The following is a 144,179-nucleotide window of genomic DNA, read 5'->3' as shown; positions in this document are numbered from 1 at the left end:
CCATTTGATTTTGTAATGTAAAAACTATTATTGCCCTTAGGAAAAGGATTACTGAACTTTCTGTACCTAGTGTTTATGCCTTTAATAAGCACAGTGTTTCCAAGAGAATTGAATGCCTTTTTGTACTGTGATGTTTTTCTACCACTACATCTGAGTTTTGTACCTTAATGTCTGGGAAACTTGTTTTTATAAATTCACAGAAACCTGACAAACAGTAGGAATTTGTTCTCTGTCCTGTAGAGATGGGCAAATCCCTAAAGAGCTTGTTGATCTCATGCTAGCAACTTTGCTGTGAGCCAGGCGCCTTTCTTTTCTAAGGGAAAGATTTATACAGGGGAAAAAGGTTCATGGGAAATAGCAGACTCAGGTAACTGCAGTGTTAACAGGCAGCACCACATATCGTGGGTTCATCCACTTACCTATGGAAACTCTTACAGGCTCTAACATTTGATTGTGCTTTACAGGTTGCATATAGTATTGCATTTTGATTCCAACTATGGCATCATAAAGGGCAATGACATACAAAGACCTGGTACTCTCCTAAATATTAAAAGCCAAAGCACGAAGAGGAAGAGTTTAAGTGTGGGGCAATGAAGCTGGAGAGAAAAGCAAGAGTCAGATGGCAAAGTGTTTTGTGTGCCAACTTCAAGACTTTAAACTTCATTCTAAGAAACTTCAGGAAGGTAAGGCAAAATCACGGGAGGTTTGCATGTCAGGATGTGAGGTTTTCAGTCATATATTTTAGATATGTCTTTCTTGGGGCTCTACAGAGGTTTGATTTGAATGGCGAAGGCTGGAAGCTGGGAGACCAGGTGGGTAGTTGTGGAGAAATTCAAGTAAACAAAGAGGAAGTCTTGAAGTGAGTAAAGATAGAGAGGATAGAGAAATTGGGACAGAGTTGAGTGAGTGAATGAATGAGTGAGGAAAGAGTGGTAATAAAATAAAGGCAGTTGGAAGATATGACTAATTCACTCTTTCGGTTAGACAATTTCTTAACCAATCAATAGATCAAACTGTGTTGAAAGAAAGATTTTTGTAGTTGGTGTCAGCAATATGGAGTAGGAGATACCAGCCTTCATCCCCCCTCCCTCCCTGCCCCCTAAAGAACAATATTAGACAGCTATCCACAAAAGAAAATAGCCTTGGGAGGGCTCAAGAGTCCAACCAAGGACTTAGAGCAACACGATGGAGCCAAAACAAAAAAGGAAAAGAAAAAGAAAAAAGGATAATAACCGCACAGAAAGGATCACTGAGAGATGAGCTTAGCTGAGATATCCGGAGGTGGCTAGGGACCAAGAAGATGGGGTAATCAATATCAGTTGCACAGCACGTACCATAATGGCCCCGGTGGCCTGCTCTGCAGAGGACTCTGGGCAGCGCCGCAACTGAGCCCACACGGCAGCCAGACTCCCCACAGCTTTCACAGAGGAGAACCTGGTGGTATTTGTTGGCACAGACCCCAGTGGCCTGCTCTTCAAAGGACACTGGCAGTTTTTGGCGCTGAGGTAACCAGCAACCGCCACAGTTGAAAATTCCCCAGAGGAGGAGTTGCTGTGGTATGTTCTCTAAAACAAGCCACTCTTTTGCCACTCTGGGACCTGGGCTGCGCCTCAAAACCCTGTGCACATGTTGGATCCCGGAGCCACAGCTGCTGCACAGGCACCCCCGTTTCATGACTCCAGCTCTGTGGCTGCTGTGTGTGCACAGGCACTCCAAACAGTGGCTCAATGTCAGGCATCAGAGTTACCCCTGCTGGAGGCCAGCCAGTGCTCCAGAGCCTGGAGTTGCTGTCACTTCATGTGCACTTGCACTCCAAACCCCAGCTCTGTGGCTGCTCTGTGGATACCCATGCATCAGATGCCAGTGCCACCACCACAGCTATGGTGTCAGTGAGCCAGACCCAGCCCCTACAGGGATTCCCTGAGGCCCTGACATTCACTGTAGGAGAAAAAGAGATCGGTTTGTCTCCAGCAGCTTTCATAACCAAAGACCCCAACCGCCCTAGCTCCTTCTGTGGACACCCACAGTTTTAACATTGAGGACCCTTGCAATCATTGCCAACACTGACATTAGCTGACAGATCTGCACAGAGACTACACCACTGGGCCTTTCCCAGAGTGGGAACTGCTACAAACAACCCAGCCAGCATCCTCACACTTACCTGCAGGTGAAGGTCTTTACTTACCAAAACCAATTCATAAAGTTGGAAAGTGGCAACTACTCAAACAAATGTACAGACATCAGCAAGAAACATGAAAAATCAAGGAAACAAGACATGACCAAATGAACACAATAACTTTTCAGTAACTGACCTCAAAGGAATGAAACCTACAGTTTCCTGGATAAGGAATTCAAAATCATTGTTTGAAGGAAGCTCAACGAGCTGCAAAAGAACACAGATATTTGACACCAAAAGCAAAGGCAACAGAAGCAAAAATAAACAAGTGGAACTATATCAAAGTGAAAAGCTTCTTCACAGAAGAAGAAATAGTCCACAGAAATGAAGAGGGAACCTATGGAATGGGAGAAAATATTTGCAAACTATTAGATAAGGGGTTGGTATCCAACATATATAAGGAACTCCCACAATTCAATAGCTAAAAATCAAATAGTCTGATTTCAAAATGACCCGAGTAGACAATTTTCCAAAAAAGGAAATTGATGCTATTCAACATCAATAATCGTTAGTAAATGTGAATTAAAACCACAATGAGGTATCACCACATACCTGTTAGAATGGCTATTATTAAAAAAACAAGAGATAAGTGTTGGCAAGGGTATGGAAACAAGGGAACCCTAGTGCACTGGTGGGAATATAAATTGGTACATCCACTGTGGAAAATAGTACAGAGGTTCCTCAAAAAATTAAAAATAGAGCCACCATATGTTCTAGCAATCCCACTTTTGGGTATATACCCAGTGGAATGATATCTATCTTAAAGAGATATTTGTACTCCCAGGTTCATCACAGCATTATTCACAATAGCCAAGACATGGAAATAACTTCAGTGTCCATTGATGGATGAATGGACAAAGAAAATATAGTATAAAATGGACTATTTTCTAGCTATAAAAAAGGAAAAAATCCTGCCATTTGGAAATCCATGATATCATGGATGAACCCGAAGGGCATTATACTAAATGAAATTAGCCAGACATTGAAGGACAAATACCGCATGGTATCACTTACACGTGGAATGCAAAAAGAAAAAAAAAAATCAAACTCATAGAGTAGAATGGTGGTTGCCCATGGCTGAGGGGTGTGTGTGTGGGGGGGGTGGGGGTGGGGGGGAATGGGGATTTGTTTGTAAAGGGTACAGTCTTTCAGTTATGAGTAGGTTTTGAAGATCTAATGTACAGCATGGTGACTGTAGTTAACGATACTGTATTATATACTTGAAATTTGCCAGGAAAGTAGGTTTTCAGCATTTTCGGTGCACACACACACAAACACACACAAAGGTAACTACATGAGATGATGGATGTGTTAATTAGCTTGATCATGATAATCACTTCACAATTTATATATTTACCAAATCATCATGTTGTATGCTTTAAATAAACACAATTGTATTTGTCAATTATACCAATAAAGCTGGAAAAAAGAGAAATATTTTCAGGTAATATTTACTGGGGTGTTCAGTTTAGTTGACTGTAGCCCCTGGACACAGCTTCTTCTTCAGTCACCTTCAAGACACTGCTTTATCATCATTCAGAATTTCTTTGTAGCTGATTCCCCCTCTGAAATAACAAATTTTATTGAAACCAATCAAAGGAAAATGAAAAGAGATAAAATATTGCGTATTTATTTTACTTCTCTGTCTACTGTGATTTCTTTTCACCCCAATAAGTTTTTAATGCTTGTAACAGACTTCATTTCTTCTTACTTTCACATTAGGGAATAAGGGAGATCTAAATTGAAAGATACAATAATAATAGTACATTTTTTAGATTATAAAATTTAGAGGATAGTAAATCAGATTTGGTATGCTTGGTGTGGAATTAACATATTATTTGGATGTTTTCCACCTTGTGCCTTCCATAGGAAAATTTACAGTTTCAAATTTATACTCTCTTGAGCCACAATATTACAGATGAAGGAGTCATATCATCTGTGAAGACCAGATTGCTGGAGAAAATAGGGGAGATGCTGGTCAAAGGGTACAAAGGTTGAGTTATAAGGAATGAATAAGTTCTTGATATCTAGCAGTCAGCATGGTGGCTATAGTGAATAATACTGTATTGTATACTCAAAATTTGCCGAGAGAGTTGATCGTGATTGTTCTCCCCCCCACACACAAAGATGTAACTATGTGAGTTGATAACTAGATATGTTAATTAGCTTGCTTGTAGTAATTATTTCACAATTATTTGCATATCAAAACGTCACATTGTATACCTGAAATGTATACAATTTTTATTTGCCTAGTAAACCTCAATAAAGCTGAAAAAAATAAAGAAATATAAACATCATCAAAAGCTAAACTATTTACCATAAATGAGGTGCATAAATGCCTGTCAATAACCCACAAAATAACAGTAAATTTTAAAGAAAGAAAGAACATACATTGCGATGCATATAGTAGGCATTAAGCCAAATTGTATCATCACCCACGTAAGAAACATATGCTGTGAGCAAATTATTGAGTTGGGATCAAAAAAGTTGAGAAGTGAGTCCAAAAACATATAAGAAAAGGTTCTTTCCTTCCAATGTAGTTGATGAGACATATATATCAATATACATTATCTGACAGACTAGAGTGGGATAGTAATACAAGCCAACATTGCGAGACACCAAGCAATTTATGGTTGAAAACCAAAGGGATGATGGTACCAGTAAATGTCCAAGAGGGAAAGAAAATTATGTGGGTCCAAGCGGTTTAGGATGGGTTCCATAGAGTTGGTATAGATGGAGAGGAAGGGAATACAAAGATAGAGACATGACAGTTTGTTTTTGTGGAAAGGAGAAATAGAGAATTGCAGTCCAAAAAGTAGGTTGGTGTCTGAGGGTAAAGACAATCTATCTTAGATATTAAGAGCCGCTTCTGAGTCTTGGGTTTGAATCCTAGAACAGTTCTCACCAATTTTCTTTGGGCAAGAAAGCATCTTGCTAATCGTCAATTTCCTCCTTTATAAGATGTGGCTAATAATGGTTATTCCTTAGAGGTGTGTGTGTGTGTGTGTGTGTGCACATGTACTAACTGACATAATGCATAGATTGCTTGATAAAGTGCTATTTAGTGAATGGCAAATGAAGGAATGTGAACCATGTGTGTCCATAGGTAACCAGGGATGGGTTTTGATGTGTTCAGTGACATCATGAAAGCTGCCATAAAAAAGCATGTTAGGATAATAATGTAAAAAAAATGACTGCGGTAAAAAAGGACTGGGGAGGGGATGGAGTTACAGGCAAGGACAGTGCTTAGGAAGCTATTACATTAAATCTATCATGAGCAATTAAATATCCAAATTATAATGGCAATAACAGGGATTGAAAACAACAGCAAGAGAGGGTTAGATTTAAAAGCTTTTGCGCAGAAGAAAAATAGGACTTCATGTCTGATTGAAAATGGATTAAGGGACTAAAGGTAAGGGGAAATTTACATAGAGACTTCTGAAAGTTTATGATTCTCTGACTCAGGAAATGGTGATCTTTTTAATAGAAAAGTGTGAGGGGGCAGCCAGTTTTCAGAGGGGAAAGGTGGGGCTTGGTTTTTGATACATTTTTTCCCAGTTAGGATGTAAAATAAAATTGCTGAGGTACAGTTAAAGAGGCTCAGAGGGCAGGGCTACAGCTGGGAGAATCTAGAGGAGCAAGAAAGGAACCTGCAAAGAAGGCAGGTGAAAAACCAGCAGGGGTAGAAGGAGAATCCAAGGGATGTGGTAAAAACACACCATAGAGGAGGGAGATGCAGCCTGGTGTGCCGGGTCTGACCTGCAGGTGACACCACAAAGGTGCCTACCAGATGGACTGAGACTGCAGTTATCGATACAGATGCCATCCCTAACTTTTCAATAGGCTATTTCAGAACAGTATGGGTTGGGAGTCCAAGGTGAGGTGAGATCAACGCAGAAAGGGTAGAAGGTGACAGGTGAGAAGTTTGGCCATCAAAAGAAGCAAACTGTAGGCAGCAGGAAAGCAGATAGGCTTTCAAGATGCTTTTGGAAGGTAGAAGAGACAGAACAATTCGATGGGGGAACTTAAACATGAGGAAGAGGGGATCATCTCAGAGAGATGATAGAATGGGAAAAAGGCAAGGAACTGGGATATCCCTACTTATTAGATAAGAAGAAAGGAAAAACTGGTGGGTATAGAAATAGGTATTTTGAACTGGGACTTGCATTGGCCTTGGAAAAAAATGAAATTTGAAAATGAAACTGGGAATTGTCTCCAAATTGAAACTGAAAAAACAGGAGGCCACACAAGGAAAATGAGGGAAGTTCTAAGAAAGAATCATGGTATTTTGGCCATCTTTAGAGTAGTAAAAGAACAACAAACATCACGTCCAATACTGTAGGGTGAGCAAAGGCCTGGCCAACTATATTAACCCGCCGTAAGTCATGATGATGTCGGCACCTCATCAAAGAATTTTCAGATAAATTAACAAGTACAATAGCAAATTCAAGGTAAAATGGTACTAGGGAACAAGGTTGCTTTCAGTGATGGACTGTCCTACATTGTGAAGGCAGGGAAACTTGGCATTTCCTGATCGGGTGGAGCTGTGAGAGATTAGGAAGAAACAAAGAGAGAAACAAAGCCTAGTAGAGTACAACAGCTCAGAGTGTTTCAATGTCAGTCAACAATCAGTGGCATTGCCCAGAAAGAACATTGAAACAGTGGAAGTGATCCAGAGAGAAAGAAATTGTTATTTTCAAACCAACCAATTAGAAAGTGACATGACAGCCTATAAATAGGCAATATGTCAGCATTGTATCATCAAACATCCTAGGTTGACAACTCAACCAAGCGAACAAAATCTTAGGGTGGGACTGGCCATCGTGAAGAGAATCTGCTGGTCAAGCCAAAATAAATATGATTACATGTGACATTTCAGAATGGCAAGGCTTCAAAAGAATAGCAGATGAAATAACCCTTACTAATAATGAATGAGAAGAGAAAAATACCCTGGGATGATGAAGAAAGACAAATAAAAGAGAAGGCAGAATTTAGATCAATAGTGGCTTAAGAGCAAGGACTGCATTTCAAGAAAGCTGTCATTTACTCGTTCTTTGTGCCTGAAGGTCCAAGTCTGTAACTGGCAATAGGAGATGTTTCTTCCGCCTTAAATGGCAGTGGGTCCTATGCAATCGTTTCCCATTTACAAAGGAATACAGCTGAAATGATGATGATTAAGGTCACGGCTAGCTTTGAAGGTCTGTGATACTTAATGTTGAGGCACACATTTTCGTGTAAGAACCTGGACACGGTTGGATATCAGAGGAACATTGCTTTAGGAATCAGAAGAATCAGAAAGCTTGGATTCCAGTCTCAGATCTGTGTGATTGTGTATCTTATGACACATCATTTGATTTCTCAGTATCTCAAGTGCCTTGTGTAAAATAACAAAGAGAGGCTAAGTGCTCACTGAGGTCTTTATTACATTTTAAAAATCTGTGTTTCTACAAGAGTAGGGAACCACACTATTGACTGCCTAAATAATAAGGTTGTTCTTTGCCAAATAACATTAGGCTTAGAAACAACTATTTGTGGGTGACAGAGCCTTTCTAGAAAATTAAGACTTCCTATGGAGAAGGGATCTGATGCTAATGCAAAAGCACAGAGATAGCACTAAAGCCACTGGACTGAATAAGGTGACTTCTGGAGTGAGTGTAGATAGAAGGGTCTTCTGAAGATTGAGCCCAGCTTTACAACTTCCAAGATGGGGGAGATCTAGCAAAGGAGATGGGGACCAGCCTGTGAGGGTATAGGAGAACTAAGAACAAATAAAGTCTAGGTGGCCAAGGAGAGAAAGCATGTTATGGAGGAGGCAATGTCATCAAGTGCTATTGATCAGAGGAAGATGGCGGGTGAGAACTGTCCATTGGACTTGGTGATGTGGGGTCATTAGTGACACTGATAAGAGCAGTTTCATGGAATGGTGGGGGATGAAGGCCTGACTGAAGTAAGTCGAAAGAAGAACAAGAGAGAAGAAAATAGAGCTAACAAGCATAGAACCCTTTCAGTGTGTTTTGCAGGAGAGGGAAGCAACCATTGAAAAAAAGATACAAAGTCAGGAAGTTTTGTTTTGTTGTTCAATGAGAGTTATTCAGTGAGAAAGATGCAGTAGAGTAGTAAATTAATGATACAGGAGCCAATAGATAACAACAGAAAAGATAAGCAAAGTCATTTCAGATTGTAGTAAGTGGATATAAATAGGATATGTTAGCCAGGGAAGCATTGGGATCTCACTTTAAATAAAGTGGTTAAAGAAAGCCTTTCTAAGATGTTTGAGATGAGATCTGAAGATTTTTCTAGTTGCTGTTGAGGGGGAGGCGGGGAGAGAGAGAGAGAGAGATTGAGAGAGGGAGAGAGATTGAAAGAGAGGGAGAGATTGAAGGAGAGATCGATTGCAGAGGGAATATAAAGTACAGATGACCCACTTCAGCTTGGAATATGTGCAGTGTAGGGAAGGGGGTCAGTATGTCTGAAGAAAAGGGAAAAACAGAAGTGATGCTGAAGAGTGGGCAGGTCCCAGATCTTGTCATTGTTTGTAGATCATGATGGGTTTAGATTTTATTGTAAGCACAAAGAGAGGTCCCTGGAGGATTTTGAACACGAGCATATTTTAATATGATCATTAATAACATTGTTAATAACAATTTTATCATCTTGCATTTGTAAAATACTTTATAAGTGCTGAATCTCTTAAGTGGAAGCTCATGGAGCTCACGTCATTTTCTTGAAGGCTTAGCACAGACTTGGGTGCTGAGCTCAGTGGGATGCAGAGCAAAGACTCAAACCCAGTTCTACCACTTGCAAAGCCAGTGATTTTTTTCCATCACTCTGCAGTCCACCATTTTCAGCTTTTGCCCATACTCCCCACACTCAAATCTGTGGCCCTGTCAATACCGATTCTCGACTGAAACTTCCTGTTTTTCCCTTGTTCTTTTCTTTGATTTTTGAACACATCAGGATTAACCCCAGGCATAGAAGATATACTTGAAAAAGCTTGTTTTTAATGACAACATTATTTTTATAGGTAAACTAAAATATTTGATATTTCAAGCAAAGTAGATTAAGACTTATGTCAGATATATAGGACAGGATTAATAGGGGCCAATAGTTTTGATTAAAATCAGTACACTGTGATTGAAACATCCGAATTATATTTTTAAAGTCTGTAGCATAGTTCTTCACTTGAATGTATTAAATTCTTAGGTTAGTTTGCCAGGCATTTTGATCATTATTTTTTGGCATAATTCAATGAGCAAAAGGACCCTCTTCAATCTTTGAAACAGAGAAAGGATTTCCAAACTGAAGTCTATATTTTAATCGATGTTTAGTTAAGGAAGACTTGCTTATCAATCTTTTAGATTTCTGCTTGGAACTAGTTGCATGTGATTTCTTTCGAAGTATTAAAAGCATTTACCATAACATAGAATGTGAAGATAAATATTAGCCAGGTCTTCACATAGTCATAGGGCTGATCTAAGTGAAATCACCATCTACGTGGCTCAGGCACAACAAAGGATTTACCTGTAAGGCTACAGTCAGAGTTAAGTGGCTAAAAATGTCCCATTGGTTCAAGTGGTTCCAACCTATTAAGATGTCCCCAAATAGAAGAGCTGAGAAGTCAGGTTGTCACCATCCCCACCACGGAAACGGGCCAAGGTAAATCAAACTTCCCTAATATTTTACTCACTTCCAATCAGCTACAGTCACATAGAAACAATATTATTATTATGGCTTTACTCACGGCAGAAAAGTTTAAGTTGTTGAAGATTTAGTGCAAGATATGACCATCTGTACCAAAACATTCAGTTTACATGCAGACTGTTGAACGTTTGTTTTAGTGGGGCCATAAAATAAATGCAGCACAAGATTCCTCTGTAGTGTAATTTTTATCACCTTATGGAGGAATAAAACAGTTTCTTTTGAGTTTAAAGGGCTGACATCAAGAGGCAAGAGGGAAAAAATGCCTCACCCTAAAACTAATTGTTTTGCTTATTAACATAGAAGAATAATGCACAGCTACAACCTTTACTGTACATAGATTACAAAATTAAGGAACTACTTTTACAGTAAGTCAAATTGTTAGATCATATTTTTATACCACTAAATCCTAGTAATATAAAAAATAATCTGTCAGGAAATCTACAAATGATTCAACCGCAAGTTGAGACTTGGAAACAAAAAGAATTGCATAGTACCCACCTGTATCAGCTTAGCTCTAATTATATAGATGGAATTATGTGTTATTTTTTTTGTTCAGTAACCATTTACTCAGTTCAATTCAATAGGTAATAATGGAGAACCTACCACATGCAAAGCCCTGTGTTAGGCACCACTAGAGAGGTACAGATAAGTAAGACATGGTCCCTGTTCTCAAGGAGTTTACAGTCCAGTGGAGGAGGTGGATGAGAACACAACTAAACCTAACATAGGTCTGGTTGTGACAAATGCTGCCAACGAGAGTATAAAAGAAAGTGCCATTCGTTTTGCCCAGAGGATTCGGGAGGGGTTCACAGAGATGAATGGTGCGTAGAACTTCTTCAGACAGAGAGGGAACAAAGGGCTTTCCAAGTAGAGGAGCACTATGACGGAAAGTATTTAAGTTTGACTCGAGCATGGAGTCCTGATAGAGAGGGCATGGATAGAGATGGATCTCTGTGGGAGAGGAAAGATACTGGAACTGAGGTAGAGGCCAGAGCCAAGTGAAGCCTTGATGGAGACAGGAACCAGAGTATACACAGTGGGAATGGAAATGAACCAGGGGCCTTGTGGGTCTTGTGATTTTTGTCTCAGTCGTGTTCTTTTGTCATGCCTAAATTACCTGCCAGGGATTTTCTGTTCTTTCTTTAAGACTCAGCCCTAAAAACCATATCCTGGTGGAGCCTTCCTCCACCTCCTGGAGGGCATATGTGTCTCCATTCTTGGTACCTCCATAGCATGTGGATCAGACCACGCTTGGAGTTCTTGTAAGCTACATCCATATGAGGAGCAGATTGGAAGGTGGGCTTCATTTTGGATTCACTGTTTGCAAGGGTAGTTTTAGGTGGAGGTGGGCAGTAGGCAGCTAGAATCCCCATCTGTGGCTCAGGAAGAACATAGGGTTTAAGGTAAAGATATGGGAAGAATTTGCATAGAAATGGTCTTAGAATTGGATTAAATTTAGGGGAAAAATAATGACTCAGTTTAGAACACGTTAAGTTTCAGAAGTCTGTAAGACATTCCTGTTTTATTTTTTAAACCCCGTACTAGCTGTGGACTTAAGTCTTTAACTTACACTCCAGATATGTCTGACTAAAAATAAAGTGTGTTGTTTGGTGAGGGGCTCAAAGTTTTTATTGGAAAAATTTTAAACATGTTTTAATATAAAACAACGTGAACCTTTTCTAAAAAATTCTAAGAGTCAGTATTTTAGTAAGATAATTGAATGCCTAATTGGGGCATATACTACTTAGGAAGCTATGGATTATAGTTATTATTAGAAAGACGTTGCTTATGTGAAAATTGACAATTAGCTTTCAAGAGTAAGTCAATTCATGAGTGAATAGATCCTGCTATGAGATAGACCCAAGTGTGTGTTGAAAGGAACTGTTGGTCCTCCACCCAATGCCAAATCACTGAGGAATCACTCAGAAAAAGGGCAAATCTGTAAGGGCAGATGTTCTGGAAGACATAGTTGGTGTGTCTCTGGAAAAAAAGAACGATTGTGAAGTGTCACAAGTTACTCTAAGTGACAATTTCAAGAAAAAAAAAATTCTTTTGCTGCCAACTATATTGGGGAAGCTCTTCAGAAAGGGTTTTTTCTAAAGAGAAAAAAAAGTTACATCTTTGCTTTTGTCTCTTGCTGTTCCAAGTGTTGATAAGTCTGCAGTTACGATGGTTTTTTCTGTGTTGGATTCTTTTTTTTTTTTTTTTTTTTTTTGGGGGGAACAGAGAGAGACAGAGCATGAACGGGGGAGGGGCAGAGAGAGAGGGAGACACAGAATCGGAAACAGGCTCCAGGCTCCGAGCCATCAGCCCAGAGCCTGACGCGGGGCTCGAACTCATGGACGGCGAGATCGTGACCTGGCTGAAGTCGGACGTTTAACCGACTGCGCCACCCAGGCGCCCCTCCGTGTTGGATTCTAAATAAGAGGAGAAAGGAGGAGAGCTTGGGAGGAAAGGGGATGCATGGAGCAGGACCTGCAAGAGAGGAAGGGGGATGAAAGAGAGTGAAGAAAGCAATTTGGAAATGAAAACCTCTTGACAAAGTTCAAGAAGGTGGGGCTAGGGTCAGGAACAGAGGGAGGAGGAATGTTCATAGAGGAAGGTGCTAGAGTGATGAGCATAGAGTCAGAAGGCTATTGAGGAAAGAAAACTGAGCATGAATCGATGATGCTATGGGAATGAAAGCAGGGAGAAACCAGGCAGCAACGTCAAGAGGAGACATTACTGTTCGTGCCAATCCGTATTTATGAAAAGCATTAATCTCTAGGGATGATGATGAAGATGGCAAAAAAAGGACACAGCGAATTTGATTATGAGACTGTCAGAGATCTCTAAGCAGTTTCGAAAATAATGGGACAGGATGAAGATTGGAAGTGGTCAAAGGAAGAGAAGAAATTGGGGTGAGCGAGAGAAGAGAGGGACCAACTGAAAAGAGAGGGATGGGATGGGAGCAAGTGGTGGGTGTGCTTAGTTTTCTTTTGTTTTAGCAGGGAGGAGATCAGAAACCACTTGATGGAAGGCCATCAAGAGCCTCAGAGGTACCAAGAAGGACCTGAAAACAGAAGACCAGGAAAACCATCTTCAATAAGAGCAAAGAATTGAAAATAGGGAATCTAGTAAAAACGAGCAAGCGATGGCTTTCAAACTTTTTCCACCATGCACACATGATTCAGAATGTTCGTATGTTCTGTGCTATCATGGGAGTACATACTTTCTGGCAAGTCAGCTGTGATTTCACGTCATTCTCATCCACTCAAGAAAGCCTGTCAAAGTGCAAATGAGAGCGACACTGGATCCCCTCTCATGTGGCCGAGTCTCTAGCATGCATGAGCCAGAAAACAAGAGAAAGGGAAGGTCTAGAGTATGGATTAAGGGGATAATGTGCTATCAGGGAAATGGACAGGGGGCTTTTGTGTCTCAGCCATTTGAGGTTGAGAGAAATGGAAGGGGGGAGAGGGGGGCTTAAGAGAACCTCTCTGATGAAGTTATTCAAAGAACCGAGCCTTGAGCAGTAAAAAACAAAATGTGTTAATGGAGAAACTTGGTTTGGGGGTGAGAGTGAACACTGGGGAGCTCTGAGAAGATGGAGAGAATATGAGCCAAAACCCAGGCAGTGCAACAGGGAAGAAATGGTGGGGAGACACAGAATCTGGGAAGGAGTCCTCAGAGCAGAGATGGGAAAGCTGTCGGCTCTGTCGGTGTTTCACTGTTGGGCAGAGAGCAGGCATCGCCCCAAGATCCAGGGGCTGGCCTGGGTGACCCAGGGTCCGCCCAGGTTGTGTGGTGGTCCTTAAAAGCAGTCTTTTTGTTCTTTGGTGATAACAGACTGGTGGGTCAGATATACCAGTTTTTTCCCCTCTGTCCCCTTCTGTCAAATTATGAAAGCTTCATGGGCAATGTGTGTTTTTAAGTTTTAAGCACCACTCGATCAGAGGGGATTTTCCACAAGGACTTACAAAAATGCAGATTACACTGTAAAAATGCTTTTCAGCCAATAAAAGTCCTGTTTTACTGAGCAAATTTCTTTATGATGTTTAACTTTGGTTCAGGTTCTGATTCCGAGAAATGAAATTTGGTGGAGTGAAAAGGAAAAACAACGTGGAAAGAAGAAAACCCCAAGATAGCCATTTAAAACCCCACAATCAGACCTTGTTTATGTGATATGGACTCAGAGCTTTCTCTTCAAAAATGCATGCGATTAAGAAAATACTTTGAGAACCTAATAATAGGTCCTTGAAACCTGAGATCCACCTCTCATCTTTCTAACTCTTGGGAACGCAGTTAATAAGAATGTATGTTTTTAATACACCGATTCTTAGCAACAAAGTAGTTCTTTAATTAGTACAAAACTCGAATAATGCATTGCCTATTATCGTGCACTGCACATAACATTTGGTAACTTGTACTGGCAGATTCGTTTACATATGTCACCACTGTACCTGTAATTTAGCTTAATGCCAGGTCAGTGTGCCAAGTGTGTGTGTCTGTTTTTAAAGCTTTCCCCAACAGTCGTTTCATGGGCCTTCGCAGTAGTAACTGAAACAGTGTCTGTATTAGGAAATCGTAATCAGTCAAAATGACTGTCTCTTGCAGGTATCTACTATAGTCTTCACTCGCACGAGGGCAATGAGTGGTTCACTTTTTAGAGAGTTACTTAGTATTATCTTAAAAAATGGGAAATACCGGCTGAAGGTGTAGTCAGTACGATCAGTCTGTAATTTTGCCGAGGGAGATGCTTGGTGTCTTTTAAGTGAACTAAGTCAAAATCAAAGCGTGGGACTTGACATATACTTGAGACCTGGTCGGATGGTTAAGGCACAGGACAGACCAGATGTAGTGATCTGACGAATCCTTTTTGGTGTAAGTTGTTCTAATTTCTCACATCACCACATACAGTTTTCTGGTGTCGGGAATCACTTCTTGACAGAGAAATCAAGCTTCTCCCACGTGACCAGTTTGCCCCAAAGGAGGATGCCTGAAAGAGAATGCCTGCCAGTCCCTTTCTGTCCCGATCTCTGTCACAGTGGTCTCTACAGGTGTTGCGGCTGGAAGCGTCCGAAGAAAAAGGACTCCAAAAAACATGAGGAAACCTCAACTGGCAACTATTTAAAAGTACCCTCCTCTCTCTTGAACCGTCAGTAGGAAGTGTGTGGTTTATTCCCTCACTCCACACCGGATTTAAATGGGCAGATAGCAGCAGGATTTTAAAAGTTTTTCATCATGACTTAAGTCTCTAAGATTTAGAGTATTTTGTTTGTCTGACTGTCTCACCAGTACAAACCTTCGCCATCAATATTAGAATGGAGAATTCCTTCCTTTGGAATTCACAAGCATAACATACATAATCCTTTATCTCTGGCAAAGCTATTAGCTTCTTGGCCTTTGGCTGGTAGATGTATACAGTATCTATAGTTATTGCATGCGAGTGTTCTCAACTGACTTGCAAACCCTTTGATCAAACCAGCTAAACTTGATTTTCCAGATTATTCAAGAGACAAGGCACACATCTATCAGCCTTACAAGTCCTGGCAAGCAATCAAGACCCCATGCTCCCCCACTCCCTTCAACAGAATCAAAGGTAAACAGGGAGCCAGCTCTCATTTAAATATGTAGCATCGAGATCTTGCCTCCACTTTCACAGTTGTAGCAGCAGAAGAAAAACAACAGTCGAAGTAAGAAAAAGGTTTCCTTGGCAAGGATGCCAAACTAAATAATGACACCCAAAGCAAAAACATGCTTCACTGAAACTAAACTTCAGTCAATTCAGCCTGCTTAAAACAAAGCTTTTTTTGTGATTTCAAAAGTGAACATTGTACTTTGCTCTGGCAGCCATTTCTGTGTTTTTGAATGATCCGATTATGCATAAATCCCCGGCCTACAGGTCTTTCAGCACCTCTATCCCACGAGTGATTTGAAAACATGACTGAAAATTTCTATATACAGTGCCTGCCCTTTTCTTCCTAACCTTTTGAAATATACACTTTGACTCCACTGTTTTGACATACATTGTCATTGTGTGTTTTCTCTCTCTCTCCCTTTCTCTCTCTCTTTTATTGCTTTGGAAATATTTATAGGACATCAGGGTCTCTGCTTCCTGTTCCCTCGAAGCTCATGTTCTTAATTACCCTGCCATCCACGTCTTGCTACGGTGCTACTGACTTCACTGGGACAGTTTTGAAGTAGCCATATGCGTCCGCCTTTGTGATTTGTCCAGTTTGTAGTAAAGAGACAGCAAACAAAAATCAGTTTTTTCGTTGTTGTTGTTCTTAAATAATTAAAGCTGTGATGTTAAGGCCTTTATTTGAACAATGGCATGTGTGCTTGGCTGGTGAGTAGCCGACGGACTAACAGCATAAAATGGTACCCGTTTGAGAACACATGGCCACTTCGTGGCTTGGAAGGGGTTAAAGAAGCAGAGGAACACTTACCAGGCTCCACGTTTCTTTGGAAAGGCTCCGAACTAGCAATGCTGGCACGATCTGCTCTGTGTACACCGTGAATAAAGTCCCAGAGTAATGGTCACTTGACTTCTTTCCCCGTAAAACTGGAGACATCTCCCCATCGTTTTGGCTAAATTCCTAAATGCACCATCGCATTGTGTCTCGGGAGTTCCCGCTGATGTCAACAGGATACATTCCTTACCTCACTCTAGGACACCATCTGGCAGCTCTCTATTAATGCTTGTTTGGCAGAACGAGTTGATTGAGGGTTGCCTTCCCCACGGGGACCTTGAAGGTGTGAATGACAAGCATGGTGAAGCCAGAAATGATGCTTTGAACCGGGGCAGATGCTCCTGGGGGTGGGGAGGGTGCGGGGGGGAGGGCTGCTGCAGAAACTGCAAGGCTAATTCTCCATAAGTTGCCCCAATGCCCCAGTATAGTCATAAACTGATCTCTCAAAGCCAACTCTGGGATAGGGTAAGTCCACGAACCATCATGCGACTTCCCTGAAAAGTTCTTGTTGCTAAGACCCGCTTTTAAGAAGAATAGATAACTATATTTAGAGACAGAAAACTCTGTGGATCTCTATCGTGTGTGTATGTGTGTGTAAAACTGCACTCTCCTGGTTTTTCCTCCTACCCTTGTGACAACTTGTTCTCAATCTCTTTTGCTCTTTCTTCTCATTCTAGATGTTCTAGTGAGATAACGTTATCTACTGGTAGAGTTTCAATTGCTTACTATATAATAAGTACTCACAAATGCAATCTCAAGGCAACACTGCTCATTAGGGTTTGGAGTCACATATCCGACTAATTACTAGACAGCTGCTCTTCAATGTCCTGTTGACCCCCTTCTATCCTGTGACCTGTGACCTGCATCTCAGTGAATAACATCACCTTTACCACATTTGTTCAAGCCATAAACCTGAGAGTCCTTCTGATTCTTCCTCTTCCCTTACTTCCCACATCTAATCAAACCAGACCCTGTCGACTCTTCCTTTCCAAAATCTCTTAGATCTACCCATTTCACTCCACCTTCTCTGGCACATGCAGTCCATGACTCTGCACCATTTCCTGCCTGGCTTATTAGCTGGGCTCTTTGCCTTCAGCCCCGGAAACTGACCTCTCTAAACTATAACTCAAATCTGCCAGTCTTAAAACCTGCCTTAAAGCCATCAATGGCTCCCTCTTGTTCTTAGCATAAAAGCTAAACCTTCTAGCATAGTTTACAAAGTCCGTACATCCTTGAACTCTGATTCCCTCATGGCCTTAACTCTTTACCCTTCACCTCTTAATGCCACACTTCAGATGCCACACTTCAGATTTACTTCTCGATCTTCCCTCATTCTGATTGTTGCCTTTTACCTGGTTATCTTAACTCCTCACGTGTGGATGATGCACTGAACTTCAAGTCTTGTTTCTATGAGGCTGTGCTTAGGAATCCTCCTCTAATGTTTCAGCTCCAAGTTATAGCACTTCCTATTGCCCCTCTAGACTCCAGCACATCATACATTTATCTCTGTGCATGATGGTCTCTTTAGGAGTTTCTATTTTTCACCCTTCCCCCACCAGGAGGACAATGACTTGCCAAATGTCCAATATGTACTATGTAGTTAATAAATATTTTGATAAAAAAAGAACAAATGAATTCATCAAAACAGGAGCCATCAATACTAACAGGCTCCAACTCATCGGGTGAGGCAAATATGTCTCTTTCATTCTTGAATCCAGTGCTAGTAGAATCAAATTTAATTAAACAGAAAGAAAGTGAGGGAAATGGTAGGTCTTTCAGGATTCTTAGAGATCATCCTCATTTGATGGGTGAAATAACAAAGTCCCAGAGAGTGTAAGTTATTTCATTATCATACCAGAGGATGACTCCTTTTACTCCTGAGCCAGTATCCTATTTTTTCAGGCATTAACATTTCTGCTGCTTTGAGATATATGAAATGGTAACCCACTTTTTGAGTTTGCTTGTTTTAATGTTTATTTTCTGGCTATTACTATGTTGAACATAGTTCTGATATTTATTGGCCAAGGTAGGTTTCTCTTTATTCAGCTGCCTGTTTGTATCATTTGTTCATTTCATATTAGATCATTTTTTTCCTATACGTTTTTAGGAATTCTTTATACATTCTGCATACTAATTCTTAGCCATTTGACTTGCAAATATCCAGTAAATTTGAAGATATATATAATCTGTGACCGGTAGTTCCATGCTTAGGCAAATACTCTTGAGAGAGTCTCTCACACATGGCCAAAGAAACATTTAAGAAGATTGTTCTTGTGGTGCTAAAGGCACAAAATTGGAAATAGCCTAAATGTATATTCCGTAAATGAATAAATCACCAATTTATGGTATACTCACATATTGGAAATGGAAGCTTAAATTTATGAAGTGGCTGTACACATTGTTAGCATTGATGAAGTCAGAAAATATGTTGCCCCCCAAAAACAAATAACAAATCAATACACAGTATTCCATATACATACAATGTCACAAAACAATTCTTTAAAAAATATACTTTTTAATGTTTATTTATCTTTGACAGAGAGAAAAAGAGAGACAGAGAGCAGGCAGGGTAGAGGCAGAGAGAGGGAGACACAGAATCTGAAGCGGGCTCCAGGCTCTGAGCTGTCAGCACAGAGACTGATGCAGGGCTCGAACTCACGAACTGTGGGAACATGACCTGAGCCGAAGTGGGATGCTTAACCAACTGAGCCACCCAGGTGCCCCACAAAACAATTCTCAATAATGTTTATAAGTACATATATGTAAGGTAAAAGCAAAAGACAGAATGCACATCTTTGAGGCCTGGAAAAACAAGATGAGTTGGAAGAGCTTAGAGAAGAAGCAGAGTTCTAGTGATGGGAGAAGTTTCTAGTAAAAAGGGTGGTGGGACAACGCAGACTATGAAATACCTTGCTAGCTGACACAGAGTTGGGAAGAGTTGTAGATTTATGAACATTATAATTCCTGGAAGGAGAAACCTATCAGTGGGAATAATAATGTTTGATTATACCTTTATGACCCATTTATATGAATAGATTATAGGAGATGAAAAGGAACTCAAAGCTCATCTTGAAGTTCAACTCCTTCACTTTAGCAACAGAGAAAATAGGCTTAGAAAGGTCAAAGTGTAAAGATAAGGGAAGATAGTTTGTGCCAGAATACTGGGCTACAACGAATCCAGTCATTCAATATATATGTTACTGGCTGACTTCTTAATTGGTGGGTCGCCTAATTGTACCATAGCCATAGTAGGTTTGGGAAAGACTGGAGCAGAGAATAGATACATTTTGATTAGTTATGGATTTGTTTTGATGAATGGGCCATAACAAGGTAGAGTTTTGAACATCAAACAGGTATCGCCAAGTGGGCAGTTGCCTGTGATATGGGGTGTCTTAGAATGGGGAGACATAGGACATTATAGGGGTCGTTGGAGTTAAACTACCTCACAGTTTTGCCTGGATAAGTCCTACTTGCTAGCTGACTGATATCATGTTGGAACCATTTGGACCCTTATGGCTCCAATAAAGATTATCTCATTAGGTAGCCCAAGGCCAAGAGATAACTGTAAGGTCCTTCTGTGATGACCTTACAGAAGTTGACCTAAGGGGTCACCACCATTGATGGGTTCTTTTTGACTTTTCTAAGGGTTTTCTTCTGGTATGGCAGGTTGTGAGATCAGAGAAACACCAGTGATGTCCACCTTTGTCTTGGTGACATCTACCTGAGGCTCACTGTCGGTTCCAATCCAGATAAAGGTAAAGGAGGCAGCATAAACCACTTTGTCTAAGTTAGCTCATTCATCAGCTTTTCCATCATAATTGACCTCACATTCCCTCAGAGATACTGGTCTATGGACACCAGAGAAGCTGGATATCTCCTTTGACATAAACATATGGGGTTGGTCAGAGATGAGATTCTTTTGAAGGTATCTTCAGGAGTTTCTTCCACAACATATCAATACTATGATGAATCAGATTAGCTAATTGCATTTTAAAAGGAATAGGGAGTTTGTCCTAAAGCAGAGATGTAAGACTGGCAGGTTTCAGCATGTTGATGATGGGCTAGACCAAATAAAAAACATCATAGCTTTAACCCTCTCCTGGCCAGCTCTTAAACATCTTCTGACATCTTCAGGTTAAGTCCCTCTATTTTATACACTCTCACAACTCTACATTTTCCTTTGTAGCACCGTTCAGTTTTTTAATTAAATACTCATTGGAATAATATGTGTTTAATGTTTGTCTGTCTAGATAGAGTAAACTCCATGAGTGGAGGGATCAACTCTCTCTTAGTGTTTGCAATATTCTGGAGCCCTGGCCTGGTATCAAGTTTATCATAGGCACTCAACACATGATTAAGTGAATGAGTATAAGGGAAAAAAAAATGGAGTGGATCAAGTATGAGTGGATACATGGATAGTATTGGTGGAGCAGTAGGACTATGTAGGCCACCATGGGTTAGTCCCTGTCTTTCAAGCAATCAACCAGGGGTGAGGCAAGAAGCAGCAAATGTTTTAGGGGCAGAATAGAAAAATCCCTGGCTCACTGGGGGGTACCAAGAACCTGTTTCTGAGAATAAAGGAAATTATTCCTGGAGAATAATTATTATCCAGTTGTCCCTGGAGGTATTCCAAAGTCAATTTTGCCTATTTAAAATTTTTTCCTGGGTTAGCCACACCACAATGCTCTGAGTGATTACTGCGATGTCACCCTGCAGCCTCAAAAGACAATGATGTCTAAAGAAGGACCATGAAAGTGTTTCTTCAAATGTAGGTTTAGTCCTTATGGAGTTTGTAAGATTGGACCCTGGTAATCCTCAAATCTTAACACAATGGTTCCTTGTAACCAACATTGTCTTTTATGACTTAATTGAACTACCCATTAGTTAGATGAGTCAGGACATAAAGGCATTACATAAATATGAAATATTATTACTATACCATAACCATTTGATTCCAGATGACTTACCTTAAAGAACAGTGTATTCACTTCCACTTTCCCATGACATTTAAGTTGGTTTATGAGATTCCCAGAATGGGATGTTCAAAAAATTTAGAACATAGAATTTAGTTGTCTATGTGATCTAGCTACCTCCCTGTTTATGTGCTATGTACATTGGTCAAAAATATAGTAGTCTTATATGATGTGAAATATTTTATCTTTGGTTATAGATGTGAGTTTCATAGTGATCACCACTGTTCTTTACTTTAAAAATCAATATTTCAGAGGTGCCTAGTTGGCTCAGTTGGTTAAGCGTCCAACTCTTGATTTTGGCTCAGGGCATGATCTCATCGTTTGTGGGATCAAGCCCTGTGTTGAGCTCTGGGCTGACAGCATGCAGCCTGCTTGGGATTCTCTCTCTCCTTCTCTCTCTGCCCTTCCCCCGCTCTCCGGTTCAGAGTAAACTAAGAACTCCAAGTTAGTGTTGCTTTTTTTGAAAATGTTGTGTGCACTTACAAGTTAAAGGGGTAGTTATAATCAAGCTTGGCTTTGATGTGCTGTTTTTCTTTTTTTCTTTTCTTTTCTTTTCTTTTTTATTTTGTATATGAAAATTTATTATCATGTTTTCGTCATCAAAACTTATGATCTTGGTCTTTCCTTCTTGCCTTTGTCTAAGGCCAAAAGAGAGACATTGCCTACTTTGACAACCTTAAAGTGAACTCCAGGAATATCACCAACAGTATGGCCTTTGCAACCAAATCCAGCAACCAGAACCTCATCATTTTCCTTGATAAAAATTCAAACAACCATAATTGGGCACAAAGCTTGTGATTTTTTTTTATTTTTATTTTTATTTTTTTTTGCCATTCTTGATCAGCTGGACCCTGACATACTTCCTGATGGCAGAATTTGGCTGTTTGGCCTTCAACACTTTTTCCAGATGTGCTGTTTTTCTAATAAGGGGGTATCATTAGTATTTTCAAAAATATAACCTCCCTGACTTCCTTTTGTTTAAATTGAATTTGCTTATAGCAACATGAAAGCTTTTTCTTCTTTTTTGAAATAGACAATGATCTAAATTTCTTTAAAGTGATAGACTTTATTTTTAAAAGCAATTTTAGGTTTTCAGAAAACTTGAGCACAAAGTACAGAGTTTCCATTATTTTCTCTCTCCTCTGTCCCTGAAGTTCCTCCTATTATTAACATTTTGCATTAGAGTGGTACATTTTTTACGAGTGATGAACCAATATTGATGTATCATTATTAATTAAAATTCAAAGTTTATATTAAGTTTCACTCTGCGTTATTCAGTTCTAATGGTTTTGACAAATGCCATGTAACCATTACAGTAATATATAGAATAATTTTCCTACCCTAAAAATCGCCTGTGCTTTACCTATTCACCCTTCCTGCCCTTCCCCAAATGCCTCAATGGTTTCATTTTATTAAAAGTAGAATCATATTCTCTTAATAGCAACATAGAAGAATGCCAGAAACATTGCAAATACCAAATGGACATGTATACTCTATTATTCTCTATTATTTTCTATTATTATTTTCATCTTATTACTCTGAGTTCTCCTTTTGAACAATACATTGATAAATATGAATTTAATTAATTTCTCAAGAAGCTTATCAATGAATTCTTTTCATCTATTTTTATCTCTAAATTCTCTGGAATAAGAAGAGCAATTTTCTTTCTTCCTTCCCTCCTTCTTTCATCAAAGGTGACAGAGAGGTACTGAATTGTCAACCGTGGTTGATGGTAAGTACAACCACCTCTCGCCTCCAAGTCATACACTCCCATCGGTAACACCATCTTCAGCAGCATCATCAACATTACCAATAATCTTTATTAAGTACCTAAATGTGCACACTGCTGTTGGGCTTATCAGAAGGAACTACTTGACAGCCATTCTCTGGATCCTTGAGACTTGAGACTTGCCCAGAACTTGTCCTGCCTCCTAGAAGAGGCGCTGAGATTAGGGAAACCTTTCACTCGGCTTTGCCAAACAATCAGGCTTAGAGCCCTGAAGTGGATACCCTCTCTCTCAACATTGCTGCAATGTGTTGTAGAATTAAAACACATATAAAAGATGGCAGAGGCAGTATCTCTCCATTCTTGAGCAAAGGAACAGGAATTTCCCAGCTCTGTAGCAACTGAACTCCCTAAAGAATAGCTTGCTTAATTCATATGAATATTATATTACCTTCTTTGGCATTCACAGACGCCAACATGTCCTCTAGAGCATGGTACTTAATTGTTTTTCTTATTAGTTCAAAAATAAAACATGTTGGATACATTGCCATGGCCGCTTCTCTAATTAATAAAAAGACTGTGTTGAGTTTAAAAACAACGAACTCTTTTCATGTCCAAGTTACTTTTAGTAGCTATTATAAATTATTACCTCCTTCCACATCAGAGGTGTCTTATGACTAAAGGAGGAGACTGCCCCCATGATGCTCTTTAACAATGACTCTTATGTTTCTTTTGGTAAACTCATAATGTTAATTACACTCTGCAACAGATGGAGTGCCTTCCATCAAGGACCTCAATGCACCTTACAAATGTCATGAGTCATCAAAGCCCTTCTTTAATGGAGGTAAGTATCTGTGGTCACAATTTTATAGTTAAAGAAGCACAGAGAAGGTAAGTGTTTTTGTTTTTTTAAAGTGGAATATGTTTTAGTCAAAAGACTTAGTCATCATTTACGAAGGCAGAGACACTCAATGACTACTGAATGAAACTCAATGAATATAAATGAATGAAATGGTTCGTCAAGAAGATTTGGCTATCCTGGCAATGAACACCTGGACCATAGTAATTATTTTGAAGAGTGATGAATAGATCAGAAAGGATTTACTGCTAATTAATCAGTCTTTACAATGATTGGTGGAGAAAATGGTGATTTAACCACCATAATAATATAGTAAATCTAGAAAATAGAAATGACCAAACATTTTAGTAACATTGATAAAGAAACATTGAAATTTAGAGCTAGAGGATTCTAGAGATTGTTTAGTCAATCACTTTAATATTTCAGATAGGAACAGTGAGATCCAGAAAGGCTAAAAGGGGCTTGCATCAAATTATTCAGCTTTTAAAACCTTAATTTAATTTCTTTATACTCCCTCCTCCTCCAGAAAGGGTTTGACTCAGTCACTCAGCTAGAATCAAGGTTCCTGACCTAAATTTATCCATGTTTCCACTAAATTCCATTTCATTTTATTTTATTTTATTTTGTTTTATTTTATTATTTATTTCCATTAAAAAAAACTTTCACAATTGTCCTTCTGCATTCTAACAATCATAAAATTATAGAATTTGAAAGTTCTAAGGAGGTCACTTTTGTCAATCTTCCTCTTTTAATTGGTGAGGAATCTGATATTCAGAGAGTTTAAGGGAATCACTCAGGTTGTGTGGTGAGTTACTGGCAAACAACTGGAATCTCTATTCCCTCTTCTTTCACTACTTCAGAATCTGGAATTTAATCTATAATCAAGATCCCAGTAACCTCAAACACCAATATAATTTCATCTTAATTTTTTTGAAATCCTCTTTTACTAAAGACAAGTGAAAAGTAAACCAGCTAATATTAGGGATTAAAAAAAAAATGTCCAGAGCATGTCATTAGGTCAATAGTAATTAAGATTCCACCCATTTATTTGATATCTTCTGAACTTGTGAATCCAGACAATGATGACTATACTTATCATAAAGGCACAGGTACTAACGATCCCAAAGTGCTTGCTGAATTTTCAAAGATTGAACCATCTCCATCAAGGAGGTTGTATATTTTTGTTCATGATAAAAATTGACAGCCATAGGTAAAATGATGGTAGTCTTGATCGGAACATCTAAGTAAAACAACACATTGATTCTTAACCATCATTGACAATTAATAATTTCTAGCATTTTTAGGTGTTGAAGTTTGCATCATCCCTGTCTACAGCAGTAATTCTTTAATTAAATGGAAATGTCAAATAAAACAGAAGACTGCTCACATGAGTTTTCAAGATGGACTTTTCTCTTATTTTACATAGGCTTCCTTCTGTAAAAGTTGTCACACAATTGTACACTTTGGATTAACTTGCCTATATATATATTTTTTTAATTCTAAAATGAAAGTATTCATATCGAAGAAATCTTGCAATATAACAATTACTTTCCATTTGTATGATGGTTTTAAGTGGAGTTGATAAAGACCTTCTATTATTGAGATGGGAAAGGTGGGGACAGGGTGGGGGTGGGGTGCTGAGGGGAGTGATCAAAATCTTCCCTTGTGCCACAGTTACCAAATCCTCAAGTGCTCCTGCTGTGTCCTTAGCTTTCTTGGTAGATATAGCAGACCTAGGGAGGTTTGTATTGAGCTCTAATTCTGCAAATACTCACCTCTAGACTTATTACTGATAATTATTCTGCTGCCTTTATAGCTTGTTTTCTTGACACACATGAGCTCACCATAGGAAAATGATTCTCTGCTATTATTTGTATAGGAAATTAACCAAGGAGTTCCCCATTACTCTATCTCTCTGTGTATGCTAGGGTCTTTGAAAGGCTGTAAGTGGAATTTGTACTGTGAATTGAATGTTAATAAGATAAGGATGGGACGCCTGACTGGCTTAGTCCAAGGAGCATGTGGCTCTTGATCTCGGGGCTGTGAGTTCTATCCCCACGTTGGGTGTAGAGATTACTTAAAAATAAAATCTTTAAAAAAATAAGGTGAGGATAAGAAACAAGTTTATCCTTTCCTTTAGAGCCCCCAACTGCCCTGTGAGCGGGAACATCCTCTCGCGACAGGCACAATGTCCCACTTCTACACCCGGTTCTCCGTGAATACGTCATGACAACTTCAAGAGACCCTTTCAAGACAGTTTGAATTTTCTAAGCAAATCACTCAAGAAATTAGCACCTTCTACTTCAGTTAAATGCTCTGTTTTATTAGGAGAGCTCTGAAAGTTTAACATGCTGCTCTTCTTTTTACTGTCTTTTTCAAGAATAGTAAAGGGTTAGCAATGGTATTTAGTACAAGAAGCAAAGCATTTCAAGTTCTTTAAATAAATACATCAATAATCTCTTTTATTCTTGTATTTTATAAGTACAAATGCTTATTTTTATAGATTGTCCTTTTGTTCAGCTCTTCCCTTCCTTTCCTTGTCTAGGCTCTTAACTTCAATGTAGAAGAGACAAGGGATCTATAAAAAAATATTCTAGGTTTATATGTAAATGATGACCAGACAGAGAACACTCAGATGGGAAAGTTGAGACTCTGCAATTTTTTTTTTATTCTTCCCTAGAGCTGATTGATAGGGAAACCTAGGGGCAAAGTTCTAATCCATGGTTATCACATTTTGTGCTATTAACTCTTCCACCATCTGAAATACCAAAGTGTTTAATAGCAGCTGAAATGGAATCCACATCACATCTTTTCAAATTAAATAAATGGCTTGAATTATTAGCTTCATTTGTTAGAGAAAGAAATAAGGATTTCCCTGTATTACCTGAACCCCAAAGCATTGGCCATATAACTAGTAATTGAATGTCTAACTTCAAGTTCTGGCTCTAAAAATTTGAATTCCGGTCAGTTCAACAAACAGGTAAGGAGTTTTCAGCAATGTGCCATGCACAAGGCCATTTAAAAATTGTCATATGGGGGAAAAAGAGAATCAGAATGAAATCAAGGTGAGTTTTCAGGCCATTGATTTTGGCTTTTAAAATTGTGACTGTTGAGAACTATATACTTTTCAATGTAGTCTGTTCTGTAGTCAGGAAAAGAAAAAATGAAGAGAGAAATGTGGTGCCCAGTGAATACTCAGGTATAGGAGTGGAGTGAATAATTGGTAACTAAATTATTTCAAACTGATTGAAATACAAATTTACTTTTATGTAACAGAAATTTAAAAATTTACGTGCCAAAACTCCCGGATATTACTGTAATTTCTAAGAGCCATGTCTATCAATAATAATAACTGAATCTTTATCATATACAAAGCATGGTCCCAGGTGCTGAGAGGATCCAGAAATAAGAATCCAAGAGGCTTATTCCGAGCAGTGTTCACCACTAGGTGCTAACATGGAATGCGTGCTAATATAGAGTCATGACTTTTGTTTTACCAATGACAAAGGTCTTATGTCATTTGTCTGCATTATCTATTCAACAGCCTTAGTTTATATAACCTCCCACTTTCAATAGAATCTACAGAACTTTCCTATTGACTATTTTTTACTGTATCTTCTTAACATCCTTGTAATCAAAGTAATGCAGTTTTTATTATCCTTATTTAATGGACAACAAACTGAAGTTATTTAGAAATGAAGTCAATTGTTCAAGGTCAAGCAAAGTCGCCTGACTGCCCCTTTCATTTTTCACTAAACTTTCCTGCCTGAAGGATACTTGAGCTTTCTCAAGAAAAGTTGGAAGACACTTAATAATTTTTTTCAATAAAACTTTTTCTAATTAAAATATTTTACTATAATACCATACAAAGAAAGGAAGGGAAGAAAAACACCTCTCATCCCACTCACCCAGGTTGTTTTTGTAGATAATTTTCTATGCTCGTATAGCGTTTAAAAAATGAGATTGTATTACAAGAACTGTTTTGTGTCCAATTAATGTTGAATGATTGTCTTACTAACTGTGAGAATGAACTATAAAAGAATTTTTCCCCTCTTTGTAGCTTGTAGTCTCTGCCTTCCATCATTTACTTAGTATATTTCTTATTTACTAAATGAGGTTCAGTTGTTTGGAGGTAAAATCCATACCTGGTTCACCTTTATTTTTAAACTCCTTAGCACTTAGCACTGTATACTGATTAGAGTGTGTATACTCAAACATTTGTTAATGAATGAATGGTTACTTCCACTGGGGAAAATACAACACCAAGGCATCAGTGACAGTAAATTCTCTGCTCACTGAGCTCCCTGATGTCTGTGGCTGGGTCTTTTCTAACGCTAGCAGCGTAGATGGTAACTGAAAGCCTAACTTGAAATTCTGGGTCTCATATTTCTAATGTCTACTTCAGTATCTACCTGGTTCCACACAGGCACTCTGTAAGTGTTTGTGGGATGAAGAGAGCAAGGAAAGGAGGAATGGGAAGGACAGTAGCGTATGCTAATGCTACTCAATTGTTACATCCTGTTTAAGAGCCACGGACTGGGGCGCCTGGGTGGCTCAGTCGGTTAAGCGTCTGACTTCAGCTCAGGTCACGATCTCATGGTCCGTGAGTTCGAGCCCCGCGTCGGGCTCTGTGCTGCCAGATCGGAGCCTGGAGCCTGCTTGGGATTCTGTCTCTCTCTCTCTCTCTCTCTCTCTCTGCTCCCCCCCCCCCTTCATGCTCTCTCTCTGTCTCAAAAATAAACATTAAAAAAAAAAAGAAAAGAGCCACGGACCACTCAAAATGCTTTATCGGGATCATTTCGTTTACTTCTATGAGGTAGATCCAATCAGTTTCCCCATTGACAAAAGACAAAGCACAGAGAGAGAAAGTGATTTGCCCAAGCTCACACAGCTGATAACTGGTAGACAACAGGATTTAAATTCAGTGTTCTTTATCACGGAATTATACTGCCTCTTGATAGAACCACATGGAGTTTCAGTACAGCACAGGAGGGAAGGAGGAAAGAATGGTTACTAGCAGAGCATCAGTGATAGCCGATATATGATAGTGGTAGAAGCACTAGAGAAAGATCCAAAAGTCTTACGTCTCAATAATAATCTTTCCTGATTCATTTAACTTCATCTAATATCTCTGGATTCCCTATTCTAATCTGCTAAACGGGTATAATCATCCTAGAACCGATTTACTCAAAGTTGTTAATTTATGTAAACACAATTTCCACTGAGTGAAGTATGAAATCCTGGTACTATGTTAGCTGAATATTCTGATAGCCCTTATATACATGGCACAGTGCATGTAATTAATCTGTTATGCTCAACACATCTTCACGTAGCAAGTAAAATTGACCTTATTTGACTCAATAGAAGCACTAAAATGAGCAGTAATAGACTCTCCATACATTCTTGGCAAAGGCAGTTTGATAAAATACACACATCTTAAATATTATAGACTTTCTATAAAATTTTTACAATGGAGCATGGATGGAGTCTCAGCTTAGTGCATGATGCATTGGGCCTTACCCAACCACCTTCCAACACAATGGTGGGGAAGAGGGTGGGAGGGGGTAAATGTCTAATCAGAGGAAAGAGCTCCACCTACTGATCAACAATTCCACTTCCTCCCACAGCCTTGGAAATTCATCTAATCTGCACCTTTCGGAGCACAGTTACCGCTACCCCCACCCCACACACAGGCAAACATACAAACCCTGTCATTTATTGAGCATTTATTACTTGACAGACAATTGACAGTTATTTCCATTAGTTCTAAAGGCAACCTTAGCAGGAGTAGTCAACGGCAGACCTGAACCCAGATCACCTGCGCTCAGAGCCTGAGTCTGCCATTTTCTAGGTGTGTGGCCTTGGGCAATTCACTTTAGCTCCCTGGGCCTCCATGTCCCCGTCTGTGAAATAAGGTCTATAATAACATCTATCTCATTGGGTTGTTACGAGGATGAAACGAATCAATGTTTTTGAAGAGTTTACAAAAATGCTTGACATATAGTAGGTACTTGTGAGATAGATTTCAAGAAGGAAAGAATGGTTGAGGAGGCTGAAGTTTATAGAAGTTTGTCACAGAACTCTTCCAGAGGAGCTGAACACAGACTCTCTGACCCTCAATGTGCTCTTAAGCACTATGCTATGTATCTTCTTAATATGAGATATATCATCAAAATATAACCTAAAGGAACTAAGGAGGACATGCATTTGGGATCTTGTTCACTGATGGCGACTTTCTATTTTAATTAAGTTTCACCTTTTCCATATTAGTTCTCCATTCTTATCTTGGATTCCTAATCGGTGCCCAAACCCCCAGATTCATCCAATTGTTACTATAAGAATTTTCATGAAAACTAGCAATAATTCCCTCAGATTATTACGGTCACAGAATGTTTCTCATTCTATTTTTCTGGTAATTTTGAGGGCTTTTCCTAAACATCTCCTTGCTATTGCTTACAAATTTCTTATTTCAAGGTTCTGTCTCAACCTGATTGTTAAAACCACTATCCAACTTCTAATATAAAGGCCTGCAGCAGTAATGATCATGTGTTCACTATATTGAAGCTGCTTGTAGGAATGCTCATGAGGATCATAAAGGAAAGACTTCGTGTTTTTTATAAACTTGAATTAGTGCCGCTAAGGCAGTAACTTCAGACTTGCTGGAAGAATTTGGAATTTGGGTTGAACAGTAGGATTTTGATGACTCCTGAGGTAAATAGGCTAAAGGTGGAGGGAAATATTAGACAAAAGTTCTGAGCATCAGCAACCCCAAAATGAAGATGAATAAGAGACAGATCCATAGGAAGACTGGTAGCCTATGGTTTCTTTTCCTTCCTGCATCAATTAGAAGGTATAGTCATGATAAAATGATATGTGAGATGGGATAAAATATTTATTTGAGAACATTTTCCCAAAAATAATTAATTGGGGTGACTATTGGTAATTTTTCACACCATTTTAAGCATGGTTGGATCTCTTTATATTTTACATGGGATTTACAAAGTTTATTAAGCACCCAGGGGGAAACAAAGATAATTAAAATGTTGGGAAATAGAATAGATGAAGAAAAAACAAAGGACTGCGGGGAATGTAATCTTGGGGAAAAGCAATTAGGGATAACATAAGGGTTTTCACGTCTATGGATTGCTATTTGTTAAAAAACCAAGTTATTTGTTCCCTATTTCAATAGAGATCAGAAATAGAAATGGACTTGTCGCAAGAAAGCTTATGTTTACACACAATAAAGAACTTCTTGATTAAACTCTAGAACTTATGAGGGAGGAAAATTGTGGGTCTTTGCTTTAGGAAATCTTTAAGAATTGAAAAGGTAAGCCTTGGGTAATCTCATGTGGTGTTGGGTTGAAGCAGAAGGCTTAACTGGAATTTCTTTAGGTCTCTTCTAGTACTTGAATGTCATGATTGCATAAATAAGAATGCATCCACAAAGCAGGAAGAGAAGTAGACAGAACAATCAGGCGTGACCCACTTAGCAATACAGTTGTTATTCCTGAACAAAGATTTTGGAAATCTCTGTTTTGAATTAGAGTTACAATAGCCAAAACCTTGTGACCACCTTGGAAGATTCTGGTTGGGCATTCATTTTTTTTTTTTTTTTTTTTTTTTTTTAGCTTTATGGGTAGGGTTACCTTGAGTAACAAAGGACATAACTGGACAAAGGACATTTGTGTGGAAACTTGTGACGTGTGTGTGTGTGTGTGTGTGTGTATCTAAAAACAGTTCATGTTGTAATAAATATAATATCTTAAATAAATTTGTCTGAGACAGACACAATTTAGTCAGGTACTTTTTGGTAGTTTTCTAGTGATAGATCCTGGACTGAAATTAAAGGCTGATGTCTAAATCTGGAGGTGATGGTGAGATGTCCCCCAAGATTTTGGAAATTAGGTTGTCCCTTTTTTTAAGGTTAACTTAAAAAAATTGAAGTTAAAAAATTCTTGCACAATGGCTATGATTAGCCATTTAATATGGTAAATGGAGAATTTAGGAACAATTGACACTTGAATCAAGGTAAACTGAAGAAGAAATATCAGCAAGGAGAACTAGAATGTAGTTCTAACTTTATAAGAAACTTAGACATTTACTTCTTATCCTGTCCTGGAGAAAACCTCTGTGAATATGACAAGACTCATCAACTATGGAAGCTTTGAAAAGGCCAAGTCACAGAAGCCAAAATTATCAGGGGAGACTTGGTAAGACTCTCTTCTATTGGCTGAATGTCTTACACTACTTAAGGTTCTCTTAGTCCTCACGTTCTGATTCCATCCACACTCACCAAGATGATTTGGCTTTCCACACCACTTGACTGTGGGAGATAGTGTATTGATCTGCCAACTCAATCATTCTAACCTTTTTGACAGTTAAATTTTTCATTGTAAATGACTTATAGATCAGTCCCTGTGAGCTGAATTAATGTAAATCTACTCAGGAGAGATGGTTCACCATCGGCATGCTGATATTAGTGGTCCGAATCTGAATCTATAGGTTTCATATCCCGTTCTATTCACCAAGGCAAATGCCAACATTCAGGGGTTTGATTAGCCTCTCTCTCTCTCTCTCTCTTTCTCTCATTACTTGCCTTCCTCAAGCTGAAAAGAAAATATGATTTAAAAATATTTTCACACAAGTGACTCTTCTCCAGCTCATACACATGAGAACTCCCTCACTAGTCCTAGAGAGCGGAAGTGAGAAGACCAAGTTAAGACTCAGGAGAAAGAGGAGAGACTCTCAGGCTGTCCAGCAAGAAGAATAATTCTTTTTTTTTTTTTTTTTTTTTAACGTTTTTTATTTATTTTTGGGACAGAGAGAGACAGAGCATGAATGGGGGAGGGGCAGAGAGAGAGGGAGACACAGAATCGGAAACAGGCTCCAGGCTCCGAGCCATCAGCCCAGAGCCTGACGCGGGGCTCGAACTCACGGACCGCGAGATCGTGACCTGGCTGAAGTCGGACGCTTAACCGACTGCGCCAACCAGGCGCCCCGCAAGAAGAATAATTCTTATGCCACGAGTGAAAAATGACTCACAAGGTCAGCAGCCACACTTATCAGAGACTTTGTGCCTCAATGATTTTGAAATATAACAGCCCTGGTGTTTACTGCGACATATATTAGCAGTTTAGGAATGGCTTTGTCTAGATAACTGGGATCTCTATGGTGCCATACATCATAAAATTCTATAGACATACGTGCATTGGCTTCAGATGGTAATGGGTTTCCTGACTCTTGCACAAGCACTCTAGTGGATCTCGCTACCACACCAACTCCAGTTGTGACCTTATCAGATTTCATAGGCTAACTAGGCTTTGGCTCGGGCACTTTGTGAATGGCAGTGGTCCAAGAAAAACCAGGTGCTACAGGAAGTGGAATTGGTGATTCAGTCAGGTGCATTCTTTCTTATGATTCAGGCTGACCCACTAACTCATCATTGTGAGTGGGCACTCTGCTTTCAGGGGTGCTTATGAATAAGATGTATAGTAAAGGTCTTAATCACTTTTGCTGACTGAAGAGCTTTCACAGAGATTACTCTATGTAATGCCTTCAGAATTTCAAAATGGAGGAATCAATTCTATTGTGGTAATAACTGTTATTGCTAATACCATTTTAGGTATGCTATATGTTCTACTTCCTATCTTTACTCAGTATTGAAATGTAGAATATATTATTACATACTAAAGCATTTTGCTCAGAGGTACTTTTGCACGTGGCAGTGGGTAGAATGTATTTCTTCTTCTTTTGTTTTTAATTTGTCAAATCTGTGGACTTTAAAGCAATACTTAAAAGTAAGGTTACGTGTTCATTTCATTTGTTTACGCTCTTTCTTTAGAACTTAAAAAGGACTCTGAAGTAGAAGCAAACAAATTAGTAAATAAGAAAATGGAAGCAAGAAGAAAATACAGCTGAGAATGTATGGCAGGAGAGGAGTGAGCAAACATATATTAAAATATCTAAAGCACATATTATTGCTAACCTATAAAATACAATTATAACTAACTATTCTCGCCTAACTCAGAATAATGATTTAGGTCTTTCGCTTTGCTGTGAGACAGATCCGAGTTTACATCTGAACTCTGCCATATACTAGCTATATCATTTTGGGCACGTTACTTGATGATATAGACTATAAAATGGAGATAAGAATAGTATCTACTTCAAAGACTTATTAATAAGTATTAAAGAAGATAGTCCATGTAACATATTTAGCATGATGTTTGGTACATAGTAAAGTCTATCCAATGGTAACTTTTTATTATGATAATAATTATTATATTAATTCCCATAAATTGATGATTGGATGGAGAAGTTCCCAGTTGCCTTTTTTTTCTTAACAGCTTTACTGAGATTCAGCTGCTTTTTAAAAACACGTATGCTTTTGAAGATTAGAAGAAGCATGAATCCAGCAAGCCATGAAGCATATGACATCATTCAAATCCATTTTTTCCTAAGCACAGAGCAGGATCTCTCAATGACACCCCCAGTCAGCTCCTTCAGGGCTGTAACGAGGTTCTTGCTGTATTTCAGCCGTGCCTTCTCCTTGTCACTTTCAACTTTTCAAGGCTACATCTGTGATACCTAAAGGTTTTGATGGCCAATAGAGGGATCTGTTAACAAGATATTCATTAATTTTATAAACAGTTGAAGTTTGCAGAGACTGTAGTTTTTTGGTTCGTCTTCATTTTGAAGTGACTTGAAGATCTACTTATCTTGGCTGCCCCTCATTGTGCATGACCTGGAGAAAATGGAATCTTCCCAGGGCTTTGGCAAATACCTTCTATAACCTGCACAGATCCTCACCTAATCCTTCCGTCTCTTCTTCCTTCTTGAGGAGCTGTCCCTGATTCTCTGCCATAGGCACAACCACCTACTTATTGAGAGTGAAGCTTTGATCCTGAAATACAAGCATTATCATAATGAAGCTGAAGCTGCCTTGGGCAAGATCACAGCTCACTATGAATTTGGGGAAATAAAAATCTGCCAAGGAAGGTAAAACCAAGGCGGCAGGGGCTGGTTGTGGAAAATGAGGGGACCTCACTTTCCTTTCTAAAAATGTTTTATGACATTAGGGAAAAAGATCTAATTCTAGGTATTGTTTATTTCTTGAGGGCATCTACTATAAGGAAAATAAATCATCTGCCAAAAGTTTCTTTTCAGACACCCCATATTTTTTTTCAACATTTCTTTTTATTTTTTTCTTTTTCTTTTCCTTTCTTTTTAATTTTTGAGACAGAGAGAGAGAGCACGAGTTGTGGAAGGATAGAGAGAGAGGGAGACACAGAATCAGAAGTAGGCTCCAGGCTCAGAGCTGTCAGCACAGAGCCCAATGAGGGGCTTGAACCCACGAACCGCAAGATCATGACCTGAGCCAAAGTCGGACGCTCAGCTGACTGAGCAACCCAGGTGCTCCAACATTTCTTTTTAAAATATAGTGATAATGTTTACATATAATTCAGGTAAATTCAAGACTAGCAGAATTTTCCATCTGAAAATAGAGCAGCCATATTTGAGGTGATAAGCTTAAGTGTTCTAGAAATGAGCTCATCAAGCCCTCCTGTGCATTTCCCCAGCATCTTCTGTGAACCTTTGCCTTTAAACAGATATTCAATTAAGTAGAGTGGTTGAACTGCTAAAATAAAACCTCTGCACTGGGTGTATTTGTCCTTGTCAGTTCTTACCTGAGCAAATGCAGATCTTACATTTCAAACTTTTGTATAGTCTCTGAACTTGTTCTCTTCTCAAATTACTAAATATGATTATTTTGGTGAGCTCTGGAATCAGAGTGGGTTCAAGTCCCAGTTCAAGCACTTAGTTGTGTGCCTTAAAGCAGGCCATCTTGGGGCACCTGGGTGGCTCAGTTAAGCATTTGACTCTTGGTTTTGGCTCAGGTCATGATTTCACAGTTGATCAGATCAGGTCCTGTATCAGGCTCTGCGATGGCAGTGCAGAGCCTGCTTGGGATTCTGTTTCCCTCTCTCTGCCTCTCTCTGCCTCTTTCTCTCTCTCAAAAATAAATAAGCTTTTTAATTTATTTATTTGTTTTTTTCCCCATTTTATTTTTTTTTATTTTTTTTCAATATATGAAGTTTATTGCCAAACTGGTTTCCAAACAACACCCAGTGCTCATCCCAACAGGTGCCCTCCTCAATACCCATCACCCACCCTCCCCTCCCTCCCACCCCCCATCAACCCTCGGTTTGTTCCCAGTTTTTAAGAGTCTCTTATAAGTAAGCTTTTTTAAAAAGAGCTAGAAAAAAAGCAGTCCATTTCATTTTTTTAGTCTGAAATTTTTTCATCTCTAAGCTAAGTATTAATAATAAGTTTGTGAAGGTTAATACATGTCAATTGCTTAATGTACTACCTAGCACATACAACTTGTGTTATCTATTGCTGTATTACAGTCATCAGTATTTCAATGTTAAATGTTAACTCCAAAAGAGATCAGTTTGAAGGATATGGATATATGATTTATAAAAGGAGAAATTCAAAAGGCATCTAAACTTATGAAGAAACATCCAAGTTCACAAACACCCAGATAAATGCAAGTTAAACATTGATCATTTGTACTCAACAATTGAAAAAGACTATTGAAAATGATAATTTTCTGCTTAAGCAAAAGCACTGTTAAACAGGCAGGTACTCTCGTACCTAAGTGCGAGATTATAAATTGTTACAACCTTTTGGGAATATGTATCAAGGGTTTTAAAATTTCTCATACTATTTGACCCTATAATTGGATGTGTCCCTTAAGGAATTAGTCAATGAGGCTGTCAGAGATTTTTATTAAAGCAATGTATATAATAATGATAATTGTGAGACTAATGTGTGAAAAGAGATGAATGGTAAAATCTACCAATGGGATGTTGTGAAATTTAAATAGAGTTCTTATAGGGCACTTAAGGTTAGGAAAAATACTATAATATTATACAACTGAATAGAGTGTATGATCTCACTTTGTTATTACATGTGTATTGTATGTGAGTGTTAGTGACACCTTTAGACATCTCCACATGAATGGTCAATAGGCATCTCAAACTTGACCTGTCTACATCCTAATTTTTTTATTCTCAGCCTCCTGTCCCTAAATCTCTCCTTAGTCTTCTTCATCTCAACAAAGGGAAATAACATCCTTCTAGTGGTTCAGGTCAAATCTTTCCTGAACTTCTCTCTTTCTCTCATACCCACATCCAATCCAGCAGCTAATCCGTTTACCTCTTCTTTCAAGCTGTCTCAAATCTGACCACTGTCCATCTCCAGCTGCTTCTCTGGCTGAGGCCTCTGTCACCCTCTGGCTAGGTCACTGCAGACGGCCCCCGGACCTGAGTGCTCACACCAGCCCTTCAACCCACTGTGCTCTTTTCTCAGCACACCCAGGGTGAACCTTTAAAACACGTCCAATCATGTCACTCCTCTGTTCAAAGCCTCCAAAATAAAGCCAGCTCTCTTATTGGCCTATAGAGGCCATTCTGACTGGCATTTCTGCTCTCTCTCTGAATTCATTCTCTACCACTCTCCTCAAACCATTGGTTCCAGCCACTCTAGCCCTTTGTGTTCTTTTCCAGTGGGCTTTTCCACCTACTCTTTCCCTCTACCAGAAATGGTTCATGTAGCTGGTGCCATCACTATCTTTAGGGATTTGCCTGCGTGTCACCTCTCCATGTGACCACTCATGTTAAAGGACCCCTTAGATCCCCTGCAAGAACCTTCAAACAAGCTCTCAGGGTCCGTTTGTGGGAGAACGTAGGGTAGTGGAGCTTCCAAGACTCCAGACACATCCAAATGAGACACTGCACGTGGCAGTCTTTCTTTCTTTCTTTCTTTCTTTCTTTCTTTCTTTCTTTCTTTCTTTCTTTCTTTCTTTCATAAAAAGACCCCCAGCCTTAAAGCCCCAGTATTTCCTCTCTCTGCTCCCTTAGATAACCTTTCAAAATAGCACTCACCACCAAATGACTTACTTATACTTTCCTTATGCATGCTTTCTCCCTCATAGAATGTAAGCCCTCTGAGAGCTAATGACATTTTCTTTTTGCTCACTGTTGGATCTCTATTACTTAGAACGCTGCTTGGCTTATTTATTGAAAAACCAAGCAAATGAACAAATAAATAACATATCTTTAAATTAATTTGATGTTTTTTATTTCCTTGTTTATACTTTTCTGTACTTTAATTTTCAAAAATGAGATTTTTTCCTTACTTTTATTATCAGAATAAAAACCTCTATAAATATTGTTCTTTTTAATTTTTAACTTGGCAATTGCTTAGTAATTTAAGGACTAACTGAATACATGAATCTTCCAGGCTTGTCTGTATTTTGTCTATGGAGCTCACTATACAGCCCAAGTCAGCCTGATAAAGGGCGAAGTTATTTGCCTTTCCTTAACTCCTTAACTCTCACTTCCTCTTTTTCATGGCATTATTGAAAAATACCATATTTTCCTCACTTTCTAAACCTGAATCACTATGTATTCAACTGGTGAGTTAATTCCTTGCCTGTCCTTTCAATTTATTACTACCATTATGAATACTTTAATTACTTCACTGTTTGTAACCTTTACATTTCTATCACCCCTCTCCTCTTCTTCCAGTACAGCAAATGCTATGTTGTGGTCGGTGTATCTGTGAACATACAAAGGATGCTAATATTTATATGATGGTCCAAGTTCTGGGAATCTGGTCTGGTCATTTCACATATACTGTATCCTTTTATTCTCAGAATAACCTTTTTTAGCAGCTATTATTGTCCCATGTGACAATGAAGAAAATGAAGCTCGGGAGGCTTTGGAAACTCACCGAAGAGCACATAGCTAGGAAGTAGGAGAAAGCACATCTAGCTGACTCCAAAGCCCACACTCTTTCCACTTTTTATAATACACTGTGGTTGCCTCCCAGCTTGCAGTTTGTTTATTTATTTCTACATTTATACACTGCCTCTATTCGGAAAGGATTTGAAGGAGATGATGCTATTGTTATTATTACTCTGGCTTCTGCCTCCATTCTGTCCAAGCCCAGGAGGTTGGGGAAGATGGCATGGGCTGGAGATGGGTTGGGGGAGAAAGCTCATCCTGTCCCCACAACCCATCATCTTTAGCACCAATTACCAAGGGTGGGGAACTTGTAACAGAATCTGTAATGTGGGGTATGCCTGGTAGAGGCAGTGTTGGGGGTGTTTGCTATAGGGCGATTCTAACCTTAGCTTGGTAACCACTAACTATACTAATAGGTCTTTGATTTAGAGTTTCCATTGGTCCTTTGGTGACTATTTTCATTGCAAAATTACTTTTTCTTTTGATTTTTTTTATTACTAAACATATCCTTATTCAATCTTCTTTGTGGAGAATAACTTCATTAGTTTTTAAGAAGGGAAAAAGATGGTAACTAATGTCTGTGGAGTAACACTTTAAATATATTATCTTGTCTAAGCTTCACAAATCCCCACGAAATAGATCTCATTATCCTTTTTTTTTTTTTTTTTTTAACAGATGAAGAAATTTGGGTGGAGAAAAATTAAGTAATTTACATGGCAGGGCCCTAATGTAATTCTGTTGGACTTTAAAGTCTATTTTCTGTCTACCACTTTGTGTGTTCATTCTAGATTTTACCTATCTCTGCAAATATTGAGGTATGTTGGATTATGGCTCTGGCACCCAGGATCTTTTTAAAAAAGAAGAACATATAGAACAGTTTTAGAGTTTGAGGCTGCTGAGGAAACCGGCATTATTCCAACCAAGTACAGAAATGCAGCCTCCTGGGCTTCCCAGGAGGTCTGAGCATTGGCATACTATTGATGTATCTATCTATGACTTGCTTTCTGATTTGAAATAGGTCTCTACATGTTTGTTTGTAATAAAAAGATGTTGATATTCCTTACCAAAATTAACATTACCAGGCTGCTTTGATGTGTAAACATTTGTGTAAGAAAGTTTAAATGTTGACTTGTCTGGGACAACATGAGGATTAGCAAAATGGCTTCCTCAGCTCCCTTTCTTATTCTGACAGATATAATTCTATTGCTAAACTCACACTGCAGTCATATGTTATTAATGATATATCACTTATCTAGAATGTGATCTTCTAAAAGTTGCTTGCACTTGGGAAGAATCAAGTTCATCTCTGATGGTATTTAAGGGGCTGTAGAAGTAAACTAGTTCCACCAGTGTCGGGAAACTGTGAGTCATTTCATCTCTCATGCTATCTGACTCTGAATGAAGAAGGGCAATGTTCACATAGAAACCGTATAATTTGTCACGTTGAGAACAGACTGATCTTGTTCTAATGCTCTTGCAGAACTGCAGATATCTTTATATAAGGAGAAGTTTTCAGAATTTAATAAAATAAGGTTCAGCCTTAAGGAATGTGACTAATACATCTGAGATGTGTGACTCAAAACACGAGAAGGAAGAGATGCTTGCAGTTTTAACATTTGAACAGTTTTGAGTTACTTAAGTTATTTTTTTTTTAGAAAAAAATAATAGCTCATTGTTTTCATACTTAAAACACACAGAAGTTCCTTTAGTTCATAGACTTAAAGGAGAATCAACCACTGGACAGAAAAAGATAAAAAAAAAAAAAATGGTCCCTAAAGGATAATATCTTAGTATTGTTATCTCATTAAAAAGTGAAAATACTTGATGCAATTATTTGCATATTGACCTTAATGTGTGATATCAATCCCAAGATAATTTCTTAAGATATTTTTCTAATGTCCACATTTCCCTGAGTACTTCGTGCCACTCCCAGGTGTGTGTGTGTGTGTGTGTGTGTGTGTGTGTGTATGATTAGGTCTGCAGACTTGTGGGGACAAGTGTACATGCAAGTGCATGCACAGGTAATAGCCAGCCCATCAGGGATGTCAGACATGCTGTATATTGGAAATGGGCGACGTTCCGTGTTTGATGACCCTTGCCAAACTGCAAAGTGCAAATTGGCAAAGTGAGTTTTAGCACTCACAACCATAGTTTTGGAGATGGAAGAAACACATATTTACTCAAATCCCTAATTCAATAGAGTTGCAGACTGAGGATTTCTTTATAGCACATATCCACCCTTTTATACTTAAACATGCCACAGATTGTTTACCTCACCACATAGTAAGGTTGCACAGTGTTCTCTCTTATGTTCTCAACACTTACTGCATAGCATATAGTTACTACCAAATACCTGTTAGCTACTGAATAGATGAATACATGAATAAGTGAATGAATGGTTAATGATAGAATGAGTCTCAGAAAGGCTGTACAAGCACACAAGCAGGAAAAGAAAGCCAGGTATTTCTTATTCTTCTATTTTATAGTCCCTGTGAATTCTCTTTAGATGACTTAATTCCTTATTCTCTTTTACTCTTTATTCCTGGAAATACCACCTGTTCTTAGCTGAACCAGGCCCTTCTTTCCCCTATTTTCACTTCTTTCCCAAAGTTTTGTTTAGTAACTGGGAAAAAAGCAACTTCTTCCTCAACTCCACTTTGTCTGAACATGCAGCACACGTGAGTCACTCATCACTTCTAAGACACAATTGAGCCTTCCATCGCTCATGTTTGCTATAAATATTTACTGCCCTGATCTCTGATGTACTTAATGTTAACACAATGTCTGGGCAACCTCAGACCTTTGATATATCTATACTAGCCTCAGTATTTGTCTAGTCTAAGATCTCAAACTAATTTAGGTTCTAAATATGGGATCCATTCCAGTTAAGTCAAGGTTTTTGACAAAGTTGAAAACACTGTGTCTTTTTTTCTGGGTTGCTAGGTGTTGTTCTAGAGAATGTCTGTATGTCTATCCATCTATCACTTGTCCCCAAATTCTTCTAATGATCTTATGGAGTAGAAGGTGTTAGCCCCATTTTTTTTTTTCAGATGGGGATGTTGAGACTCCAAGAAGTGGAGTGACTTTTAGAAAGTGCTACATCCAGGATTCGAAGTGAGATCAGTTTGATTCTTCAGATGAAGTTTTTTCCACAACACTGTGCACTTACTTCTTCCCACTCTGTACTTGTAGAGGTCATTTAAAGGCACTGGGACCATTGAGAACTGACCAGTGTGTGTCTATCAGAGCAGACAACTACTCATTACCCCTTGCAGGTCTCTAGATCCTGGGAAGGCAGAGAGAACAGGAGAAAAAAATAGGGTGTAGAAAGCTGTTCTCTTGACACATCTCTCATCCCAGTTTATAGTGTTACTGAATGTGGAGTAAAGAGATATGACCTCTTCATATTTTCAGAACCAAGGCTCATTAATCTCCCTTTCATATCTATGGGGACACTTCATTTTTACTCAGTTGAGCTCAGAATACCAAGTTGGGGTGGGGGCATCAGAGCAATTGGTCAGTTATGTTTTAGAAGGCATTTGCGTATGATTTCACATTACTGCTATAAAAATATTCTCACACTTTTCCATTTTCACAGCTCTCATTCACTTTCTCCATTTGAATACTATCTATATTTTGAATAAGTAGACATGCAGTGTCTATCTTATGAGATTTACTCTAAAAGGTGCCAGGAGGATATGAATATGTATAGTGTCACTTCTGCTCCCTTTCCAATGGAGGAGAAAGGCATGTGACTCTTGCAAGCTAAACTGAGGTCAACGCTATAAATTCCCTCATTCATCCCTTCCATCAACAAACATTTATTAGGCTCTACTATGTGAAAGACATAAAATCGTAGAATAAAAGGCAGACTGGTAACATGAAGGATGTGCAGATAAGGAGGTACAGAAGAGACAGAACTTACAGAGAACAGAGAAGGTTTCATGAATAATGTGGCATTTGTACTATATCTTTAGAAAATTTTATACAGATTTATAAGAGATGGGGTCAGGTTACAGAAGGGAAATGGTAAGTTGGCCAGTTTGAATGAAAAAAAATTGAAGAAAGCAAGTGAGGAAGAGGCCAGAGAGGATTAAACTCTTTCTGGAAGACAGGAACCACGTTTAACAAGATTGCTTTATCTTGTCAGTATGTACTTGGAGTGATGCGCCAACCTCACAAATCACAAGTGTAGATCAATAGGCCAGAAAATATATTTATGGAAGACATGGTGGTGGTAGTAATGGTGATGCTGTTGGAGGTGATGAGGACTATGGTGATCTGGTGTTAGGGCTGATAGAAAAGGAAGAGAGGACACAGTAGGAAAGGCAGAGTATTGGTAAGGGAATGGAGATTCCACGTTTTTCCTGTACCACATTATTGGTGAAAGTCTATCTTAATTCTACGTAAGGAATGCAGCATCAAAGGTGGTATTAGGCACAGGGGAGATCATGAAATTGATAATACAGTAGATTTAATAGTCAGCTAAACTAATTAAAGAAGGCTATGAATCTAATGAATGTGATCAGGCCTCTTTCAAACAAAAGAAGACCCAATTAAAGACAAGTAAAACTGCTAACAAGGGAACAACCTAAGATATATAATTAACCTGTAGAACTTAGTGTCAGAGGATAGAATTAATGGATAGTATTAATTTAAGTAGAACTGTAAGATGTAAAAAGCATTTGGCACTTACATGAATAAACAATGTTATTAGTATCTAATATCCCAAGAGATAAGTATCATTATCATTTGTTAATGTCACTTAAGATACTGAAATACATATTCTATTGCTTCCCTTATGAAGTTCAATAAATATGAGAATCTTACATTATACAGGCTTGAGTTAATTAGGAGTTACATGAATTCCATAGTGCAACATTGTTGAAATAAATAGAATCGACATAACAATTAATCTATGTTTTTGTTGCCAGAATTGTTCTCCCTTTTTTTCAGAATTCCCATTAATATTATTTTCAGCTGGTTTTCAATGTCCCTACAATGGTTTCCATTATTGCCCTAGGGACATTATTCTTTAAAAGAATAGTTGTTGCTGTATAGCGGCTTTTCTTTACTCATTGGCTTCTTTCTTTCTTATCCATCAACTAAATCTCAAGTCCAGATGTACATTCCTCAAAAAAAAAAAAAAAAAAGGCAAAAGTTCTTACTCAAGTCTTATATATACATTTATTTCTTCCTCCTAATTGTTGCAATTCCATATTCTTGAATCCTTTTTTCCTGAGCTGATTTCTTGCGTGTATTCATTAGTTTGACAAACATTTTGGGATGCTGACAGAAGGTTTGGAATGGCAGAGGGAGGGATGGCTTCGGAATCTGATGGGTCAATGTTTAGATTCTGGCTATGGTGCATAACATCCAGGTGGCCTTGAATAAGTTGTTTGACCAACTTGAATCTTGTCCTTCATTTGTGAAAGTGGGTGGAAATGCCTCCCTAGCAGGTTTCTTGTGAAGATTCAAGACAATGTCTGTCTAGTGTCCATATGATGGACACTCAAGAGGTGTAGGCATTTGGGGCTATTTTCCTTACTCTGTGGCAAATGCACTGGCCTACTTTAGTTTTGCACTATTGTGCCTTAGGGAAGAACTCAGAGCAAACTGTCCTTTAGCTTTTTTTCATTTCTGCTGCTGCTTCTTGCTTTCTATATATTTTACTTCTAGAATCTCATTTCATGCCTAACTAGACTCTGAGTCTCATCAGGAGACTCCCAGGGCTCCTGTCTATTTTCCAGAGTTGGTATATTTGTGCTGGCTGACTAGGCTACAGGGAAGGCCATCCTGCATCCTCAGAGAGCTCACTTTGATGCAGACAGTGTTTCCTTGTCCTTTCTTCCAGATTTATGGGCTATTGTAATGATAGGGAAATAAAAACTTTATTTTATGAAATAATTTTGTTCCTGATTTATAGGAAGGAAATGACTTCGTAAGAAGATTTCTTCTACTGTAAAGGTTCAAAAAGACATGAATGGTATTTCTGGAATAAGAGAGAAAATTTTATCTGTTTATTGCTGCCTGCAAAATAGATAAAATATTATGAAGCTGCAACATAACATAAAACGTACCTGCGTGTTTCCTTGTTGCTAGCTTATATTTTTAGTGCTTAGCTGTGTTTTAGCTTTGGGTTGTTTTAGAAGTATGTCAAACAGTGTCCCCAGACTTGAAAATGGGAGAGGAACAGAGAAACATCTCCAGAACGAAGATGAGAAACAGAGATAGGTAGAGAGTGGAATAAAATTCAAGTAGTTAGGGTGCTAGGAATCAGGGAGTCTTGCAAGTTTAACTGAGTCAGGGTTTGCAAAGGAACTGCAGTAAGTTTGGAGCCCAATGCCTTGTATAGGGCATTAAGGCAATAAATATCTGTTGACTGCTGGCAGCTACATGACATCTTCCAGTTCTCCATATAGAAGAGACCAATCTCTCCTGTTCCTTTTAGTCAAACCTTATAAAGGAAAAAACTTATAACTTCTTTAAACTACTGGAGAGAAGACTTCTACTTTTTCTTTCACCTTTTCCTTCTCAAAATCTCGAGAGCAACATCCTGAGGTTAGGGCAAGGAGAGATTGCATGTGTAGCTCAAGGGTGCTAGGCTCCCCCCGTTTTCTGTCTAGTCTCTCTAGAAGGTGGACACCTACCTGTCCTACTTCTGTCCCTCCCATCAAGGCACACCTGTCTCAGGGCTTAACACTACCAAAAGACAGGTCAGAGGGTCTGACCCTGGGTCCTGATGGGGGCACTCATTCTGCAGTCTCAGACATGCCTCTTCACAGTTCTTCCCACAAAGGTTTCCAGGTCTAGATTTCTGGGAAATTTGAGGGAAGTCTCTTTCCAACTAAAAACCCAATCTTATTTTCCAGTCCAGGCTTACAACAAAAAGGTATTTGGATTCCTATCTGACTTTTGAGTATATGTTTCAGTGGATGTCAGTCTCAGAGAGGGTAAGAGGATAAGGTGTGTTTCATGTTCCTCCTTACAAAATGCAAAACTTCAGACCTCATCATCCCATGGTGAATTCACTGGGGAAGCTTGAGAAATAGGCCCAAGGGCTAATTTACATCATTATCACTACTATCATCATCAACAACAAAAACCCTTGGAGAGATCAAGGCTGTGGGCTAAGCAGAGGTGGGAGGTGTGGGTGCTTATTAAAACACTGTTCATTGGTCTTTTTTTTTAATGTAAAGTTTTGATTATATTAGGTTGTTTATTGAACACAATGATATAGTCTAAAGTATGGTGTAGCTGTATGAGGCTTGTTGAGATGCATGGCAACCCAATGGCCTTCTACCCTTCTCCTTTTCTCCAGTGGAAACCACTTCTCAACTCCTATCTATAACTGGTTCTTTTGGTATTTACCTCCAAATGGTTACTTCTGGATTTTGAACTTATCGACATTTCTTATTGACTTAGGCTTTATTTATTGACTTCTCACTTTGGAAAATAAGGATCTGGGTCTGTTTCACACCCCATCTACCTCCACACAAACAACCTTCCTGTGCCCCATTTTCCTAATGTAGTTACATTGTAATGTTGGCTAGTTCAATCTTCAGGATTGCGTTATTGTGATTGTGAAAGAATTACTGGCAGCTTAATTCTATAGCATAATGTCATTGCTGTTCCTTTTCTGCACTACTCTGTTTTTTCATGGAATTAGTAATTGTCATTAATTCAAGCCCAAACTCGTGCGTTAGTGCACTATCAGTTTCACTTTTGGAAGATGTCTCTCCTGGAGATGACCAATCTCACTAGTACAGGCTGGTGCTCTACTGTCTTCTTGGGATCTCTTTTCACTATAACCCTGAGGACTCCCTTCTATCACTTTTGCACCGAATCCGTTCCTTCTTGGACACTAGGCCTTGTTCTTTGCAAGGAGGACATCCTCCGTTCGTTTCCTCCCTAAAACACTCAGTCTAGAGGAATCAGGTGTTATTTTCCCGAGATGAGTCTCTAGTCATGTAACTCTCCTCAAAGTTAATAGAAGTGAGTTACTTCTTATGATTCAAGATTTTCCAAGCAATTTTATATTATCACTAGGTTATACTCTCATAATGAGAACCATCCATGAGAACCTTATTGGAATTTAGAGTTTAGTCTACTATCATGATTAAAAACTCAGATTTAATAACACTGAAAACACACACACACACACACACACACACTCCTTTACTTTTGAAAATCCCATATGATGGACTCACAACACAGTGTTTCATCTTCCTATTGCTGCTGTAACAAGTTATCACAAACTTAAGTGGCTTAAAATAACACAAATTTACTATCTTACAGTTCTGGAAGTCAGATGTTTGAATTGGCTTTCACTGGGCTAAAATCAAGGTATGGACATGACTGTGCTCCTTTCTGAAAGTCCTATGGGAGGATCCATTTTTCGCCTTTCTTAGCTTCCAGAAGCTACTTTCACTCTTCAGCTTATGGCTCCTTCCATTTTCAAAGCCAGCAAAGACCAGTGGAGTCTTTCTCATGATGTCATCTCCCTGGATCTGACTCTTTTGTTTCCCTTTTTCCCATTTTCCCCTAGTGCGATTACACTAGGCCCACCCAGGTAATCCAGGATGATATTCTTTTAAGTTCAGCTGATTAGCAAATTTAACTTCATCTACAAGTTTGATTCCTTCTTATCACGTGATGTAAAATAATCACAGGTTTGGGGGATCAGCACATGGACATCTTTGAGTGGCCATTATTCTGCTGCAAAGTGCAGGAACTCTTTTTTCCTCTAAAATGCATTCATTTTTGAAATAGATATGACAGTCTTTAACTTTGCACCCTGAAACTATTAATTTAACGGCATAGGACAAAAAATGAACAATAATTCATTCAATCCAAACTTGGGCAATTTAAATCGGCAAACAGCTGGGACCCTGCGTTTGTCCTCAGTTTACCAACTTCTTTGTTCTTGGTAAAAACAGATACTTTTCCACCATCATAATCTAGACAGAGAAAATATTATTTTAAACCACTTGGTCCTAAAAAAAAAAACTCAGTATAAGTGGTTTAATTCATTTGATAGAAATATAAACTTTTACATTCTTCACAGTACTTTGGGTGGTTTTACTTACAGATTTATTTCATACAATTGATTGAAAATAAAGTTATTAGTGTCATTATACCAACACTGGAAAGAATTCTAACAGCACTATACACCACACAATTAAAATAACAACATACACACACACACACACCCACACCCACATACCTCCCTATTGTTAATGGTCTAGGAGTCAGAGTCAAAATGGAAAGATTTGTTGTAAAGATATTAACACACTAATAATCAATCATAGATTATTGCTTCAAGAGATACATTGAAAGTTAAAATAGCAGGCATTTTCCAGGAAAATGAATATGTAATACTCTAAAGGGCTGCATCTTTCTTTGGTCCTTCTAATAGGCTCATGGTTTCATTTCCTTTGTTTTGCTCAAGTCAGTAATGCAAATGTTAAGCTCCCTCTCTCTATTAGTGCCCCTTTACAGTAAGTTGATACTTTGGAGCTTTTAAGTGGACCTAAATGGTTTTTAGACATTTTCATTTCTGTTTTCTACCAACCAGGAAGGCCCTAAGGGTGGAGAGTCATGCCTTCTTTGCAATTCTTCACAGTTCCTATAGAGTTTATTACAAACTTAGTCAGATTTTTGTTATTCGCTCGGGAATATAATAGTTGGTGAGTAGTTGCCTGTAGAAATGAACAGGGAAAGAAACGTTGTTTACATGGGGAAATGGTATAACTTCTAAACTACTAAAGTACATTTTTGAAGCCCATTTTTGAGTTGAGACTCACAGTGTAGAAAACTAAAGGTTTTATATCTTTTTTAAAAATTTTTTTTTAACGTTTATTTATTTTTGAGAAAGACAGAGACAGAGCATGAACGGGGGAGGGTCAGAGAGAGGGAGACACAGAATCTGAAACAGGCTCCAGGCTCTGAGCCGTCAGCACAGAGCCCAACGCGGGGCTCGAACTCACGGAACGTGAGATCATGACCTGAGCCGAAGTTGGAGGCTTAACCGACTGAGCCACCCAGGCGCCCCATAAGATATCTTTATCTAGGGTTATTTTACTTTAAATTAGTGATGCTGTCTCTCTGAGCCCAATGGTTCAAGAATCAATTAAAATATGTTAGAGTTAAGCTTGCATCCACTCATTCTGTCCCACTCCCCAAGTTTCTAATTGTTTTGGGTGCCCGATTTAGAGACACTTTAGAAAACGTGATGGTTTTCTAAGCTATAAACTAACAGGCAACTCAGAATATGTGTGTGGGTCATCTTCTATCTCCAAAGTTGGTGAAGTAAATTGCAGCAAATGACTCATTTCTCACAGCTCCAGCATGTTAAATCAATGAGTGTGTTTGCTTGACTCTTGTCTCCTAATGAGCTGAAACAGATAGAACATTTCTCATGCATCCAGATGGGATTATTTTGGAAAGTAAACTAATGCACATGCCCACACAAAATTCCTCTGCTATCTCTGGCCAGATTCTGTTAGCTGCTCCCCAAGATGATTTACCGGCCATATGAGACTGAGCTGCTCCTGAATGTTATTGGCACCATAGGAATTCTTCCAGAAGACAAATTTTTCTATTTTTCTTTGTTTAGTTTAATAATTTTATGTACAATATATTTTTTTAGAGATTTTAGATATTGTGTTTGTATGTGTACCTATGAGTGTGGGGGAGGTTTACGTTTTATTACAGCAGGTGGAACTGTATGTTAGTACAGTTATTTGACTTTGGATTGATTATTTATGTCAATGATTGCTAACATTTAAAATTATTTCACAAAGTTTACTCCCCTTAATATGTAAAATTCTCTTATGAGTCACTAAGAAAAAGTACAAACAACCCGAAAGAGAAAAGGAATTTCCTTTGGTTATGTAAAGTGGAACAACTTCTAGAGGCATTTTTCAATTTGTACCAAAAGTGTGATAAAATATACTTTCTGTGCTGCCAGCAGTTACACTTCTAAGATCATATACTAAGGAATTAGTTTATAATAGCCATAGGTCAAATCTTAACACAAGTTTCACTATAATGCTATTTATTAAAAATAAATAAACACAAAGGCTTGAAATAACCCAACTGCCCCCAAATAAGGAATTGGTCCATGTTAGCTCAGGCCCTCCAAAAACAGAAGCCAAGATAAAATTAGCAATACAAGACGTTTATTAGGGTAAATGGCAGTGAGGGGAAAATGCAGAGGGAGAACCATCACACCGCAATGCAGGTCTCACCCTCGTGAGAGAGAGGGGGAAGGAAGGAAGTTAGAGTGAAAGAGCTTTAGACAGTAGTGCAGTTGAACAGTTTTGGCGAGGTTGAGAGTTCTTAAGCCAAATTGCCTATCAAAGAAGTCCTGTGGCTCTCAGGAATGCTCATGGGAAATGTGACCTTTGCTCAGATTCAGTGGTGATTCAGAGAGCAGCAGCTGAAACCGTCAGTCAATTACACTCTATGCAATAGGAGATTTGAGAAGAGTATTTTTACAGATACCAAGTGTTAAGCAAGTTTTGGCATGACCGCATATGGATTTAATCTTTACAGTGAACTGAAGGAGATGAATGTTGACAAGGGAAAATATTATAATTTATCTTTCTTCACAATTCTATGTTTAAATTTATAATTAAAATATTAATTCACTTAAAATTTTAATTAACTTTATATCCTTTATCATATACATAAAGTAGCTACAGATCATCTTTATACCTTTTAAAATTTGGGAAAAAGAGACAACTGAGATTCGAAACTGCACTAGAAAGACACTGCAAAGACAGGGGCGCCTGGATGGCTCAGTTGGCTAAGGATCTGAGTCTTAATCTCGGCTCAGGTCATGATCTCAAGGTTTGTGAGATGGAGCCCCCTTGGGATTCTCTCTTCCTCTCTGCTCCTCCCTGGCTCGTGTGCTCTCTCGTGTGCCCTCTCGCATGCTCTATCTCTCTCTCTCTCAAAATAAATAAATAAATAAATAAATATTTTTAAAAACTAGAAAGAAACTACAAAGACAATTCAGTCACTTCACATTTACTATAATTTTTGCTTTCCTAACCTTTGATGCTAAGTTTTAATCACAATAACGAGAAAGGAACTTATGAAATTCCATATTGAGCACAGGTCAGTCATACATGAATATTGAATTGAAAAAAGTATTCCAGTTAAAGTATAAGGCTATAACTGAGGTTATTGCTTTAAAGTCTTTTAAAATACAATTCCTCTTATTTTGCTGGAAAAGACATGAAGTATGTGCGGTGGATACAAGGCTAAATAGAGAAACAGACCTTGTCGATTACTTAGACTTTATATTGCACATAGGAAAGGCCAGGGGAATAACAGGGTACAATGACTAATAGCAAATGAGTAATACCAGTTCACACTATGATGAATCTGGGACCTTCTCTTTCTGACCATGGCATGTATGCACAGAAGATCAGCACCCCCCCCCCCCCCCCCCACAAAGGGTGAGGAGAATAGGTGGAGAACAGGAAAACCCTCCTGCTGAGGTAGGACTTTAAATATGTCTGCTCTGTTCTGTGTTCCCACACATCCACCTGTGGAGTACATCATTCAGTGATGATTAATAATTTCTGTGACGATGACCTTTGTATACATGCCAATTTGCAATTAGCTACTTCAGATGGAAAAATGGAATTTTAGAGCTGGAAGCAACCTTAGATTACACTAGTCCCATGATAGTCTATGAACAAGAGTCCCATGGTCAAATAAGCTTACATATTATTACATGGCACAGCCCCTCAACTTATGATAGTAATTAGTATATTAAAAGATATGAGAAATCTTGTTGTAAAACTCCATTTGATTTTTAAAATATAGTATTTCTTTTTAAAAAAATTTTTGTTTAGTGTTTATTCTTGAGAGAGAGACACAGAGCGTGAGTGGGGGAGGAGCAGAGAGAGAGGGAGACACAGAATCCGAAGCGGGCTCTGGGCTCTGAGCTGTCAGCACAGAGCCCGATGTGGGGCTCGAACCCACGAACCGTGAGATAATGACCTGAGCCGAAGTCGGACGCTTAACCGACTGAGCCACCCAGGCGCCCCAAAATATAGTATTTCTAAATAAAAGTGAAAATCTTCCTCCGTGTAAATCTCATGTTTCTTCATGAGACACACTGTGGGAAACCAGAATCTTATCCTATCTTTTCATTTTTATGTGAAAACTTTGAGCTAAAAGGGTTCAATTTACCTGCCCACAGTCACATAACTGGGTTCCGGAAGATGGTGCTAAGACCAAAGCTGGCTGGCTCAACAGTGCTACTGTTAAAGGTCACGTGGCCATTTTGCCATCTTTGGGTAAAGGTAGTTAAACTAAGTAGACCTTTGGGAACTTGGATAAAAACATCTACAATAGCTGATTCAGAAAGTATCCAAATATTGTGAAGTGTACCAAAATGACAAGTAGAAAATAAGATTCGTTCTCGTCTTCCTTCCTCCTCAGCTACTGTTTTCAGGATGTGTTTTAGATTATTGGGCTGAAGAGCAAATTTCCTTGAGGAGCTGCTTCTGAGTAGCAACTTATTAATTGCTTCTGAAACGATTTTGAGTTATGTTTCTTCTATTGGATTCCATTGTGGAATCCTACAGAGTGTGCTGCTTTTTCTTCAATGCTTTTAGAGTTATTATGAAGGCATCTATTTGGCCAAGTGGAAAGCAGACTGAAACGCAACCCTCTAAATGTACGCTTTGGGGTGATTGTAGATTCTTCATCTCCTAAGGGAGACTGAGCATCTGGACCCTCAGGTTGCCCCTTCTCCTGCCTTGAACACTGAACTAATTTCCCAGAAGATTAGAAGTAGATTGATGTAAGGGTGTGCAGGCTGGGGGTCAGACCATAGGCTAACTGGCTCTTCCAGTTGTTGATGTTTTTGTTAAAGTTTCCAGTGATCTTGATGCCTCATGTTGAGTAAGAGATCCAAGAATGTAGCCAGGTCGCTGGACTGAGACCAACTATACAAATTCTGAAGCTCTGCTGGGTTTGCACCAAGAAACACAGGTGGTCTTACCGAGCCACTTCAATCCCAGCCTGGCCCGAGAAGAGCAGCAAATACCTGGGCGTGTTTATTATTCTCTAACAAATATTTTCCCATTTATTTCATTTTTAAAACAACCAAAGACAAAGCTTATTCAGCTGTAAAAATGAATTTATGTCTTGATTCGGTTGACTTTCCTTTTGTATTTTTCTCGGCAAAAGGGAAAGTGCTGGGAAATGGTAATTATTTGTACAAGGCCATCAATTAAGGAGCCCTTAAAAGAAAGTGTAACCTGACATTTTTTGCAGGGGGTGGAATAAGGGTCTCCTGGCTTACTCAATTATTTCTGGACTCTTCCACAAAGACCCTCTGAATGTTTGTTTCCACAGAGATCTCGACAAACACTGGAGACTCATCAACCGGAGTGAATTCCCTCAGTGAAATCGCTATCCTCTGCCAAGAATCAAAGGTCATCCCAGTGGAGTGCCGTCTTCGTGTTCAGCCGCTACGGAGTGTCTGGAACAGAGTGAGAACAAAAATTATCCCAGTTTGGTGCCCCCTGACTCTTTCGGGAAGAATCCCAACAAGACTGCCACCGGGAGTTCAGAGAACACATTTGAAGACTGGGGAAGGGCCAGGCTAAACAAGGGAGAATAGTGATGTAAAGACAATAAGATAAAGGAAATAAATGACTCAAAGACAAGTTTTAAGCCAATATTTACACCCATATTGCCATATTTACAGCTTAAACACTATGCCCCGAACATGCAGGAAGTAAGTTTTTATGAGTCTCTTAATGAATGTTAAGTCAATAATATCCCAAACAATGGGCCCCAGTGAACTTTCTTATGAAGGCCATTCAAGTGAGTTATTCAAATGTAGTCAGCTGAACTCTGTAATGCACATTTGTAGAAAAGAGATTTTCAAATTAGCCATTTCTGATATGACGGAAAGCTTTCTATTTCTTATTTTATTCATTTTAAAATGTATTTATTTTTGAGAGAAAGAGAGAAAGGGCAGAGAGGGAGAGGGAGACAGAGTCTCCCAAGCAGGCTCCGCACTCTCAATGCAGAGACTGACACAGGGCTTGAACCCGTGAACTGGGATCATGACCTGAATTGAAATCACAAGCCGAACACTTAGGCAACTGAGCCACCCACGTGCCCCGATAGAAAGCTTTTTAGACCATGACATACAATTAGGAGAAATTATCAAAAGAAGCCATGGCATAGAATGAGGAGACTTCTATAATACCTGACTAAAAACATCTACACAGCAGATTTTACTGTCGACAGAAGCAGTGGTCAAAGAACAGGTGCCACCATCACCATCACCAACATCGTAAGAGAATAATTACCCATGCAGATAAAACTAATTAAAGGACCAATTAGCAAAATAATATGCACAACTGGAAAGTTTGCGGCAGCCAGGCAACTGAGCAGATAGAATGGATGGGATCAATGGCTTGGTGCCACGTAATCAGGAACTGCTTTTTTTTTTTCTTTCTGGTCTTAGAGACATCTGACCTATATTGGCTCATTAGCAGGTCCAGATGAATGATCAATAAGGCAGAAACACTCTGATCTCATAAAACACAAGCCCAGCAAAACTACCACTCAACTCTTTGATCTTAGTGAGATGCTCAGATAGCACTTTTAAAACTTGTATTTATTTTTTGGGTGCCCCATTGTTCGGTCTCCTCCGGTTGCATTTATAAGTGTAATAGCAAATGACAGTCCTGCCAGTCCTCCTTAAAATATCAAAGACCACGTAAAACAAACCTCATTCAGAGACATTCCCCTCATGTGCATATCGTGCTAGACAACCAGCATCACAGAGGGACCTCATATTTTGACACCATTCAGTCTTGGAAATTCTGACTTTATAAGAAAAAAAAAAACCCTCTGATCGCAAGAAGATAGTACTCTGATGGCTCACATACAAATTAGTAGAAAATTATTGTCTCTGCTGATAGTCAAACAGAGCATCACATCCAATTCTCTACCTGGAAAGACTCAAACTTCATTGTCGCTCAATTTAGACGAAAACCTTATTATCACTTAATGTAAAGAGAAGTTGTTTATATAGCTTCTACCCTTTCTTAAAAGGAAAATGTCATTATTCAGGCAAATGTTACTGTAGAGTTGTAGAGGTAAAACCATTGGTGATAAATATAGATTCAAAGGCTGGCTGGGGAATAGTGTGGGGCCTGTGTAGGCCACAAAGGTATAAATACATCTCTCCGGGCCTCAGTTAGCTCATGGACAAGACTACCATAGTATCTGTCTCTTAGAGTTCTAATAACAATGAAATATTTGTACATACGAAATTAGGGAGCTCTTTGCCTGGTTATTTATTTTGAGAGAGAAAGAGAGAGAGTGTGTGTGCGTGTGTGTGCTTGAGAGGGGGAGGGGCAGAGATGCGGGACTTGAACCCATGAGCCTCAAGATCACTGAGTCAAAGTCAGACTCTTTTTTTTTTTTTACATGTATTTATTTTTGAGACAGAGAGAGAGAGAGCATGAACAGGGGAGGGTCAGAGAGAGAGGGAGACACAGAATCTGAAACAGGCTCCAGGCTCTGAGCTGTCAGCACAGAGCCTGACGCAGGGCTCGAACCCACAGACCGTGAAATCATGACCTGAGCCGAAGTCGGACGCTTAACCGACTGAGCCACCCAGGCGCCCCCAAAGTCAAACTCTTAACTGACTGAGCCACACAGGCACCCAGACAATTGGTTCTTACTACCAGAGATTTCTATTGGTAGAATCCTGTGGTGTGTTTCCAGAAGTGTGCACTCATGAAGGAATGTGAGAAAAAAAGTTAATGATAATCATCTTAATATTATTATGAAAAGAGTTTTGACTTCACTCCTCGCAGGGTTCCCCAGTCCAACCTTTGAATGCCACTAGAATAGGCAAGGCATTTGAACCTGTTGGCCAGAAAGAATCCCTAACAGGAGCAGCAAGAAAGAGAAAGAAGAAACGAGGGAGGGGGGATTGAGTTGAGTCCTCCTCTGTCAGGTATTTTTTACCAAAATCTCCAGGCAAAATGTGTCATGGTGGGCAGGTGCCAAAGAAGAGATGGTTGCTAAGGAAAGACACATTAAAACATATGTTGATGATTCTCAGGAAGATAAAATGAGTTGGCAGATAAGAATAGGTATTTTCCCCCCTTAGGCTCTAGCCCCTTACTTACTTCTTTTTAATTTTATCTATCCTGTTTTTAAATCAATGTTTCTTTAAAACCAATCGCTTTTTACATTATTTATTTACTGCGGTACTTGTAGCTCTAGACAGGGAAGGTGGAGGAGTTTGAATGAGAGGCAAGCTCTGGCCTGGAGAGAAATGAGCTGACCAGGGTGATGGTCAGAGGGCTCACGTGAGCAGTACTGAGAGTGGAAGCTGGATCCTGGGGTTGGTCTCAGAGGGGTAAAGAGGATCAGGGGCCCCCAGGCTAGGACAAGGCTCTGGGAACACACAGCAGGGTATCAGGAAGCAGCCATCTTTCTTCACATGTGTAATAAACCAGGAATGATGCACAGGTTAGAAGTGCTCATCCTGGGAAACCACAAATTTCCATTATCAGGATAAAGGTAAACGCATACCCAACATTTTGTTGTGGCAACCAGGGCATTGTGTTTTAGGTGCTCAGTCCCTCAATTCCTCCTGTTGAAAACTGCAAATGATCTATTCAAGCATGTACATTCTAAATTAAGTAAGTGTGAATCTATGGTGGAGATCTGGTGAAAATTTTCAAACTCCAAAAGATTTTAGGAAAATATGCTCATGGAACATCCATATTTCAAGGATGAGAATTCAGAGGAAGGGTGGCTTTTTTCAATCACCATTTTAACAGGTCACAGAATGAAAATCAATGGAAAAACAATTGGCCTTTTGTGTAATTCACAGCTTCGTATATTAAATTCACCATTGTAGTTTCTTAGTTTTTAAAAAAATTTTGTTTAAATTGAGTTAGTTAACATATAATATAATAATGATTTCAGAAGTAGAATTAAGTGATTCATCACTTACATATAACACCCAGTTCTCATCCCAACAAGTGCCCTCCTTAGTGCCCACTGCCCATTAGCCCATTCCTCCACCCAGCACCCCTCCAGCAACTCTCAGTTTGTTCTCTGTGTTGAAGAGTCTCTCTGGTTTGCCTCCCTCTTTCTTTTTATCTTATTTTTCCTTCCTTTCCCTTATGTTCATCTGTTGAGTTCCTTAAACTCCATATATAAGTGAAATCATATGATATTTGTCTTTCTCTGACTGACTTATTTCATTCAGCGTAATACATTCTAGTCCCATCCACCTTGTTGCAAATGGCAAGATTTTATTCTTTTTGATGACCAAGTAATATTCCATTATATATATACCACATCTTCTCTCTCCATTCGAGAGTCAATAGACGTTTGTGCTCTTTCCATACTTTGGCTATTGCTGATAGTGCTGCTATAAACGTTGGGGTGCATGTGCCCCTTTGAATCAGCATTTTTGTGTCCTTTGGATAAATACCTAGTAGTGCAATTGCTGGGTCATAGGGTAGTTCTATTTTTAATTTTTTGAGGAAACTCTGTACTGTTTTCTGGTTTGCATTCCCACCAGCAGGGCAAAAGTGTTCCCCTTTCTCTGCCTCCTTGCCAATATCTGTTGTTTCCTGGGTTGTTTAGTTTCTTAATTTTTTAAGTACAGTTTGTACTCAATATGGTAAATTTAAATAATGTAAAAAAAGGAAAACTATTATCATCCCTTTATCATTCTAAGAAAAGACTAAATGGCACTCAATAAAGATAAAATATATTCAGATACATTTATATGCCAGTATCCCCAGCTTTTAGAAAGTTTGCACTATGCCACTTCACTTTTATGGGAGACCTTCATTAGTAGCTGTTTTCACTAACACAAAGAAATTGGATGAGGATTTTCACTTTTAAGAAAAAAGGTGAAGAGCAAAAGTAGTGTTCAGTTTGTTTTGCAGCAAGCCCTTACAGAGGCAGCCAGCACACCCCCCCAGCAGTGAGAGTGATCCCGCCAAACTCCTTCCCCAGGAACGAAGCTCAGCCCCTTGGCCTCAAGACACCAGAGCTTTGAACTGTTGTCTATGAACATCTGTGCTTCATCTTAATTTATTTTGTGCATCCATTAACAAAATGTGTCCTAAAGTATCAGAAAAGCTTAAAAAAGTTTCTTGGGGGGGGGGGGCGGGTTCTGGATACACTCAAAGACTTTTCCATGTATTATTGGCAATTGTTTGATTTATGTCATTTCAGCTTATGAAAGTTTTCATAGGAATGCTCTACTTTCGGATGGGAGGGAGAGCTATATTCCATTTTCATTTAAAGCTATAACCATAATTTTGCTTGCTCCCAGATTCACCTTTCTAGTGACTTATAACACATTTTTTCAACACAGAGTAATGAAATATTATTGAAACATTCTGCTTTTTGTGTGGATTTTTTTCTTTTACATACAGATATAATAGATCCCCCACTCCTGTCCTTTAAACAATAGTATTCAGAGGGGCTCCTGGGTGGCTCAGTCAGTGAAACGTCTGACTTTGGCTCAGGTCATGACCTTACAGTTTGTGAGTTTCAGCCCTGCATTGGGTTCTGTGCTGATAGCTCAAAAACCTGGAACCTGTTTTGGATTCTGTGTCTCCTTCTCTCTCTGCCCCTCCCCCACTCACGCTCTGTCTCTCTCTCTCTCCCTCTCAAAAATCAATAAATGTTAAAAAAAATTTAAGCAATAATATTCCAAAAATAGGTTTTGTTGACACTTTTTCCACAAGATGGTTGTAGGTGTTTCCTAAAGAAAGTTTTATTATCAAAGAAGTTTGGAAAATTATGAGTTCAACAAAGAAGTTTCTTGATAATAGTACTTTCATGAGCTTTTGTTATGAGTGTGTTCATCAAGAAATTTCCAGAAGATTATCCAGAAAGAAATGCTTCCAAACTTACTTGGTTTGAAAAAACTTGATTTCATGGGAGATCTAGCATCTCTTAGGACTAGTATTCTGAGCAAAAGGGCTTGAGAAATGTTGCTTTGCACTAATACACAAAATAACGAGATCTGTATTTCATATGTTTGCAGAGCTACTGGGTTCTAACATTCTGAAGGCAACTTGGTTAGGGTTAAGGAAAAGCAAAATGCAACATGGATATGGTAGACCTCTTATTCTAATGTTTTGTTGCTTTTCAAAATGAACATTGACAAAAGAGCTTAAGTTAGAATAACCAAGTTAGGAGAATGTCATAGTAGAAATTACATTCCTCCTCTTCTCCCTCTACCAGGATGAAATAGAGCAGGTAAGAGGGGGATGGATTTTGCCTCTGAAAAAGCAAATGCTCTTGTTATGGTATATATGTGTAATTCTTTTTATATGTACATAGGTAGACAGTAACGGTTTAATTGTCTATAGGTCAACTGTCAGTGGCCACTTTCTCATTTGCTTTTGCTCAGGCTAACACACGTACAGCATTGGCTAGCCACGTTGTCAGTGTCTTGCTTGGGATGTGGAGAAAGGAAGGGTTGTGAAATTAATGGAATGGGGAAGATGGCTGGTCTTCTACCTTTTTTCAGAATTGGGCTTCATTATTTTGTTTGAAGTATTTCAAATGCCCAGAATTCAGACATATCTTCAGTGAAATACAAGCCCAAGGAGAAATATACAGGATTCTTTTAATGTTTTCATTTTCAAATGTTATGCTACCATTCTCTTTTATATATACAGATGTTCCAGAATTGGCTATACTTGGTTTAGTGCATATACTTAAACATTAAATCAACAATGTGTTCAAAATTAAACTGTTCCCATTTTAAAAGGACTTAACTAGAAAGTAACATATATTAAATACAAAAAAAAAAAAAAAAAAAAAAAAACACACCCACTACAGAGAGTTTATAATTTAGTTAAATCATTGTACTTCTCCATAGCATTCCCACCTGCCACATACCCCCGTACTCTCTGGATCCCTTCAGCTACTCTGAAAAAGTCTTAATTTATTAACTTACTTCAATAACCATATGAGCCCATTTGGTCTAAAGTAGAAGACAACACTGATTCCAAAAAAATTAGGGGTGTGGGAGAGGAAGGAAGGCTGACGTCTAAACCTAATTAGCCAGTTCAGAAGGTGGCCAGCACAAATGAGTTCATAATTCCTTTTAATAGTGATAGCATTTGGTTTTCTATATTTATATTCCTATATCCTAGTGTGTACAATGTAAGCTTTGTGATGCTGTGTCTGGTGGTGTTTTGCCTCTCTTTATGACAGGCAGTAATTGTAGCTAGTACGTCATGTACCTGGGGGTGAAAAGTTGCTGGAGTCTCCTTTTGGCCAGGATGCTAGCTGGCACAGCCATGATGTTTTCTCCCGCCCTGTTCCTCCAACCCTTCTCAGTTTAATGACAGTCTTATGTTTTATTTGTTTCCTCTGATCCAACATGTTTATGTGAAGGCAGTTCTAGAATACATAAAAGTCAGTTGCAGGGTGGTAATTATTGACCATGGTTTTACATAGCAGCTCATGTGGTGAGAAGATAAATGTATAATCACCCGGTAATATGAAAAACTCTGACTGAAGGACCAAAGGACTTTGTCATTTCACTCCACCCTCTGTGAGTCAGTGAAATGGATTGAATTATAAACCAGAAACAAGCACTTCAATTTGATGAAACTCATCCTAAAGAGGAAAGTGTCATTACATGTTGGCAGTTTATAAAATGTGATGAGCTGCCCTAATCCATTGGAACCGACATGTCCTTAATAATAGCAACATTCTTTGTAAATTAAATAGCTATTAATTTTTTAAAAAACTTGTCAGGATATGCTTATGCAGTGATGCACATGTGATCACAGGCATTTCCATTGTGTCAGATATACAGAAAAATAGCACCCACTTGGGAATTTGTAAAACAGTGTCAGCCTCTGTGTATCTAAAGGCATGGACAGAACCGGACCTGAAACTCTGGAGTGATTTTCCACGTCTGAAAGGACAGAGTCCTTAGGTGGTGATATATGTCACAAGGCCATTGTGCATCAGACCTCCAAATCAATCATCCAACAAATATACATTCACTGAGTGCCACTGTGGGTCCAGGAACAACGCAAAGGGGAATGCACGGAGGTGGCTGGGATCTGATCTACTCCCATCCCTCTGCAGCTTGTGTAAGCCTCTCCAGTCAGCATCTGGATATTCTGATATTCTGGTGCCTTCTTTTGTCTCATGTGAGGAAGTTCCCTGTCTCCAAGGGGATGACCTTCCCTGGGGCCTGGGCCTTCAAGGCTGTCCCTGCAGAGAACACTATGCTCACAGAAAAAGAAGGAGTGTGTTATGTTGGTGACTTATTAGCCAAAAAGAAACGTGTGTGTAGCATGGTTCTAAGTTAACTTTTTTTTTCCTTGTATCCACCATGGACCTCAAGAGAAATTCCCTAGAATTATGTTAGAACACATTAACAATTCTTTTGCAAGGCTATTCAACTGCTTGATGATTAGAACACATAGAGTTTGTCACATCAAGTCACCGAAGCCAGGCTTAAAATAATTTGAAAATATAGAGTTTTCTGACATGTCTTACAGATAAACCACGGCAAGAGTCATCTTAAAGTAAGGCTTTATCGTTGATACATCTGTTTATAACCTTGGTAATGACGTGTCTGAAGCAGACAGGATATGGCAAACTGGGATGTAATTAGAGGGCTTACTATCAGCAGATTTCACTTAATGGAATGTTATCAATATTTTGCTGAAAATTGCGAATATCAAGCTTGAAAAAACTGATGGTTGCTATTTTGTCCATAATCCTGAAGTGAAAACAGCAAACGAACAGTGAAGATCAGAGCTATTGTATATGTAAGCTGGGCCCTGTGTAAGAGCACCCCCTGCGGAAGGCAGTTGAGTGGGGGTAAAACCCAGCTTGCATCATGCTCACTGGGCCATGTGCCCTGTGGTTAGGCTACGTCTTCCCAGAGCGGTGCCTTTTTCCTACTTGCACAGAGGTGCTGTATGGAGTGACTCTGGCACTGGCATGCTTGTCTTCCCAAGGCAGATTTTTGAAAGTTTTGCTAGTCCGATGAAAAAGGAGGCAGGCTTGACATGGCCAGGATTTGGGAAGAGCCGTCTTACTGCTTAATTGGGGACTGATTCCAACTACGGTTGATATTCTTTCTTTAAGCAAGATGGGCACACCTCAGTGATTCCAAGTTCTTAGGCGAATCTGGGGGTTGAAGAGAATTTTTGCTCCACCCACCTCCTTTTCCTGGAGACTTGTCAAGAATCAAGATTTCCCCAGAGCTAGAATAATTAGCAGTGTCCAGCCCTGCTGAGAAGTTGCAGAATAGATTTCCCCTGAAGGGGATGTCTCTCTCCTGCAACCTGCCACCTGAATCAGAGGTGTAGTTTAAAACTCTGGTCCAAGAGCACTGCAGAAATGGAGAGCCTGGACTTAGAGCTGCTCTCTGCACGGTGCGAACATATCGGCTTGTAACAATTTCCTAGGTTTCCAGTGTTATCACACGCCACTTCCATGAAATTCGGTTGGATCTCATTGACTTTGTGGAATGTTCCCTATCTTAATGCCATCCTCTTTTGTGTGTGTGTGTTACATGTTAGACAGCTCAAGAATCACCACACTGTTCCACTCTACATTTGCTAGCTCAAACACATACACATGCCAACCACTATCAGTACCAGTAAAATTCAATGAGAGAAGCTATCAGGAAATAGATAAAGAGTCATACAATAGAGACTTTTTTTTTTTTTTTTGAGAGAATGAGGCCAGGCAAATGGATTTTAAAATTCTGTTACTATGACTGCACTACATTTATAAGCTGAAGGCATCAAGAGTTGACACTGCTCATAGAATACCAAGGGAAAATTCTGAAAAGGAAGTATCTATTCTCTTATTACCCAAATGTAAATTATATGTGCTCTTGAAGTATGCCCTTTATTTAATTTTAATGCATTTTAAATTTTAATATGGATTGCTCTACATGAATCACGCTCTTTGTTTTCAACACCATTAGCACACAAAAATTGAGGAAGGGCTTCTATTTTCTGGCAATTCAGAGTATTTTATAAAGTGTAGCACATAATATTGCACCTTCTATAGAGGAGGGACTCAATATTTGTTGAAGCAATTTCAATGTGATATGTTAGCTATGATCTATCATGAGTAGGTAATGATTTCCTAAATTTCCAGCTTAAAAGGATTCTTCTATTGCCATTCACATTTAAAAAATTCTCGGTTCTCAATAAAACCAAAGCGTGGTTTTATTAGAATATGTTGGCATCCCTCTCAAAGACTTATGCAATCAAAGAGATTCAAAGTCAATTGTTCTGTGCCAAATTATTTTCTTATTCTATAAAGATGCTCTACAAAGTCTGAATTCTTTTTCATTTGAATAAATCCAGTGATCGAAGAACCTGTATTTGAAGCATGGCTTATTTATGTTAGCGAGGTATATAGAGTAAGAGACAAAGGTATTTTAAAAACAAACAGACAAAAAGAGATTTGGCTCATGTTTTGATGTACTTTGGACTTTGTAAAGGAGAAAAGACAAGAATACAAATAATTGTGTTGCAATTTAGAATACAAAATATGTGAGACAAGAGACTCCCAAAATTAGGGCAGAAGTTCAGAGACAAGTGTGGGGCAGGATGGAAGACATCGTGGAGAAGGTGAGGAATACGGCACGGATGAAGGCACAGTGGTAGAAAGGCTTATAGCCATTGGAAGAACACAGAGCAGTCTCATTTGGTAAGAGTAGAAGACACACAAAAAAGAGAAGTTGTAAGTTCAGGCTGCAAGATAGGTTGGAGCCAGGTTGAAAAAGGCCTTCAACACTGGGTATAGGAAGGAACATCCTGTTAAATGTTGAATAACCAGATACGGGGGTGGGGGGGTGTGCGGGGGTAAGAGTTGCTAGATTTGTAGTGTTTGCTGATTTTTTATCCTCACATGAGGCCACCGTATGTGGAATTGAGAAGAGGTGCCAACAATCAGCTCTCATGAGTTGGGACAAGCTGGCTCCAACGCATTCCTGGCTGTTAGTTGAAGCTATGAGAAGGGAGGGAATTGGAAAGGAGGAATATAGAAAAAACAAAAGAAACAATCAAAGAAGGAAAGACAACCTACAGATTCCCTGCCTAAGGATAGTGCGGATGATGTGGAGAGGTGCTAGAAGTTAAGAAAATAGGACATCAACATGAGTGAGTGTCATAGAAGCCAAAGGAAGAGAAAGAATATCATGATGGAAGAATTACTGCTGAGTTTGGCAATTCCAAGAAATTTAAGGGTTTTAAGAGAACATCCTTAGGTAATTGGTAGTCATAGAAGACAGAAAAATAAGGGATTAAGAATTGAGTCTGTGGTGTATGGATTTATATTTATTTGCAATCACCATTGGGTCATATTCAAATAATTCCACTGTCTCAAGGAAAAACTGTAGAGGGAATGAAAACACAAATTAATCCAAAAAAATGAAATAAAAAATTCCACACTCAAGATTTTGGCAAACTCTCCATGACTCAGCTGATTTGAGATGCTTCAATGACTTTCTCATTCTTCTCCATTTCTTGCAATTGTCCTTTCAAAGAAAGCCTTCTCAAGGCTTATTCGTGAGCAATTAGCCACGATATATGGGACAATTTTTTTTTTTCTAATTCCACATTGAAAAGAATTTTCAAAATGATTAAATCCAGAGAGTCGGCTTAACTCTTACAAGACCCTTTGGCACTGCCCACATTTAACCACCCTCCTCTTCTCCTGTTACCCTCCTGGGCCTTTAACTGCTGTCCATCTCTCTAAGGGCACAGGAACTGAAGCCTTCAGCAATGCTCTAAGAGCTCCGGGCCGTGGAGTTATCATATATATCATTCTTCTCTGACCCTTTATCTAGACTGACCAAAAGATTTATTTTACAAACTAAGACACTTTGGAGAGTGAAAGAGTATGTCACAATAATTACTCTGGCACGATATGCTTACAACTGCCTTTACCTCATGTGATGGCTTGCCAGATAAAATACAAGATGCCTAGTTAAAATTGAGTTTTATATAGACAACAGGTAACTTTTTAGCATACGTATGTCTCATGCAATATTTGGGACTTATACTAAAACTAAGTGTCTATATGTTTATTTGCCAAATCCGGTGACCCTACTCATGAACACCTTACCCATTTACATGAGCACCACACTGCATATACACTGAGCAACAAAACTATTCTGACCTCAAACTGGCTAACATAATTTTCAAGGCCTGGTGCAAAATGAAAATATGAGGTCTCCTTGCTAAAAAATTATTCCCCTTTTTAAGACAGTGACAACAAAGTATTAAAGTAAGCATGGGGCCCTTGTAAGCATGGGTGATGGCACAGATCACACGTCCATAAAGCTGGCCCTGTTTTTACCATTTTGTATGGTGTGTGTGTGTGTGTGTGTGTGTGTGTGTGTGTATGTGTGTGTTTTACAGTGAAATCTAGAAATATTTCCTCTCTCTATAAAAAGTAAATAGGCAGAAATGAGCAACTTTAAACTTGGGATTTTGATGAAACATTCTAGGTGATAATTGCATCTGGAGGGGAGCTTGATTATAATGTGCATGAGAGTAGGGATTATATATGCCCTGCTCACCCAGTTCTATGTATAGTGCTTGAGATATGGAAATCGCTTAATATGTTGAATGAATGTTTTATAGGCACACACATGGTGTACATTTACCTGGAAGTGGCATTCAACTTAAATAAAGGACACATTTCAAGAGGGATTGTAATTTTCACTTGAATAATAAGAGATCAAATGGCAAAAATGCACCAGAACATTATGTATACCATGGCATATGCATGTATATTATGTAATATGTATGTATGCATATTAGGTGGTGTTATGTGTGTTCCTGGCTTCTCACTGTAATTGGTGAATATATACTTCATTGACAGTAAATGTCCATGTCTTGATGCTGTGAGCTCCCCTACTGATAACAGATAGGTCCTAACTTTTCCAGATTCCCCTCCCTCAATATTTCTGAGAAACTTTAGAAGTATTATGTGTAAGTCAAGTGTCCCGTATGCCACCTTGTTGGTGTTAGGCAAGTCTCTTGACCTTGCGAGTGCCAGGAGGGGGATAAATGGTGGAAGTTCCAGTGCCAGGGACTGTGGCTGTCACTCTACATCCTTCTCATGGTCATTTTGCTGCGTTTGGACATTGTGTCACTGCTGGCTGTCTCCCTGGGACCAAGAGCTCTCACACTGTCTGTGACCAGGTCCTTCATGGTAGACTCCCACAGCAGAATGGTTTGGGTACCAGTAATACAATCCTTGCATTTGCGTCCTGTAGGGGCTCCAGGAATGAAGGAAAGTGGGTCAGTGGTGGCCACCCGCAACGCTGGACTTCCCCCCTCAGGTATGGAAGCCAAATGATGTTCTGTTTACTGCCAGGGTCCCGTTTTTTCCTCCCTAGAGGGGAAAGGGCGTTGTTTCATGCATATCAATCTAACCCCCAACTCAGTTACAGTCAGAGGTCAAGATCTTTCCCAGGGAAGCTTGGGCCTCAGGCAAATCCAAGATACATTGGATTTCTGTGGTCCTGAAAAATCTGTGATAGTTCTGAGGCCAGTCTGCCCAGTGCATATGAAGGACATCTAGGTGATGGTGTTGTCTATTTTTCTAACGTTACAAGGACAGTGAAAGGAGTTCTCAGCTGGTTTTGCAGGAGAACAAGTGAATATCTGTGTAAATATTAAGCTTCTGGAAACTTCTTTTTGTGCCATGTTAATTTGCTCCTAATTGTATTACATAATTGTTCCTTAAATTTTTACTAAGTAATTTTTTTCCATTTTCAAACTTATTCACAAAAAAAAATCTTGGATGAAACTAAGTAGGCAGTGCTTTCTTATTCTCCAATCCAGCCAAATCAGAGCTTACTCAGGAATCAACTTGAGCACAGGCATTTTGTTTTCTGAAATATGATTTATAAACTCTTCATAACTGTCAGTCTATTTTTAATGGATTCTTTTTTATGTATGCAACTTACTTAAAAATTAATCATTAACATTTATGTTAATCAATAACAACTCAAGATGGCATCCAGATAGCCCTCATCTGGTATAAACATAACAATACAATTAAATTTTATATTTTATATTTTTAAATTTTTGCTATCTATGTATTAATCCTCACAGTATGAGGATCCTTATGCATATCTGTTTGAATACCTCAGCTCATCCATCCAAGCTTCATATATATACATATATGTGTGTGTGTGTATACATATATGAGAGTTTTCCTTTTTTCTACATATGGGCTAAGTAGAATGATTATAGTAAGTTATTAAATGCTGATCCACAACATCAATGTTAAGCAGTGATTTTCATGGTACACTAATGGGTATGTTTTCTGGTGAGAGAATTGTACCTAAGTGATAGCATAGCTTCTTATTTCTAAACTGGATATACCTGAGTAGATGATGCATAAAGATATAACATTACTTTTCAAGACTGCATCAAGAATTTCAAATATGCCATGAGTTGAATACCATATATTTGTGTTAGTGGGGTGTTTCTTTTCATTTTGTGCAAGAAAAAAGTTTTGGCATTCTCAAGTTTTGAGGTAGCAGGATATGGTGGAAATAACATTGGTTTGGGAGTTGGTAGTCCTGGCCAATAATCTCTAGCAACTACAAACTGTGTGAACTTGGGCACATTACTGATCTCTCTGAATGTTGGTTTATGTATTCATTGTAAACTCAAAGGTTATAAGGATTAAAGATGCTAATGAAAGACACATGACTTTAGGAATGAGAACACATGGTATTGACTAAATAACCATTTTTTTTCTCAGATTTGTTCAAAAATGTTTATTTTCTAAAAATACTCTACCCTTATTCCACCCTTACTTATTGGCTGTCATTTGTCCTATTGTCTTGTTATTTCTTCCCAGACCAGTTCATAAACTATGAGGCTAGATCAAGAATACAAATGGAAGCCCATATACCATATATCTAAATATTTACAAGCTATAAATCAAGCTAACACACTGCTAAATTAAGTGTATACTGTCTTCCAGCTTGATAAATCTACATTCACAATGGCCTGGAAGGCTAGTTTGATTTAGAATTCTCAGACTCTTGATGTGGTGGGGTGAGAAAATCTGGCTCGAGACTTTAGTTATTGGTCTATCAGTTTTCTTCTCCCATCCTAGCTCCCACTCACACTATGAGGATACTTATGTATATCTGTATGAATACTGCAGCTCACCGATGCAAACTTCTTTCACACTCTCTATAAGCAGTCACTTCTTGACCACGAGTTTGGCCTACTGATGTGTACAATAGAGAGTAGATACACTTGGCCTTCAGGAGAATGAACCAAGTAAGAGGACACACAAACCCTGGATGCAGATTTAGGACGGGAAACAACAAATCTGGGATCCCAGATACCCAGAGCATGGTCTAGATGTGGAGGTAGGGTGGGACAATTTCCTACTGGATATATACACTAGTTCCATGGATTTTTCATTCTATAGGAAAGGGAACAGTTAGAGGAAAGCCAGGGCAGCACCCTCAAAAGCACAGAGCCCAGGACTTAGGCCATTTTCTATAGATCTTAAGGCAGTACTTTCTGGTCCTTGTACAAATACTTGGATTGTATTTTTCAGAAATGAGTTCTAAGATGTCATTAGTCTTTAATATGGTCATGTATACTGTGAATCTCCAAGGTATCTTTTCTTCTCTTTCTTTTCTTTTCCCTTTCCTTTCCTTTCCTTTCCTTGCCTTGCCTTGCCTTACCTTACCTTACCTTACCTTACCTTTCCTTTCCTTTCCTTTCCTTTCTTTTTATTTGAGAGAGAGAAAGAGGCAGAGGGAGAGAGAGAGAATCCCAAGAAGGCTCCATGCTCAGTGTGAGCCTGAGGCAGGGCTCGGTCCCATGACCCTGGGATCAAGACCTGAGCCAAAATCAACCCAGAGCTGGACCCTCAACTGACTGAGCTACCCAGTGCCCCTGAATCTCCAAGATTTCTGACCATGGAACAGTCTGTGTGTGTGTATGCATGCACATGTGCCTGTGTGTGGAAAACCTCCATAGGACAGGTTTTGGCAAAACCTATTCTAATCTCTAATGTCATAGAGTGTTTATTTCTCTTCCTCCTACTGTCTCTTAAATGTAGGGGATTCTACGTTTACTTGCTTATATTTTCTTGTTCCACATTCTTGCTAGATGATTTCATCCATATCCAAGGCTTTAATCACTAACTGTATTCCAATGATTCCAAACCCTCCATCCCTCACCTCTCTCTTCAGCTCTACACTTACTACTGAATGACTCTACCTGGATACACAAGTTCCACATGTTGGAAACTCAACTCATTATCTCCCTCTGGTCCTGTTTATCCTAACATGCTTCTTTAGTGAGTTTCTTAGTGAGTTACTTCTCTCACTAAATTCATTACCTAACACTATTTTGCCAATTGCCCTGGCCAGAGTCATCTTTGATTGTTTTCTCGATCTCACCTCCTTCCCAATTTATCTCCATATTTTGTTGATTTTATCTCCTCAATATTTATGCAATCTCTCAGATCTATAATTTTCCAAGGATCTTCTCATTTCTTGAGCACATACTTGCAATTTTCTATTTCACCAACCCTTCTTCTACATTGTGATGAGAATATTTCTTTATAAAAGACTGGGGAAGAATTTTACATTATGATATGGAAAAATCTCCATGATATATTATTAAGTAAAAAAGGGATTCAAAACTGGACATAGATTTTGAGTTTTATGTAAGAAAGGAAGAAAATAGGAAAATATATTTATTTGTATTTGCAAGCAACTAATAAAATTGGCTGTTTAATTAGGGGTGTTTGAAATGAATGTTCCAGGGCAGGGATGTATATGAGATAATTTATTGTATACTTTTTGTTTGTCTTGATTTTTTAAAATGTAAATCTGCTAAATACAAAAATTAAAATTCAAAACTATTAAAAAATTTCAGGGGCGCCTGGGTGGCTCAGTCGGTTAGGCATCTGACTAGGCTCAGATCATGATCTCGCGGTTTGTGGCTCGAGACCCGTGTTGGGCACTGTGTTGGCAGCTCAGAGCCTGGAACCTGTTTCGGATTCTGTGTCTCCCCCTCTCTCTGCCTCTCCCATGCTCACGCTCTGTCTCTCTGTATCTCTTAATAATAAATAAGCATTAAAAAAATTTTTTTTAATATTTAAAAGTGTACTATGTACTACTCTCTCTTCCTCTCAAAGTAAATAAATATATATTTTTAAAGGGTGCCTAAGTTGCTCAGTCGGTTAAGCATCTGACTCTTGACTTCGGTTCAGGTAAGGATCTCATGGTTCGTGGGATCAGGCCCCACGTCGGGCTCTGGCACTGAATGTGCAGCCTGCTTGGGATTCTTTCTCTCCCTGCCCCTCTCCTGCTCTCTCTCTCAAAATAAATAAATCAACATAAAAAATAATAGTGTATTATGTATTACAATGTAGTTATTACATATTATAATACATGATAAATAAAAATTTAAAAATTAAAGAATGAAAAGATTAATAAATTCTATATCTAAATATGCTATTGCTTCACTTAAAATATATCTTGGGTCCACTATTACATTCAATACCAAGTAAAGATCATTTAGAGTGGCATGGAAATCTTTTCAGGATATGGATTTTGTCCGCTTCTGTAGCCATATTTCTTCCCACAACCCAAAAGATTTCACGCTATGGCCATATTAAATGGTATGATCATTCACATCACATATTAGGTCTCCCATGTCCACGTTTCCACTATTTGGAGTTCCATCCTGTTTGATTTGGTCTGCCTGTTCATCCCAACTCAGTCTTTTTTTTTTTTTAATTTTTTAATGTTTTATTTTTGAGAGAGAGAGAGAGAGAGAGAGCAAGTGGGGAGGGGCTGAGAGAGAGGGAGACACAGAAACCAAAGCAGGCTTCAGGTTCCTAGCTGTCAGTCCAGAGTCTGATTTGGGGCTTGAACTCAAGAGCCATGAGATTGTGACCTGAGTTGAGGTTGGAAGCTTCACTGACTGAGCCATCCAGGTCCCTGCCAACTCAGTCTTTAGAGCTTAGCTCAGACTTCCCCTTTCTTCCCCTAAGTTGGATTCAGTGATTTGTTGTCAGCTTTATTACTCTATACCTTTATTTCTTATTGTCCTCCCCAATCTTTATTGAATTGACTTATATAATTCCTGATCTAGGCTGTGTGTACATTAAAGATGAAGACTATCCTGTATTCACCTCTGTATCTGAGGCACACAACATAGCGCTTGGTTTAGAGTTTGTCCAATGAATCTATACATGGAAAATGAATGAAAGAATAAATGAGTGAGTGAGCCAACACTCAGGGGAAGGATATTTACAATGCTGGGAACCTGCTATGAACCCAGATGGGGTACATGAGATGAAGACATTGTTTTGTACTTGACTTCTAGACTCTTGATTTTGGCATAGCTTGTTGTTGTTAATCCCTCATACTTAAATCAGATTTATCCTTTGGAAATTAGTCCCAAGTGTTTTCTCTCTCAACCTGAATAGTTTAGCTCTCTATTTTCATTTCACTTCAGCTTTCTGAGAAACGGTCAGTTACTCTAATGATCTTTCCAAAATTTCCCTGAAGTAGTCTTTGTTGGAGGATACTATAATACTCCCGTCTCAGTGTTAGAGTTCAGCCCTTGAATAATAAGACAAAATAAAGAAAAAATAACGTGCGGTTTTTTCCTTCATAAATAAGGCTCATGTATAATAATCAAACACAGTATGTCATTCTCTACAGAAAACTGCCAAAGAGAAGAAGAGTGCAGTTCAGTGTTCTGGGAATTGAGATTTCCATTTTTCATAGGTCATAGAACAAATATCCTTCTAAAATTAGGTATTTCTGTTTTAAGTTTTCAGAATGCATTTTAGTGACTCTTGGAATAAACGTCCTTGGAAGACACGATCTTTCCAAATAATACTAAGAAATGAATTTTGACTAGCAAAATCTAAAGTAAAAGACATCAATAACTCATTTTTTTATGCCAGCCTATAAGTAAACCTAATTCATAAGTAGTGGGTGGATTAATCTGGAACTCTGAGCAGAGTCAGGCCCACTCATCTGCTTCCCAGGCAGCAGATCCTGGATATAGGACTGCCCCAAGGGCTCCAGGAAGATGGTTGCTGCTCAGGATTTGTGGTGAGAAGAGCCCAAGGGACCAAACCCTAGGCAACTGGCCTCTTCCAAGGATTTGGTTTTATTGGATACAATTTTCTACTTTGATGTTATTCCACTTACTTGGGCTCTGGACTCATCAATACAAGTTTATAAATATTTTAATATTAAAAGAGATTGTGTTCATGGACTACGCTGAGAAAATTATTCTCTTGGACCTACTTGGTTGAACCCAACTGTTTGTTTTTTTGCATCTGAGCTCAAATCTCATACTTTGTCTATCATTGTTCCATTGAGATGTGAAGAAATAAGGCCATATTTTCAGAAATGTTTAAAATTGAGTTAGAGAACATGCACTGTGAAAGATGTGTTACTATTAGGATTTCCAACTTGTGACTGAAGCAACAGACAATTAAAAAACTTGCCCATAGCCAGTAAATGAATCTCTGTCAGTGTTACACCTTAGTTTTGGACTGAGATTTCTGTGGTCATCTGTGCTTATTAATGTTGTGTTTAAGCTCAAACACTCTCCTCTTTCTCTCTCTCTCTCTCCACACACACACACACACACACACACAATTATATTGTATGTAATATAAGGACATATTTTGTTACCTATTATAGGCTGAGCTAAAATTCTGACTTTATGTTTTTAAATGTCAGAGTCCTGAGGAATGTGAAACTCATAGTTAGAGCATTCAGGCCTCTATTTTTTTAAAAAGAGTAAAGGGTAATTTTAATATAGATGTTAGTACCTATGAAAGACATCAGATAAAAAGATGCAATGTCCCATTTCTTCTAATTATGCACAGAATAGCTATTCAGTTGTTCTGATCACATATTGTTCTGGTAAAATCAAGGGCACTTGACGCATTGTGGTACCCTCTCTTTGGGAGGTTATTTGACTTTTAATAAGGGTGAATCTTTTGGGGAGATTTGGACTAAGAAATGAATGCATTTTTGGTAGGACTCCTAACTCGATCCTCCCTAGGCACAGAAGCCATGATGACTGCTACAACAATATCCTCATGTACAACAAGCCTATTTGTTCATGACCTGCACACTGCCAAAGAGCAACACAGGCTCGTCCCTCTCATCTCAAAGCTTTGGGCTGGCACTGGGGTGTATCTGTCTGTGTGATCTGGCTGTATATACCTTCTGTTTTCTGGTAAACTTGGTCTATTATTAATCACAGATTTTGATCACTGATTTATTAATAATTCGTCCAGTAGCTTATTATAAACCTTGTCTGTAATACTATTTTAGGTGATTTCATGAGTGGATCCATCCCATAAGAAAACATTTGTTAGGTACTTTCTGGCAACATCTGTTAGGCTTGGGCTCACTGTCCTTGGGTGTGATACCGCTGCTACAGGCCAAGATAACATGGACTGGGAGACGTATACATCTGACAGCCAGACATCAAGAGAAGAAGTGAAATGAGCATGCTAATCAGTTTGTTTTGGGGGAAGACAGGAATAGCCATAATAAGGCCCCTAAAGGACATTTACTTACAAGGAGATTTGAAACCTGACATGTGAGGAGAGTTCTAGTGTTAAATATAACGTCATTGTATTATCCAAGTGTCAATTTATGAGTCAGTTTTGAGAGTTAAATGAAAAGCTTTTCATAAAAAGTTATTAGAATATAGAATTATTAGTTTTCTCTATGCATTAATTGGATTATTTAGTTCCATCCGGTGGCTCAGCAGCATTTGCATGCATAAATATAGAATAAACATCTGCTTAAGTACATTAAAAAGGCATTTTTGATGTTTTAGCCTAGAAATCTGCTAGTTTTGTTAATATCCCAAACTTTTCTTTTCAGACGTGATTATAGGTGAGCTGGCACTCAAGCTACAATTGCATCTATAAGGTTTAAGATATTTAAGAAGACATGCTATTGCTTCACACAATATGAAAAGCTTTGATTTGGAACTGAGGATGAGAAGGAATGGGGGAGGGTGCCTAGGTGGCTCAGTCCATTAAGCATCTGACTTCCAGCTCAGGTCATGATCTCAGGGTTCGTGAGTTCAAGCTCCACATCCAGTGAGCATCAGCCCAGCTTTGTGTGAGGCCCGCTTCTCTCTCTCTCCCTCTTTCCCTTTCTCTCTCTCTGCCACTTGTGGAATTCTCTTTGTCCCTTTCCCTCTGCCCCTTGCTCACTTGTGCCCTCTCTCTCTCAAAAGAAGAAGAAGAAGAAGAAGAAGAAGAAGAAGAAGAAGAAGCAGCAGCACGGGGGGGATTTTTTGCCTCAAAAGAATCAAGCAAGCAAGGAAGAAATCTAAGATAACCTCTAGGTGGTTGCTACCAAGAGCATTGGTCAACCCAAGTTCCAAGCAGTCTCTTAGAACAAGGAGAAGGGTTGACAGAGCTTTTTATAAATGGGAACCTTGCAGAAGAGAGTAGACTTGGAATTATGGAAACCAACCAGCTTTTTGGTAGGCAGCCAAAAGCTTTGTTGGAAATGCCCGTGTCTTTCCCAAACCATTTGGCTCCCCTCCTGACGTAATTGCAACTGAAAGAGAAATATTTAAATGGGCTGGAGTGAGGGTAATGGAAGGATTTCAATTACCAAGGTACATAGGAGATTACTTTAAGTGGCATAAATCGGCCTTAAGGCAAACTCACAGATCAGGCCCAGCATTGCCTTCCAATGCACTCTGCATCTACCCTCTCCGAAGGTAACGCTGTGTGCTTTTCAGTAATGTAAAACAAAGGTTAGGAGTCAAGATGTAATTTGAGCACATATCTATTGGGAAATACAAATCATAATTTCGAATGTGGAATAAAGCCAAAATAATTGAGCATGCTGAAATAATGGTCAAGGGGCTTTAGGTAAGTTTGAAATGATATACATGATTTTAAAAATTCATGTAAATATATATTGAGAAACAGTTGGAGGCACCAGAAAAAGCAGTTCCAAAGTTTTAGAGCAAAACATAATATCTTGAATATCCAGCCAATAAAAAAAAAATAGTACCTTTGTATTTAAACACTTAAGCAAAATAGAATAGAGCTTAGCACTAAATGTAGTGATACATGTTTCACTGTTTCGTGGCATTGGCTGTGTATGAGCAAGGCCTACTTACTGAATGCAGAGGGATTTAGTTGGATCTGTTTGCAGTTGTAGAGATATCTGGGCTGTGTAGATTGAGTGAGGCAACTGTCTTTAACATGACTTACTGTTCTTCTAATCCCTGCCCATCCTGTCGCTTTGCTTTCTTCTTACACAGATTTTCTCCTATAACACTTCTTCTTTTTAAATTTTTTTCCCCCAACGTTTATTTATTTGTTTTGAGAGAGAGACACAGAGAGTGAGCGGGGACGGGGCAGAGAGAGAGGGGACACAGAGTCCGAAGCAGATTCCAGGCTCTGAGCTGTCAGTACAGAGCCTGACATGGGGCTTGAACTCATGAACCAGGGCTCGAACTCATGAACCGCGAGATCATGACCTGAGCTGAAGTCAGACATTTAACAGACTGAGCCACTCAGGATGCCCCTCCTATAACACTTCTTAAATTCACTTGTCTTCCTCCTCCTTCCCCAACTAAGACCCCACTTCCGACTCAAAGCTGGTTTCTTCTCTGAAAGTGTCACATTCATTTTGCCCACCTGCCAAAGCCTCCCTGACTGGAATGGCATCTTCTAAACTCTTCCTTATTTCCTCTTTTAAGTCACCTTATATTCTACCCATCAAGCTTTTCTGGTACTTGGTCAAGTCAGTCAGGAGCAACATGTGTATTTTAAATACGATTGTCTGAAAAGAGGGATTGAGACAAGACTAGTCTGAAATAGCCTATACCTGGAAAAGAACAATAAACAAAATAATATGATAATGGTACAAATATAGGCATATGTGTTGATGGTACAGTAAAAGAGGCCAGAAAGGAAATCTAATGAATTTTGAAATGTCACATAGCTAACATTTACTGATTACTTACTATGTATGGGATGCTGAATTCACTTGTCACAGTGAGTGGATGAGAATGTCATTTGAGATGAAGGGGTTGAAGCCTGCAGAAACTTTCCCCAGGTGAGCTGGGCTGGAGCTAATGTGAAATCCAGCCCACTGGGCCTCAGAGACGTATCTTAACTTTTACACTCTACTGCTCTGGAAAAAAGAAGTTTAATAAAACATTTGGGAGAGTAATCATTAACTAATAAGTATTTGGGGGTATAATTAGCCTTATGGTATTTTATACCATTAGCCAAAATGAACCAGGAAAAGTGATACATTTATATTTAGGCCATGGAAAAAAACACTAGAAACCACAACATAAAATTCATTTCAACCTTGTAGGAATGATAATTTTCTAATTATTGAACAATACAAAACATGACAGGGACAAAGTCACACATTTGTCTGTAATTTATCACAAGTTATAGTATTGAATTTTAAACTTCATCACAATTAAAAACAATAAAACAAAACTTTAAAAACTAACAGAACAAGAAAACACTTGTAATGAGTATGATTAATAGAATTGGTGCATCCAACGTATAAAGAGCTTTAATGTTTATGAAAAAAACAAGGATCTCAAAGAGCGAAATTGGCAAAAGTGATTCACATAAGAAGAAATATAAACAAAAATGAATAAATATATCGGTCAGGCCACATACAGAGTGTTACAATTATTTATTTAAACTAATTTTGTTGTAATAGGGATATAGAAAAATTAAGTATGTCACAAAGACCAATGAGAATGATGAAGTGATCCGAAACAATTTTAAACAAGGAATGGTGAGCAGAGAAGTTACCAGGGAGAGGAGATTCGGAAAGTAACAGGAGATGATGCCAAACAAGGTGCCAGGTGGTCATGTTTGGTTCACAGGACTACCAGGCCTTGAGCTGGAAGGAGGCTCAGAAATTAGGGTGTAGCTCATGGCCGTAGTTATCAAATTATAACATGCATCGAAATCACCTTAGAACTTGTTAACATGAAGCCGGGCTTCACTCCCAGTTTCTTATTCAGTGGGTTTGGAGGGAGCCCACTGCCTCATTTCTAGGAGGTTCTCAGGTGATGCTGATGCTACTGGTCTGGGGCCCACACTTTGAAACCGCTGGCTTATAGAATCACCTGGAGACATACAGCTGAAGACAGGAAGCACAGTGAAATCAATAATGGAGAAAAGGAGGGGTGGAGGGAGAGAAGGAGACAGAAAAGGATGGAGAAAGAGAGAAGGAGAAGCAGTTAAGTATTTAAGGAGACAACAATGAAAAAGGAAAATATTTTTCTCATTAGAAAGTATCTAGCCAGGGCAGCTGAGTAGGGCTAGAGTGAATTACGAGACTGATACCACTCTAAATTTATCATCACCATTTTCTCACCCTTCTCTACCCTCCTTCCTTCCCTTTCCTGTTAATGATTTTGTGACTAATAATCTACTATACTCCAGCCCCCTGCACCCTCAAAATGCACCCCAGCCTTCACCCCTAGCACGCATTCCTGAACTCTCCAAAGCCCATCTCCTACCTTCACCTCACCATTGAAATGATTTTCTTAAAAGTCACTGAATCTGTAGATCTGTTCTCAGATGATGTCCTTGACACATCAGCAGTGTTTGTCAGTTCACTTCTCCCTTAGTTTATATGACACATTAACCTGCTTTTCCCAAATATTGGGTCTCTGACCCGTATCTTTAATTTTCTCCTTGTTTACAAAGCTTATATTTTAGAGTAAATCTTCTGGAATAAATTCTTCTCAGATTCTCCAAAATTGCTTTCTTGTACCAGAGGAGATAACTATGTTTTGCCCACTTGGGCACAGGGAGACAGTAACTTTCAGTATTTATCATTTAGTAAGTATTTATTAAGTATCTATGGAATGTCATGCCCTGGTGACACTGCGGTGCACTAGCTTGATAAAGCCTTTGCACCTGTGAACCTGACATTCTACAGGAGAGGATATAGGCAATACCCTGGTTAACACATGAATACATTAGATAATTAAAGCTGGTGAAAAATACTCTAAAAAATAATAAAACAAATTGATATAGTAGTGTGTCAGGAGGGGAGGCAGTAGTTTGGGTAAGGAAAGTCAGGAAGGTATATCTGAAGAGGTGACTTTGAGCTGAGATCTGAATAACAAAAGGAAACAAGCCACGTGAAGATTTGAGGACAAAGTCTTTAAACAATAGGAAGGAAGTCAATGTGGATGGAGTGTAGTGAGTAAAGTGGGAGGGGTAGGTAATGGGGCAGAAAGACAAACAAGACCAGACCATATGGGGCCTTGAAGGCCATAGTGACATGTCTAGATCTTTTTTTTTTTTTTTAAGTTTTATTTAGTTATTTGAGAGAAACAGAGACAGTGCTCGTGGGGGAGGGGCAGAGAGAGAGGGAGAGAGAGAATTCCAAGCAGGCTTCACGCTGTCAGTGCAGAGCCCAATGCAGGGCTTGAACTCATGAAATTATGAGATCATGACCTGAGCTGAAACCAAGAGTTGGACACTTAACCAACTGAGCCACCCAGGTGCCCCATTGAGCTTATTCTTTTTTTTTTTTTTTCCTTTCAGATTTTTTATTTTAAAGTAATCTCTACACCCAATGTGGGGCTTGAACTCACAACCTGGAGATTAAGAGTTGAACGTCCCACCAACTGAACCAGTCAAGTGTCCTTTGGATCTTATTCTTTATTTCTTTCTTTATGTTTTGAAGGAGAGAGAGAGAGAGTGAGTAGGGGAAAGGCAGAGAGAGAGGGAGAGAGAGAATCCCAAGCAGGCTCTGCACTGTCAGAGTGGAGCCCTATGTGGGGCTCGAAATCATGAACCATGAATGAGATCATGATGTGAGCCAAAATTACAAGTCAGATGCTTAACCAACTGACCTACCCAGGCAACCCTTGGATATCATTGTTATTATTATTACTACTACTACTACTACTATTATTATTATTAGGATCTTATTCTTAGCGTGATAAAAATTCATTGGAGAATCTTAAACAAGTCATTTATTTTGGATAAAGATGATAAGGATGAATGTTTGACCACATGTAGCTTTCTCCTTTCATTCCAAAGACTTTTCTGAAATAATAGCGAAGGAATAAAAAAAAGGCACAAAACTTTAAGAACAATGCAAAAAGGAAAGGAGAGAGCAGGAGATGAAGCATTACCACCTATTTTTGGAAAATGCAAACAGATAGAGGAATGGTAACCGATTTAGATAGAAGTGGGTAATTATAGCCTAAAGTATGTGCAGAGAGTAACAAAGATGAGTGAGTCAATTCTTACTGACCAGGACTTGAAGTCATGGGGTTCCAAAGAGAGGAGGGCAGGGGAAAGGCCTAGAAATAGAGGGATTGGATGGAAGTTTGAATGCAAAGCTATTAATCTCAAGATAATCATGACCTGTCATGCATCAAGATGATGTCCTCTCTGGGAAGAAAAAGGGCATACACTCGATGGAGTATTTGAACTTGAGTAGTGAAAGAATGAGGGGCACATGGGAAAATGAAAGATGGGTATGTGCAACTTGGGAATGAAAATAGATTAACCTAAAGTTTGCAAACTGAGTAGAGTAATTCTCATTCCCTTTTAATTGCCTATTGCATGAACATTGGTCTTTACTACATAGGCAAGACACTCAAAGAACCTTTTCTTGGGAGAAATAGAAAAACTCTAGAGAACATACATCCACGTAATTCTCTGATTATTCAGATTTCAGTGGAGCCCAGCACTTGATCAGTCCTGATCATGGACCGGATCTGGTTTCCAAGCATTATTAAATATAAACTATGAAATAATAATAATCAGACACTTGAGTAAAAACCTTCAATTTAATCTCCCTAATAAAAAAAGAGAGGTAAAAGCAAATAGAATAGAAAATTCTGGAGGAAACAGAGGTAAATCAAAGAACAAAATAATTATTTTTTAAAGTTTTTAATATCATCAGGAAGATAAGATATTGCATATCTAACACAAGATCAGAAAACTATAAGAAAAGAATCAACAAAGAAAACAGGTTTAGATGAAATGAAAAATACAAGAAACTAGTTGGAAAATAAAGTATAATAAAACTTCCAAAAAATAGAACAAAAACCAAAATGGTGGGAAAAAAAAAAAGAAAAGGAAAGACAATTCTTGGAGGACCAAGGTGTCTAACATTTAACTTAGAGTATTTCAGAGAGCTAAGAAAAGACAGAAGATTGTGAAAAAAATAATGCAAGAACATTTCTTCCAATTAAAGGACATGAATCTTTAGATTGAGAAAGTTGACAGAATACCCAGGAGAATGAATAAAAAAGACCTACTTCAAGACATACCATCCTGACACATAAGAACACCATGCTGAGAATGGCTTCTAGAAGCTTCCAGAGATAGAAAAAAATAGGTTAAATGGAATAATTTGCAACACACCATTCAACTTTTCAATTGTTATATTACTGACAAAAGGTAACAGAAGAATACTTACAAAGTACCAAAGAAAATTATTTTCAACCTTAAATTTTATACCCAAATTATCATCAAGTTTAAAGGTAAAATAAAATTATTTTCAGACATTTGAGTCATGTAGGATCTTAAAAAAATTATACCCGCAAGTAAGACCCAAAATATGTATAGAAATATAACTACCCAGCTCTAGAATTAAACTATATCTAAACAAGCAGACTCATGAAAACCCTGGTAAGTTGTTTAATAAGAAAATAGCAATAGGGGCGCCTGGGTGGCTCAGTCGGTTGAGCGTCCGACTTCGGCTCAGGTCACGATCTCGCGGTCCGTGAGTTCGAGCCCCGCGTCAGGCTCTGGGCTGATGGCTCAGAACCTGGAGGCTGCTTCCGATTCTGTGTCTCCCTCTCTCTCTGCCCCTCCCCCGTTCATGCTCTGTCTCTCTCTGTCTCAAAAATAAATAAATGTTAAAAAAAAAAAAAAGAAAATAGCAATATGACTATTCTGAGGGAAGTGGGGAGGAGAAGTGGAGAATGGTGGTTGATATGAGAGCTAAGTCTTCACCAAACAAAAAGGAAGCCCCTATAAAATATCCAAATTCACAAAACAAGAAATGTCAATCATATTATTTGGAAATATGAAAGTAAATGGCACAAGAAACAAGATAATACAACGTAAGAAGCCATGACATAAGGAACTTCTTTTTTTTAATGTTTATTTATTTATTTTTGACAAAGAGAGAGTGTGAGCAGGGGAGGGGAGAGAGAAGGAGATTTGTTGGACAAGTCACCTTTGTGGGTATTAAGTGACAAAGATGGCCCAAGAGCAGTCCTAAGTGAGTTTAAATTCTCAATAAAATCGGGTAATAGCCAAGGGAGGTTAGTAATAAAAGTGAGAAAAAAGTAGATGAATGGTCTCCATTCGTCAGGGCTTTTGATGGAAAGAGGGAAATGACCCAAAAATGCAATGTATCTCCAACTCCAGGCTCTTGTGTGCAAAGATTCACGAGGACCAAAAAGCTTCCGCCAGAAGGCTGTAGAGGGACTTGTGACCTGTGGTCAAAACCCCTCACTTGCACTGGCCCCACCTAGGGCAGCTGTAAGCTTTTTATATTTGTCAGTTTCATACACATTGTCCCAGGTTTATATTTTGTTATTTTACTTGTTTTCTTTTCTTTAAAACTGTTCCCCAAATTGTATACATTTCAGAACTCTGAAGAGCCTGGATCCACCCTTGCTTGGAGGAATGGGCGGGGTGGGACTGCAGATAGTTTCAGTTAAAGAAAGTCAAGAGAGCATTCAGAAAACAGGTTGATGAGACGGGAATTTGCCAATGACGCATGGTGAGATTCAGAGAGTATACTGGAGGGATAGAATCAGTTTCCCAGGGGACTCATAAATTACCATCAGCAGAGAAAAAGTGAAACACAGATCCTTGAAGTTTTTCCTTGACTTCCTTTCTGGAAGTTCCTTTTTGAAACAAAGCATGTCCCTTTTGACACTTTGAATATACTTGCCTTGGTCTACTGGTTGAATGACTTGACACAAAAAAGATAAAGATAAAAATAAACCATTCATTTTTGGCGTGGGCAAAGATTTTTAACTGACTGAGCCAACCAGGCGCCCCTGTGTGGGCAAAGATTTTTAAAGCAGGACATGAAAAGTGCTAATTTGAAGGGGGAAAATAATAAATTGATCTGCATTAAAATTGATAGCTGTTCCTCAAAGACAGCATTAGAAGAGTAAAAAAAATCAGGGTGTCTGGGTGGCTTAGTTGGTTAAGTGTCTGACTCTTGGTTTCTGCTCAGGTCGTGATCTCATGGTTCATGAGATTGAGCCCCATGTCAGGCTCTGTGCTGACAGTGCAGAGCCTTCTTGAGATTCTTTCTCTCCCTCTCTCTCTGCCCCTCCCCTGCTCTCTCTCTCTAAATAAGTAAATAAATAAACGTTAAAAAAAAAGTTTAAAAAAAGATTAAAAAAATCAAGACACAGACTGAGAAAAGACATTACTTGTAATATTATACGCAAATTATACTAACCAGGAACTTGTATGAAGAATTATTAAGGGACACCTGGGTGGCTCAGTCGATTGAGCGTCAATTGAGTCAGTTGAGCGATCAGCTTTTGATTTTGCTCAGGTCATGATTTCATGGTCATGGGATCTAGCCCTGTATTGGGCTCTGCACTGCCAGCACGGAGCCAGCTTGGGATTCTGTCTCTTTCCCTCTCTCTGCCCCTACCCCCTTCAGTGCATGTGTGTGTGTGTGTGTGTGTGTGTGTGTGTGTGTGCATGTGTGCTCAGTCTCTCAAAATAAAGAATTATTAACAGCTACAGTCTATGTGATTTTTGTTGATTTTAATTCCAGCCTTTACCTTATGTATACATTTTTGTTTTATTATTGTGTTTCTGCTTTATTTTACAAAAGTGGGATCATGCTCTGTGTTAGTTTGTACCCTATCCCCCTCACTCAATTTAGTAGTGTATAAGTAGTAGGATCTTAGAAATATAAGGCACAAATAAAACATATCGTCTAATCATTTTTTTTAAAAAAGTCAATGTCATTTCATTTTGTTATCGGGATGTAATTGACATATAACATTATATCAGTATCAGGTGTATAACATAATGATTTGATATTTGTATACACCATGAAACCATGAGTGTAAATCTAGTTACACTCATCACCACACATAGTTATAAAATTTGCTTTTTTTGTGATGAGAAGTCTTCAGATCCACTCTCCCAGCAGCTTTCAAAAATACAGTATTGTTAACTGTTGCCACCACCCCTGAGGACCTTATAATTGGAAGTTTGAACCTTTTGGCCCCCTTTACCCATTTTGCCCACCCTCCGCCTCTGGCACCACCAACCTGTTCTCCATTTCTTGTAGAGTTTTGGAGGAGTGAAGGGACTCCCTCCACGTTACATAACTGGTTGATCCTGGTGGAGCACTGTGTCCTGACCCGTGGTCCACTTCTCCTCCGCTGGGGAGAGAAACTCTTCTGGAGAGCCTTGCATTAATCCTTTGCTTTCACCCTAGGTTGTACCCAAGTGGGTGCCTGCCCCTTTGTAAAAAAATATTTGTGAAAGCAATTTTCATCATTTGTTTCACAAGCTCATTTTTTGGGGGTGTCCAGATTCCTATAGGGATGAAATTTTGACGAATTATAATATCCCTTCGTCTCCAGGATAAAAAAGAAAAAGTCTTGAGTAAGAAGGAAGAGAAACATGCACTGCTAAGAAAGGTTCAGGTTGCAAATTTCTCTTGCTTATTTATTGAGGTTAAAAGTTAAACTGGATTAGGACAATCATATTTTTCTGACACGTTGACTTGCTTCTTAAGAAAACATATTTAGCTTTTCTTCTTCATGAATCATTTCAGTAGAAGAGCCAGGAGTTATGTTCTTATGCTGAGTAGAAACACTGAAGGCCCCTTTGTGAGGGATTTAGCCAGCCACATGTATTTATTTGGCTCATTTTCCCCCTCTGGGCTAAATCTTGATTTAAAATTTGTGTGTGGACCAGAAGGAGAGGCATTTGGGCTCATTTCTGTGATTTTCCACAGACAAAATTAGCACCGAATTTATGGGCCCGATAGCATTGTTTTCCAAGCCACGGGCAGGAAGTTTTTCTCTTTGTCATCATTTCCTTCTTTGCCCTTTCCCTACAGTTACTCTTTCTCCTGGTTCCCAAAATCTGGCTCATTTTGTGCTGGGGAGTGAGAAGAAATGGGGCTGAGAATAAAGTGAAGAGGTGCCAACCTTTAGAATAACAACAATTTGATAGTAATAAATCTTCCCTTCAAATGGACTGCTCCACTCATAAAGCTGATTTATGCTGTCACATATGGGACCTTTCATTTCACGTGACCCTTTTGTTTGCAGAGGTCATAACCTCTGCATGTAGAAATTTCCCATTATCATTGTTGGAAGCTTTCAGGTATGAGGCACACTTTCCATTTAGGTCTTCAGTAGAATATAAATATAACCTTTTTTTTGTTTTGTTTTGAGAGAGAATTAAATTTCACACCCACCTAATCAAAAATGGCTGGAAATTACTTATCATGACATTTCCCCCCTTCAAAATAGGGAAATAACTTTAGGATTTTTATTCTGATTGTAAATAATTTAGGCAATACAAACACATATAAAGGAGAAAGTAAAAATTCTATGTAATCCTACCACTGAAAGATAACTTGATGTAATTTTAATGTATATTCTTCTTTGAAAAAAAAATGAGATTCTACTATAAACATTCTTTTGTAACAAGCCTTTTTTAGTTAAATGTATATTGGTCTTTTTATATGTCGATAAATATAAATTTATATCCTTAATAAATAATATTCCATCTATAAATGTACTATCTTTATTTGATTCAGTATTGATAGACAGTTAGCTCTTTCTAATTTTTGCCAATGTGCGAATCCCTGTGATGTATACCTTTATATATAATACTCTGTGCTCTTCTCCAATCAATTCCTAGGGAATAATCCTTAAGAGGAGAATTTGTCTGTACATCACTGAGGTTTGTAATGCATTATCACCATATTTCTTTCTAGAAAAGTTTCACTGCCTTACCTTTTCACCAAGAATGTATGAAAATGACTTGTTTCCTTCAACCTCATCAGGATAGACATTTGCATTTTAAAAATTCTTTCTCTGCCCACTAGGTAAAAGTAATATTGTTATGTTAACTTGAATTTCTTTGATTATCAATGAAGCTGAATATCTTTTCTTATTTGTTACTTGTGTCTTAAGATGTAAATTCTCTTTTGAAATCTTTGTCCATTTTTCTATGAAACCATTTCTTTAAATTGATTTTTGAGAACTTGTGGATTAAGCATGGACAACCTTTTGCCCACCATATATTTTACATGTTCTGTTTCTAGATTTTTGTTTATGGTGGGTTTTGCTCTACAAATTTTATTCTTATTTGGTCCAATCTACTATGCCTGATCAATAATTTCTGAATTTGGGTGTTACATTCAGAAAGGCCTTCTGAACTAATTTTTAAAGAGAGATAAAGAAATATGTACTAGCCTCCTTGCACACTCAGTAATGGATAATATAAATAGATTAATAACAGAAGAGTCTGGATCACTGGAGGACTTCAGATTGGATAATTTTTAAACATAGAATTTTCAGAAATTTTTACTCATGGAGATTAACTTACAGCAAATCAATGAAAGACCAAAAAAATCTGTAATTCACAATTACTTTGTGATTATAATTTTGTAGAAGTTATTAGACTTAATTTACATTTAGGTATTTGTCATTGGTTGACATTTATTCTTTCTGTCTTTATTCCATACCAAGATATCCATTTTTGCTTTTCTGGTGGGTATTCAGTTCAATTAAGATAAGGCTGAGTAAATTAATAATATTGAAAAGTACAATGCATAAAAGTCTATTTAAAATGATACAGTGACATCATAACAAAAATTAGTATATTCATACTTCATAAACTAATGTTTAAATTGACTTAATTATTGTTTCCATATTGTTTGCAGCATGACTTCTGCCTACCAGTGATTTGGCACAGGTTTCCATTTGCTTTGGTCCTGTCATCCTTCCTGGTTCTGTATATCTTGTTTGTGTTATTGTTTGCTATATAGGGACCCATTAATAAAATGTTAACTTGAAAACTTGCTGTGAAAACATTTCATAGTCTTGGATCCAATCTGTGTAATTTACTCAGGTTGTAGGTAAAACACTCAATGCCTTCTATTGTTTTTTTTTTTTTAATTTTTTTTTAAACGTTTATTTATTTTTGAGACAGAGAGAGACAGAGCATGAACGGGGGAGGGTCAGAGAGAGGGAGACACAGAATCTGAAACAGGCTCCAGGCTCTGAGCTGTCAGCACAGAGACCGATGCGGGGCTGGAACTCACGGACCACGAGATCATGACCTGAGCCGAAGTCGGACGCTTAACCAACTGAGGCACCCAGGCACCCCACAATGGCTTCTATTGTATTGCATCTAACTTGGGTCCTCATGAAAATTCAAGTGTAAAATGCTTTATATAAGATGACTATGCTTTTTATCCAAAGTACAGTATCTTTAAGAGTAGAAGGATTGTAGAGACTATTTAAAAAAAAAAACGTTTTTTAATGTTTATTTTTTTGAGAGAGAGAGAGAAAGTGTGAGCAGGGGAAGGACAGAGAGAGAGGGAGACACAGAATCCAAAGCAGGCTCCAGGCTCTGAGCTGTCAGCACAGAGACAGAAGCAGGGCTCAAACCCATGAACTGTGAGATCATGACCTGAGCCAAAGTTGGATGTTTAACCGACTGAGCCACCCAGGTGCCCCAGGATTGTAGAGATTATTAATAACTAAGCCACAATAACAGGAATAAACTGGAAATATCCCAGGTAAACCAGGGTAAAGGATAACCCTATTTAAAGAAAGATTATAAAATACATGTGGGGGATATTATCGTAATTGAAAATAAATTTCTTCTTGAAATTGCTTATTTAGATATATCTCTTAATGTTCTGACATAAGAAGATAGATTCTATACTAACTCCTTAATCTGGTTATCTTTCATTCAGTTTAAAGCTTCCTAGTCCCCATTCTTAATAAGATATAATTTTTCTTTCTTCTTTTTTCTTCCTTCCTTCCTTCCTTCCTTCCTTCCTTCCTTCCTTCCTTCCTTCCTTCCTGTCTTTTTCCCTCCCTCTCTCCATCCCTCTCTTCCTCCCTTCCTTGTTTCTTTTCTTTTCTCTTTTTTTTATTAAAAAAATTTTTTTAATGTTTATTTATTTTTGAGAGAGACAGAGACAGAATGAGAGTGGGTTAAGGGCAGAGAGAGAGGGAGACACAGAATCCAAAGCACCCTCCAGGCTCTGAGCTGTCAGCACAGAGCCCAACATGGGGCTCAAACCCACGAGCTGTGAGATCATGACCTGAGCTGAAGTCGGATGCTCAACCAACTGAGCCACCCAGGCCCCCCTCTTTCCTTTCCTTTCCTTTCCTTTCCTTTCCTTTCCTTTCCTTTCCTTTCCTTTCCTTTCCTTTCCTTTTTCTTTCCTTTCCTCTTTCTTTTCTTTCCTCTTTCTTTCTTTTTCTCTTTCTTTCTTTTCTTTCTTTTCTCCCTCCCTCCCTCCCTCCTTTCATTCCTTCCTTCCCTCCCTCTTTTCCTTCCTTCCTTCCTTCCTTCCTTCCTTCCTTCCTTCCCCCGCAAGGTTGAGGAATGGAAGCAAAAAAAAAAAAAAAAAAAAGATTTATAGTAAGATACCTCAACCTGAAAAGGCTATGTTTATTTATGTAATCTGTGTATTTACTTGTTTTTGATGATTACGAAATGTTTGTAAGCCATTAGTTAGGGACTTACTGGATTAGAATGTAGTTTGTGTATAGTAAATATTAAGAACAGTAATAGCTAATGAGCAGTATAGCAGAGTATGAGTAAGCAGATAATAATAGTCATTCTACATATATTATCTTTAATCCTTATAAAAACCCTGTAAGGTACCATTAGCCCCATTTTACAGATGAGGAAAATGAGGTTCACTAGCTTGCTGAAGGTCACAAAGTTGGGATAAAAGATAACCACTGTCTGAATCCAAACCCCATGATCTTCACTGTACAAGTTGTGTCTCTCTTAAGACCTGGAAATTGCCCTTGTCTTCTCTCCATCATCATCTTAAATTTTCTCCACAATGATTAAAAACCTATAATTACAATATTGTGTGTCTTTTCCAGCAAAAATAAATATGTTATTTATGTTGTCTATACAGTCAATTTCCTTGTCTACCTGTTATGCCTGCTTGGCCAACATGTTTCACCAAACAGAATTACAACAGTCTTCCACAACCAATGGCTGTATACCAGGGACAGGAGTGATACTATCTACTCACTTAGCTACAATAGTTTTGGAGGTTGTAATGGACTAACAAATAATAATTTTTTCCTAAAACAGATTATAGACCTGCTTGTTTAGTCTCCAAAGATGGCAATCTGCCATAGTAGCCAGTTTAAGCCACTTCTAAATTTTTTGTTTTTACATTTATTCATTTGAGAGTGAGAGAGACAGAGCATGAGTGGGGGAGGGGCAGAGAGAGAGGGAGACAGAATCAGAAGCAGGCTCCATCCAGGCTCTGAGCTGTCAGCCCAGAGCCCGACGCAGGGCTCGAACTCATGGACTGCAAGATTATGACCTGAGCCAAAGTCGGACGCTCAACTGACTGAGCCACCCAGGCACCCCTAAGCCACTTCTTACATAGTCTTTCTACTGTACCCCACAGCCATAGCACGCCCATCTCCCTGAGCCTCATTTAGGTAACAGGAGCATAGGTCCCTGATTTCTGTGGAAACTGTTCATAAAAACACAGTCTGATGAGTGGTAATGACACATTGATAAACATAAACACAATGCCATTGATTATATACAACAACAATATCTAACTAAGGGGATCTGCACTCGTGTGTTAGTAACCAGGACAAAGGCTAAATCAGAGCCTCGTGTAGAAGCTGAGGTCCTGGAACACTGGGAACATTGGATCTGAAAATTTTAGCACCTTTTATGTCCATTCCCACTAATCTGACCTGCAGTCCACCTACTAATACATTCTGGAGTCACTCTGAAGTCAAGGGCACATATTCCTGCTTTGAAACATTTGCAATCCAACTTCCTGAAGGCCAAAGTGGAGACTGTTGGCCTCTTTGCCAATTACTTTCTTTCTACTATCCCATGAAATATACCATGCTGAATTGAATCATTTACTAGACAAGGTTCCAGTTGTAGTTCTCTTCTAACTTGATTCTTCCATCCTACCTATAATATATTAACATTCTCTTGATTATAAAAAACAACTCTCCCCTTCAAAAAAGTCTCCCAACAAAAACTTCACATTTACTTAATAGTGTCTCCCGTTCAAATTCTTGCCCTATCTCTAGCTTTTTAAATTGATATTGACATACTTTTTCAAACTTCTTTTTCTATTTAAAAACATTACCAGTGATTTTTTTTTTTTAATTTGAAACAATCCCAGCCTTTCAGAAAATGGGCAAATACAGTATAAAGTACTTTTCTCACTGAGCTGCTTGAGAGAAAGTTGCCGTCCCTCCTAAGATATTTATGATTTGGGACAGAGACTTCAGTAATGTTCATCTCTGTGTTCTCCGTAGTGAGAAACCATACTGCTTTCTCCACTGTTCTGCCATTGCAACTGCTGAGCCGTTTAGTTCAACTTCACTAGACGATGTTAAAGTCTTCTTCAAAGGAGATGCCAGACTTTCTGAAATAATCTGGTGTCTTCCACCTTCTTCACTAACCAGTCAGGCTGGGCTCTACTCTGGTCCTCTACAGGAAGGTCTCCTGTGAAGATCGTATCAGACCCGTAACCGTTCACACTCTGATGTTCTTACTCTCTATTCTTATCCTCTTTGGTTGCTCCGTAGCACTTGACATGTCTTACCTCCTTGTACTTTTTGAAACTGTCCTTGTGACTGGTTTCATTCACTTATTTATTTATTCAGCAGATATCTGTTGTTGAGCACCTGATGTGATCCAGGCACTCTGTTAGGCATGTGGGTCCAATGGTGAGTATGACAGAGAAGCCCTCCATCCTTGTGAAGCTAACGTCAAACTATATTAATTTTCCCAAATCACATGTTGCATCATCCACTATGTGCTCCTATACTTATAATGCCTTCTTTTAAATTGAAAACAAACTTTCTAGTCCTTATTTAACAGCCTCCTATAATGATATCCCAGACTACCTTTCTAACGTTGCCCTCCATTACTGCCATACCTGACACCAGTAGTTTCTAAACAGAGCACCAAAGACCCCTGCCCTGGGGAAAAAAATTATTGTGTCAATGGATCCATGAATCCATGTATACCTCAATATTAGACTGAATCAATACTATCCTTTGTACATCTCATCTCTATGTTGTTCAAATGTATATAGATGTTGTGGTAAATTTATTCCAAAGTGAATTTAGAGTGACTTTGTCTATGACAACGTTGTCTTGATGTATTATTTTCTACAAAAGGCTACAATGATTTCCATATTGGGTGGGACACAAACTCTTTTCGTGTTTACAAGTAAACCTAAGTTTCCAAAAGTCTTTATTCTAGCAAACTTGGACAATTTTCCCCCTCACTATCTTGCCTTCAAGTTTTTGCTAGAGTTCAGTTTCCTGTGGCTTACTTTCTCCTTTAAAAATTCTTTCTAGAGGTATCTCAGTCAATTAAGCATCCAACTTCGGCTCAGGTCATGATCTCACAGTTTGTGAGTTCAAGCCCTGCATTCGGTTCTGTGCTGACAGCCCAGAGTCTAGAGCCTGCTTCAGATTCTGTGTCTCCCTCTCTCTCTGCCCCTTCCCTGCTCACACTCTGTCTCTGTCTCTCAAAAATAAATAAAATGTTAAAAAAATTAAAAAATTCTTTCTGAGGGTGCCTGGGTGGCTCAGTCGGTTAAGTGTCTGACTCCTGGGCTCGGCTTAGGTCATGATCTCATGGTTTGTCAGTTCGAGGCCCGCATCTGGCTCTGTGCTGGCAGCATGGATCCTGCTTGGGATTCTCTCTTTCTCCCTCTCTCTGTGCCCCTCCTCTGCTCTCACCCATGCTGTCTCTCTCAAAATAAATACAAATAAGCTTAAAAAAAATAAAAATTCTTTCTAAGGTTCAGTTTTTGTTTAAAAAATTCTCTACTGCAAAGTGTCTTTTCCTGTTGTAATCTTTCCCTGGACTATCCTTTTCTATGATTATCCCCGTGCTATGTGTAAGAGACTATGTTTAACTTGTCTTTGTGTACCTGAAACACCCAGCATAGTGCTACACATCATATGAGCAGAAAAGCTTGTCACGTTGACATAAAGATTGTCCTGAAAATAATCATTATCAATAAATATATAACATAAAACTCATACACTAGAGTCAACAGAAATAAGGTGACATATTTCATTTATTTATTTATTTATTCATTTATTTGTTTATTTTGAGAGAAAGAGAGAGAGAGCGAGTGCGTGAGCAGGGGAGGGGCAGAGAGAGAGGGAAAGAGAGAATCCCAGTCAGGCTCCACACTCAGCATAGAGCCCCACACGGGGCTCCATCCCATGACCACAAGATCACTACTTGAACCAATATCAAGAGTCAGCTGCTTAAGCAACTGAGCCACCAGGTGCCCTAAGGTGACATACTTCAATTATTTTTTACTTTAATGAAAAAAAAAATGTATGAATCCCCCACTATGCTACTTTAGAGCTTGTAGAGCTCTAGAATTTATCCTGCTTTTCAGCTGTTTTTAGCCCCTATACCTAATGCACAAGGGGCTGAATTAACTCATGTTTATTTCACATGCAAAATAAATTTTCTCTTATAGATAATAAGAATCTACCTCCTAACAATAGTGCCTAATTAGTGCATTTCTATGAAGGACTAACTTATCAAAGTTAAGGGAGGAACTCATCCTTGGTATTATGTTGTGAAGGAAATCTTACCATTATGTACCGCACAACTCAGAGATTTTTAAGTTATCACTGGGGACAGAGACTATCTCTTTTATCTCTGCACTTTTCTACTCATAGAGAAAACATATTGCTTCACATGTAAAGTGTGTTCAAAGCATCTAGTAAGTGAACACACACCTGAAACAGCCACAAGGCAGCCTCTGTGCTGAGCATGAATTACGTCTAGTTAAGTCAAACAGGCCCCCTGAGTGATAATTACTTACTTACTATCGAGGCCCAATACATAGGATAGGCCTTCATCTATAGTTACATAAGAGAAAAATATTAAACCCTATTATGCCTCTTCTTTCTCCCATTTTATCAAAATTGTATGGTATATTTTTTCTCACTCTATTCACAGAGAATGATAACAATTTCAAAAAAAAAATCTGTGCCTTCCTCGGTTACCAGTGTTCAAACTACATACTGCTTTTAGATCAGTTACAGCTGGACAGGTATACATCTGAGAATAGGAAACTGCAAAGCGATCCTTGGAGACCTTCCAGAATTGCAAACTATAACTTTGGCTAGTCTCTATCAATCAAGAGAAACTGGTGATGGGGAGTTCAGAAGTCCATTTTTCCCTTGCCCTTTATCTGTGACTTACATTTATTAGAGAATGGGTTATTATCAGTTGAGATTCAGGATATCACTTCTTCGCCAGTTTAGAGACCAGTCATTCTGACTTTAACTGGGAAATCATCTCAAAATTATAAGTGATGCTTCTGCATAAAGAAAAATTTCTTCTTGTCTTAGTGCTAACAGAGTACTGAAAAAAAGTCATGAGGCCTGAATAAGAGAGAATTTCCTAAGGAAGGATTGAGAACTGCAAGCACGGGTACACTTTATACAATTGTGACCTGGGTTCAAAGCGGCTTGGTGGGACTGACCGAAACCGTCCCCCTCCCACTGCAGAGCCAGGAACAGAATTTGGGAAATCCCATGAGACTGAATTGGGACTACAGTCAGAATGATAGTCATATAAATTTAGAAACTAACTCCTCATGGCAGTAGGATTAGGAAAATGTCCTGAAGTTCAATTGATTCTATCATCAGACAGCTATTTTTAAAAATGTTTTTTAAAACCTCCATATAGTCTTACTGGGGTGCGGTGCTTACTTCCTCCTTCCTTTATCTTGGCAGAACATCCCCATAATCAGTTTCCCACAAGGAAATGCCAAATCCTAACATCAGACGGTTAGAGCAAATAAAAATTATTCCACATTTTCCTTTGCTGAAGAATCATTAGTACCATTACCATTAAATCTTTAAGAATATACCCAATTGTTGAATACATTTCTAGCAACTGGAACATATATTTTTTAAAGATCTTAACTTGGGGCGCCTGGGTGGCTCAGTCGGTTGAGCGTCCGACTTCAGCTCAGGTCATGGTCTCGCGGTCGTGGGTTCGAGCCCTGCATCAGGCTCAGTGCTGACATGACAGCTCAGAGCCTGGAGCCTGCTTCCAGTTCTGTGTCTCCCCCTCTCTGTCTCTCCCTCTCTCTGTCTCTCTCCCGCTCACGTGCTCACGCTCTGTCTCTTTCTCTCAAAAATAAGTAAACTTAGGGGCGCCTGAAACGTCCGACTTCAGCTCAGTTCACGATCTCACAGACTGTGAGTTCCAGCCCGCGTCGGGCTCTGGGCTGATGGCTCAGAGCCTGGAGCCTGCTTCCGGTTCTGTGTCTCCCTCTCTGTCTGCCCCTCCCCCGTTCATGCTCTGTCTCTCTCTGTCTCAAAAATAAACGTAAAATAAATAAATAAATAAATAAATAAACTTAAAAAATAAATAAATAAAGATCTGAGCTTTAATAAAAATCCAACCAAAGAAGAGGGTAAAGCTTGATAGTAATGAGACAACTAATCAGACATACTTTGAAGGTCACCAGGCTTTATCAGAAATGAGGATGTTTTAAGACAGGCTATCTTCCTGCAACTCCTCAAATCCAAGTGTAGGCTGGGAGTTGGGGGACAGAAGGGGAGGCTGTCACAAGGTGTCCCTGTCCTGGAATTGCTAGGGTCCAATCATAATAGTTGAGAAGATGCCCAAGGAGGAGGGTAACATTGTGACTCATCAAGATTTATAGTCAAGCTTAACACCTCCCCCCACACTGAGAATCAAACAAGGATCATGCACTGTCCTCAGCCACAGGTGTGAGCCAAAGCAGCCTGAACTTGCCATTATCTCTCTTCAGACCTCTGTTAAATTGTTAACCTGTCACTTAACACTAGTCCGGGAGGTTGCTTGATTCATCTTTATCAGTTAAAGAAAAAAGAAAAAGGCAAGGAGGACTCGTTCTTTTTTAGGTTTCACCCTGAGGGGCACCCACACTGGATAATCCAATTTAAGGACACTGTCTTGGCTTTTCCAGTTCTGTTCACAGCAAAATGAACTGAGTAGAGCATTCAGACTTGCACTTAGAGCGGTATCAGTGCTTTCCATCCTCTTTGGAACGGACAAAAATACTTTCTACCAAAATGTTGCTTCCCATTCTTTCTTTAAAAAATACTCTCCAAATATCCATGCCATTTATTCTTATTATTGCTATTCTTATTATGCGAGAGTGAATTATATTCACTCATTAAGGAGATCCATTGATGTGCTAACATGCTAACATGATTTTCTTTACATCTTATCATACATTATCAAAGCCCCCAAAGTCCAAAGCGTAAAGTGTGACATCATTAGTGGTTTCAGTTAGCAAGTTTAAACAGATTTGTGTAAGAGTCATGGGTATTTTTTTTTTTATGACAAATCATCATTTATTTAAATCTAAGTAAATATCTACCAACTTGTGCCAAAACAAGGTGTTCATGCTTTACTTGATTCTTTAAATCGTATTGTACTTAAAGAATGGCTCCTCGGGATTGTGTTGAAACCCTTGGTTTCTTAAGTAGTATGTCCTCTGTAAGAGGTAAGTTCCAAATAAATAGGACATGACGCCATTTTATAATCGGTGCCAAGATAAAACAAGAAAGCGCCTCCTAAGTTAAGCCAAACAAAAACAGACGATGTGGCAGGTCTGTCTACTCATAACTCTGCATCGTTAATTCGGGTTATCTCTATTTGTCTAAAGCTGTTTGATTTAATCTGGTTTTATAAAATGTCTGTTACTGAGTTGATGCCAAGACTTACTTTGTGATGTGCTCTATTTTTTAAATACTGGAAGACAGATGGGGTGCCTGGGTGGCTCAGTCGGTTAAGCGCCGACTTCAGCTCAGGTCACGATCTCGAGGTCTGTGAGTTTGAGCCCCGCATCGGGCTCTGGGCGGATGGCTCAGAGCCTGGAGCCTGCTTCCGGTTCTGTGTCTCCCTCTCTCTCTGCCCCTCCCCGTTCATGCTCTGTCTCTCTCTGTCTCAAAAATAAATAAACGTTAAAAAAAAAAAAATTTAAATACTGGAAGACAGAGAATATACTTTAAACGTATCAATATTATTTTTATTTTTAGCTTTTTATTATAGAATAGTACAGCAAAATAATATGGACGCAAAAAAGGTTAAAGGTTAAAGTTTAAGATTGGCGTGATTGATACCTAACATCATGTCGCATTCCTTTTATTTTTTTGCATTTTCTTTTTAAAATTTTATTTGTAAAACACTTTAATGAGGTATGATTGATATTCAAAAAGCTATACATATTTAATATATACAGCTTGAAGAGTTTTGTGATAAAATGCACTGTGAAACTATCACCATGCTCAAGGCTGGAAACTTATCTATCACATCCAAAAGTTTCCTTCCTTCTTTCTTTTATTTATTTATAATATTTTCTGTATTTTGTGCTAAGGGCACTTAACCTAAGATCTACCTTCTTAGCAAAATTTTAAGTCTACAATGCAGTGTTGTTAACTATGGCCTCTATGTGGTACAGTGATCTCCAGAACTTGTTTATCTTGCATAACTGAAACTTGGTACCTTTTGACCAATGTCCCTTCATCTCCCCTTTCCCCCAGCACATGGTGATCACAATTCTACTCTCTGGTTCTATGAGTTTGACTATTTTAGATTACTCATAAAAGTGGAATGTAGTTATTTGTCTTGTGACTGGCTTATTTTACTTAGCCTAATGTGCTCCAGGTCAGTCCACCCATGTTGTTGAAAATGGCAGGATTCCCTTCTTTTTTAAAGCTGAATAATACTTGATTGTTTGTATATATCACATTGTTTAATGGAGTTAATAATTGACATATAACATTATTACCAGTTTCAGATGTACCACATGATATTTGTATACTTTGGGAAAGGATTACCACAAGAAATTGAGTTAATATCCATCACCATACATTGTTACAATTTTTTTCTTATGATGAGAACTTTTAAGGTGTACTCTCTTAGCAACCTTTAGATATATAACGCACTGTTATTAACTATAGTCACTATGCTGTACATCCTCCTGACTTATTTATTTATTTTATAACTTCATTTGTACCTTTTGACTACCTTCACCCGTTTCATGTACCCCACCCTTTGCCTCCGGCAACCACCAATCAGTTCTCTGTATCTATGAGCTTGTTTTGTTGTTCTAAATGTTTTGTTTGTTTTGTTTTAGATTTCACATGTAAGTGAACACATACAATGTTTGTCTTTCTCTGTCTGACTTGTTTCACTTAGCATAATTCTCTCTAGGTCCATCCATGTTGCCATGTTGTTGCAAATGGCAAGATTTCCTTCTTTTTATGGTTGAAAAACATTCCGTTTTATATATATACCACATTTTCTTTACCCAGTCACCCACGTGGACATTTAGATTGCTTCCATTTCTTGGATATTTGCTGCAATAAACACGGGGGTGCATATATCTTTTAGAGTTAGTGTTTGCATTTTCTTAGGTAAATACCAGAAGTAGAATTGCTGGATTATATAGCAGTTCCATTTTTTTTCTAGTTTAATTGAGATATAAATGACATACAGCATTATATAAGTTTAGGTATGCAGAATAATGATTTGACTTACATTTATTATGAAATGATTACCACAAGTTGAGTTAATATCCATCATCTCATATGGATACATACCTACCTACCTACATACATACATATATATATTTTTTTCCTTATAATGAGGAGTCTTAGGATCTACTCTCCTAACCACTTTCACATATTCCATATAGCAATGTTAACTATAGTCATCATGTGGTACATTATATCTCTAGTACTAACTTATAACTAGAAGTTTGTGTGTTGCATTTTCTTTATCCATTTATCCTTCAATGGACATTTAGGTTTTTTCCACATCTTGGTGATTATGAACAAGGCTGTAGTGAATATGGGAGGACAGACATCTCTCACAGATCCTGACTTCAATTCCTTTTATATACTGAGAAGTGGGGTTGCTGATCAAGCGATGATTCTATTTTTATGTTTTTGAGGACCCTCCCTACTGTTTCCATAGTGACTGCATGAATTTACATTCCCACCAATAATGTACAAGAGTTCCCTATTCTCTACATCTTCACCAACACTTGTTATCTTTTGTTGTCATTTTTGTTGTTGTTTTTATAATATCCCCATTCTAACAAGTGTGAGGAGAGATCTTACTATGGTTCTAATTTTTCCTAACGAGTAGTGATGTTGACCACCTTTTCAAATACCTGTTAGCCATTTGTGTATCTTCTTTGGTGAAAAGTCTATTCAGGTCCTTTGCCCATTTTTAAATTAGAATATTTGTTTTTTGCCATTGACTTGTAGGGATTTCTTATACATTTTGGATAGTAACCCTTTATCAGATACATGGTTTCTAAATATTTTCTCCCATTCTGTAGGTTGCCTTCATTTTGTTGATTTTTTTTTTCCCCCTGTGCAGAAGCTTTTTAGTTTGGTGTAATCCCACTTGTCTCTTTTTGCTTTTGTAGTCTGCTTTTGGTATCACATCCAAAAAATTCATTGTCAAGTCCAATATCTAGAAGCTTTTGATGTTGCTTTAGTTTTAAAACATTATCCCATTTTGCTCCTTTAGGATCTTAGTGTGTTTAAATTGTGCATTTCTCAACTACTTGTTAAAATAAAGGCCTGTGGGTTCCTGGGTGGCTCAGTCAGTTGAGCGTTTGACTCTTGATTTTGGCTCAGGTCATGATCCCAGGGTCGTGGGATCAACTCTGTATCAGGCTCTGTGCTAACATGGAGCCTGCTTAAGGTTCTCTGTCACTGTCTCTGTCTCTCTCTTTCTGCCCCTCTACACAGCTCATGCTCTCTCGCTCTCTCTCTAAATTAAAAATAAAATTTAATTTAATTTAAAAGGTCTGATAAACTCCACATTGTTCAACCCTCAAGTCACTGTGAAGCCAATCTAGGATTCTTCTCTATCCTCCTATGGTCTTTGTCCTAATCCTTCTGTCATAGCAGTTGTCACACTGAATATACATCATTACTTGCAGTCTCTTCTGAGTCCTTTCCAGATGGTCATTTCTGGATGTCTATTCTTTTGTGTACGTCCCATAACACCTTGCACCATGCCTGGCAGGTAGTAGATTCTTACAATTTTTTTTTCAGTTAATAAATGAATGAACTAATTAATACCATAAGTATTTAAGGACCTGGAATTGAGCTATTTTAAAACCCCATGAATAGCAGGACAGCTTTTATAGGTATGCACTGTGTGCACAGGAAGCTTCCTTGCTGCTTATGACCCTTTCAAAGGCCAAAAGGAAAGCTAAATAATAACCTATACATCAAGCAGTAATTTTATTGGATTACCAGATTGATCGATTTGATTTAAAAAAAATTTTTTTTTTTTTAGAAAACATATTAACCAGAATGTTTTTACTCTTAACATTCTAAATGCTTGACATCAATGTTCATGTTCTGAGATGCACATCTTTGGTGATGGTTTGTTTGTTTTCATTGGTACAGAAACTGCCGCTGAAATAAAACCTCAAAAGGCTGTGTGAGATGGAATCTTGAGTATCTAAAGGTATTTAAAATAAATATTTCCACCCTTGACTTTGACAATTTTCAAAACAGATGTCTTCTATCAAAGAAAGCAGGGTTTTTGTTTTTTTTTTTCCCTTTTAACTTGGCAAGGACATTTGTACTTTCTACATTCTCGATTCCCTGATAGGAAAGGGTTTTTGTTTTGTTTTGTATTTTTCATTTTTCATGTTTTAGAGTTGTTCTCTAAGAGATAGAGGTAGCGTGGTCCACGGTTAAGGACATGGGCTTTGTAGGCAGGCCGTGCACAGTTCCAATGTCAGACCATGTAATAACAATGGGTAAGATTCGTGGAGAGTTTAGTAGGTGCCTAGCTTTGGGATACTTTTCTTTATATGAATTATTTCACTCAACTTTCACAATTTAGAAGATATTATTATGCATATGTTTTACAGGAGGAAATTGATGTTTAAAGTATTAAGTAATTTTCCAAGTACACTCAGCCAGTACATGACAAGGGAGCATTTGAATCTAGGTCTATTTAATTCCAGAACCCATATTTTAACCATTACACTCCCAAATGACTAGTAATTGTGACCTTGGTCAAATTTCTACACATCTGTGCATCCTGTTGCCTTATTGGGGGATTATATAAATGAACATTTATAAAACACAGGATGGTGCTTAGCATAAGGTAAGCTCTTGATAAATTATAACCTAGAAATAATGATTATTTTTGCTTTTAACAGCCAATTGTCTGTTAGACAATTAGAAAAGAAGGAAAAATAATCTTCTTTATTGATCCACAAACATATTTCATGTATCTTTCATGCCTTCCTGTAATTTTCATCTGGTGTTATTTTTCTTCAGCTTAAAGAACTCCTTTACCCTTTCTTGTGGCATGGATCTTCTGGCAACAAGTTAGCTCCACTTTTGCTTTTCTAGAATGTTCTCTTTTTTTCAGATTTATTGAAGTATAATTGATAGATAAAATTGTAAGAAACTTAAAGTGTACATCGTGGTGATTTGACATACCTATACGTTGTGAAAGGATCCCCGCCACCTAGTTAATACATCCTTCACCTCACGTTTAGCTTTTTTGTTTCTGTGTGAGAACATTTATGCTCTACTCTGAGTAAATTTCAATAATATAATTCAGTGTAATCAACTATGGTCACTGTGTCTTACATTATATTCTCAGACCTTATTCATTTTACAGCTGTATGTTTGTATTCTTTTATCAATCTCCATTTCTGCCACACCCCAAGCCCCTGGCAACCACTTTTTACTCTGTTTCTAAGAGTTTGGTGGTGTTTTGTTGTTGCTGTTGTTTTTAGATTGCACATGTAAATGATGTCATACAGTGTTCGTCTTTTTCTTTTTGGCTTATTTCACTTAGCATAATGTTTTGACAGGATTTCTTCTTTATCATGTCTGAATAATACTCTGTCACATAGATATGCTACATTTTCTTTATTCATTCATCCATGAGTGGACACTTAGGTTGTTTCCGTATCACGATGTATATGAATAACGCTGCAATAAACATAGGGGTGCAGATGTCTCTTCAAGATCCTGTTCTCATTTCTTTTGGATATATACCCAGAAGTAGGATTGCTGAACCATATACGGAAGTTCTATTTTTAATTTTTTTTAACATTTTAATACTATTTTCCATAGTGGTGGCACCAATTTACATTCCTATGATTTTTTAATTTACTTTCATTAAAAAAAATTATAAAAAATTTTTTTTAATGTTTATTTTTGAGAGAGAGAGACAGACAGAATGTGAGCAGGGGAGGGGCAGAGACAGAGGGAGACACAGAATCTGAAGCAGGTTCCAGGATCTGAGCTGTCAGCACAGAGCCCAACGCGGGGCTCAAACTCACGGACCAGGAGATCATGACCTGAGCTGAAGTCGGACACTTAACTGACTGAGCCACCCAGGCACCCCTTTAAAATTTTTTTTTTAATGTTTATTTATTTTTGAGAGAGAGAGAGAGAGAGAGAAAGAGAGCAAGTGGGGGAGGGGCAGAGAGAGACGGAGTCACAGAATCTGAAGCAGGCTTCAGGATCTGAGCTGTCAGCACATACCCGGACGTGGGGCTCAAACTCATGAATTGTGAGATCATGACCTGAGTCAAAGTCGGTCGTTCAGTTGACTGAGCCACCCAGGCACCCCAGCCTTCAGTTTTTTAGAGTTTATTTATTTTGAGAGAGAGAGAGAGAGAGAGAGAATGCAGGGGAGGGGCAGAAAGAGAGGGAGAGAGAGAATCCCAAGGAGGCCCCACACTGCTAGCGCAGAGCCCGATGCAGGGCTCAAACTCACAAACCATGAGATCATGACCTGAGCCAAAATCAAGTGTCAGATGTTTAATCGACTGAGTCCCCCAGGTGCCTCTAATTTGCCTTCCTTTTTGGAAGATATTTTTATAGAATATAGAATTCTTACAGGTTTTTATTATTTATTTATTTTTTTTAATTTCAGTACTTTAAAGTCATTCCAGGGGCACCTAGGTGGCTCAGTCAGTTGACTGCCCGACTCTTGATTTTGGCTCAGGTCATGACCCGAGGGTTGTGGGATCAAGCCCTGAGCTGGGCTCCTTGCTAAGTGTGGAGTCTGCTTGGGATTTTCTCTCTCTCTCTCTCTCTCTCTCTCTCTCTCTCTCTGCCCCTCTCCTTCAATATATTTATCACAGTTATTCTAAAGCCCTTGACTAACAATCTTAGCATCCGAGTGACCTGTGGGTCTGTTCATATTGATTGATTTTTTTCTTGACTATGGATCACATTTTCTTGTGTTTAATACTTTTTAATAATTAATAATTATTTGATTTTAACACACATTTCATAATCTAATAATTTTAAAATGTAGGCTGGGCATTGTACATGATGATACATTTTAGAGATTCTGTATTATGCCCTTTCCTCTGAAAAATATGGAGCGTTTTTTTGTTTGTTTTTGTGTTTTAACGGGCATTTAAATTACTGGTGGATCTCCTTGATCCTGCCAATATTTAATTTTAGTTCTGAGCTTTGTTAGGATGGATTTATTTCAATTTTAATCCTAGTTCTGGGATGTGATTCTTACTCTTAAAGTGTGGCCTTCTCGGGTTTTAATAAAAAGTTTAAGATGTTTACCAATCCCCATTAACTTAATAAAACTTGACTGTCAAATTCTGTACCCACATAAATATGCAGATTCTGAAATCTCTGCTAGTTCTTTCAGCCTTCCTGCATTTGATTTCCACTGGAAACATTGCATTATTTTTTTTAAGTAGTCTCTGTATCCAACATGGGGCTCAAACTCATGATCCTAAGATCAAGAGTCACATACAGGCTTTACCAACTGAGCCAGTCAGGTGCCCTAGCAACATTGCATTCATGTTTCTCGTTTGTGCAGTTCAGGATTTAGCTAAGAATCTAAAGGCAGTTTGCAGAGAGGCCCTAGCCTCATTGGTGACTGTTTCATTTGCAGAATTTCTTTTTCAATTTCCAACTGCTCTGCTAGAACTCTGACTTCTGACTTCTTAGCACAGGACTTCTCCTTTCTGATTGAGTTCTAGACCTTATATGCTGCATTGGACTGGGGATTTCCCAAAAAAGAAAAGAAAAGTCAACTATAGATAGATAGATGATAGATAGATGATAGATATAGATCAATCTACATATATATCCATATATCTTACCTAGTTTGTTTCCCTTATTTCAAGGATCATATTGTTTCCATTTTTGGCTTGCTTTTGGTTGCTCCTCAGTACCTTCAAGTAGTTGTGTTTTATATATTGTCCAGAGTTTATAATTGCCAGTGGCAGGAGGATTATTTTGGAATATGCTACTCTCCCATTATCAAAAGCCAGAAGCATACGTTTTCAATAAATTATATTACAATATCAATCATCTTTTTATCAGTAGGGTGCTATCAATGTTAAATTTGGCATAGTACTGCATCTGGCCATGGAAAGTGCTTTCTAAGTATAAGACATTCTCATTAGAGAGATGACTTAGAGCTTGCCAGAAGGACAACTAAAGAGTAAGAGACAACTACAGAAGACAAAATCACAGTACAAACAGAGCCCTACAGCAGTCTGAACTCACAATAACCTGCTGTCACTTGCACAGCATCCACTGCAGCTGTCTTGTGAAGTCCTTATAGCCAGATGTTGCTTCTGAAGAAATCATTGTAAAGTTCATAAACTCAAGCAAAGACTTTTAGTTCTGACCCGGTGTGACTAATATACTCATCATTAGGCAGAAAGAGAAATCAAAGAAAAATACAAGACTGATGAAATTTGGAAATAATATTCTACACTGGAATGAACAAAACTCATTGGCTGCAGATCATATGCTCCTACTTCAGAGGGATGGAGAAAATTGTGCCCTAATGGGCTCTTGTAAAATGTGTAGCACATCACCTACTCATGGCATCCTATCTAGTGTTTTAGACTATAGTTGTCTTTAAATGCAGCTATAAAAATAAATACTGACTCCCAAAACCACAGCCAGAAAAAAAAAAATCAACAAATATTTATCAGATGCCTACCATAGAAAACCTATGCAGAGTACCTAAAACACTAACTATTCTCAAAATTGTAAGTGCAATCAAAACTTTGTGAAAAATGACTGGATATATAAAAAGTGAGCATTACAACTTGAACTAGAACTTGAAAGTGAAAGTAGCAACCCATAAGAAAAAGGGATAGCACCCAGATGTGGTGCTAACATAACCAAAATCTAAGGAATAAAGAGGCATGAAACAAGAGAGAAATTGCTTTAATTGGGGTGGTGTATACATGGGAAGACATGAAATTGAGTTTATAACATGGGGTCAGATAAGGGTTGAGAGTGTCAAATATTTGGGGCAGATGAGCTTAATCTTGGCAATAGGGCATTTCCCAAGATAAAGAAATAGCAAATGGAGGGGCCTGTGGGTGGCTCAGACAATTAAGGTCTGACTTCAGGTCCAGTCATGATCTCACAGTTAGCAAGTTTGAGCCCTGGGTCGGGCTCTGCTGTCAGCACAGAGCCTGGAGCCTGCTTCGGATCTTTTGTCTTCCTCTCTTTCTGCCCCTCCCCCGCTCTCTCTTTTTCTCTCTCTCTCAAAAATAAGTAAACATTAAAAAAAGAAATAATAAATAGAAATAATATTCTCAAAGAAAATATCTTCAATGAGGAAGATGTATTATTATTACGATATTACAAATTTGATTTTATTTGGTATTATTTCTGGAGCTTTTCTTTAAAAAGAAGAGAAAACACAGTACACTCAAACAGTAGAGAAAAAATTAGAGACAGACTTTACACTTAATGGAAGCATAATTACTATGATAATAATGGAGATAATCATTATAATGAAATATGAGAGGAAAGGCCTTTTGCACAACGTAAGTTCTCATTCTTGCATTTACCCTTTCCACTCTGCATATTTCCACTCTGGTATAGTCAGAGACTTTTAGCAGCCATTCAATGCAGCACGCACTGATACTGGCTGCTTTGTGTACCGAATCGCCCAAATGTTGTGAACTCATTATTCAGTCAGCCACTTATTATTTTACAAATATTAACTGAGCATTCACACCATGCCTGGCCTTATTCCTGGCACTGGGCAAACTACATGAGTTTCTTCCTCCATGGAGCCTCTTTTTTAGGGCCTCCTCCTCCACCTCCCGGAGGCCACAGGCTTACTGCCCATCCTCGTTCCTTCAGACTGAAACACAATCCAGCCTGTTTTAGTTTGAACCATCAGCTTCCCTGTCTTATCTCCTCGTGTCTTTTTTTCTTGGTTTCATATAATATTGGAGAACTTCCAGAGTGAGACCTGGATGAAGAACAGTTCCAAGGTCATTTCAGCTTTCTAAGTGGGACCCAGGCCCAATATATTGTTAGGTATTGGGGAAAATAAGCCGGAAAATAACCTACTTACTTTACTTTGAGCAAACCAGTGGTGGTGTTGATGAACAGATTCTATGTGAAGACGTAGTGAGGTTTCAGTATGGCATACCCCGTATGCTTTCCCCTCAGTCTATTAACCTAATACCTCCTCCTTCATATTATCTCTTGTTGAAATGAAGCAACAACCATAGGTCTGTCATTCAACTTAATTTTCTTTTTATTGCTCTTTCATAGGAGGGACAAATAATGTTAAAACGAATCCTAATGTTCTCTGTCATGAGAAGAATTGAATCATTTCTTGAGGCTCAACTATTTTTAATATGACACCGTATGACACTAATTCACCATAGAACCCAAAGGGGGTGCCTGGGTGGCTCAGTCGGTTGAGCGTCCAGCTTCGGCTCTGGTCATGATCCCCCGGTTCATGGGTTCGAGCCCCGTGTTGGGCCTGTGCTTACAGCTCAGAGCCTGGAGCCTGCTTCAGATTCTGTGTCTCCCTCTCTCTCTGCCCCTCCCCCGCTCATGCTCTGTCTCTCTCTCTCTCTCTCTGTCAAAAATAAGTAAACATTAAAAAAAATTTTTTTAATATAGAACCCAAAGCAGTAGAACCTATCAATAGTTCTTTGATCTCCGTATATTCTGGTATATCAGTGACCTACATGTATGGAGTCAAGAGCAGTTGGAGCCAGTAGAGTTCTGTGCTGAAAGCAGAAAGGGTGACTCATGGCTGATGAGCACTGTTCACTGCCAGCTTGATTTTTAGAAATCAGTCTTATTTTCAGCTGATTTCCATAATTGTAAACATTTTAGTACCTTGCTTGGAGCCTTCCAGGCATATTCAGAAAATGAATTCATGTAGTGTTTATTGACAGGACATAGCATTTGGCCTATCGAGTGGATTTTCTATTACTAGTAGGAAAGAAGTTCTCATGGCAAGAAGAAACCTGCATATAAATAAGTCAATTTAGTTCAAAGATCTTGACACAGTCCATAAAAATATTCTAATAGTGGACATGCTCAGGAAAAGATTTATGAGAATGAGAAATTATATTTTTATTTTCATTCTCATTTTTTAAAAAGGGATAGTTTCTGCTATAAATCAAGAACAAATTCCAGAATAAAATGTCCATGAGTGGAATATTTAACATCTTCTGAATCTAAGCTAACACTAGGACCTCTTAATTCCTTTTTCATGGTGGATCTTATTTTCCTTTTTATATCTGGAATCTATAAAAAAATAATTTAACTGTATGTAGTTAACCATACAGTATTGTGCACTTTGAAATATGTTGAGATGATAGATCTCATGTCAAATGTTCTTCTAAACAACAATAGCAGCAAAAACAACACAAAAGAACACAAGGAAATTTTTGGAGGTAATGAATATGTTTAGTATTTAAGTTGTGATAGTATCATAGATGTATACATATGTTCAAACTCATCAAGATGTATACACTAAATGTGTGCAATTTTAAATATATCAATTATACCTCAATAAAGCTTAAAAATTTAAGCTTTAAGTCTACTTGACTTGATCAAATGGTATATTTGATATTCGGTAGGGATGACCCTTCAGTCGTCTTCTACCAGAAGCCTCAACCCCCTATTTTCCAATTCTAGAGCTTAGCCTACCTCAACCCTGTCTTACTGGCGTGACTGAGCCACAGGACATGCCATCCTGCAAATGGAGAGTATATTTCCAGTCATCCTAATAATAATCCATTAGAGCAGCCTAATTCATAAAATATTTTATAGCTATCATACATGTGAATCCAGTGGAATTAAGGATGTGAATTTATATACAAAAGTGTAGGAAACACATACTGGGTTATCTGACCTCCCTTCTCTGGGATTCATCCTTTACCTTCATTCACTCAGTCACAGGAGCAGGTTTCTGCCTACCATTTTTATACATTGTGAGAATGTCCAATAGACTCCGGTGTTACTGGTCCAGGGGTAGGCAACCGACATTAGCTAAGCCTAGCAGAGTCTTTTCTTGACAATTTTGAATGGAGCCCAAGAGATTCCAACCTTAATCTGGGCTGGTGAAAGGAGATATAAACACTTGGGTCATGTTTTCTGCCATATAAATCAGGGAACAGATAAAATAACTTGGAAAGATGGAGGAAAAGGAAGAGAAGCAGAAAGATGGGAAGAAAATTTTCGTGGGCAGTTGGGGGCTTTGGAGGGCCTCCCCATGACTATCCTCTTTCTGGCATATTGTGAATGTCCATAATATGTTTTTTTAATTCCCTTAGACCCCTCAGGATTATAGGGGTTTCCCAGTATTCATATTATAAGTCCTTTTTGCCCACATTACCTATGGCAGTTTCATTCATATGATTTGAATTTCAAAGTCCTAACTAATACAAGAAAAACAGTTAATCCTAAAATAAAATTTTCAAATGCATTAGAAGTAGAAGTTCATTGGCTATGTCCATTTTTCCTATTCACATCGTGCACATTACCTCTGTCTAACAAACTTGGGAATTCCAAGTCCTAGACTTGCTAAGTCCTTCTTGCCTACCTGCTCTTTCTTCTGCTTATAATGCCTCCCATTTCCTACCTAACCATCAAAATCTGGGCTGAGACTCAGGTATTCCAAGAAGTCATCACAACTGAACCCAACTCATTCCACTTTCTTCCGAATTCTGTTTTCCGCATCTCTCCACAGTCCAGAGACCACATTATATTATTTTGCATGTGTTTAACAGTTGCTTTAAATATAATCTTAAAGTACTTTTTTCTTTGCTAATACTTTTTGTTGTCTTCAAAAAAGACAACAAACTATTTGACAAAAGAGATGAGGTATTTTATTCCCTATTTTACTGTTTAATTTTAAATAGCTCCAGTACTGCGAATTGCCTGCCACAGATACCCATAAGTATCCATGGACTGTCTCTAGCAGATCCTAAATGAGTCATCAAAATCCCAATTCTACAAAACTAGAAAGAAATATTTGAAAGCTATTGGCATCAAGGAAGTAAGATAGTGATGGCATCCAGAATGGCTAAAATGTTAACCAACTAGAGCTTACCTATGATGCGTTACTTCACTCACAGATTCCCATTTCTAAAAGAGAAGCAGTGTTAGAGATCTAAATTCTTTTATGCATATGATATTTAGATGACTAACCACAGAACTCCCTCCTTCTAAATGAAGCAAAGTAGAGCTCTCCTAAGAATCTGGTGCCCTGGATTAGATTTTCAAGATCTCACTCATCAGGAGATGCAGTGAACGATAAATTCTGTAGAAAGAGCACACACTTGCAGAGAAAACACCAAAATTATGGAAAGAACGAGGTATCGTAACCTCTGAAAAAGTGTTTGAAAAACGTGTAGGGGGAAATCTTTTAGATTCTACTTTATAATCTACAGGGAGTCATTAAAAAATGGATCATCCCCTACTGATGAGACTATTCTTTAGTTATAAGTGTGTCCTAAGACATTTTTAAAATTCACCAGCAATTAGGAAATAATGCAAACTATGGTAGAAGAATTCTGATCTTCTATTTTTCAGAGGATCAGGAGGAAACTATTATATAGGGCTGATAGAAATTTTCGCTATAGAGTCTTAGTTTTTATGCTGTCACATGCCTTGAAGCCACTGGGATGAGAACATTTTTTTGCAAATCTAAAATAAATAACTGGAGTAGGCCTGTTACTCACAGAAAAACACAGTGTGTTTACATGAATACCTTTTCTACTTGATTCTTTTGACCTGAGAACTTGAGTGAAACTCTGAAAAAGCTGCCAAATTCCAAAGCTGGGAACAGACCCAGACCAGCATGACTTTTATTCTCCTCCTCTAACTACCTGGAAACATTACCTCAAATAGATAGGGGTTAAAATTTTACAATTTCATTTTACCAATCAATATTTGTGAAACTTTGTGACTGCATATGTACTAAGAATGACAAATTATTCTGTTTTAATCATCTGTTAGGTGTTAACAGATTTAACTCAGCCAGTTTTTTTTTTTCTTCTTCCTATTTCTCCTTCTCTGTCTTCTCAAATCTAGTCTTACTTGGATTTTTAACCTGTGTTTGCTTTTGCCCCAACACAGTTTGCTCTGTTGAATCTGCTTTTGCTCAAACTTGCAGACAACCAGTTTTCTCCCAATTGCCATCACTTGTCATCTCTCAGTTTGAGGGCTTTCTGAAAATTTGCCTGATTAGGAAAAGCCAGTAGGGAATAGGCAATTGTATCACCCACTGAAGGGAAGGCAGGTGGAAATCCAGTAGAGAAGCTATACTGGCAGGGAGTTCTTCTGTGGCAGGGTAATGGCCATATCTACTCCTTTATTGTTGCTGCTCTGTGACCCTCCAGGCCTTCTTCTTTCCTGGAGTCTGCTCAGGTAATGGCCACTTTGCCCACTGGCATGTCAATTGCTCCTTCTTCTATAGTCTTACCTCAATGCTTTTGATTTAATGATCAACACAGTGGACATACTTGCTGTCTGAATCAGAGGGTACTTGACCACTTTTTAAAGCAACAATTCATTACTCTTCCCAAATTACAGACCTGTTGGCTAAATGGACATCCATCAAAGGGCTTGACTGGTTCTTACTTGAACAACCATAAGTTGGGAGTTTTCTGGCCAAAGTTTCATATAAGGAGCCTTGGAGTTTTCAGGCAAAGCCATCCCACTGCAGTCTACCAACTCTTAGTCAATGTGAGGAAAATCTTTCAAAGATAACTGTTCTCTCTTCAAGAATAAAGCTCCAGAATAGTCACTACTCAATTCCCCTCTCCCTTCCTCCCTGACTCTCCTGTCTTAACCTGTCTCATGAGAAGGTCATGAACAATTAGACATTTCTTATGATGTACTTCTGGCTTAGGTAAGACATAATAATGAACATGCAACCATTCAGCCTTAAAATAACCTAAATAAGCAAAATGTAACTTTGACTCCACAAACAACATTTATTTTCCTTTTTCTCTTCTTTATATCCTCTTAGATTGACCCATTTTGTAGCACCATTCCAGCTGAAATATTTTTTTCCACATTGGTTTTATGGTTCTCATGTTTTGTGAATGAGCTGCCATTTTTTGGTGTATATCAGATTTCAAATTTTTAAAAATAAAATTATCTAATTTGCTCTTTTAATAAAATTTTGACCTATCATGCCTATAATAATATTTTCCCCATGTGGGTCATCATACTCTTTATAATAGGAAGAAATAACTTTCAGATGCAGGGAGCTTTTGGAATGTAAGTTTGAGTCTTTTAGAAATTCAAATAACCCCAACTTTTGGATGCAAACAAAATAGAGAGACTTGCAAATGTTCATGACTCATAATAGAAATGTGCCCTTTCATCCAAAGAATTTTTCAGCATTTAAAAAATGCTGGTGAGAATGCAAAATGGTACAGCATCTTTGTAAGATAGTTTGGCAGTTCCTTACAAAGCTAAACATACTCTTATCATATCATACAGCAATTGTGTTCCTCAGTATTTACCCAAATGAATCAAAAGCTTATGTCCATAGAAAAACTTGCACACAAATGTGGATAGCAGGTCTACTCGTTATTGCTAAAACTTGGAATCCACTAAGATGTCCTTCGAGAGGGGACTGTATAAACAATCTGTAGTATCTACATACAATGGAAAATCATTCAGCAATAGAAAGAAAGGAGCTACTAAGTCACAAAGAGAGATGGAGGGAACTTAAATACATGTTGCTAAGTGGAAGAAGCCAGTCAGAAAAGGCTAAATGCTTCCAACTATATAACATTCTGGAAAAGCCAAGACTATGAAATAGTAAAAGCCTGGTCAGAAATTTAGAGGAAGGGAAAGAGGGATGAAAAGGTGGAGCACAGGGCATTTTTAGGGCAGTGAAACTATTGCTGTGTATAACAATACCGTAATGGTGGGTACATGTTATTATACATTTGTCAAAACCCACAGAATGTACAAAAAATCAGAATGAAGCCTAATGCACTTTAGTAAATAATAATACCTTAGTATTGGCTCATCCATTGTAACAAATACACATACCACAGTGATGCAAGTTGTTAATAGCAGGAGAAACTTGGGGCAGTGAAGGATGGGATGGCGAATGGATGAGAACTTTCTGCTCAATTTTTCTGTAAACGTAAAACTGCTCTAAAAAATAAATTCTATTAACTGAACACAAAACAAAAATGAGCTTGCTTTTTCTGGACTATGGCAGAGTAAGAAAGTCTTTAAGGGCTTGCAAGGACACTTTCTGTAACTTCATGGCCCCTCCTCAGTCAAATACTGGAGAGAACCGGCATTAATCAGCCAGTGCGTCTCTGGTGCCAATCTCTTTGCTAGGTGCTTTCCATGTATTACCTCAGTGGAGCCCTGTAAGGGAAGTATTGCATGAGGCGTTGAGTCTTAGATTAAGTAATTTGCCCAAGGCCACAGCAACGGTTAAAACCACATGGGCCTTGGAAACCAGTGCCTTAGCAAGGTCTATGACTACCATGTCCCCATCCCAAGGTTCCCCTACTGGGCAGGGTACAGCTGAGATTGGGGGGGGTCTCTCCCTAAGGTAGCTGTGAGCTCCTGAGTCAGAGGGAAAACATAGAACACTTATGTGGAAGGCCTCTGTAGATATCTGGCATTAATATTATATAATACACTTGCAGTATTTGCAACATCCTTTATGACGCTCTCAGGATATTTTTATTACAATTATGGGTAACGGCCCCTGAAAGGTAATGCCCGCAGTTCTCAATTTACCCAAGCAACTACCATATTCTTTTCTTTACTTCTGCTCTTGCATTAAAAAAAAAATTTCAGGTCTTACATATTACCTTTGCTAATTTTGAAAGGCAAACCTAGAGAATCAAAAGCTCAAATAGCTCACTTTAAAAGCACTTGAGAACAGGAGAAAGTTTTACGTGATTACATTAATAGCAGTGACAAATGCATGTAAAACACTTAACCATGGTCTGTGATGCAAAGAAAACCCATTTAGGTGTCATTCATCTTTTTCACATTAGTACAAGGAGTACTGTCTGCTTTATCTTCTCAGACAACACCGGAATTAGAATGCTGCATTTTCCAGAAGCCAGCTTCCTGACTTGTATTTGTAGCACCTTTCTGCAGAAATGGTTAAGACTCTGAAACCCCAAATACAACACAAAATCTTTTTTTTCCTTCCAATTTCATCTCTGTAAAAAAAAAAATTATAGGGAAACACTTTCCCATTGAAGGGACATAATATTTATTTACCAATTGGTTATCTCTAGTATTTTTCCTCCGGAGGAGATAAACTATGCAAAATAAACCAGAAGTCCTGATAAGCTCTTTCCAAACTGGGAATCGTGAACAGAAGAGAAATAGGAGATAGAAAAGAAATGAGTGATGGGGTGTGGGGAGACGGCATGAGGGAGGGAGGAGGCAAATGAAGAAGGGACAGAGGGGTGAGAAATGGTCGCTCTGAACATGCTTCCCACATGCCCTAAACCCAGCTGCTTTCAGTTATGGACTTGTGCAGCATTAAATCTTCAAGAAACTTTAACAATTGTTACCACCCGCCACCACCCCACAACCATACACATGCTCACACACACTCACATGAGCACACACACTCACACGTGCACACACGCACACACTCATGTTCCATAGATGAGAGAAACTATATGATATGGTGAAAAAAATGTTTTTATTGACTATCAGGAGACCTGTCTCTAATTAACTAATGATCTTGGCAGGTTACTTGATTGCCCCAACCTTCCATTTCTATACTGGAAAGAATAGGGGTTGGGCTTGCAGATTCCATCATCCCTTTCATCTCTGGCTTATCTGCAAATCAGCCCTGGAGAAGTTACTTGTGCAAAAGCCATACAGCTAGTTAGAGGCAGGGCCAAGGTAGATGGAGGGTCCCTGAGGAATCATTAAGGTTTTTATAGCTTCCTTTGGGTGGAATAGTTTGTGAAGATGTTTATTCCATGGGCTATCGCAGGCACCCATCTTTCTGAGCTGCCCTGTGTTTCTCTAAACCTCTTTACAGTTTGGTCGTCTATTTACAAATTTTCCTTGGCGGGTCAAGTCAGCCTGTATAAGATATCCCAGTACTAGCAGCCTGGCTCATTTCTGCAGTGAAAGTGAGAAGCATAGAAAAGAGCAGTGTGTTTACTAATGAGAGCAGGAAGACTGTGGCTCACTAGAGCAGAAAGGCAATCGGGCAGGTAAGTGCTTCAGCATGCAAGGGGTAGAGAATCAGACCTTCTGTCTCCCTGCACCTTATCCCATCCCCCACAGTTGTGCAGAGAGACTCTGGGACTCAGTGGACAGGAGATCCAATGTTGGCTGTCTCTCCTCTCTGCCCTCCAAATACACATTTAAAGACTCCCAAAGGGATTTCTTGCAAACTTAAATTTCTGATGTGGAAGGAAGTGTTTCCAGATATTAAAGAAAAAAAAGCACAACAAGCTCCAACATCACACAAAAGAAAAGAAAACACTTAGGTTTGAAACCTTGAAGGAATATTAAATAAGAGATAGAATTTTGGTTATGCCAGATATGAATGCCAGTACTATAGGAAAGAACCTCATAAAACATATCAAGCCCAGGCAAAAATAAAACAAGCAAAAATAGAATATCATTTGAACTATAGCAGGCCCATAAGTTCAGCTCCAAAATTACAAGCCAACACACATACCATATTGTGCAACTGAGCCTGAAAAGGGGGAAATTAGCAATAAACCAAAAAGCTTTTAAAAGTAACATAGTGAAGTAGAAGAAAACCCCACAAAGCTACAAAATTCAGAATAAGTACTATCTGGGAAGAAACAGCAACAAATTATGCGATTTTCCTTTTTAAAGATTTTGGATCACAGAGTACATCTAAGACAGTGGATGAGTCAATATGGGTGGGTAGGTTCAGTGTGTTTGACAAATAAGTTTTGCTTCTCACCAGGACATTTGGATACTACATAAATAGAAACCTTCTTTTCATCTCGAGAAGCATAAGGAAGTGCTTTCTCAGAGTGAATATTTTCCTCAAATCACTTGGAAAAGAGAAAGAACATTTATTTCCATGTTTCTCCTATCTAGCAAACTCTATTGACCTTAGGTTGAACTCGAAAACATTGTTCTCGTGCAGCCTCTCTATAAATTCCAAACTTGCCTTGCTTTACCACCTGTCCCTGGTCCTAGAAACATCATCTCTTACACTACCTCCTACACTTAAGAGTGGTTTTTTGTTCCATGGAGGCGGAGGGTAGACTCCCCTCTGGTGGCAGTTCCCAGGGGTGAAGTTGGGCGTGTGCAACAAGAGCCTGCAGCCAGCCTCCCAACAAAATTCTGGGAGACAAAGGGGGTTTGTGAAGGCTGAGGGGGCTATGGGTGCTGAATGCTGGGAAGACAGACCGTTGGTCGCCTTGGCAGCTAGTTGTTAAATACGATGCTCTTTTTGCTTGGTGGAGCTCATAGCCCATACTTTCTGGAGCCCTGGGAGAACAGAGGACCTTTCTGACACTTGTGTGAAGACCAGGACCCAGTGCACTGTTGGCCATACTGGGCTGCTGTGCTTCTGGAATGCTGGACTCCGGTCACATTCGTCCCCGCCCTGCATAGAAAGCAGTGGCAGGCAGCCTCCCCCCCCCCTCCCCCCCCCTCCCCCCCCCCCCCCCCCCCCCGCAACCCCGCAACCACCCGTTGCCAAGTCTTGAAGTTTGTAGCGCAGGAGGTGGGGGTGTGTTTTTGGAAGGTGAAACTCTACTCTCCAGTTACTTACCTGCTACTTACCTGCAGCATTCAGAGTCCTTTGCAATTTAAAATTCAAATTTGCCCTTCACAGTTGGTGTTATTAGACTTATTTCAAAAAGGGAGAGAGGGAAGATGAATATAAATATGCCCTAAAGAGTGAAAGGAATTGTCTGAAGGAAACAGATCAGGGCCTTGTGTTTTCCAATTTATTTGTTTCTCTGCTACTATTCTCTTTGAGTTTTCTCTCACTTAGTTTCTGACCCACACTTGGATCTAGAATACAGATCAGTATCCTTAGAAGGAAACTGAATAATTAAAGGTCATTCAATATACTGTCATTCTTTTATATAACCTCCAAGGGAAAGGCACTTAGGGCTAACAATGCCGTGTGGTTCAATGTTGTAAAAGTAGAATTATCATTGTAATCCTAGAATACCAAGCTTTCTACTCGGTGTAGGCCCTCATGACCATTCTTAACTAGTTGCCTTTATGTTTATTTGCCAGGGTATGTAATAGGGTGAACGTTCTAAGGCATTTTATTTTTCCAAAGAGCCGGTTGGAAAGTCTCAAATATCTGTACTTAATTGCCAAATGTACATATAATTGGTAAATATATATATATATATATATATATATATATATATATATATATTCTTACTGCCAAATAAATGTGTCTGTGTATATGTGTGATTTATGATAAAAATATTTTTCCTATGCCACGTTCTCTTTTCAATAAACTCAGACTTTCTCTTGGATCAAATCTTAAGTAGGAGATACATTCGAATTTAGTTGTTATTCACCTATTAAGTATAGAAATTCCATGAATATTGAATACTCCATACATGTGGTGTTGAACATACGAATCCCATGGGTTTCATAAGGTGGTCCTTTCTTGCTCACCTGTAGAAGTATGGGGGGGAAGGTGGGGCCACATATATGCCTATTACCCCAGTTGGGGAATGTCTGGTTGAACAGAACAGCAACAGTTCTCTACTTTGGGGCAGGGAGCATGAGCTGAATGAAGGGGAAGCTGGGATTTAAGCTGCCCTAACAAATCTCGACACTGTAGCTCTAAGTTGGGTCATGTACAGTAGAAATGTTTGATTCTATATTAGTTGCTGCTTCCTGTCTGGAGGGATCCCCGCATTTTTCACAGGATGCTCCTCATAGAAATTAAAATATTTGTATTACAAACTTAAGAGTGTTTGGAACACAGTTGAAGAGCCTCTGTGCTACATGTGACTTACTCAAGCACTTGGACCACCTCTGACCCTACACAAGGACTGACCCTGAGCAAGGACTGCCAGCCTCCTTATCTCGCAGGGCACTGGTTGGAATCCAAACTGTAAGCAGCCCTGGGTAAGCACCTTGCAAAGCCGGAGAGATTGGTCTTTTCTCCCATCTTGATCAATTCTATTCAATACTCTAGGTATCGAATAAATCAATAAAAAAAGACAGTCAATGAGCTTTTAAAAGTCCCTTGTATAATGATCAGAGTTGCTCAGAGTATGAAACATAAATCTGGTGATTTCATATATGCGTTTTTGCTTATTATTATTATTAAATTATTTGTTAATGTTTACTTATTTTCGAGAGAGAGAGAGAGAGAGAGAGAGTGCATGAGGAGGGGAGGGGCAGAGAGAGAGAGGGAGACACAGAATCTGAAGGAGGCTCCAGGCTCTGAGCTGTCAGCACAGAGCCTGATGCGGGTCTGGAACTCATGAAACAGATCATGACCTGAGCTGAAATCGGACACCCAACCGACTGAGTCACCCATGTACCCCATTATTATTTTAAAAAAACAATATCAAAAAGAAAAGCTGATTGTTTTTCAGCTTTGTCTCCAACTACTTTGTGTGCAGCTGCATATCTTAGCCACGCCTGCCACCATTCAGAAATCATCCTTTTATTGGCCCCAGTTAAAACGTGCATTCTCTGATAATTAAAGTAATTCAAGTTAGGATGAGAATAAAGTTTAACTCCATCCATTTAAAAGAATTTGTGACCATAAATCAATCTTTAATTATTGGAACACACAGTGAAGCGGCAGGCATTCTTAATTTCCTCACAAGCTCTCTGGGACTCTCTTTACCTATTTATCTCATTTTTCAGGGAGCAGACTATAAGGAAACAGTTTTTCTGTGCCAGAAAATCTTAAAAGCTTCCCTCTCCTTCCTTTTTGGAATCCCTGTGTTTCTTCCCAGCTTCAGGAAGAAAAGAGTCACCAATTTGAGAGGGTGTGTATTGGGCAGAGAGGTAGCTTGACTTCTCAAAACCGAAGTCTGAATTGAGTGAGCGGTGCTTTTGTTCTAGCCCTTATGAAATTGTCTGGAGAGACTTACTTTTGGGTTAAAGGCATCAAAATGTCTGGAAGCTCAACAACATGCTCAAAAATGGAGACAGTGATCATAATAGGGAGTTAAACCAGCTGGCCTCCCGCTCAAGGCTGCTGCTCAGTTGATCACTGGCGGCATGGCGGTATAACGGTATGCTGAGCGTAGCTGTACAGCTAAAAACAAAATGGTGTTTGGTACATGAAAGACTTAGGTTTAAATCCCAATTTGGCCACTTCCCGGGAGGGTGATTTTGTGTTGATTACTGAAGCTCTCTGAATTGTCTCTGTTTCCTCATCTATAAAATGGGCTATTAACCCTAGTTCAAAGAGGTTGATGTGCCAGTGAAATGAGACGTGAAAGTTGCTGAGCACATAGAATCCCATTTTTAAGAACTGGTCTGAAATTAAATAGATGGCCCTGAACTGTGGTTTCTCTAAGACATTTCTTAGGCCCCTACCCTGCCACATGATTTTGGATTTTGATTTAGGGGAGTCCAGAGGTTAACTCTGTCTCTCCACCCCAGGGAAGAGAGAGGGGGGTAGGGAAGAGAGAAGGCCGGGGTTATCTCCACATTTAGTCTGGCCCCAAATCTGTAACATGAAGCCAGGCTTCCCCAGGAATTCAGAAATCCTTGCAGGACCACTTCCACCCTCCAGGACCCCTGCTGTCTCAGAAGCAAAGCTGGGGGTCAAATCTTGGGGCCGTCTCTTGTATCTTTTTTGTCAGGACCAAATCTCTGTTCCTGCTGCACATTAGAAATTCATATGGAACTTAAAAAAACACTAATAACAAGGCTTTAAGGCAAGAGATTCTGACTTAAATGGTCTGGGTTAGGGCCTGAGCAACGGTAGTTTTTTAATTATTATTATTTTAGAGGGAGAGAGAGAGAGAGAGACAGAGAGAGAGACAGAGAGAGAGAGAGAGAGAGAGAGAGAGAGAGAGAGAGAGAGAGAGAGAGAGAAAGAGAATCTTAAGCAGGCTCAATGCTTAGTGCAGAGCCCAACACAGGGCTCCATCCCATGACCCTGCGATCATGACCTGAGCTGAAATCAAGAGTCGGCTGCCTAATTGACTGAGCCACTGAGGCTCAGTAATTTCTTTTAACTGCCTCTAGTGATCCTAGTGTGCAGCCAGAGCTGAGAACTCCTCCAGATATTGCAGATCGAAGTGATCTGGAGATGTTGGGGTCAAGGTTGCAGCAGGAGGGGTCTGATGAACTGATGCTGGAGAGCCCTCCCTCTCTCAGGTGCTTCTGTCATTGAGGCAAGGGCAGGAGAGAAGGAAATGGGGTAAAATGAGCTCCACCTGGAATAAGTCCTGGGCAATGATAAGCAGCCCTTTCTTGTCTGCTTGTGGGTTCTGATTTTCTGAGTAGCTGTTGAATAACAGAACACTGCAGATTTTTTACAACATAACTCCAGAAGCCTCATTTAAGCTGATATCATTATGGACTTTTAAATCTCCTGCCTACATTTAGTTCCTTTATTTCTGAATTAAGAAGTACTTAAAATGTAATGACTTACTTGAATTGCTTGTTCTCTAATGGTGGTTACAGAGCTGTTCTCTTTAAACCTCTGCACACGGAGGATATTTTGATCAAGTCAGAGAGAGCAACATGAAAGCATTAAAATTATGGGAACAGAACCAACATGTCTTGATTTCCAGTCCTCTCTGTCAATTAAACCACATAATAAAACTCAGAGAGGGCTATTCCTCTCCTTGAAATAGTGACATGTACATGTCTTTTCTCTTCCTTTTACTGACAGATCTCTGACCAGCCATAATGACCACATTTCTTTTCTGCCTCATCTGATGAAAACCCTTCTCGCCCAATGAAATCCAATAACCCAATTTTTACTTTCATTCTTATTTATTTCCAACCCCAAATAAACGGAGTATCCTTTTGCTAGATACCATGGCTCCCCTAGGTGGCTAGATACTGCCTCTCCTTCCCAATGAACAAAGCCTCCAACTGAGTAAATAGTAATCTTAAGCATCGTAAGAGAACAGAAAAAATATTTACTCGTCATTGTTAAATAATTCAGAGCTACCTTAAGGACTATATAAAAACCAAAATTTAATGCAAAAATAAATATTTCTGCCTTAGGAATCTGCACAAGGAGTGGATTCATTTAACTACCTGATCCCAGATCAAAGGGCTTCACTGTCCTTATACTACCCACCCTCATCTCCAAAAGATATTAATATCAATTGTCAGGGAGAAAATTTATAACATGGAGTTCTGATATAGCCAGGATGGATTTAATTACCTTCAGTCAATTTGGGCAGGAGAGCATAAGGGTAGTCGTGAAAATAAGCTCCTACTAAATCAGGACCTGTATCTAATCCTAATGACAGAAGGGCTAACAAAAAGGAGGAAATTTTAACGTCTAACTTGCAGATGACAACTGTCATAGGAGCCGTGGGTGACATTCCCATAGAGGAGAGGATTTCAGAAAGCAAGCTCTCACATTAATTACTGGTTCACTGTGCACAGTGGATTCCTTCATTCCATAAATATATATTGAGTGCTAGTCACTTATTAGACACAGCACAATGAGTTTATTGGAGGTGTGATATTTCGTTAGGCAGGCGTGGTGACTCTGTTAAGTACATCAGCTGGACTACTTGGGTTTAGTGTACCCTGAATTTAAAATGATCGCTGCGTCCAGGGTCCCAGGGAAGCCTTATAAATCATTTATGAGTTTCTTGGAAAATCATCTATTTATTTCTGATTTCGACTTTGTTTTTATGGAGTTGGGCTCCACAAAATTAAAATTCTTTACATTTTCTCATTATAGTTACTTCACTGATATATGTCCTTGATTTTATATTCTCTTCTTATATTTCCTAGAGGCTTGTCAATATGTTGTAGTATTTATCAATATAAAAATTAGCTACATATACACATCATTATTCTATACCATAAATATATAAAGCATATCTTATTAAGTGAAAAGACAAGGTACAGAATAATACATATATTGTATTGCAGAGTATTGGGGGACTGAAGAAGGAAGTTAACTTTTATTCCCACCTTCTGTACCATTTACATTTTTTTTTTTTTGAGAGAGAGAGTGAGCATGAGTAAGGAAGAAGGGCAGAGGGAGGGAGGGAGGAAGAGAAAGAGAGAGAGAGAGACAGAGAGAGAGAGAGTCTTGAGCATGGAGCCTGGGACTCGATCCCATGACCATGAGATCATGACCTGAGCTGAAATCAAGAGTGGGATGCTTAACTGACTGAGCCACCCTGGCCACCCCCCACCCCCACCCCCCACCCCCCGCCCTTTTCCCATTTACATTCTTTATCATGATTAACTTTAATCATCATAGTAAAAAGAACTCTTTTAAATGAGTTAGATAATCTAGACGGATATAAACAATGTTCACTTAGTACACTAGTTGGAAGTCCAGTGGTGTCAGCCATAAGGGCTTAAGCTTCAGTTCTACTGAACTTGATTGTGCTTTTGATAACTGGCAGTGTGTCAGCAGGGTGGATTGCCAAACACTTAGGAGAAGTCACTTGATCAACTTGTCCTTGGCACAATGGCCATTCTGAAAATAGATATACTCAAATGAAATGAGTTATACTAAAAACTTATTCCAAACGTTCAGTTAACTGAGTGCTTGTCGTATCTGAAAAACATGCTTTAAAATGTGGAATTGTTTTATGTTAATGTGAAAAGCACTGCCTGAATTACAGTATTTAGTTTTGAGACACGTCTTCTCATGATCTAGAGTGCCCTTCTGGGCTGGCTTACCCTTGCTCTGGTCCATTTAGGGATTTCCAAGCACTCAGGGCATATGCCAAAGCAGGAAAGAGTCCGGTGTCTGGAAGTGAGAGAAAAAGAACATATAGATAAATTTGCTACCACAAATACACACACACACACATGCACACGTGCGCATGCACGCACGCACGCACACACACACACACACACACCCACAAAACTAGGAAAAATCTTTTTGCAGCAAAAGTGATATAAGTAAGGTTACTTATTTCATATAAGATGAGCTTTTCCAAATTTATTCCATATACACAAAGATAAATGGGCAAAGTCTATCAATCAACAGTTCTCAAATGAGGAAATATTGTTTATTCATTCATTAGTTTGATACAATTTTGTATGAGTCCTTGAGATAGGAGCCACACATATTTGCCATGAGGTCCCTAAGTGAAACTAGCAAGTGTTCCAAATGAGGAGGAAAGGACCTCACTTCCTACACATTAGGAGACTCCATCAGTATTGTGGGTCTTGTAACCACAGAAAGCAACACTTTAAGACAAATGGACTTGACAGAATCACTGCTGGTACTTCCTTACCACAGAGGAGGACTGTGTACTGAGCTTTCTTAGCTTGTAGCTTTCAGATAGCTAGACTTGCTGTAATTGCCGGCAAGAAACACCAAGTCATACCCAGTGCTATTCTTTAGCCTCTGGGCCTCATTTCCAGCATGTACCATTTCCACTGGGCCTCACATTCTTGGTTGTCCCCTCCTCACCTTCTGCTAGCTACTTATTCCACAGTAATTTAAGATACAGAGATTAAAGACATAATTTAGGCTAAGGGTAAGGTGGAAGCAACAGGGACAGAGTGAGTCGATAAATTCGTGAACTATTTCAGAGATTTTCTTGATAGAACTTGACAATTTATTGGATGGGCGCTGTGGGGGAGAAAAAGGGAGGAGTGATGGATGGCACCCAGGTTTTTGGTGTAAGCACCTGGGAGAGCGTAGTGCCAGGAATGAAGATAGAAAAATTACAGGAAGAAGAGTATGAGAAAGAGATGAATTCAGTTCTGAACATGTTGAGTTTGACGTATCTGTGAGATACCAAAGAAGAGATGTCGTGAAAGGTTCGGTTATAGTCCTCTGGAGTTAAACAGGGAGATCTGGGCTGGAGATACATATGTAGTTGTCATCAACATAAAGATGGGAATCAAGCCATCCATGGGTGTGGATGAGTTTGCTTAAGGCATGTTTGTAGTATGAGATGCTAACTGGGCCCAGGCTAGAGTCCTGAGTAACCCCAATTATTTAGGGATGGGTCAAGGAGGAAGAGCTAATAAAACAGCAAGAGAAGTAAAAGGAAAATTGGGACCGTGCCTTTGTTCCCACTGATCCCTTTCCCTGGAGTGACCTCCCTCTTTTCTTTGCATGGTAAAATACAGCTAATCCTTCAAGATATCTCAAATGTCTCTTCAATGAAGCAAACTTTTTTGATCCACTCTCTATTTCCCCAAGTGCCATAAAAGCTGTTCTCTTTTCTCTGCTTCTACAGCACTTCAAAAAGAAAAAAAGAAAAAAAGAAAAAGGAGAAAGAAAAGAGAAGAAAAATTGTAAACACAGCCACTGAGGACACCTCCAGCCACTCCCCCTACCATTTTCTGAGCTAATATGCAGGAGGAATGTGACAGGTGATTCTAATGCATCTTTGTTTCCTAGCACCAAACAGTACATGTGAAATGGTCAATGAGCGTTGAATTAATTTTATTTTCCTGGCATTGAAAAGTCTGTACCTCATTCTGACAAAGGTTTCAGCCCAGTGAGACACATTATTCATAAAAAATATCCATGATTTTTTAAGAACTCTTGATAACAAAATCTATTTCTCGTACGGCGTTGGAACTTAATTTAGTTTGTTGTTATTCATGCCACACCTACTTCCAAAAAGGATTTGAGATAGCTTGCAATGAGTCATATGAAAAATTACATCTTTAAAAACAGCACAAAAGCATCATGCAATGGAAAAAGGTAATAACATTACCTGATAAGTTAGACCATGGAAAGTTGCAGCAATTGAGAATAAGATATGGTTTTGCACTTCCTAGCAGACAAGGTGATACATTCTCATTGTTTGAGCAGCCCTCGGATTTTTGTGGGACTTTGTGTAGGTGGAGGACAGCACATAGGTACATTACTCAGACCAGCTAAAATTCTGCCAGGCTTAATTAGATCCTTCATTTATTTGCAGCGTTGTGTATAGTATGCTTTTAGTGGTCTGTGAATTAGAATGACCAAAAAAAAAAAAAAAAAAAAACCAAAAAAACAATAACTGTCTCACTTGCAGAAAAAACTAAACAGGACTTCCGTCCTGCAGAAGAGGATTCTTTTTTAAGGTAAAAACGTTTTAAGCTATCTCATAACTATTCTTTCAGAATATGTTGCTTGAGAACACATGATGAAAAAATTCTGTAAATTTATAACCCTTAAATGTTTTTATTCTATTTATTAAAACACAATACTATCTTAATGTGTTTTAAGAGACGGTACAGATATTTGCCTAAGATTAGGGGTACAGTATAGAAACATTGCTCAGTGAACACATGGATTTTAAATGGTTTTGCAATTATTCCAGAAGTCTTGTGATCAGACAATGGGAACCATTATCTAGGGTAATGGTTTTCTAATCATTATTATAATTGTTTAGTTCTAATTGGCACTATAGCTATTTGGTCAAAGAACTCCTACTCTGAAGATCAACAAATCACAGCTCTGGTTTTAAGACTGGAATTGGTCTACCTGATTGGGGTCCAGAAAGGAATTTATCAAAAAGCCTGTTATCATCCCACTGAAACTAAACTAAAGAGAAAATATTATTAAATATTACCCACTTTCTTGCACGGTGATGAGTAGCTTGGCATTTAATGCTGGCTTCAGTGCATTCGTTCAAATATCCATGGCTTTAAAATAGGCACTGCCTTTATTTTTACACATTCAAAATTACAGTGTCTTCTGAGACAGTCCTAAGGTCCCAGAAAATCCTTCAGGTGATATGTTAGTCAAACTTATGGACTTCAAGGAGAAAATGATACTTTACAAAATCAGGTGGAATTCAGATTTTCAAACTTCCGCCAAAAGAAAGAGAACTCTGAGGTAAAATTTTTCTCTAAGTTTTTAAGTTCCACCTGCTGCTACTATGTCACAAGGCATATGCTGTAATTTTATTCTGTGACAGAATTTCCCTCTTCTCAATATTGCTAGAATTCAAAAGGATTATTTTGATTTCTAATTTCTTTAGAGCACCTTCATTTATTAATTTGTATAATGCAGAGAATTTGAGAGTCTCTCTTGGTGTGCTTTAAACATATACACATACACATCCTCGAATCACAGCTAAAATCTGTTCATGGAAGAACAAGATTATTCACCAACCAGCACTTCCAAATCAGCACTCAGTATCATTGGCGTATGTCCCATATCACGAATCTGCTCTGTGATTTGACATAGATCCTGGACCCTGAGAATTTGCTACCAACTAAAGCTCCTTGAAAGCAGAGACAGTTTCCTATGGAGCCTGTATTTCTGGCAGCATTTAACAAAGTCTGAGTTTGCAGAATTTGATTCAATTAAATGTAGATTCCTAAGCAAGCATATAGGAGGATAGTTGCCTTCTCCTTGTCCTCCCCACCCTTCAAATCCTATCCTCCTATCTCTCATTCTCAACCATATCTCTTCACCTCCCTCCGTGCCATTATCATAAACTCCCTTTAATTCCTACCATTCTTCTCCCTTTTCTTGCCTTTGACCTTCTGCAAATTCTGTTTCCTTCGACTGGAATATATCCTTCCCCATCTTTTCCCCTGGGTGGGTCATAGTCATTTTTTAGGTCTATTATTTTGCCTCTTCTCTGGGAATACTTTATAACTCTCCAAGTCTGATCAAGTAGCCTCCAAAATTTGCTCCCACACTATGATATCATAGCCTGATCAAACCATTGTAATTGAAGTAGCCCCACTAGATTATAAACTTGAGGAGAGCAGGCAGGGTTTGTTATTGTGTTTACCTACATATTCTCAGGAACTTGGCACTATGGCTGAGATTTAGTAGGTGCTTAATAAATATCGGATGAGTGAACAAATGAACAAATAAGTTCAATGACCAGGAATACTTTCTCAAGAGTCCTTTCTCCCAGAATCTCTTCAACAATTGTGACTTCAGTGTTGGCACAGTGGCATTGTTTTAGGTAAATTTCTATTAGTTTATTTACTAAAAATCCTGCTGAAATTGCTCATGAAGCTGGAAGTGCCATAAGATCAAATCTGGAAGTCATGTTCACATCATTCTTCTCTGTAGACAAGGATGGAGCTTGGGGTCCTTGCCTTCAGCTGAAGGATGTCCACCTAATCTTTCTCTTCCATTCCTACTTTGTCAACTTGCAGGCCCCTTGATATGGGGATGTGCTCTCTTTATTTTTATTCATTCATCAAGTATTGCTTGAGGGTCTCTTACGAAAAAAAAAAAAAAAGCCATGACTTGGGAGCTACTCAAGAACCAAAATTCCACCAAAGTATGCCATCATCACAGCAATCATGAACCAGCAAATGCCAGGCAGAGAATGGGTAAAGGGAAAACCCTTACAAACCATTCTGAGAGTGCTCTGTAAGTTATACATATGTATTGGCAAAATCCTTTGATCAAGTCTCAATATGCCCCTTTCCTCATAGTAAGGGATCCATCCTCTCTTAAAAACAGATTAAAGCACACTTAGAGCCATCTGGAAGAAGATGCTGGCTGATTAGGGTTCAGTCTCTCTCCTTAGAGAACAGCTTACACAAAATTACACTGAATAGAGTTTCAGAATCAAGCTGCTTCTCCCTTTTCCTTTTACAATATGTACTTTACAGAATGCATAGTGATCTCTTAAGACATTTTTGTCTTTTATTTCCTAGTTTCTTTCTGACAGAAATTCTTTTCTTCGCAGAGAAATAAGGCTTTTCTTTCATTGCCTCTATTCCCTTGATGACATGAAGTATTCAATCACAACCAATTTACAGATAATGTTGTGCTAGTTTCTGGTGTGTTTGTCAGTTTCGTCACCTGTGCCAGATTGTCAAATGCATGCCCTAGATAACGTGGATACCTGAGTCAACAAGTTTCATCGTGCTTGTCAATGGAAATGTGGACATTTTCCTCTCGGTTCTTTTTTCCTTGCCTGTACCTTTTTGGATGACTTTGAATTGGATGTTCTTTGCCTGGCCAGTGCCTCTTGCTCTATAATCCTTCTAGTTATAGAATTAACCCTGTTGTTAGCTATTTGTCAATCAACTTATAATACAGTGTCAAATTAACTCCCTGCATCACTACAGGTTTTCAGCTGGGAAGTGCAGGAGAGATGAGAACAAAGCAAATCTTATACCATCAGGTCAGAAAAGTGCCTGGAGGGTCTTCACTCAGAGGTTCTCTCCTGACTTATCAGTGGCAGTCAGCTGAGCTGAAGCTCTCCAGGTGGTTCCTGCTTTCTTTCCCCTAAAGGAAAGGAAGTAGCCAAATGCTATGAAATGCCACAAAGGGTCTAGCGATCCAATTCTTCAGGGTCATTTGAATAAAGCAGCTTGATAAGTGTTACCTGAAAGTGCAGGTTGGGGATAATTTTGGTTTCGTTTTGGGGAGGGACAGGCAGAAGGGAAGAGCTCAGTGACAGTTTTGGTGATCTTGTCAATATTAGTGACCTAACTTACGTTTGTTAAAAATAAAGCAAAAGATAAGAGGCAAGGGAGTTACAGACTACAGATTTCTTTTTTTTTTTAATGTTTTATTTATTTTTGAGAGAGTACTAGTGGGGGAGGGGCAGAGAGAGAAGGCGACGCAGAATCTGAAGTAGGCTTATGGTTCTGAGCTGTCAGCATAGAGCCTGACTCGGGATGCGAACTCACAAACCATGAGATCATGACCTGAGCCAAAGTCGAATGCTTAACCCACTGAGCCACCCAGGTGTCCCCCGACTACAGATTTCTAACCTGCAGATCTCTACCTGTATATTTATGCAGCCAGACTCTCCTTTTCTCTCTTAGTCAATAGCAGGGGTTGTGTGGGCATGCTTGTTTCCTTTCCCTCAATAAGTTGACAGCTGTAACAGAAAAGTTGGCATGTCCCTAGATTGTAGCACCAAGGTGGCACACAGCTCTATGATCAACTAATGACCAGTCAGTGGGAAGCAGCTATGATTGGGAACACAGACGTGAAAGTACTGGGTTCTATGATCTCTATGCAGGGCTGACTTTACAGGCATGTGACTTTACAGCCACTTAAAAGAACCCTATGCTTGGTCTAATACTCTGCTGTTGCTTTCTTGAAATTCTTAATAATTTCCAAAGAAGGGACCTCGTATTTTCATTTTGTGCTAAGCCCACAAAATTATGTAGCCAGTTCTTTCTTCAACACGTATTGTTGAGACATAAAAAAGCAGGGGGTAAATCATGGGTGAAAAACTAGCTCTATGTGTACTTTAAACCACTTCCAGCCCCCACTCCCTGATCCCACCCTCATTTATGTACGTATTGAGAGACAATTTTGCGAATAGTTAAGAGTAAAGACTCTGTAGCTAGATTGCCTGGGTTTAAAACATACCATAGGAAAATTACCATACTTTTTGGTGCCTCAGCATCCTCATCTGTAAAATGGGGTAAAAATATGGTCTGTCTCACAGAATTGTTGTAAGGATTGGGTGATTTAACAAATGGAAAGTCCTTAGAGCACAGCCTGGCCCTTACTAGTGCTAGATTATCTATTGTGTTATTATTTTTAATCTAGGTTATATTATCTAATTAGATTGTATTTGGAAGACTATATAATAAACCAATAAAAATGGTTCCCTACAGAGAAGGGGACTAGGGACAGGAATAGGAGCAGAAGTGGATTTTGTAAGACTCAAACTTAAGGGCCCCTTTAAGAAAAGCAATAGATATTCATTGTTTGAATAAAAGCTGTATAATTTAAAAGAACTGATTTTTCAAAATCTGACAAACATAAATAATAAAATATAAATGCATTTTTTAAAAAAGAAGAGCAATAGGTAAGTAAGGCAGGGCTGTCTGAGTGGCTCAGTTGGTTGAGAGTCCAACTCTTGATTTCAGCTCAGGTCATGATCCCAGGGTCATGGGATCGAGCCCTGTGTTGGGCTCTGTGCTGAGTATGGAGTCTGCTTAAGATTCTGTCCCTTCTCTTCTGTCCCTCTCCCCAACTTGTGATCTCTCTCTCTAAAATAAAATTTAAAAATAAGGCAAACATTTATTTTGAAAGAAAACATTTTTAGTGCTGAAAAACACTAAATGTTTAGAAAATATAAAATAATTTCTTTATTAATTGACTAATCAATCTTTAAACGTTTCCCCCATATTTTTGCTGCATAATCTTTGCCTCATCATGTGACAATTTTATAATATTCTTTCCTATGAGAAAATGAATATATTTCTATTACCTGTGAGAATAGAAAGATAATTCTGTTTTTCCCATCTATATGTATTTTAATCATTGTTATTGAGGTTTAATTAACATACTATAAAATTTATCATTGTGAAAGCACACTTTGGTGATTTTTTAGTAAATTTATATAGTTGTACAACATGCTTTAAAACATTTCCATTAATCCAAAAATTTCTCTTATGCCCATTTATGCTTGCTTTGCTAAATTTCTTCTTCAGTGTTTTGATGCTATGTGAATGGAACTGTTTTCTTAATTTTATTTTCTGATTGTTTGTTGCTAATATTTCATATAATTGATTTTTTGTGTATTGATGTTGTATCCTGCAACTTCGCTAAGTGTGCGTATTTGCTATAGTAGTTCTTAAAAATATATTTCTTATAATTTTCTACATATAGGATCATGTTGTCTGCTAACAGTTTCAGTTTCTCCTTTCCAATTTACATGTCTTTAATTTTTTAATCCTGCATTATTGCATTGGTTAGAACCTCCTTTACAATGTTGAATAGAAGTTGTGAGAGTGGAGATTCTTACTTGCTCCTTTTCTATGGGGGAAAGCATTCAGTATATTACCACTAAGTATGATGTTAATACTAAGTTTTCTTGTTTTGTTTTTAATGCTATTAACAGATTGCAGAAATTCCCTTCTATTTGCCATTTGTTGAGAGCTTCTATCACAAATGGGTACTGATCTTGTCAAATGTTTTTGTGGCTTCTGTTGAGATAATCATGTAGGTTTGCCTTCTATTCTGTTAATATTATATATTATATTAATCCACTTTCAGATGTTAAACCAACTTTATGTTCCTTTGTAAAAGTGTACAATCCTTTTTCCTACGTTGCTGAATTTAGCTAATACTTTATCGAAGATTTTTGCTTCTATGGTCATGAGGGACCCTGTCTTATAGTTTTCATTTCATGTAATGTTTTTGTCTGGCTTTGACAATAGGATAATATTGACCTCATAAAATGAATTAGTAAGTATTTCTCCTCTGTTTTCTGAATGAATATGAGTAGTATTGGTATCATTTCTTTCTTAAATATTTAAGAAAATTCACCAGTGAAGAGGTGCCTGGGTGACTTAGTTAAGCATCCGACTCTTGATTTTGGCTCAGTTTGTGATCCCAGGATCATGGGATGGAGCCCTGCGTTGGGCTCCACAATAAGCATGGAGCCTGCTTAAAATTCCCACCCACCCCACCTCTACTTCTGCCCCTCTCTCCTCACATGCATTCTCTCTCTCCATTTCTCTTTCTCTCTAAAGAATGAAAAGAAAGAAAGAAAAGAAAATTTGCCAGTGAAGCTGTCTGGACCTGATCTTTTCTTTGAGGAGAGGTGCTTAGTTATTAATTCAATTTGTCAATTTCTTATAGGTCTAGTCAGACACCCCTTCTTGGGGAGTTATATAGAACATCTGTGACTTACACCGAATTTGTACTCACTGGTTTCAGAACCGATAAACTTCTGTGATCAACAAATTGAGGAATTCCTATAAAACCATGCGCTAACGAACTGTGCCACTAGAACTATTACAGATTAAGGAATTCTAACAAAGTCTATCTTGTGCAATTCCCACCAAAAAAGGAAATAAAAAACGTGTGGAACACTTATAATTGCATACACTGTATGATTGAGTATAATCTTGACAAGAGACAATTTCTGTTTTGGTGGATATCAGTGAGAACAGACACTTCCTCTTATAAATAATTTTACTTATCTGTGATAAGAATTTGCTACCGACTAGCTTCAGTTTCCATATAATTCATAACTGAGTTCATGCATATCCTCTGCATATACCTCCAGTGCTGAGTGCTTGGTACCCTGGAGCACCTTCATATTATATGAGCTCTGGTCCTCTGGTCTGGATACCTTCATGTCATGGTGCCATGTGGGCCGGAAAAATGGTCAGCGGGATTATCTGTTAAAGTCAATTTTAGTTTGAGACTGCTAGTAATAAAGTAACTACATGCAGAAGCTAATGCACACCACATTTTAAAAATCGCACTGATTCCAAGCTGAGGGTATCTCAAATTCCATTTCCCCTTAGCTGGAACCCTAAAATGCCACCCCACTCCAGTGCCAACAAAAAGAGAGAAAGCATGACAGAACAGGACTGGAAAGAAGCCATTTTCTGTACCAGCTGTGATGAAATTATCTAACTTTTGCAAATATGATAAAAATTTTGATGGTGTGAACATATTACTAGGTCTATCTTAGAGTCTTAGAAGGGGTCCATGTAAATGAGGAGCTCCGAAACTCACTTTATGAATTTCATGGTAAATGGTAAATCAATCTCAATCTCAGGGTAGAAGAAAGACTGACTCCAAAAAGTACTGGGTTTCAAGTCTTCTTCTTGGCAACTTATAAGGTGTGTAACTGATTTATTGAATAAAACTTCTGGGCTTTAATTTTCTCATGTGTAATTAAATGAGCAACAGTAATTGTTGACATTTATTCACCACTTCCTGCATGCTATGCACTTTAAGTGCATTATCTCAATTCTTCCCACCTTTTCAAATAGGCTTTGTTAAAACCCCCATTTTACAATGAAGGAAACTGGGTAATTTTCCTGAAACTTACTAGTGATTACCTCATATCATTGTTCTGTGCAGTTAATGTGAAAATAAATAACGAAGGTGACTTACACTCTGAAACATTACACCAGTCCTCATCAGAGAGAGCCCTTATAAGTGTGAGAAATTCCTCAGATCACCTGTAAGTCAGGGCACCATTAAATGCCCAATCAGACTGAGCCAAGTCAGGTCCTGGAGTGTCTCCAGCCTACCATGACTACTCATCAAGCTACAAGTCCAGTGGGCAGGAGGCTAGACAGTCACACACAGTGTGGTGCAATGGTTTTCAAAATTTACTCAACATATGAATCATGAAGAGGCAATTGTGCTTGTTGAAATAACGATTCCTGGAACTTATCTCCAAGTATTCTGATTTGGTCAGTTCAGAACTGGGCTTCAGGATGTGCATTTTTATTAAGTATTCTGGGGTGATTTTGATGTAGTGGTTTTGGGGTTATGGATTTGGCACAGAGAAATTGGTTCGTTGAAGAAAGAGAGCTGCTAGCCTACCTGGTATTAGTTTTTTTCTGTCTTTATATCCCGACCTCCAAAAAACAGAATGAAAGAAACATTTGTTTGTCCTACCTACTTGCTAATGCTTCTAGGACTTCAATCCTTCTGGGGAGGTAATAGTGTGTTGTTATATATTATTTGTATTTGACTGAATGAGTTTCATATGTTTTCTTGTGAGGGCTGGTTTTGATAGGAATAGAGTATGTGGACACTGCAAATGATGACATCTTTCCAAGGAAAGAAATGGGCATATGCAACTAGGAGAACAAAGTAGCCTTTTTTTTTTTTTTTTTTTTTTTTCACTTTATCTGTACTGAGTAATGTCAGGTCAGGGCCAAAAAGTCGTTTGTTACTTTACGGAACAATTATAGGTGAACAATGGCAGTAATTCTGATAGCTTAGAATCCAGCTAGAGGAATAGGAAGAGCTGAACCTTAGGATCAATTAATTATTAAAATCAGAGCCTAAAAACAAGCTGGAGTCACTATCACATGAGGACTATATGTCAGATTCGAGATTAGGGATCTTGATATCTTCTGTCAAATTTGTCTGTGCCTAGATATCACTGAGGCACCTTGTTCTTTGAGATGTAAATACAATTCAGTTAGGCTATATTCCAGGTGAATTTAGTGAATTGGGAGGCTCTTAGTTCTTTCTCTTACTAGATCAGGGAAACAGCATTTTTTTTTTCAACTTTGTATGCCATACAGTCTCTAATTATTCAACTCTGCCATTGAGGCTGCCATAAACAATATGTAAACAAATGAGCATGGGTCTGTTCCCATAAAACTTTATAGAGATAGGTGGCATCCAGATTTGGCCCAAGGACGTAGGTTGCAGACACCTGTTCTAGAAGGTTAGCGATGGCTTATTGCTTACTTGCAAATCTCTAGTTCTGAGTTCCTGTTTCTGCTGAATTAGTTCAGTTTATTGGTCATTTTATCACCCCATGGATTTCTCCCTATTCCACAATTTGTAAGGCAAGAAATGGATCTCCAGCAGCCTGTATAGAAGGTTATTTACACTGACATCCAATCAGGCAACCATGTCTAACCATGAGAAATTTCTTGTTGGTAACTTGCTTGGCATGTCCAAACTCTTATATAAGTCTCAGCTGACTCACTCTTTTTGATGTGCAAAACAGGTTGTACCACCTCACTCATACTAGAGGAAGCAAGAATGGAACTGATGGCTTTGTAGCAAATTGTTGGGGTGGGGGTGACCACATGGGGCTCCAAATATTACTCTGTAAACCAACAATTGTCAAGTTGGTGTCACAGATTAAGTTGGTCTGCTATCAAATGGTCTTCTCTGACTGAAATAAAAAGTATGGGTTGATTCCTAAAACTTGGAATTCAAGGCATGTCACATTTCCTCATTTTGTGAAATCATATTAAATTCATCTTGAACTTTTTTATTTCCAGGGTTTATGAGAAGTCCAAACTCAGTGATCTTCAGTGCTTCTTTCCCCTACTTTGGGCTACAGAAGGATCCCAAGATTGGTGAGGTACAGGAAAATAGAGGAAAGTACCATTCCTCAAACTCTGCATGCTTGTGGCTACCATCACCCATGTTTTAATGGTTTATTCCAATAGAGACAGCTGTCAGGCATGCCAATGGTTCCATCCACAAGTGACTTGAGGCCCTTCACCAAAGGTCCCAAGATCAAGTACTTGTTTTGCAGTCCGTCCACCTGCAAGGGGTTGCATTTTAATGGGCTCTGATCTATGTCATTGGTGCCAACTGATCCTCTTACCTTCCTCAGTAGCAAGAATCAAACCAATTTCCCAGGAACTTGGTTGCTCCCTTATGAAATTTTAAACCACAAACTCTGAGTCCCTTTCTTTTCAGGTGATCCAGTGTAATAAACTTGTTCAATCCAGAATGTCAGAGGTACCAGTTGTATGTCTTGCATGGTGACTAATTTTTTTAAAGTAAGCTCGATGCCCAGTGTGGGGCTTTGAATGCATGACCCTGAGATCAAGAGTCACATGCTCTATGGACTAAGCCAGCCAGGTGTCCCATGACTTATGTTGTTTTCATGGAACTTTAATTCCTTTAGTGGGCATGTCATCTCCAGTTTGCGACCCCCACCACTCCATTATCTTGCTCCAACTAGCTGTATTTGTTGCAATTATTTGTTTGGTCTTTGAGGCATGATGGAATCATTCTTTTTGTTTCTTCCTGAAGAGTTTATAGTATTAAGAAATGATAGAATTTGATTTCTCCATAGAGTATTTCACTACATAAATTTTTAAACCAACTACTCTGTTGTAAAGATTCTATTTATTCTAGCCCAGTGGTTCACAAGGTATGAGCCCTGGACTAGATGTATCAACATCTCCTGAGAACTTGTCAGATATACAAATGCTCAGGCCTTACCCTAAATCTACTGAAATGAAGTCCTGGGGGTGGTGTCCAGTAATCTGAATTTCAACAAGTCCTTCAGGTGATTGAGATGCATATACGAGTTTGAGAAACACTGTTCTAGAACATGTTATACTTTGGGAATGATAATCCACTGGAGAAAAATCTGTCATTTAGAACTAACAGTAATCCTCAGATTAGTCCTTAGTTCTCTGTTCTTTTCTTTTAATACTGTCTTGGAATGCATATTCTGTCAAAATTTTAATTGATGCCCTCTTGTGGCTATGAGAATTCCCAAATGTATACCTATATCCCTGACCTGTTGTTCCTTCTGGCTTTTTATTATTGTTTCATTCCAGGATGACTCAATTATATAATGTTCTGACATTATTAGACATTATATTTCTCATCATGGCCTTCCACCTTTCCTCTTTATCATCAGTGACCCTGTTGCAGGACTGGATTTAGCTAGGATAAGTGGAATGAGTCACTGACCTCAGGTGCAAAATTAAAGGGGGCACCAAAAATCTTAGTAATTAAAGTAAATAATATTTCAATTAAATATTTTTTCGAAGTTAAAATTAATGTAAGAAAATCCATGATGAATAAAATAAAAATTTTTTGAAAGACAGGATTAGTGCCTTATACCAAGCCATATTGGCTTGAGGCAAAAGGAAAAAATCAATAATACTGATCCTGCCTCAATTTAAACTTTGATATTTTGTTCATTATGAATATTTTTGCATAAGTTTTTATTTTAAAAAGTGCTATATTAAAATATTATCTGTCTTAAGTACTGAGATTTTAATTCCCACTTAAATTTTGTGTCCAATGCACAACATGGACCTTTCGCACTTTACCAAATCCCTGAAGACCGGTGTGTCAAGCATTTCTCCTATGGCTTACATACGAATTCAGTTTTTTTCAAAGTACTGCTTACTCTCTTCTCTTCTCAGAAGTCTCTGCTGATTACAGCAGGAAAGAACATTGATTAAATGCAGTGATTTGAGAGGCACTGAAAAGTTGCTTGACCTGTCAAACTCATCTTCTGCCTTTGTTTTAGGTTATTATGACATAGTTGATGCTTTGGTCCCAGGGGAAATAAAACACATTTTGGCTTCATGCTCCAAAAGGATTACAGACAAAAGTCTTGGATCCCATAAAGCTCCTTCATATTGGATCAACAAATGATGGGTCCTAGAGAGCAAGTTCCCAGGTGAGAGGAGGTTGAGATGGAAAGGAGGAACATGGAGGACAGGAGAAACACCACCACTTTCCCTGGTCCAATGGCTCTCTCCTCATCATGTCTATAATAATCGCATACCCAGTGTGTACTAAACAATCTTATACTTTCTCATAGACTGCTTTGTAATCAGTCTGTAGATGAATCAGATATGTATATTGATATTTACCAACTGCATGTCTTAATTTTAGGGATCATGTTTTCTAACCCCCCCCCCCCTTTCTAGTAGGCTCTATGCCCAATGTGGGGCTTGAACTCACAACGCCTACATCAGGAGTTGCATGCTCTATGGACTGAGCCAGCCAGGTGCCCCTGTTTTCTTTCTTTTATTGTGTTCTTTTCTTTGAATATGATGAACTAAGCAGCCATTCCAGAAGCATCATCTAGGCTTCATTTGGCTTCAGTCAGTCTTTTCTTTATTCAGTTCACAGTACACTTGAAATCAAATAGAATTGAGGAGATATCATTGAATGAAGCAACTCAGCATTAGAAGAAGTCAAAAGCCTGGTCAACTTTGGTGTCTACTAATTGCTGACAGTTACATGGAGACAACCTCAACTCTCTAGGAGCTTCTGAAGCATGGAGGCTAGATGCCTCCAATACAGACATATATAAATAGTACAGATAAAATAACTTAAAACATTATATCAATATATCAGAGTAAATTCACAGTTCAATCACATTCTCAAGGAATATCAGTGTTTCTTTCATATGTTTCCAAACCAAATGTTACATGTACCCACAGCCAAACTCGTGGGTCTTTGAAGATGCAAGCATTCTGAGCACAAATTTACCTGTCATGCAAAAATTCCAAAACCCAGCCCACAAACATGCCCTTCATAAATCACCAAGAAGTCTCTTCAGTAGTGATATACTATATGAATTAAATTGTCAAGTGTTTTCCTTTTATAGCAATTGATTCAGTATCTTTTAAAGTCCTCAAAGCTGTCAGGTTTCTACAGTTTGAACTCCAAATAATAAACTTATGCCTTTTTTTGTATTTAGAAGTTTACAACATAGAATTTCAAGCTCTGACCTGTTGAGAAAGTTACTTTAGTAGAATGAGATTTTATTACTATGGCAACTTAATAGGATAAAGGTATTAAGAGTAATTTTCCCTAGCACTCTCAGAGAACTTGCCATTTATGACTCGAAATAACTGTCTTACATTAAAAAATATACAGAGAGAGGGAGATTATCTTTAGACGGAGCATTTCTTTTTATATTCTTTTATATTCTAGAATGAATAGAAAGAATCTGTACAGCAAGCATCCTTTGGAACGTTTTTGCGCCAGTGAAAATGGTTCCGCTTTTGTGGGGCTTTGTGCCATCAAGACAGCAAATATGCCAATCCACTCAGCTTGGCTCAGCACCTGCCACAAGAGAGGAGGAAACTGCGTCAACTGTGTGACGACTTAATTTGTTTTGAGCTGATAATAGCCATGAGAGATGCCAACAAGTGATGGCAATTTCCACGTCCTTGTGACTCACAGAGATTCACCTAGAAAGCCACGTGTATGTCTTCTGGAGGATAATGCCCCATTGCACAGTTCATGGGGATATGGGGTACAGAGACCTCACTGCGGTTGACCTCCAAATCTGTGAAGCACAGTAGCACTGGAGCACAGATGCAGGACACGATATCTCTTTCTACATAGTACAGTAAAACCTTGGATTGTGAGTAACCTGTTCTGTGAGTGTTCCTCAAGACGAGTAAACATTTCTAATAAATTTTGACATGATAAACGAGCGGTAACTTGCAATACGAGTAGTACGTGACACCGAACATCACATGACCACAACTGAGGCAATGGTTCTTCTCTCTCTCTCTCTCTCTCTCTCTCTCTTTCTCTCTGCAGGATTGTGGGTGATCATCTCCTATGCTCAGGTGCTCCATCTCAGGCCACGGTGTTTGGCAGAAATCAGGGACTTTTCAGAACGTTGTAAGGTGCCCATAACTGGCACTAGTGTATTTTTTGTCACTTCAAAGCACCTATGGACAGTCTTGGCCTTTCCATACAAGAGTAGGCTTAGGAATGCTTGGCTTCATTCTAGGTCCAGCTGCCTGAAGATATAGACCCTTTCTTCTGCTGCCTATTGCCAGTTACATTCAATAGAGTATATGACAAGAGTTTATTAACACTATACTGTAGTCGACATCCGTTAGTGATAGAGAAAGTCACCCTACACAATTACCCTCCTCTCTTTTGTCTCTCTCACATCAGCCACAGAGGTTTTCAGAGTTAAGTGCAGGTTAATTTATTTTTTAACATTTTGTATTTTCTTTATTATTTTATATTATATTGCAGTATTATAACCATTTTTATATGAATATTTTTGGGTTGTGGACCTAATCATTTGAGTTTCAATTATTTCTTAGGGGGAAATTCATTTTGATATACAAGTGCTTTGGATTACAAGCATGTTTCTGGGATGAAATCTGCTCACAAACCAAGGTTTTACTGTATATTTACAGAAGACTCAGCAGAAGAGTACCTGGATGACTGACACTAGGAAGAACTCACACTGGTATCACGCATCTACTTTTCAAGACTGTGAAGCCCATGATCCGAAGGAGGAAAGACGCCCTCCTATGGCAGTCTTGTCCTTCTGGGGAACATTCAAGTCACAATAGGAGGAAGCTCAGGCCTTCAGAACCATTTTGCACAACACGGGGTATAAACAAGTCGTGAGGCAATTTAGAGTGGTATGAGGTTAAAAGGGACTTTTCATTTTAAACGCTTTAAAATGATCTGCCAGCATCATCACGGCAGAAATGGGAAAGAAAAATGTTGTGCGTGTGTGTGTGTGTGTGTGTGTGCGCGCACACGTGTGTGTGCATACATGTGTGTGTTTTGTTTGGTTCTTGGTTCTTCCTCTCGATTTCATCCTTCCACAGTTTGTCTGCTACTACAATGTCTGCTGAGGGTGAGTCAATTCTCTTTCAGTTGGATATAATTTGCAGGCACATTATCCTGTCTAATAGGAACAAAAAGCAGCCAGAAAGATTTCCTGAGGAGCAGCTGGCACATGCAAATATGAGGCTGCTCATTTTAATTTTGGTTGTCATGACATTTCCTCAATTACCTCATTGACCTGAATCACACTTCCTTGCAAGGCTTTCAGCCTTACTGTCTGGAAGATACAGACTTGTTTCTTATTTTGATAGCCTAAAGAAAAACCATGAGCACGTCTGGATGTTATGGTTCTCTCAAATGTTGGGCATATGCAGAAAATGTCATTTGAATTTGTAACATACCAAGAGTATAATTGAACAAGCCTGCCAGTCAAATATCCAGTGGGTTTATTTCTTTGCCAAAGAGTCATTCTTGGATGATATCTTCGTTTTACAAAAGCGAGAAAGATAGGCTCACAAACAATAAAAAGTAGAGGGCGCAAAGTCCCTAAGGCTAAGAGAAATAATAAAACATGAGAATATTCATGTGAAGCCTACTTGACAGCATGGACACAAATTTATGTATTTATAAAGCAGAAAAAGGTGTCTGCCCTCATTTCTCCAGGTAGATGCTTAAGAAACGCCATCCTCACCTTCGTTATAGCTGGCATCACAGGAGTGGTAACCGCTCTCGGTTGTGTTTTAAAACATAGAGCAGAAAAAGGTTGGTCCAGTCTTTGCAATCACTGTAATTTGTCTTTAGGAAGACATCCAGTACGCACTTTAGCTCTTTTTTGATGATACTATCAAGGATTTTAGTATGCCTTAGACAAATACATTAACCAGCCACTGGCACATAAATATATGAGAAACAAATCAAAAATTTGTTTAAACAAATTAGAGATCTGTTCTCATAACAAGAGCTATGGCATAGTTTTCAGGAATAAAGAGATTTAAGTAGCTCTGATTGACATACACATGGCCAAATAGTTATATATAATTAACCTTTGGGGAGCTACTATGGCAAAATAAGTGGAATCAATAATTATAATAAGTTTCTACTTATATTATGAGTACATATGAAAAAAATTAAGTTTCTTTTCTTATTAGCTATGTTCTACCATGCATTGCTAGTGACCAGAGTTTACGAAACTAGTTACTGGCAGAAACGTGGACAAACACAAGTGGAAACTCAGTTCATTTTCATTATGTCCAGCCTATGAAAAAAAATTCAGACTGGTCTTTCCCAGAAGCATTGAGGGTACACTGCGTCTAAGATCAGATGGTCAGGTGTGCAGCCTTTGTGAATAGGCCTGTTCTGCTAATATTTACTAAAACCCACAAGTTCCTGTAGCTGGAAGATCTAGGAGCGAGCCTATTGTTTGAGCAAACTGAAGCTTTCTTTGGAAAATCTTGGCAATGGGAAGTACATTTGCGTATTTATTTATAACAACTGTCATACATTTTTCTCTCTAAAGAAAAATAAGTCTTTAATTTGCTATTGAACTTGTTCAGTTGACGGAAAATTTTTTTACGCAGCAACTTCATGTATAAAACATGACACAGGAACAAACTACCAGTACTATATGGAAATCTTCTGTAAGAAAGATCTTTTTGGTTTGAGTCATTTACATCGGAAACACAAAGATGATCTTGTTGAGAGCAATGTTGTATGAAGTGGATGGCTGAAATAATTTTCAAGTTTCATCTCTTTAGAGACCAGATAATATGATAGTAAATGAAAATAAACACATGGTGATAATTTTAGGAATGGGTTTGCAACCCAGTTATGACAACATTTTTTCATAGGTCTCCTAGTGTGGTGTTTTCCAAATATCCAAGAATACTAGAAAACGCATCACAGAGATATATGACCTACATTATCTGCACGACTTTCAGTAGATCAGATGCACCTGCCAGCATATACAATTTCCTATCTTGGTACTTTAGCAATGCCTTAATGTACACACTTGTCCATATGGAGAAGCCGTCTGAGGAAGGAACCTAGCTTATCAAAGCACTCTATCCTCGGTCCAGATTCTAGAAGGCTACCAAACCCCTTTATTTTTTTCAGACTATCCTGTACTTGCCTTACTGGCTACACCCTGGTCTCTGGGTTCCACAATCACTCCTTTAAAGTTTTGGGACTGGGTCAAATCAGAAAGCCCATGGTTACACCAGCAGGCCCTTTTAGCCTAAAATATGTTTCAAAAATTCTGAATGCTGCTTATGTCCCCTTTCTCCTGACCCCATACTTATTTGAAACCAGAGCAGACTTCAGTATTTTTGCACTAGCCTAAAACTACATTTCAACAGTGATCTGGAGACCTCCAAATAAACCTATATCCTCCAAAATGGACCTAAGTTTTCTGAGCAGGTCTTGGCTAGTTAAGCAGCAGTTAAGAACTCTCTGGAGACAAAACAAAACAAATACAATACTCTGCCAACTAATTATCTTGCTGATTGTTGATAAGGAGTTTTAAGTTTCCATACCTTCCTTCTCTCAACATGATAAATTGTTCTGGTATTAGTTTAGCCATATTAGGGCAAAGGCTCTGTGTCTTGGGGCACCTGGGTGGCTCAGTTGGTTAAGCCACTGACTTCGGCCCAGGTCATGATCTCATGGTTTGTGAGTTCGAGACCCACATCGGGCTCTGTGCTGACAGCTTGGAGCCTGGAGTCTGCTTCAGATTCTGTGTTTCCCTCTCTCTTTGCCTCATGTTCCCCGCCCCCCCCCCCCCCCCCCCCCCGGTCTCATGCTCTGTCTCTCTCTCAAAAATAAACAAACACGAAAAAAAAAGAAAAGATGTTGTGTCTTAACCTATCTGTGCAAATATATTCTTTCTGCTTGAGTCTATCAAATATTTTTATTTAGCTCCTTCTCTTGCTAAGCACTGTGTGAGGTGCTATGAATTATACAAAGAGGCAGGAGATCCAATCCTGAGTTTTGGGTTTATAAATCAGTTCATAAGACCAAATTAATTGAAGTTCAAAAAACAATGGATTGCTAAATTATCTGGTACTGAATTTAGCATGCTGGAAGTTCACAGAAAATGAAAAGATGTATGCGAGCCTAGCTAGGGAAGTTTCAATGAATAAAGTAACACAGGAACTATGTATTGAAGGAGGGTCTCGATAGGCAGACTGCTGGGAGGACTGCCTCCAGAAGAGGACCACTGTGACCATGTGTTTGCATATCCCAGGGTTGCCATGACTGCCTTCCATGTTTTTTGTACAGGGGTAGTGCCCAAAAAGTTACAAAGCCTGGCTTCCCATGGATTTTCACGATAGGCAAAGTCATGCTAAGGTGTCACTAAGGTGTCACTAAGGATATTACAGTGTTATAGAGTTTGAGTTTGAAGATACCCTAGAGATCACTCTCCAACCCTCTTTCAGATTAGAGTGAGGAGCATTAAGCTGTACTGGAAGTACTGTCTCATCTGCTTTGCTGCAGACTCTGATCATGCTGGACTTCCTTCTAGACCTCCTCAGTTGTAGACACCCTGCAGCCCGCATCCTGCTACTTGGAGTGCTTCCAAGTCCTGCCAAGGTGTGACAGGACGCCTGGGATGGGGAGCCTTTTCTGTGCCAGTGACACTCAGCAGTGAGTGGAGACCACAGGGCTTCCAGGGCCTTGTGAGGAAGCAAATACATGACAGTGACTATAGTGAGTGTGAAGCCACAGGAATGTCCTGCTTTACTCTCTTTCCATGTGAAATTCGGTCCTTGGACTAAAATTGAAAACACAAAAAATCTTACAAATATAGATGTGGAGAAAGACTGTCATTTAAAAGTTGCAAGCCATATTCTACCTTTAGAGAGAGGCTTGAATTTATATAGCAGACTGGAGAAACCTTTTAGGACGCCTTGTTCATTATGTAAAAGATAGAGCAGAACTTTCTCCTAGTTCTTAAGGAAAAACCTGAATATAGTGAAATAAATTAGATTTAGATGTTTCAAACTAAAAAGTTGAGTTCCCTCCTGCTTCATGTAAATGTAATGTATGTTTTAGCACTTGCTACCTAGAGGCTAATGTTCATTTTGTCTGTGCTGAATTAGACTCTTCTGGCATATTTATTATTGAGTGGCCTCGGAGAGTGGTTTCCTGTCTGAGGTGCCCCCAATCCCCCAGAAAAGTTGGAGCCATTTCGGTGAGGAATGGCTTCAAGTAAGAAAATACTTTACCCTGGAGGAGTCAAGAAATTCATGGGGATTGGTGTATGCAACCTGGGCTAAAAAAAATTGGTGTCTATTTATGACTGAATAAGCCAGATTTGGGGAAATACATTAAAGTCGGAGTGCCATATACGGGTCAGGTTGAGGCCATGGGACCAGACCCACTCCTAAAGGTGGGAGTTGTGGTTTCCTTTAAAAGTAGTGAATGATCCATGGCCCATCACTCCAGGATGAGGTGGCTCTTGGGACTACAAGTAAGAACTCAGGACTGTGGCTTTAGACTGTTAGGTTTGGGGAGGTATTGGGATATTTTCTTATTTCTCTGAAACCTCATGGGATCCAAGTAAAGTAAACACGCTAGAAGGTACACCTGTTGAAGGGGGTCTGGGTGTTCCTTTTCCACTTGGTAGCAGACTGGGAGGAAGGCAGAGAAGCATCATTTAGGGACTCTCTAAGGAATGTCATTCCTGCCTTGGGGCTGAGGGATCTGAGCACACCCATGTGTAACATAATTTACACTGTATGCAATTAGTCCCTTCTATTTTCCATAAACTTTCAATAAAACCTGATTGGACATTACTCTCTGGTCTCTTCTTTGCTGGAAGGAGAAGGCAGTTCCCCTTCCGAGGCCACAGGGCTGGTGATATTGGTGGTCATCCGCTGTTATGAACTGAATGTTTGTGCTGGTGTGATGAGTAAATGCACAAAGAAGACTACGAGGGACCCAAACCTGAGCAATTGTGGGAGAAAGCCATCATCTCCTCTTCGAAAGGGCCCAAAGACACTTTGAAATTGATTAATTATGGTGAACAGGTAGGTAGGGCTCCAGCTATCATTTGGGGAACTTTAAAAGGAAATACGATCTTTACATTCATATGTATCGGAGTCTTAAAATTTAATTTTATATTATTTGCATAGTAAGTACCAAAGACTGCTCCCTTCTTCACAGATGGTCACAGTAAATCATCATGCCACAGACTATTTTCCAGGATCTCTGGAATGATTTCCTTAGTTAAAAAAAACCATGGTGTGACTCCTGAGTAGTCTTCACCTGGGGGAGGAGTATAATGGGAACCCTTTGCAGCCTAGCCAAGGCTCACTCCTCACCATACCTCTTAATTGCTTTAGCTGGTCACTTGAGAGGAGTCTGTTCAATTGCAGAAGGAACCTAGAGGCTTTTGGGAGAAAGGAACCCCAGCCCTGTTCATTCATCTCTTTGGGTGGACCAGTATGGGTAGACCAAAGTGTACAGGAAACACACCAAGATTCTTCAAACAGAAACATACCAAAAAAATGAGGTATGAGCAGGGGTGGTTATTACCCTTGACATATGCCAGACAAAGGCTATTTTAGAAAAAAAAAAACAAAATAGAACATATGGCTGAAATTGGCATGCCCTCAGGATCCAGATATTGATGGCATAGTGTTGTGGTTTTGGAACAAAGGCTGAGTGTTTGAACATGGGATACTCTATGGTTTAGGTATGAGCTATCATTGCAGGATGGACATGCTTTTGCAGTACTGTGCAGAGCTAGTTTTAAACAAGGGCATTCAGTGGGAGCAAAAAAGCAAAGCAGTAATGTAAGATCAAACTCTTTCCCCCATGGTACTGAGTAAACCTTGAGCTCCTTAAACTTAAAAGGGGTCTGTATATGTGTGGGAGGTTTCCCAGGAGAGGTCTCAAGAGTGAGATGCCAGACTTCCCACTAACAAGTCATGTGGATGCTCTTTGGAAAAACAAAAGAATATGACTGCTTTGTATCCCTTTGTTAATGAATCAGGGCATGCTTATTACCATAAAATTAAAAAGAAATCACAATGTTACACTGTGTAGGGTAATCCAAAATCACAACACATATTGAGATTTCTCTTTTATGTTTATAACTTAAATGTGAGATCCAAAGAACCCGGGATTAACAGAAACCCTAGAAAACTGAAAGAAGATTTGGTCTCATCTAGGTGGTTTATGAGAGTGTCATAGCACAGAAATTTTCTTGCGTGGCTGACTGCAGACTAATTCCTAAATTTCCCTCTTGAATGATTTCAATGGAATTCTGAAAGAATATATATAATAAGAATGCTGGGTAATTTGTCAGCCTGTGGCTTCTCATTATATAGTTGATTCAATATTTTAGTTTGTTGCATTTATATGCCTCTTTATAATTGACAGAGCACTTTCTCGTATATTATTTTGTTTGTGCCTCACAGCAACACGGATGGATGTGTAGAATAGTGACTATTAATTCCTTTTAATACCTGAGGACACTGGGGCCCAAAGAGATTAAACAATATAACCATAAATGAGTGTAAGAAAGTTTAAATTTTAAAAATAGATACTTCATAATTACAAAGGGAAAATACTAACTTAACTGTGAAGATATGGCAGATACCACTTTAACCAAGTGATGAAGGTTAGCATCACCAATAATGAGAAAAATCAATATCATGTATTTCCTGACATGACATACGTCACTTACATAGGATTCTTGCCCGAAATACCAACCTGGATCATGACTAAAATAGCAGACACACTCAAATTGAGGGTCATTCTACCAGATTAGCCAGTAGTATTCGAAGGGTCAAGATCATAAAAGGCAGAGAAAGACTGAAGAACTGTTCCAGATTGTGAGAGACTAAAGAACAATAGCAACTAAATGCTATTTGGCAACCTGGATATTAGACCTGAAAAAGAACATTAGTGGGACAATTTGTGAAATTTAAATAAGATCT

At 38.7% G+C, this 144,179-nt stretch overlaps 2 long non-coding RNA genes across 2 annotated transcripts; one reads left to right on the top strand and one right to left on the bottom strand.

The window, feature by feature from the left end:
* Positions 1-34,641: 34,641 nt before the first annotated feature.
* Positions 34,642-53,399, top strand: LOC109264230 (uncharacterized). Its single transcript, XR_002078666.1, has 2 exons — positions 34,642-34,885; positions 53,086-53,399. It is a non-coding gene; the product is annotated as an uncharacterized LOC109264230 (long non-coding RNA).
* On the bottom strand, positions 50,992-120,306 carry LOC128775889 (uncharacterized). Its single transcript, XR_008420836.1, has 2 exons — positions 120,240-120,306; positions 50,992-53,212 (listed from the first exon to the last, which is right to left on the bottom strand). It is a non-coding gene; the product is annotated as an uncharacterized LOC128775889 (long non-coding RNA).
* Positions 120,307-144,179: the final 23,873 nt, after the last annotated feature.

The sequence above is a fragment of the Panthera pardus genome, unplaced genomic scaffold (genome assembly GCF_024362965.1).
Source record: "Panthera pardus isolate Hobbes unplaced genomic scaffold, ASM2436296v1 HiC_scaffold_1, whole genome shotgun sequence".
Lineage (NCBI taxonomy): Eukaryota > Metazoa > Chordata > Mammalia > Carnivora > Felidae > Panthera > Panthera pardus.
The sequence above is the reverse complement of the archived record's forward strand: the minus strand, read 5'-3'. Positions and strand labels throughout refer to the sequence as shown.